The sequence below is a fragment of the Paramormyrops kingsleyae genome, chromosome 20 (genome assembly GCF_048594095.1).
Source record: "Paramormyrops kingsleyae isolate MSU_618 chromosome 20, PKINGS_0.4, whole genome shotgun sequence".
Classification (NCBI taxonomy): Eukaryota; Metazoa; Chordata; class Actinopteri; order Osteoglossiformes; family Mormyridae; genus Paramormyrops; species Paramormyrops kingsleyae.
The window spans coordinates 5,115,430-5,238,542 of record NC_132816.1 but is presented as its reverse complement, the minus strand read 5'-3'; the positions used below and the strand labels follow the sequence as shown (position 1 = coordinate 5,238,542).

General features: G+C 45.5%; 1 protein-coding gene across 5 annotated transcripts; it reads left to right on the top strand.

Moving 5' to 3' along the window:
* The first annotated feature begins 18,942 nt into the window (after positions 1–18,942).
* LOC111856375 (signal-induced proliferation-associated 1-like protein 2) lies at positions 18,943–116,790 on the top strand. Of its 5 annotated transcripts, none has more exons than XM_023836295.2 (22): positions 18,943–19,092; positions 53,195–54,859; positions 59,190–59,323; positions 60,970–61,158; positions 66,312–66,486; positions 66,859–66,962; positions 68,663–68,820; positions 69,464–70,040; positions 84,607–84,881; positions 90,793–91,047; positions 94,577–94,729; positions 95,677–95,786; positions 96,228–96,325; positions 98,420–98,829; positions 99,517–99,741; positions 102,238–102,379; positions 104,491–104,710; positions 106,437–106,568; positions 108,282–108,308; positions 113,405–113,522; positions 113,669–113,741; positions 115,319–116,790. In XM_023836295.2, the coding sequence occupies exons 2-22, from the start codon at positions 53,512–53,514 to the stop codon at positions 115,463–115,465; spliced, it is 5,070 nt and encodes a 1,689-aa protein (XP_023692063.2). In that variant the 5' UTR covers positions 18,943–19,092; positions 53,195–53,511; the 3' UTR covers positions 115,466–116,790. The 5 variants fall into 5 exon arrangements, with proteins under 5 accessions (XP_023692063.2, XP_023692066.2, XP_023692065.2 ...); XM_023836296.2 differs by lacking the exon at positions 18,943–19,092 and adding an exon at positions 21,300–21,413; XM_023836298.2 differs by lacking the exon at positions 94,577–94,729.
* The last annotated feature ends 6,323 nt before the right edge of the window (positions 116,791–123,113 follow it).

The following is a 123,113-nucleotide window of genomic DNA, read 5'->3' as shown; positions in this document are numbered from 1 at the left end:
AGAACTCCAGGCCATCCCATCACCCTGATCAGGATAAGCGGCTGGATGGAGGGACGGTCGGATGGATGGATTCATTCATTCATTCATTCATTCATTCATTATTACAGTCAACTCTCGTGCATTTGCGCTTCATGATTCGCAAATTCACATATCCGTGAAAATTTCATTCTACTGTTTTTTTATTAAATATTTTTAATGTGTGTAGGTATTTTTGTTCTCTCACTTTTTCGTGGTTAGCACACACATAGTATTTTTACAACTTATTATTTCTGTACGTCTTTACGTAATTTTTAATTGATTGAATACCTGTACCCTGTACATACAGTACATGTTTCCTTTACGTATTTTATTTAATCGTACCTTGGTTACGTATATGACTCCTGTCAATAAGTTTACAGTCCCATTTGTTTACTCATTTTACCTTACTGTGAATGCGAAAGAAAATGGCAGCCAATGCCGTGTTCTATGAATTAGTAGGGGTAACAGTATACTTTACTGTAAATGTGCTAGTGTGACAAATATCCGTTACTGTACTCTATTTTTACATCAAACATTTTTTTGAAAGGTAATGTATTAAGCTAACTTTTAAATTAAATTAAAGTGTTTTGGAAGCATGACAGGGGTCAAATTTAGGGTTTAAACTATAGAAATAAGCACATATTACCATTTTTAGTGACTCGACCAAGCATCCGTGAATCCTCCTTACAGTACGTGTTCTGGAACCTAACCTCACAAATGTCTCATAGTTACAGCTACTGATTTTGCGGGACAGGGATATCCAAACCTGAATGATCTGTTTGATGGTGAACTGTATGTTCAATAGAGAGCTTTCAAGATTCAGGTAACTCATGATGTCTTGGACAGAATTTCCTGCTATACAGTATATGCTGTGTTTTGTTTGTTTAAATGATTTATGCCAGTTATCTTAGCATTAGACTTTACAGTTTTTGCTGATTTAAATATGACTCGGTTGTTTACCAAAGCAGTTCCCACTGGCTTCCTTTGCTTATTCATATCACACTCAGGTGCCTTTTGACTCAAACCTCCACTTCCTCTGATACCTGCTTTTCACACAGTGGCTAATATTTTTGACATTCATAAGAGCTGAATTAAAATTATTCAGGTGGGTGAATTTAATACATCTGGTATCAAGCTGTATGTGAATATGTCCACATGGCAATTGAAGAGCAAAATTTCCAAACCCACTCAGTCCATTTTTAGTTGTTTTTGAGATGAGACCGTTAATGACCTAAAGTCAGGCTTCCTCATACGTTACAGTACTGGGAACCAAAACTCACTCAGTCCTCATGACCTCCTATGAAGAACTTTTGTTACATTTCCAAAATGTATCCTGTGGACTTAGCAAGATTCGGAACATCAGTTGTCATGCTTTCATTTTTGACACGAGAGAAACCAAAATCATTTGATTTAAAGTAAATTCCTCTTCATGTGCTTCCAGTAAATGAGTATGACCCAGTGAAGGGTCAGTCAGAGACTTCAGATCCCTCTGTTAACCACGACGCTGCACTTCGAGTGATGATGTTCGGTGTCTTTGGGAATGTAGCTTCTACTGTTCACATCCAGGATTTGTGAGCGATTTGGGAATTTTGTTCACTGTATTATTTATCGACTGACGTCTTTGTGCGTGGCTGTTCCGTCCCCGGCGTGAGCTGAGCGCTCTTCCCCTGCAGGCTGTGTGTGAGAGCCGTCAGGAGGCAGAGAGAGGAGAGGTGTTTATCACGAGCAGCCGGCTGTCTGCTGGCCCTCAGCACGCCCGGCCAGAAGCTCCCCTAAGCCATGACTTGGCAGAACGTTGCAAAAAATAAATGAAAAAAAAAACACCAAACGTGCCTGTCTGCAAAACTGCCATGGTGTCACTATGCTGCTTGTGATATAGTGCCAAAATGATTCCTGTCAATAATTTACATTGCTGTTTTTCCTTTGATATTATATACCTCATAAAATAAACATTGTAACCTATTGATGACTTTTGTTCAATTTCAAAACATGTTCTATGGCTAGGGTGACCACTTAATCCATGTCGGGGGGACACTATGAGCTAGGACAGGATCTGTAAACTACCATTTTAATTAAAAGGACCTGGACTTCACTTGAGCGCTGAGTTCTTGCTATCTGCTGATTGGTCAGTCTCCTATAATCATGCATGTGTCACTAATGTTAATGTGAATCAGCTGGATGAGTCTTTCAATCAAGGAAACAGACCAGTAAAAGCACAAGAAAAACTGAACTAATTAGCCAAGCAGAGGAGCCTTTCAGTTTTAGAGTAGTTTGTAAATTCTGAAGTAGCTCATCATGTCTCCTCCTGACAAGGATTAGGTTGTCACCTCATACGCGGCCCTTTCGCACGTACATAAAAGTAAATTACCGTAAGTACATTATTGTCTAAGTAAAGAGATTAAAATTAAGAAAGCTACAATCTGGATAAGAAAAACAGTGTTTCCATTTATGAACTTATGTAATGTCTATATATAGATTGTGACGTGACTCGATCAGCGTATTGGGGTCACAGTGGGTCCTTTCACATGCCACCATATCACAGGAAGGTCACTCATTTGGTTTCTTCGTCTGGCTGATAGTCTGCCTTCTGGCAGCGCCTCTGACTGACCATCCCCAGCCACAAGCTCTATGGAAGAGCCAGTTTGAGCCAGTTAGACCCTCTGGTATAGTACATGGTGGCTGCCCAAAACCAGCAGTTGCTCTGTTGTCTAACCTCATGCGTCTGTAGCTTGTGGCACTTGATCCCACATCTAGGTGCGGACAGGGACCCACACTGACACTGTGAGCTCACCACTTACCAGGGACCCGCACTGACACTGTGAGCTGACCAGTTACCAGGGACCATGCACTTACACTGTGAGCTCACCACTTACCAGGGACCCGCACTGACACTGTGAGCTCACCACTTACCACTTACCAGGGACCCGCACTGACACTGTGAGCTCACCACTTACCAGGGAACCGACGCCTATCAAAATGCAGCAGGTACCAGGAAAAAGGATGGAATGACTTTTAAGGTTTTAAGCAACCGCAGCTGTGCTTTCGGCTTAATGTCAGCCATCTTTTTTTTGCTTAGCTCCTTTGAACAGTCATCAGAAGACAGAAACTCACCTCCTCAAAAAGACATGGATTTAATCTTGCGTACCAATAATACTGCACATGTACTGTCAAACGGATTGTAAGTTAATAGCATTGTGTTGTTTTGTGTGAACCTTTTAAGCTCTTCTAAGGGCTTTCGTAAGGTGCCAAAGCAGAGGTGCTCTTATTCCTTTCCATTTGAAATGCCACCTGTTATGCTGGGTCCCATTCTCCTGGACACAATCACCCACCCAAAAACAATCAGACTTTGTTCCACACAACCACAGTGAAGACTTTTCTGACTTCTGCTCGCTGTCACAAAATAAACAGAGGAGGGAGCTTTACTTACACAAAATGTTCAGAGGGCAGAATGAAAAATCATTCAGAGAGATAACCAATCAGATTGTGGAGGATGTGGGTCTAAGCAACTAGAGGAGGTGGGACCAACCAATCAAATGTCTTGGATCCACCTCCTCTACAATTCCATCGTTAATCTCTCTGAACCAAACATTTTTTTGTTCTGCCCTCAGAACATCTTTATGTAAGTAAAATTCCCATGGGCAAAAATCCCATTTATACAGCCAGCGGTCATGTTAGCCAAGGAGGACCCGCCCCTCCTCTGATATGTATGTCTGCAGATCCACGCTCAAGAGGCCTAAGTTAGATAATCGTGAATGAAACTTGGCCTGAAAAAATGTAGAGTAGCTTTATCTCATTTTCCTCATACATAGGCGTGTGACATGGGGCGCAGGCTTTAAAACCGGCCACAATGGAGGTGACCTGGACCTAATGGGAGTCGTTAGGTCTATGTCCCACTTAAGCAACCAGCTAATTTGTTAATTGTGTTTCCCATGACTAAACAGGATGACAACTAAGCTCCTTAGTGCCACGCATGAGGGCCCCCCCCGACAGCCTGACAATGTGCTGCGAACTGAACAAGGAAGTTTAATGGCTTATGTATAAATCTGCTCTCATTTTAATAGGGTCACTTCACCTTTGTGTGTACGTTTGTGCATGTTGGTTTGCATTTACCAATTTCTGGGGACCACAAGTAAAACCTGTTACTTTTTAGCCTGTGGTGGCATTTTACAGGTCCCCACAATGTAAACCTTAATTTTATAAAAAGCTGTGAATGCAACAAAAAAAGTAAAATAGCCAGAAGTCTTATGGCTTAGTTACTAATCGTTAAGGTTAGGGCGGGGTAGGAGTTAAGGTCGCTATTGTTAGGATTAGGGTTATGCCCATAGAAATGAATGGAGAGAGTCCTCACAAAGATAGGAATATATGAACTGTATGTGTGCGTGCGTGCATGCGTGTGTGTGTGTGTGTGTGTGTGTGTGTGTGTGACTGGCTCAGCCTTACCGTGCTCTGAAGGACCCTGGTCCTTGGAATTCCAAATGACCCCAGAAGGGCTCGGAAAGGCAACATTGGCATTGTGATTCTGTCCCTTAACATATTCTGCAGCATATATTATAATACATTAGCCTCACATGTCATCAGTGTGGCAACAGTGCGTGTAAAGCTCAGAGCTCTTTTTGAACGTAAAAGTTTTCCTCAGGAAAATCATTAAGTGTGCTCATTGTGAGCGCAGCCAGCTCGGCTAGATGGGCAATAGGGATGTGGAGGTTGACTCAGCATCCGTCCCTTCGCGCCCACACTTCCTCACAAATGCATGCTTGTGCAGCAAAATCCACCCTGCCTTTAACATCACAGATGCACTGTATCTTTGTTTTGGCTTTGCAAGCTTTCAAACTGACCGCAACATACAGGTTATGCGAACTAAATGTTTACTATCACAGACAAACTGCATCTTGTGCTACAGCAAAGCAGTAGGGCGTTCTGTCTAGAGACCAGTACATGGCCTCTCTGTGAGGGTCTGCTTTCACAAGCTGTGTCAGAAACAGTTTGCAGGTGAGCTGGGCCAAGACATTTAGCTCTGTGCGAAGCGTCCGTTTAATTACACAGAGTCACCGCACCATGGCCTTCTGTGTGTGATGGAGTGACTCGTCAGACTGGGGTTAGAGCCACCTCTTTACACCAAAAAGTGCCTGCAATTCCAGTGTTTAGAAATCACTGCAGATCTGCAGTGAAATCATACATCTTAATTTAGACATTTTCTATAAAAATAGCAATATAATAACTCGTTTTATAATCAGAATTTGGGCAGTTAATAATCCTGCAGCATTTGTTGTATAAAGCGATGCCTTTATGACCTGAGCGCGAAAATGAATCCTCAGATTAGTGGAGATTGATCCGTGCGTGCATCTCAAATATTCCTGATTATAAAATTGTGCCTAGAAGATCATGACTTCATGTCTAGCTTCTGACCTTGAGGCCTGTTTCTGTCAGAGCGACTGAGCAACACAGACGACATCTGCTATCTCTGTGGAACTCCCCACGAGTCAAGGCCGGGCGATCCAACGCGCAGAGCCGGAAACAGCCCAGTTTAACAATTGCACTTGGCTGAGCACTGGGCCCCCACAGACAGAAAGCAGAATCCTGAGGGAGGGGGTGATTCACACTCCATTCAGGCTGCCTTCCGCCCACTCGCGGTGACTGACGTCATCAGCATGAGGGGCAGCCAGGTAATTTGGTATTTCACAGGTGTTGCTCTGGGATGATTTGCTGAGGGATGGCTGAGCTCCTACCAGGCAGAAAAAGATGGGGGAGGTCGTGGTGTGGAGAGGGAGAGAGGGAGAGAGAGAGAGAGAGAGATAGAGAAGGAGAGAGAGAGAGAGAGAGAGAGAGAGGGAGATGGGAAAGGAGGGAGAGAGAGATGGAATAGTGATGATGGGAGAGAGAGGGAGAGAGAGAGAGAGAGAGGGAGATGGGAAAGGAGGGAGAGAGATGGAATAGTGATGATGGGAGAAAGAGAGAGAGAGAGACGGAGAGGGAGATGGGAAAGGAGGGAGAGAGAGATGGAGTAGTGATGGCGGGAGAGAGAGAGGGAGGAAGAGAGACAGGGAAAATGCAATCAAGTCCTTTAAGTTGGAGCAGTTCCCCACAGAAAAGGGGGGTTGTTTTAATAATCTGTTCATGGTAAGCCTTGCATCCTTCATCCAAAAAAACTACAGCCTCATCCCCCCCCCCCCCCAGCGGCTTGCTGACATCATCAGGCTACAGCTGCAGATCTGCAGTTCTTCAGATCTCCATATTGCATCCGTGTTTCGTTTTGAGCGTGTGTGAACAGAACGATGACGGAGAGGGTCGGAACATCCGCTCCATCGCTTTCCTGTCTTCATGTTTCCATACAGCTAGCCACGGGCCATCTGCTGCATTTGCATGCATGATCGTAATATGAAAATTAAAGCATAAACACTTAATGAGCTCATCCAGTTGAGCAGAAAAGACTCAGAGCAGTATGTTGACTTTGGTCCAACATTTTGGCCCACCTTGATCATAAGCTCTTCTCTGATCATAACAAGGTCTAATTATGAATGCAGCTCTCACAGATCTAAGAATAAAACCAATGTGAGACATTGTGATACCTACTTTGAATTGGCTTATTTAATCTATAAACAGCCTCATTAACACCTACATGTACAGGTGAAAAACACATGCTTGTTTGCTACCTGTGAATTTAAATATCCTGCCTTTTAATCTCTGACAGATTCCATATGCATCAGGTAACAAAAACAAATGTTACCCAACAACGCACTGCATTCTCTGCAGTAGATTTGATAAGCTAATAATCAGTGGTCTGGACTGTTATCTACTGGACCCAGTAAAGCCTTTGCTTAGGTTTTCAGTCTAACCACAGAATGCATGTTATGCTAATTGAATGTTTAATGCCTCAGGATTGATGTAAGTTTAAACCTTATAGTGGCCATTAATGCTAAAAGACTAATCATTGTAAATATTTAGAATGGTGCGCCCCATCTTGGATTGTTCCCTGCATTGTGCCGTAGCCTCTGGACCCCCACAACCCTGAATAGGACAAGTAGGCATGGATGGATGGATGTAAATATTTAATTTATGTTATGTTTGCTATTTTCATTGCTTATTTTTGCCATGTTGGACTTAAGAACGACGCCACACTATCAGTGCATGCCGCCATACCGCCAGACAGATCACATGTGGTGACCAGGCCCCTGCCTTACAAAAATGTAACACCACATGCCGTTGGACACGTCCGAAGATGTGATCTGAAAGACCTGCGACGGAGCGGCTGCTTATCGCTCATTTACTTCCTACGAACAGGCCCGCTGGAAGGAGCGTGGCGAGAGGATGTTAGTGCCCGCGTTCACATTTGCCAGCAGACATGCCAAACTGCCAGATGGCCCTTACCCACTGCGGCGAGGAAACACTAAGACTGACAGGCTGGGAGGAGCGAGATCGCTGGGAACCGCGTGATCTCTGCAGCACACAGACATTCTCTCAAAAGGCTCTGGAATGACACAGCCATGCGCTGGCCTTTAATGTCCAAACTGTCTTAACTGCCAATCATACACAACTAAGCATGCATACATATTATTGGATTATAGATGAACTGTTCTGCTTTCATGGTAATCACTGTAAATTATAAAATGTTAGAAGGATTTCCCCCAAACAATAAGGAAAATACTGGAGTTTAAGTAAATGGGAGTTTTACATCATCCCTGCTGGTTTCACTATACTGTATGGTTAAGGTTGATCTTGTAGGATAGAAACAAGACATTCAGCCTTGTGGTATTTTCTACCTCTGTGATACTCAGCTAATGAGTCAGACGTCTAAAACATACATCCCTTCACCTCTCCTACTGTAAAATGGCGGGTCATTGTCTCGAATCTGATTACAAATTATGTCATTTCTTTTCTCCTGAGCTCAGCCATCAAATGACCTTTGAGCAAAGACATAACATGCGAGCAGCACCTCGTGAATCTGTCACTCAGGCTCTGGTCCTGGGCCCGATAATCTACTGTGGGTGAGGTCTGGAGAACCGTGGCGTGCTAGGTGGGACCTTCTTCTTCTGTTGCATAATCCTCTCTTGCAGCCTGCGGGTCAGGAGGGGAGGGTGAGGTGGGGGCAGGATCTGGCAGTAACTGGCGCTGACTCATATCTGACTGGTTTCTGCGCCACCCTGCCTGGCTTGCCATCCCCCTCTGACCCCATTTCCCTGTTCTGACCTTTCTTTGACCCCATTTCCTTACCCTGACCTTTCTTTGACCAGATTTCCCTATTCTGACCTTTCTTTGACCCCATAACCCTGTGGTGCTTCCTGCTCCAACTCCATAACGAATCACCTGCTTGCAGCCACTCCAAAGAGGCTTTGAGGTTCACATTTAAGTTTGTGGAGGGATTTTTGAGCATTTTAATCTGAAAAAGCACTCCACCCAGGAACAGCTACCCCCCCCCCCCACCCATTATTGTCTCATACTGTTCCCAGCTACCTTTATGTTATAATCTCTGTGCATTATTCATAGGCCTGTCAAATAAAATGTCACTGCTAAAGTCCTTGCTGCAGTAACACAATGCGAGCGTTCGGCAGAGCTCAGCACCCAGCTGACTGGGCATTATCTACAGGCCAGACCGAATCCTTCTTTGAGAACAGAACGTTTCCATTATTGCCCGCTGACTCAGTGCGTCAAGGGTTGGCAGAGCCACGGAGGATCTGTGGGGCTCTGGCCGAGGCCGTGCCCGGCAGCGTGTCCCACCTTCAGCCGTAGGGCGCTGCGCAAACACTCTTTAATATTCCAACACGTGTCCGTCACTGTAACGTGAACTTACCGATATATCGCTCTGGTTCTCTCTTGTAGGCCTAGCTACTTATTCAGAGCATGCCAGCCATATTCAGAAATATGAATAATTAATTTCAACGAATGAAACAGATTATCTGAGAAAAATTCAATGACTCCAGTAACATTTAACACATTCACTGCACCGTAATTTAAGTTAGTTATATGAAATGTCATGTGGCACGTAGCATTTCCTTTGAGGAGTCAACACATGGCTAAAGGGCCAATGCACATGTGCAGGAAGTGGAGTTCAAGTAAACAAAAATACTACGAGGACCAAGGGCTTTGGTGTCATATAACTACTTTAAATCGCCCCTAGTATGTTATTATTTGTATTCTTTTTTTAAAGGTGAGGGGCTATGATTGGATAATCATATACATGTAAGTAAAAAAACGATGCATTTTGGAATATCGTGCCGGTTTTCTGTCTGTGAGAGGCACTGTAATAAAGCGGGTGGCGTCAGGTGGCCACGGACATGCAGTTTGCGGTCTCTCCAGTGAATGCGAGTTCGCTGCACTAGCGGTTGCATTAACGGCGCATGTTAAAATTCACACTGATACCAGCGTGTGGTTTGTGACTAATTACACGGTGCTCCAAGAGGGATTCACAACAATAATGTGCTTAACTGCTAGTTCGTGAGGATCAGAGAGATAACCAGGAGCAAGGCGTTTAATCCCTGAATAAATCTGCGCACTGCACTGCATGTGTGTTCTGGGGGAAATGCCGGCTAAGCCCAGCAGGGTGCGCCGCTGAAGCCTGCCGTGGCTGCCGGCCAAACCAGCCACGGATAGATCACGCCATGCGTGTCTTCGAGGTTGGCCAGTAGGGGGCGATTAAAGATGCCCCTCCAGACACCAGGCAGGCAGAAAATCAGCACAAGCCAATCGAGGCAAAAAAGGCGGCCCAGCCGTATTAATGTTCGGAGGCCCCCGGCTACGTCGCTGCTCGTTGCCAAGCAGGACAGAGAGGATACGTGAGCCGGTGTCCTCCTGTGACACGGCCGTGGGTGGCATCCGAAAATCCCACAGGCCTGCGTGGGGCCGCGTTATTCACAATGCCGCAACAGAAGGGAAACACCTACTGAGTCACAGAAAAAGGCAAAATGGGACTGGGAACAGTAAACAAGCACAGAGGGCTTTTGTAAGCAGACCGGAGAGAAATACCTTAGAAGCCCGGAACTCCCACTGGATGGAAACATAGACGTCTCAGCTTAGAGCCATTAAAACAGTCAGCAGTTACCAGCATTGACATCTAAAGATCTGTATTTTGCAGCTGTATTAAAAAAGAAGCAGCCTATAACAAAAAGTGAATATAGAAAATTAAAAGAGGCGCAGTGGTAAAATGTATTTTAAATACAATTTTAAAGTACAAAAGAAAAAGATGTGGCCTTCGGTAAATCTGATGCATAGCTATATAACAGCTGTACACTAATGCGATAATTTGCAGGGAATTAGGCGCATGTGGTGGCTTGTATCAGTCACGCTTATCAACGTTTGCCAGAATGTTGAGGTTTGTGGTCAGCCAGCAGAACATCAGAACTAACAACACTGGATAACTGCTGTGAGGGTTTGTAAACCTGAGGCTTCAAGTTCCAAGCCAGCAGAACTGTCCATAATCTCCCAGAGACGTTTGTGTTGTTTATAGCCACTGTGGAGTGAAATGAACCCAGTTTCAAGTATGATGGTGGATTGTGCAAACCCGATTAATCTCAGAACAATAGCGCCAGCAGGAGCTGGCTTTGGATGGAACGGCATCTTCAGAAACCTGCTGGTTAATCAGCATGCACCAGGCTACCTCAAGGGGGATCCTACAGAGGAATTTTTTAACTCCAGCTGTTTAAACAGGAAATATGCAAACTCAATTTCCATTACAGGTGAAACTTCACGTATTATTAAACAGTTGCGTTTAGCAGCACTGAATGGGTCCTGTCCAGCACAATGCATCCGTAATGTCTGGATGCAAATCAGGACAATGTAAGCTGCATCAGAAGCGTCACGGTGTAAGGATTAACTTCGGCTGCTTGATGGAATGATTGAGGATGTTGACGTGTTAATCAACGGCCCTCACGCTTTCTCTTCTATGCCTGTGACTGACTCGCTCTGCATTTTAACCCGTTCATGCATGAATTATGATCCACTGAGTCATTTTCTTTTAGGAGGAAAAAAAATGTTTTAAAGTTTTTCTTAACTCTGTAGTAATATAATATATGTATCTGAGGAACATATCAGCATTATGTACAATGTATTTTCTGAGTACTTCATAGACATTGGTCACGGTCGTGTCCACCATTGTACTATATTTTTGCCTGGTTATCAGTGTTTATGGAACATGAGATGTTCATCAGATCATCAGGACAGATTTTTTTAACAGCCATTATAAGAGATACTTTGTTTATTTGTGTATTTCTTGAGTTCAATGATTTGATTAAATCAGATTTTCTCAAACCGGTCCTTGGGTATCCACAGACAGTCCACGTTTTTTTTGCTCCTTTCCAGCTCCCTGACAAACAATCCACATTTTTGTCCTACCGCGAGCTGGGAGGGAGCAAAAACATGAATTGTCTGCAGGTACCCGAGGACTGGATTGGGAAATGCTGGATTAAATCACTCCTGAGCCCAATTGCTGCGTTTTAAATGGCAGAAGGTATGTTTCATTTCATCATCACGACTCTCAGTCTTGCTTCGGTCTCATTCGTTTCCTGGGCTGACTCGAGGGCCCTAAGCAAAGCTTTACTTGGGAGGAAGAGAAAACTGTTTATCATTTTGCTTCCTATGTAACAACAAGTAATTTAGGGACCTTAGGCAACTGCCATTTATGCTATAGCTACTGTAGAGCCTGCCTTGTTTCTGTCTGTTGTTTTCATAAATTTGTATGAGATTTTGATTGGTACATCTTCTAATTCATTTTGTCTCTAAGATAAATAATTCCTAGTTGCTAGCCCTTGTTTAATCAGGAGTGACTCTGCAGTCTACACTTTGCATTTGTAATATACACTACCCTTTAATCTCCTCGTTGAGAAGCTTAGCATAGCAGTTGACTATTCCATTGTTGTTATCTCATAATACTTAATCTCTTGTCCTTGTTTGCTGTTATCTGTAAGCCTTTCAGTGGCCTGTTGACCTTAATTTGTTTTCTGTTACTTGTGCTAACATTTCTCCAGACCGCAGTGATGTCAGTACTGAGGCTCCCCCCCCCCCCCAAACCTTCCTGTTCGATAAATGGATGCCCTTTCCACAAGTCTCACCCTGAAAATGACCTTGATTTAGCCTGTTGAAAAGACAGGTAGATCCTTTTCCTTCACAAAGGTGAAGGCACACTAAAGGTCGGGACTGTCATCAACGACTGATAGGAATCCATGAACTGAAAAGACAGGAGAAAAATGCTGTTTTCTGCTGAACTGGGTTTAATTTCAGATTGGGTTCTTTTTCCCTTCTTCCTTGCCCTGTTTCATCATTTCTCTTGCTCGTTGTTCACATACTGCAATGAGCAACTAAACAATCTACCTTAATCAGCTGCCTGTGTAGCCCTGCTGCACTTTCACCTCTTTTTATTCTAAACCAGGGTTTCCCGACCCGGTCCACAGGGACCCCAAGATGGTCACATTTATGCTCCCTCCAAGTTCCCGGCCAAACGTGGACTGTCTGGGGTTCCCAGGGACCAGTTAGGGAAACACTGTTCTAAATGATTTGACTTTTCCTTTGGAACTCAGCTGATCTGAAAAATAAGCAATATTTTCTGATTTGTCTTGCTGTTTGCATTTTCCTTATGATTTCTGACAATCATATTCCTTGTGCATTCTTGATTCTGTTGATTCTTCCAGGTCTCTTCCATATGATTACTCATTCTCTCTTTTCCGTTTCTGATGAATGCCAATTCTTCGATTTCTTCTCCTTATGATTGCCGATTCTTCCTCTCCTGTCTCTCATGATTGCCGATTCACCCTTAAGCTTTCCGATTCCCTCTTTGCTGTTTGCCTGTGTTATGCTATAATATATGTATATCAGATAATTGATAAGCATTGACAGGTAGAATTAAGGGGGGGGAAAAAATCACTTCTTTGGAGTTGTCTGACTTTTACATACTTCTGAGGTTTCTTCTTATTCCTATTTGTTTTCAAATAAGATAGAAACTCGATTAACGTTTCTTTTATTTCAGGGCTTCTTCTCAGCCTCTGTTATAAATAAACTATTCTAATACATAATGACAAAATCTACAGCATTCTCACCCAAGCTCTGAGCAAAGTGTTTCAGGAATTGCCTTGCGAAATGTTGAGGACGGGAAAAAGCCATCTGAAGCAAAATAAACAGGCATACCTAGACGATTAACATTGCTCTGGCTAAGTATGGTAAAAGTGATTATCCAAGGGGGTGAGGTAATTACATCGACTGGCGAGTAATATGCAGCAATAGGTGGGATTTCAGGTCAGGTACGGCAAAACACACAGCTTACCAGCAGGCGGCACGGCACAGCAGGGGTACCTTAATTAATTAAATACACATTAATGCACAAACACACATGCGCAACTCCTGTTTTAAAGTAGCTTGCATAACGAAAGGCTTGCAGCCTGAATTCAGCAATGCAGGATGCATCAAAGTGTTTTTACATTCAAAACGTGTTTATTAGTTTGCAACATGAAATTCATTTATGCAATATCTGTAGATAATCAAAGTTTATGTATCTTACTTAATATGCAGCTGTTTCCATGGTGCCACCTGAAGAGACTCTGTTCTTCATTAGGAAGGTACAAGGTCAAGATATATGTAACATTCTTGTATCTTTCATAAAATCTCAAGCTGTAATGTAACTGAACTGTGATTCATAGACAAAAATAGGCATAAATGTGTAATAGGTCAGCAATTCTATACCAAATGTTTTGGAGGCAAATTAGCCAATAAAGTAACTGCTTTGTTTTCCAAATGCCGAAGAAATTGCCTAAACAATAGCAATTACAGTGGTGCTTTCAACTCGGGGAGCCTCCCAGTAGGTCCTAAAAATAAAAAGCGGGAGAAACCCAGCTTTAATATGCTGTATACAATATCTGTGCCTTAAATCCCAAGATAAATATGACAACTTCCAAGCGAGCCTTTGCAGTCAGAGTACTTCACAATTGAAATTGAAACTGTATAAAACTGCAAGTAAGAAATCCTGGATTTGGTGATTGATGCTACAGTGATTTTTTTCAAGCGACAAAAGAGAAAAAATGGACCACCATAAACAACTTTAAATATTCTCCATTTGACTCTTCTCTGCAGTGTCACCCAAAGCTCCGAGTGATACGTCCTGGATAGCTACAAGCCAATGAAACAACAATTTCAGCACATTTCTGCTGTCACTGCTATAGTTCAGAAATGTTGTCAGGATAAATCAATCAAGAAAACTGCTCATTTTCCATAATGTAATTATGTTTGAAGAGACAGCCAGGTGAATTGGTAATTAGACATTATTTCTTATTTATTAATCATTTCAGATAATAGCCACTGAAATGTAATGAAGGAGAGATTATGGGTAACTGACAGAGCGTGACAGCTGTTCTTGCTGTGGTGATATCTGAGATTAGCATGTTCTCTCAAATAGACCAGGACTGATAATTTATTTTCATAATTCGCTTTTGGCTGCTGGTGCCGGTGCTTCTTTAGAAAGAGCTGTATGAAACACTGGTGGTTTGATCACATGTATGACATGCATGAAATCACATGTATCATTTTTACAGCGACAAGATTTCACTTTTTAGGTGAACTGCGTAACAAGCATTTGATTATAGCTGAAATACTGTAATCCTGTCTACAGTTTAAACTAAATTTTTATAATGGCCAGGAGTGTATTGCTGGTGAGAATACAAAGGTTTTAAAGTAAACCTTATTTATTTGTCTATTTTCCTTATCTTATTATACTCAGATTATCTATTTATCTTTTAAAAAAACAAAAAAAAAACAAAGAAAAAAACCCTGGTTATACTAAACATGCGATGCTTAGTATACGTTAAAACTCCCGCTGTGGAAATGAGTCATGTGACACAGAAAGCAATGTGCACATACATACTTGACAAGTTTTTTTGTGCTTTTTTGTGCAATTTTCCAGTACCAATTTTCTCTGAAAACGGATTACTTTTCAAATCATGTAACTAGCTTTTATGTTCTCATATGTTTTATAGTTGCTTAAGAAATCCCTAAAGATTTTAATCATTATATTAGATATATCTGTTTGTGTTTTAAGCAGAGCAGAGTCCTGCACCGGGTCGGGTACCATAATTGCAGATAGTTGCATTTAGGGCAGATAGTTGCTGAAACGGGCGGAATTGAATGTTCTGGAATTTTACGGGCGGGTAATTCATTACACACGGGCGGGTAGCAGGTCAATCAAAACAGTATTGTAGCCTGCAAAAATAACATATAAGCGAAACTATCTATGTATTAGACTATCATGTACAAATTGTCATAATCACAGTGTCTTCAGGATGTCAGGGGTACCTTATAGTGCTTTCGATTATTTCTCTCCAAGTCGGAACTCGGATGAAAACTTCACGAAAAACATCACTTCCCGTCGGAAACAAGCCTCATCTATGACGTTGATGACTGATGTCGGACATGATTTTGCACCTGTGATGTAATTTCAACATGGCGGCTTACACACTCAGTAATTCTATTTTATAAATCTTTAAAAATGTTTATTTTGTTAAATGTATTAATAGTTATAAATGTAACTGCACGTGTTCGATTTAGAGAATACCATATCATGACCGTAAACAGTATCCTATCATGTAATATCAGATTTTTACCAGACTTGTTAGTGTCTTTGGTTTGTTTGTAGTTTGTTTGCCTCTCGAAAAAAGAATATTGCTTTGAATGTGCTAAAATATTTTATAGAGCTTTTAATGTGGTTTGACTAGTTCATGTTTCTTGTTTATTTGCCTCTCGGAAAAAATAATCTCACTCCAAATCTGCTAAAATACTGTATAAAGCAACAACACACAGCAGCGTGTTCATGGAGGCAGCCATGTTTGTTCCGAGATGTAGTAGCTCGAACGGGAGATTGTCGGACGTGATGTCACTCAACTCGGAATTTCCGAGTTCCGAGAGAAAAACTCTTCTGGAAGACCAAACTGCAGTTACAGTAGGTGAACTAACATAGGCCATGCAAGTCTGTGTGTGGACAGATATCCCATCCAGAGTGTAGCCCCTGTTTGTGTCCTATGCTGGAATAGGCTCCAGGTCCACATGGCACTGTCCTGGATAAGTGGTTAGAAGATGGATGGATGGAATTTACTGGCCTGCAGCAGGAAAATGGAGAACCTGAAGGAATCCTGCACAGCACAGTGTAATACCAGAACACTTGGGGAAGGTCCAAAACCCTTAATTGGGGAAAGCCAAATCATAGTCCAGACAACAAGCAGGGTCTAAGCCAAAGATCTGTCCAAGCCATGCGTCAGAGCCAAGGTATGATCCGAAAGGGGAATCATCAAGCCGGGTGCAGGTAAGTCGATGAGCCGGGAGTCAGTCCAAAGACACAGACGGGAAACACAGGGAGAAGCCAAGGGGGAAGATCAAGACTGGAGCAGGATGGTTCAGGAAGCGCGGGAAGAGGTGGTAGGGAAAGTCAGGCAGAACAGCGCTGAAACAAAGACAAAGGAGTAAAGTGCTCGGAAATTGCATTTCAACAATACCTCGCACAGAGCAATCGCCGTGCGAGGTTTAAGTAGGGGAGTGGGCATGTCTCTGATTGCTCGCAGCTGTGTTGCCTGCAGGTTTGACACACAGGAAGAACTTGCAAACTTGATTCAGACCAACAGCCCTGTAGAAGCAACAATGCATTTCACTAGCACCCTAATTGTACAACTAACTTAAATGTAATGTGTAATAAAAGACATACTCATTACTTGTGTATATTATAAACTGTGGGGCATCGGAAGGACTTTTCCCATTGCTTCAGTTTCTTCTAAAAGTGTCTCTTAAATGGCTGTGGAAGACCTACATGATCCGATCATACATGGTATGTTCTCATTAGTTCCAAAATATGCCATATATAATCTGTTATTTTTGTGCCTTTCATTGTAATGACTTACAGCTTCGAATGCGGGGGTGTTCCAGCTCAAACATATACAATGTGTTTGTAACAGTATTCTTGACAGAAACTTTCTACTTGCTGCTAAGTACAGCACACAGAAATAATAGCTGAGATATTGCAGCATTCTCACAAGCATTACATTGCAATCACTAACACAATTATCAATCAATTAAATTAATCAATTAAAACAATTATATCATGCATTGTGTACAATGAACCATATGGGAAAGAAGTATATTCTGCTGTATGTTGATACCGTCGCTGCACTTTTAAAACAGCCAGGGTTCTTCTAGCACTACAACCCTAGACCTATAAAGGCCAGTGGTATATCTAAAAATATTTTGTTTAAATAAATAGTCGCTGAAAGAGTTGTTCCGGGCGGGATGGCAAGCAGCACCATGTGACACAGGATTGGAGGATAGGATAGGGACATTATTTGGGTAATGGAGTGGAGATGGGCTTAACAAAACAGTGAAGAGGAACAAATGCAAAAGAAAGCTTTTCAGCTATAAGCTGGGTATGGGATCTTGCATCAGCAATTGGGCTTGTGTAATAAGCCACAGATGACGTGAATAAGGCAAGGGTGTTGGTTTGGTTTTAGCACTGGTAGGGACCGAATCATCTCCAAAGCCCCCACCCCCCTAAACACACACGGTACGTCTCTACTGTCCATACCCAAATTTACACCCTTGGAACAAAACCCTGCCCCCCAGAAATGTATGTAGGCGCTTGGTTCTCCTCCCTCATCATCCAATCAAGTGCATTTGTACATGTTTTCTTGCAGTGACACTGATTCTTCTTGTAGATGAATTACCTGAAACCATGTATATTAAACCAGCATCCCGTCTGACATGTTCTCCGCTTTGTGCCACATATCCTTCATGAGAAAGGTTCCAGGTCTCCCTGTAACACTGATAAGAATAGATGCCTAGAACATGGATGGATGGACGTGCATTTTATTATACTAAACCTAATCACAAAAGAGATATACTGCTTAGATATACTGTAACAAATACAAATTACAGAAAAAGGTGCAATTTTGATTTGTACACTACCCCTGCTCACTAGAACTGCTGATTGAAAAATGGAGTGCACGCTATACAAGGAGAGGATTGTTATGATTGATTACCACCTGGATGTGTTTTTTGCTGTGATAAGGCACTGTCCCTAGAGGAACAGCATGAAGCTGAAAGGAAATTCCCAACCACAAGGTCACTTTCAGTTATACTTGTCTTTTGACCACTTCTTCTTTCAAGAGAAGGATCTTCTTTGTTCCCACATTTCATTCTTAGGTACCCTATATGCATGCCATGCTGTTGGTATAGTCAGCATATTTTGCATAATATCATCACTAAGACGCATTTACAAAGTTCTAATTTGTCACTAAAATCAACTGTTTCCATCCATCTATCCATCCATTGCCCATCTATCTTCCATCCCCTTATCCTGGACAGGTCACTAACATTTTACGTAGATAGGAATTCGATTAAAGTAGAAAATTGGAGAGCGGTCTTCTCCGGACACGTGTGCCTGATCCAAGTTTTATTGTATTCGGTGTAACACAATTCATCACTTCATGTATAACAATACAATCAGACATTTATTCACGACCTTACCAAATACAATTAATTTGCAATTCATTTTTATGTGTTCGGTACTTAGGCAAACAGTAACTGGCTTCCCACATATGACGCACAATACACAGTACATACTATACAGAGAGCATACAAAACGTAATGATGTGTGGAAATGTTTGGAAACAGATACACACGCGCGCACACGCACACGTACAGTACTGAAGCAAAGAACAAAATACAATACAATACTTGTACGCTACTTTTAAATCGGTGGGTATAAACGGCACTGATAAATATTTTAGTTACCGAGTTTTAAACTTTAAATTTTATGATGCACCATTGTCAACCTGCACAATGACTGATGTAGAGACAAGTTGACACGAACGTCTCAGGAGTTCTGTCCGCCCTCCGACCAATCAGCGCATGGTGTGGGCGGGGCCTCCGGCAGCGCCGTCTGCCCAGCAGAAAACGCCGCTCAGTTGGACTGTAGGTCTGCTCAGAGGTTTCTTGGTTTAGTAGGAGCTGTGCACCATTGATCAGGGTCTCCAAACGGTGACAGGGACTCCTCTCATCGACAGGGATGATATCGGAGGGAGCTCTTATTTCCGGATGATATGGGATTTATCGTTGCTGGAGCAGTAGGTAAGGATAAGTGCCCGTCGGTTTATGAGTGTTGTCTTTTCTCTTTGCTGCACAATGGGACTGATACTGTTGGCTGGACATTTAGCTGGAACACAAGCGATTAATGATTTGAAAACGAGCCGCACGGAGATGACACTACTGGGGTAATGCATTGCCCGGTCCATTAAGTATTTTAAGTTTTGAACGAGATGCGAAGAATACGAAATATAGGCAAGGGAAGTTTCTAGTGGAAAGTAAGACCTGCACAGGCAGCAGCCAAATTCAACCTGGCCTCAACTGTACCATAACAATGAGTGGGCACTTCAGCACCATGCCCGCTGTAACGCTGGGAATTCTACATCAGCTTCTGCAAAGGTATCACCGCCAGAGACTGCAGCAATTCGCGTAATGTTGGGCAAACGCTTCCATCATTATGGCAGGGTGGGGGGACCTGCCCCCCGGGTTTGGTCTAATTATCACAAGGATGGGATCCATAAAGTTGTCCTAAGTATATAAATGAGCTGGCAATGTAATGTTTATTTTTTGTTTAATTATTACCTGCAGCTTGTAAACGGTGTAATGCGCGTTAATATTCTTTAATATTGCAAAGTTTTAAATGTAAGTTAAATGTAAAATGATTTATATGTAAGTTGTGGGTTTTCATTATTTCTTATATGGCTGAGTTAGTTTCCTTGCTGCATGAGTGTGTCTGTGCTGAAATAAAGCGGCACAGACCTGGTCCTGAGCTATATATCAATGGGAACGCTAGGGGGCTTTCTTTTATCATTATAACGACTCGCATTTCCCTTGTTAACCTCTCCCTCAGAAGTTTGCAAAATACACTGGCTGTTTTTTTTTTCATCCAGTCGGCATGCATTTGTACATCTGACGCACAATGGGCAAAAGCTGTAACGTATGACGGACCTACTTAGGAAATGTATTGTAAGGTGCATTTAGAGTGCATTGATTTTATTTGTTTATTTATTGTGGTCATAGATATGTGATTTATTTACAGCACAACAAGTTGTCTTTTAACTCAATAACTGTGTTGAAAAGCGTTTAAATGTCAGATATACGTCTCAGTCAGTGCGACATTTAGGTAGCCTAGTTGTATTTTATGTTTTTAATATGGAGGAACGTTTTCTGCACAGCTGTTATGTTCATCAGTCTCCCCAGCAGTGTGGCTTGTGGTACTATTGCCACTGATGTGGGTGTTTGAGAATATTTATTTTAGCCTGTTTCTCTTCACCTCTGTATCCCACTAACTACAGACTTTCACTTTTCAGTGAATACCGCTAGGATTTTTTTCGGTTTTTGAATTCCTATCTTTTTTCTGCTAATAAATATTAAGTAATACGCATCCTGTACCCCGCCCCCCCCACTCTCTCTCTCTCTCTGTCTCTCACACACACACGCGCGCGCGCACACACACACATACTTTACTCTCTCTCTCTCTCTCTCTCTCTCTCTCTATATATATATATATATATATATATATATAGTAGTGCAGATTGATAAAAGTAACATTAACCACAGTTTTGTTTGCCGTGTACCTACAACTGCCTGCCCATTATTATTATATACAACTGGTTCAATAGGTCTCCCTGTAGTTAAACACAATGATAACGTCTTGGCTGAGGATATGAACGTAACATTCTGTGGAAAGAAGTATACTTTATGAGGCCGTGAAAATATCATGTCGTTGTGGTTCCACAAAATCCAAAATGCTCATCTCAGAACAAGGATTTATATTGGAGTCACATTAATAACCGAATGATAACACAAAGTCGTATGTGGTGTATGACAGATCTTCTTAAGTATTTTGATGGTCCGAGCAAACCATCGTGTAGTTCCGAGAAAGCTACAAATTGTGCTGGAGAGCTTTGCATATGGTTTTGGGAGGTCTCAAACTTTTCAATGACTAAGGCAGGAGAACACCCTGAGCTATCAAAGCAGTTTGAACAGCTTTTACACCAGTATGTGCTCTACTACAGAATTCTTTTTTGTTTTTTATTTATGAACGACATGTGGCAGACTGAATTAAGAGCTGACACTCCGCCGACTGCTTGGAGTCGCGTGCTCTTGAATCCGCGAGCCTGCATGCGCGAGACTCGGGCGCACAGCGGCGGCTGCGGTTGTCCGATGTACGCGGCTCGCTTACTGCTGAGTTCGCTTTAAATTCTGCTTTTTTTTCTAACTCTTTCCCCTTTCCACCGAAATGGAGGTATCTGAGAAGCAATAACTATGTTAGCCATAGTGAGAAATGCAGTAAAGCCGATACCATTTATGGAGTTTATTTTTGAGAGCAGTGGTGGGCCTGAAGGAAATAGGTCCGACATAAGGTATTTTAAAGCCGAGAGCTGCGGCGTTAAATGGATTTCAGCGACAGCCGTAATTTCATTTGCTGACATCGGGATTTAAGGCGACCCAGACGTGCCAGCTCTCTTTGACATGTTGTTCCACACAAAAGATTAACATTTTGACCGGTCACACCGAAAGCCGGGAATATCTCGTATGCCGCTCCTCTTGTAAATGTCAGACACAGCTGGTAAATCCATTAGAATCCAAGATATCGCGTTTACAAAATACATGGTAAAGAACATCATTTAAAAGCTTGGTCTGTTTACATATGGCTTTGATGGTATGAAGTGGCTTAGCGGCGTAAATTCATCCACTGCCAGGATAAGACGATGTGTTGGGACAATTTTCTCTCAATGCTGTCCAAGGTGAAGACCCGCTGGAAGTAAGTGCCCAAATAGGTGACAGCAGGCAACCAATGAAGCCACCAGCCTCTTCAGATGGAGAAAATCAATACCCTTTGTTATTTTATCCCTGGAGGGCTGACACTTGGGGGAGTTTTGCTTTTAATCTGAATGGGGAAAGCACCTGTCAGCATAGTGACACATTATGCAGAATCCCTGTGGTGCCCCCAGATTGTCCTAGGGGCAGATAATTAAAACCCGGGGCTTTGCTTGCATTGATTTTAATCCCATTTCTAGGAGGCGTTGGTAACTGACACCGTGGAGCTCTGAAGGGCAGGGCTAAGACTGACTGCTGTATCAGTGTGAGCCATCTCTGAATGACTCCCATGAAAATTCCTCCATTTAGCTCTGGCTAAGGACAACCCCCCATCTCCCTTTCGTCCTTCCTGTTTGTCCTAGGAGATCTTGAACTGGCATGCATCTCTGTAGATATGGTAGCCATGTTGTTTGTGTCCATTCTTACAGCTGAGTTTTTCTACTTTTGCTGTTGATCTGTATAGCTTTGCATTTTTTAGTTCTATGGGTTCTATGGGATTTCTAAAGAAACAGAACTGGAATTGTCTCCGAAGACTGTAACCCTCCAGCGTTTAAAAGACAGTTTGTTTCCTTTGTTTACACAGATTGCACCATTTCAGTCCTAGCAGTCCTCTTGTGTTGGATTACTATCTTAAACATTTATGTCTGAATTTAAAACACTAAGAAGTTTGGGGACCTCTTGAGCACTCTGTGAAGCTGGGTGTGAAGAATTGGATTAGCTCCTTTTGTTTTCTGAGGATAATAGTCTCACTGAAACAAGTACACCATCCAAATGTCCCTTTCAGTTTTGATCACAGGTTCCTTATTGTAGTCAGATTTGCAGGCAGTCAGAAGATAGTCTTCATTTGCAGACATATATATATATACACACACACTTGACAACATCAAAAATCTTAAGTCAGTCAAAGATTCAAATTGCCTGTCATATGGAGTTTATGCAGTTCCTGCTTCCAGGGCTAATATTTTCAGGGAGGCATATTTGCACTCAGTCAATATAGCCATTTTGATTAATTCATTTGATACAAGTGTCATAGAACCACTATTGAGTCACAAGCAATTTTTGTCTGTCATAAAATGTAATTAGCTTTGAACATGAGTTTACTGGGATACGTGGTATAACAAGTTTTAGACTTGTCCTAGAATTATTTTTAAGTGAAGGTCAATTTGAGACATTAGGCTTGTAATTCCAAAAATCAGCATGTGTGCCATGCCTTCTTGTGAAGGGGGGAAATAGCTTTCTTTCTGGACTTTTTGATAGTGGGAAGAAAATTATAATTTCAGAAAAAAGGAGCATGTAACAAAGGATGCAAAATGATTTTTGGCATTAGTGCTATAAAGAATGAAATATGAAACATGGCTAAATAGGTAGCCATCCTTGGTATCTGTTTGGTCATAGTAAGGTGTTCTTGAAATCCAGGAAAGTCTGATAAGTCCAGGGGGAATATCTTGTGTGTTAGTCTGAAACTATTTTGATGTCTGCACTTCCTGTTTTCAGGGACCTATCTACGTTTGTCTACTCATTAGTTTATATAATCTGCCAGTTCATCTTTGGAGTCTTTGGCCATATGTAACTGGTGTAAACGTCATGGCTTTTCAGAAAACATGTGGCATGTATTGTACTTTTTGTCCTTTTGAGCTTAATACATTCTAAATAAACAAGGGCTGGCTATTAAGATGCATTTTATTAAGTTATAAATTATTGAGGATAATATTTTTGAAAGTGAACCTGTGTAATATCCACCTGTCTTCAAGTACAACTGACTATCTTTCAATCGGTATCATATTTGCAAGTCTTTTGAGTTATATTTGGAATCTTTCAGTTATCTAATGCTGCTAGTTCATCATTGACATAGTTTGAGTTTAATGGAAGACAAGGATTTTTAAGCTTGGGATTATTGGGTTGTGGCAAGTGTTGGCTGTCTCACTTCATCTTTACCCCAACATCCTATTCTAAAGTTGGATTTGTTCTTGGGTGACTGTCTTGTACAGCTACGTCTCATTGTTGCAGTTATACCTACTGCCACCCTTGACTTTTTCTTTGCTTTTCACTGAACCTTAACTCTAACTTCTTTCAGAAAGTTGTATTTTACTAGACATGTTATGTAAAATATATTGTTTGCTGGGACTAATTGGTCTATCTTAAATGAACTTGGCCCTTTAGGTGTTATTCACTGGCCATTAGTCTGCATCATTGGATCTATATTGTGTGGGTGGTAACACAGATGGTTAGCAATGATTTGATATAGGGGGTTGAAAACTACAGGGCTTTTGCTTCTCAGAATGCACTTTAGACATGAATCAGACATCCCAGTCTGGAATCAGTCTGAAATTACATATGCAAACATTATGACCTATAATGTTTCACTTCCTAATACTAAATGGGTAATAAATCTGGGTAAAGAGCTGGTGGTCTGGCAAAAAAGAGTGACTCTTAATGGCCAAGACAGATGCATTCCTGACCAGACTCGGTTGATTGGTTTAACAGTATGGTTTAAACAACTCTGTGATGACCAGCCAACGGCTTAGAAAAAGCAGAACGGGAAAGGGATAGCCTAAAGTTGGTGTGGCTAGCAGCGGCATTCTCTCGCTTTTTCTGTGGTGTCTGTTGCCCAGTATCTCTTGACCCTGCATCATTTGCCTTCAGGATACAGGGTATATCCATCTGGAGCTACCAGGGGAGAGGTTTTCTTGGCCTTCAGCCACCTCCAGCACTGCCTTGATGCTTCCTTGGTCTTGCTTTGGATAAGCAGTTATGGAAGAGGGAATTTTCAGATGAAGTTTCATATTTAAAATATTATCTATGTGATTGTGTCGTTACAGTTGCTGTTTTCCATTAGAAGCCCTTAACACTTGGGATAGATGCATAAGAACATTAAATAATCTGATTTATATTATATCATTTGTTAGGGATGCTTATATTGACCGTTTAACCGTTAACTGAAAGAATGAATTTTGACCGATTATTACTATCAGTTAAACGGTTTAAAATGTTTATATATATATATATTTTTAAATTATTATTATTATTATTATTATTAGTAGTAGTAGTAGTAGTAGTATAAAGTTAGTTTTGCGGCGTAAATATGCTACACATACGCTATTTGTTAACTCATGGGGCATTATCACGTGCAACCACACGTGCCTTCAGACGTATTTTGGCGGCCAAGCAAAATGAAGCGAGTGAAAAGAAGTACTTATACTTTTTATTTATATTAATTTGTTTTTCTCTGTTGTCGAAAACGCTGCAGGTGCGTGAAAATTTGACGATGTGTGAATCCAGATTCTGTTCTTGATATGTTCTGTGTGCTGTTGTTCGCACATGTTAAAATAAAACTGAAAAAAAAATGTTCGCATATTTAATCAGACACTCCTCAGTTCTATTTTCATTCAATTCTAATTTAATATTCTAATCTGATCAGTTAACGATTAATGTTCGGATAACGAACGGCGGTTGTCGGTTGGGAAAATTAATCGAAATGAGCATCCCTATCATTTGTATAATGTTTATTTTTTATGATGTTGAGAGACTGTCTGATTAGAGCATCCTGTTCTTTAATTCTGCATGGGGACATTAATGTAACCCAAAGCCTTGGTCGACCACTGGGCTTGCTTTCACTGTATTGTGGGTCCTCTGAAGTGCTGTGCCCAGAGGCAGAGAAGTCAATGGTGGTCCTACCACAAGTCGCCTACAGGCTCTGTTAGTAAGCCATCTGCCATGGTACCTGACACCCTGGTCCGGGCTCTATCCCAAAACGGCTTCTGCCGAGTCCTGCTTGTCTGCATTCTGGGTAGCTGCAAGCAGTTCCCCACAGAGCCTGAAATGCTGTCTGCTTTCTGAGTTGAGATCTTATTCTGTTTCATGTCTCTCCTCCATGGGAGGCCTGTGCAAAGCTTAAATCTTAGGCAGCATTGTTTGTTTGCTTTAATTATTGAGCAGTTTCCTTGTAGAAACTTAAGCCGTTATTCACTAGCAGCCATAATAGTTTCACTGCTCTCTTACCTTTGAAAGCAGTGGGGAAATTGCCATCCATCAGTGTGCCCCCGTCAGGGTTGAATTTAGTACGGTTACATTACAGGAGCGGCTTGCATAACCTCCTTTTTTTTGTTAACACCATTTAGAAACTCGAATGCCAAATTAGGCTCGATTGTCTCAGACCCAAGTAAGGCTGGTGCGGTTCAGTTAATTTGTCTTTCTGTCTGGCCAAGGTGAGGTGTGGCAGAAGTCTGCACTGTTAGTTTCCGAGATGAATCTACGGATGGGGGGCGGGGTGGGGGGGTGCAGCTTCAGTTTATGAGTTTGTGTTTCTGATTTATTCACAGCGGTGTCCTGCAAACATTTAACGTAGGATCTGATTGCTCTCTGTAGGGGGGAAGCACGAGTCCACGTTGGTTTGCAGGCAAAAAAATTTATTGCTTTTCTTATTTGAGTGCCATAAGGTTTTGAGAGAATGCAGAATATTTTGGATGCTGCTCATAGACTTCAGTTAGCATTCCTGTTCTGATCAATTATTTGCATTAACAATGTCATTCAGCATTCTTTATTGCACCATTCCTAATTTGTATGTGGTGCCTGATTGAAGTAGAAGGTTTAAAACAGCCATCGTAATTGAATAGGTGATGCACATCAGTTACTCAGTTAACCTGTTACATGCAGGTACATGCATGTGATGTTTAATTTTTCACATGGCTTGACTGATTGATTATCGCTGATTTCTTTCTTTTTCATGATAATCTGGCGAGTTTGTCTGTCTAATTTCTATGCGGTAGTTCTGACTGAATATTTTCCAGACTGTCAGCATCAACTTCATGTAGATTTATAGCCAGCCAAATAAAGAGCTGAGGCTAAAACCAAGAGTTCACATTCATAGTTCTCTTACATGCACAGTCACTGCAACATGGCACACCTAATAAGAAGCACCTGTCAGCCAGTGCTCCCAGTACATGCTCCCCAGACTGGAAGGACTGCACAAAATGAGCCATTATTCTGAAATGTTAAAACATACATGCCCAGAATTGCGCAGAAATGACATCAAGTGACATTCTGAATTTCTGCCTCTTATTCATCTCCAATCCAGATGGTTTCAGAGTACAGTAAAAATAACTATCCAGTGTCCCAGTACTTATGGAGGACAGGGAACAAATCCCCTGCTGCCACTAGAGGATTTTTAGCTATATTTCATACTGTGTGTAAATGTGATACTATTATTGGATCTACAAATGAAATGTGCAGGGTCCCAGCTTTTAATTTAAAAAATTATTTGGATGTATATTAAATAAGTCTTTGATATGTTTTTTTAATTATTAGTGATTGGAGAAATGGGGCATTGAATTCCATATGGAGTGAGATTATTGTGCATCTTCAGTCAGGTATATCCCATTGCTCATAAGATACTCTGTTGGTTTCTATTGGACTGAGCAATGCAGTGACTGACAGTCCACAGTAGTCCCACCCACCAATGGTTCTGAAACTTCCTGTCTATCACTATTTCCTTGTTACAGCTCTGTACAAAAAAGCCCGTTGTCTTTCATGCATGGGTAAAACAATGGGTGAAGGAATTTGCCCTTAATCTGATAATTTCAGGGTTAAAAAAGTTTGAAATTCCTTCCTGGTATATCAGAGTTTATATTACCAAAGGGAATTGGAGGCATTCTGTCAAAATGACTTCATCTTTTTTTTTTCTTTGAACTCATTCTTCAGTCTGTCTTTGTAATTACATGTGTAAAAACCGCTTACACAAACCCCAAAAACAAGCAGTCACTGACAAAGTAACGCTGGAGTGAATATTATTTGCAGGATGGATGTGGAGATGAGGAGGGGAAAAGCCCTTGCAGTAAGAGCCATCCCGTCTAACGAGTCTTACGAATGCCGAGCGGATCGGTTTACCGCCAAGCTTGCAGCGGAGCAGCGACTTGTTTTCTGTTTTGTTTTGAGTGTTGTCATGGAAGCTACCTGGTGTCACTGGAGTGCTCTGCCGTTCCCTTTCACTCTCCTCTTTCGATTGTGCCATATTGGAGCTGGCAGTCACCTGCTTGGTCGGGCCGCTGCACTCCTATCAACGGCTGACATGGGAGGTCCGGCTGGGCTGCCTATGGATTCTGGCCGTTAGTTTTCATGTGCAGCATGACTCCCAATGAGTGATGCATTTTATTTGGTCTGAGTGTTTTCTGACCGGCACATTATCTGTGGCTGTTCAGTACTGCGTGCTGGGAGATGTCACGCCCCTTTAATCGCGAGCTTTACATCTTTACAGTTAAGCTTATTACTGCAGGTGTAGTGGGGACGCTTCATTACTGTCTGCTGCATGCTTCCACCAAGAAAGGCAACCCTTTCAGAAGAAAGTCTTATGCTTGACTACAACACCGGGATTAGGGAGGACATAAAACATGGTGAATAGAGGAATCATACCAGCATTGGGGGCACTTTGCCCCTCCAGGGAGTTTTGGGTTTCTGGTGAGGGTCATGTTTGTCCATTCTGAAAGCTAATACAGGGAAGTGGTACAAATGGGGTGACATGTTTTAATAGCTTTTTAAGTATAAGTGATATGTTTATATAATGCAGTTTATGCTGAATCGATCAGAATTGTAGGTTTATAAAATGGACATTTAAGAATACTTGATTTTGAATAGGTTTTTCTCCATTTAAAATCCATCCATCCATCTTCTGTAACTGTTTATCTTATTCTTGGTTGTGGATCCAGAGCCTATCCTGGAGGGTATGGGTGCAAGGCAGGGAATAACCCAGGATGGGGCTCCAACCCATCGCAGGGCGCATTCACACACCATTCACTCACACATGCACACCTACAGGCAATTTGTTAACTCCAATAAATCTTAGCATGTTTTTAGACTGTGGGGGGCGGTATGGGGTTAACGAGAGTACCTGGAGGAAACTCCACGCCAACATAGGGAGAGCATGCAAACTCCACACATTGACCCAGGTCCCAGAGGTGCGTGGCAACAGTGCTATAGCCACTGTGTCGGACCCTCTTTAAACTTTCACTGTGAATTTACACATTATTAAATGGCTGTAATGTTATACCCCTGTTCATAAGTGGAGAGAAATATAGTTTTTTAAAAAATCCATCCATCCATCCATCTTGTATACCTGCTTGTCCTGTGCATAGTCTTTGGAGTCCTGTGTCCTCTGTGTCTTTTAATTATGAGCATGGGCTTCCTTTCAGCACAAGGACACAGGGAATTTGACAGTACACCTTTTTGTAAACATTACTAAAGTCCATATATATATACTGTATATATGTGTGTGTGTGTGTGTGTGTTTAAAAAAAGATAATATGCAATAAGACAGAGGTTTGGCATTTCATAAAAAAATTCAGCTGTGTACATCTGCAAAGGGGAATGAATGATGAAGGCCAGGAAGACTGAACAGAAAAGAACAGAATAGAATCGCTTAGCCGAACCCATTCGTATTTCTGTTTTGGGCTGGAGCTTCACTGGAACTGCCCTTGAGTAGGGTGCAACTCATCTCATTCTTGTACTGGACTCTGCTATCGATGCAGCTTCTGCAGCCAGTTCTTAGCGATCCATCAGAGGTCTCGTTCTGCATGGTGTTCCCCTCTAAATCTGGTGGATTTCACATTACCAGAGGTTGGGCTCACATTTCGGAATTGGACTGAAACCTAGAGACTGTGTCTCTAAGTTCGCCATCGAATGGGGCCATGTAGCTGTGCTTCACTAGTATTTGTTGCCACTTGAGGATAGTTGTTCCATCTCTGTCGAGCTGTATCTGGGAACGGAGCACTGAAACACGAGTGCCATTCTGAGGGGTCTGGAGGTCCCCTTGGTACTTGGTGATGAAAGGCTTTTTTTCTCTTTCCATTTTTTTCTATAATGCTAAAGAGCTCTTAATTTGTGATGGGGTGGAATGGAATTAATAAAATGACGTTCCTCTAAGCGCTGTGATTGCACTCTGATTGCTGATCAATGGATTCATTCACGATCATTGTACTAGGCCTATTTTATCTTTTATTACTTTGTCTTCCAGGGACAATGGTTATGATACAGTTTGTATCATCTCACTAATGTTTATCATTCATTGGGAAATGGATTAATGTGCACGAACAATGTTCTTTTTACAGCTGGTATTTTGATGCATGTCTCTGCATTGCCTAGTTCAGGGTTATTCAAATCACAGTCCTCAAGGTCCAAGCACTGCTGATATTCCAGCCTCCTTTACCTGTGAGCCAGGTGTGAAGCCTCTGTGGCCAATCAGAAAAGTACCTAAACTACCTGGGAGAACTGAAAACAAGGCCTGGCTTTGGCATTGAGGTCCAGGTTCGAAGAGCCCTGGCCTAGTTCCTGGTGGTCCACTGTAATTTTTTGTGATTGCTTGTAGTTTCTTTAATTTTAATCATTATTCTGTCTGGTATTTGCTCCAGTATTGCAGTATCAGTTTCTAAAGTTGAAATGTTAATTTGAATCCCCTTTCATTTGTGCAAATGATTAGCCTCTCCTACTTAACCCTCACTTTTTGTAGCATGTGTCCTTAGTCAGCAAGGTTAGGTGCCCCTGGCCATACTTGTCCCATTAATGGAGGTTTTAGGGGTGGCAGATGGCACCACGTTGATGTTGGGTCATGCGACTCTCTGCTCCTGCCCCTCACTGACTCGCACCTGCCGTGACTGAGGCCTGTGGTGCTGGAGCCCACCACCCAAACATCTGCTGGGTGTCTGGAAACAAGTGTTAGATTTTACAGAAGGGCCCATGACGTCACTTCTGATGAAGACTCTGCCTTTCTTAATTTCTCCCTTTTTTAACCACAAAAAGACTTGAATTTAATCGGCGAAACTTAAACAGCAGCCAGATGGCAATATGGTAGTAAACGTTTTTTGTGTTTTCCCAGCCCTCCCACACCATCAGTGTAACAGGGTCTGAGCAGAATGACAGACATCGCGAGATACAGCTGGAGAAACACGCTAAGTGGCGCATCCGTGTTGTTCTCGCAGGCGCCTGGCAACCCGCTTTCAGTGCCAGGCGCCCTAACAGCTGGGGAGGGGCGGGAATTTTCCTCATTAACACCTTCATGGCTCCACTCTAGCCCACATCTGCCCGGCTCACAGGCTGTATCGTTTTTGGATTTTATGTCCTTTTTGGTCACAGTAGCATTGATGGTCATTTTGTTTTTTTCGGGGTGGGGAGAGAATGAAGACTGACATCTTTGAGTTGTGTATCTCTGCCTGAAATCTGAAGCTAATATCCACCTATGCAGACATGACATGTAGCCATTTGTGGGGAGAGATGGCTGTGAAGTCTCACGGGTCTGTTCATAGCATACAAAATGCCCCAGTACTTATAATGTATAAACCTTTTTTTAATACTGCCTTGAGTTCTACACTATCTCACATTTTCACCCTGTATAGAATCCCTAATTATTCTGGAAAATAGGCCACTGCCCCTTTAAAAGAGACAAACCCGGTGACAAAAGTAGATCTGTCCATTTCCCACTTGTGGGGAGAAGCAGCCTTTCCAGCGTGGAGGGCCTGTCCATTCCCCCCCCCCCCCCCCGGGAAACTTTTATTCCCATTCTGCCTTGTGAAAAGAAGGAGAGGCCTCTCGCCATTGCTAAGTGGGGCAGGTTCGAGGGGGCAGGGCTTGTCTGTCTGTCGGGCGGCACCTCTGATCTGGCCCTATGTTTCACGAATGTGTGTTTGCTGACTCTCATACTGGTTTTATGAAGCCCTTTGCAGCATGTCTGTAATCATGCTCTTACCATAATCCCATTATCATTATCTTGTTATTAAGCTTAGCCTGGTTACTTCTAATAGGTCTGTTGTTTCTTCTTTCTAGGGAAGTTTACATTACCTGCGCCTGGTTTTGCATTTGATGGCTTTCCGGCATATCCTGCTTGTGGAATGCTGGATGTCTGACCCTTTGTTTTGAACATAACTAAGAGAATATCAGCAGCTCACATATTAACCAGTGAAAGTGGTTTCTGATAACTCAGGGTTACCACAGCAGATAGTGGCCAACAAAGACTGTAGTGTGTCCGCACATAAAGCAAGGACCTTGTAGGTGCAAGCCTCCTATTGGAGATAAGAGCTGACCCTCCCCACCACCATCGCCCAACATTCCTGCTTTCCATTGTAGCAAAAAGCGGCTTTTGCATGGGGTGAAAGGCGAGTGTAAGACCAACAGGATTCTTCCATGTGACATTCTTGTGACACTTTTCTTCATCACTTTTCTGTCCAGTGATGGGTGTTTGGCTATGATGAGCCATGTTAAAAGCATGGTATTTCATATTTACGGAAGAGTTTCTTAAAGTAAGCAACAGTTGCATTGCTTATGCCCTGACATGAATGTGACGCCTTCCTTGTTTTTTAAACCTTATTCTTTAAGATTATTTGAATTTGTAATTTTATTCAAAGGCATGAGTTTATTCTAACCGTACCTTGTACAGTATACCCATTCGTTTTCTGATTTATTCTGCGGTCCCTTGCCAGTCACTCGCTATATTAGCGGTTCCTGAAATGTACAGGAAGCTTGGAGCAGTGTGAAGCGTGGACCACACAGGCTTACCAGAGAGAGCCAATTGAAGGTTTCACAGCGAAAGAGAGGAAGGAGGGACAGAGGCTTGAGGCCAGCAGGATACTAAAAGAGAGGCTTGTAAAGCACAGAGGGGAAGGCCTCTAGGATCCACGTACCAGTTGATGAATAATTTTATAAGGACTTCCTGATTTCACCATACAGCTTGAGGGGAAATACGGATGTTTACAGGATGCGTAATTCAGGATCTATGAAAACATTTTCCACCATATTTTGCAGGTGTTCTTTCAGATGGTAAAGTTTCTTGGCTTAGTAGTAGTAAATTATATAAATGATGTGCATGATACATGTAAATGATATGCATTTTTTTCTGTTTTACTGTTATTTTTACACAATTATTAGCCCACAGAACTTCGAGATTGGCCGTAAAATATTATGTTTTTCTATAATGCCACTCGTTAAGGTCATGTTGAATTGTTTACAGCCTGGCTGAGCTCGATACACAGTTTTCCGCTATTGAGATCGTGGTCAGTAGGCGGTGACCTGCTCTGTTCTTGGATAATTGGAATTATTATCATGAATCAGGCTCAGAGGCCGCAGCAATGTCATTGTATTTTCAAGAGGCTTAATTAGGACCTAAATTATAGGAAGGCTTGTAGTCAGAGAGCCTAAAATGACCGAATTATATGGCTGAGTTTGTCATTATGGTGTTTTTTGCACGCAGGAGCAAATCCAGTGGGACACAGTCATATTTTAAGGCTTAGAAACATGTTGGAGTTCTGGGCGAAGAGGAAATGAACAGCCACTGTGAGCAAAGTTGGCCAATAAGGCAGACAAGGCTCATTACCTAGCCTGCACCCTTTCCAATCCCCCCCCCAGCCCGCGCGCCAGGGTTGCGCAAGAATGGGAGCTCCGTCACCTTTCTGCTGGTGGGTTTAATGGGGAGCAGGACAACCAAAGGGGCTGCCAGGGTTGAGGTTTGGAATGGTGTGTGGAAACGGATCTCCACTAGCAGTAGCTTTTAGCAGTGCTACCACTGTGCCATACTGGTTGCTGTTTTCCCCATGATCTTTCAAAACCCCATACTGTAGCTTGTTTATGCCTATCAATGTTTAATACCAGCATGTTAACACATCCACTCTAAGGGAGGATTAACTATTTTCTCTTTCCACTCTTGTTTGTGTTCCTCTGTCCAGCACGATCAATGAGATAGACACTCTAGATGCATCCAGTGCTGCAGGGATGATTGCTCTTCAGAGACCAGCAATAAATTTAGTGATTGACGGCAGTCTATTACAATTGCCTTTGGTGCCTGTCTCCTGGAATCCTCCATTGGAGGGCGATGTTTCTGCCACCCCGGTTACCTGTATTTGGGTGCTTACTGGAGCCACATAAGGGCAACTGAAGGCTATGACCCTTCACATATATGACCCTGTGACCTGGGAAACACAAATATAGCTAATTAACTAGTAAGCTTCTCTTATAGCCTGGATTAGACTAAATTACCATTTGCTAAAATAAACAAGTGTGGCTAAACAAATGGCAGCATCATCAAGCATGTTCTCCCGGCTGCAGAAGAAGAAAGGGTGCTGTTTTTATTTTATTGGACGAGCCAGGAGTGCCCCAGACCCACCGGAGTGTATGAATTGCTGAGTATGTTAGCCTTGCTACAAGCAATGTAATGGAATGGAAAGATGCCAGTTACACAAAAGACCAAACGTCCATTCAGATGCTGGCTGAGAGGTTCTCTGGGCTGGCTGTGTGTGCCTAATAGAGGATCAACAACCCATGACACTGTTACTTGCTGTTTTTGAGTATTTTAAATTGCCTTCCTGTTGTATGGTTTATGAAGGTTTTAGATAATTATTGAGAGGCAGTTATCTGATTCTAATACCTCTAATATGTCCGCGATTCTAAACATCCTCCTTAACCGCACTCTTCTCCTTCCTCAGAACTTTTACCTAAATATCGTGAGTGTGATTGCCTGGTCTGGGGTCAGTCACCATCTGCTTAGAACTGCGATACAATCAGTTCTCCACATTACATCTTTTGTAAGCAGCCTTGCAAGCGATGCAGAAGTAGGTTACTGGATGGAGATGACGTGGATGCAGACTCTGGGTTAAATTTGCCATTCTGACCTGCAGTTATTAGTGATGGACTTGCGTTGGTCAGAACATTAATTACTGTAGCAGCCATGTTTACTGTACACAGCACTCTGTGTTTACCGCAGCATTTGTACAAGCAGTGTGGATATTTTTGCACAGAACTTGCAGTAGAACTGGGTTAGTGACCTAAAGGTTGAAAGATCAAGTCCCAGAGGAGCACCAACCAATGTCCCCTACAGCAGATTATCTGGCTTACATAAACTGGGTAACAGGTGAAAGTAGTGTTCATAATCAAGCATTCAGCTGTTTATTCAGGGCACCCGTAGCTTCATGCACTGAAGAAGAAACCCCTTGCTGTATCAGAAGAGTGGTGGTGTCAATGTTTGGTGTAGTTTCATCTAATGGGAGGAAGCTCGCACATAAATAGGACAACAAAGTACCTGTAACACCTATTAGGTCCCCATTCCCTACCCGGGGGTATGAAAGTACCGATTACTTAGAAACACCCAATGAGTTGTTCTTGTCTAGGCTCCAGGGAAGCCCCTCTCAGCTGTAATCACAATGCCATATGTAGCAATCATGATGCAATGTTGGTTGGGTTAGCCCATATTGTCCACCAGTAGGATCCAGGTTGATGCAGTGACTATTTCACCCTAGTTTAATCAAACCACAGAGGTGTAGAGATAAGTCTGATGGAACTGAGACAATGAGATGAACTTATGTCTGCAAAGTTTCTGGCATTAGGAAGTGAAGTATGATCCTATAATACAAATAGGAAAAACTGAAAGAAACTGGTATTAGTAAATGAGTTGTTTGGTTTGTTTTGAAGTCCAGTAAAACTTTTTTTGAGAAATTGATGGAATTTCTCAAATGAGATAAGCCGGCTGGCGTCTAGTGTTTGTTGGTCTGTTACACAACTTTTGATGGCGTCCAGGCAGAGCAGCATTTGGCAGTCTTTTCAGTTGGCTCGCAGATCTGTTCTGAGAGGTGGTGACAGTTGACATTTAGAAAAAATAAGTAAAAAAAAAACAAAAAAAAAACAAAAGGAGAGCTCTGGAAAACGATTTCCTGTCAACCAGAAAAGGACAGGCTGTCCTTGAGGTGTCTGTGTTTTTCTTTTGTTTTCCCAGTGGATTATTAAAAGACCTTTTTATTGAAAATTTGAAACAAAGGTTTCTTTTTAATACAGTATGACAGCCATCAAGCATAATGGAAGGTAGTGGATGTTCAATGAATGATTATAAGGAGGCCTATCCCCATTATTGCCCTGGGACTGGCCCGGTGTATCATGGGTAGAGGACAAATCCTCTAGGATGACTGCAGGAGCTAGGGGTGTGTTTGAGGGGATATTTCTGGGCCGTTTTGGGTTAATGGGTCACTTAGTTGCCTCCACTAGGCTCTGTCCTCCACACTGTAAAAGGAAAATATCAGGCATTAAACTAAAATAGCCAGAAAGGTTCAGACAGTTGACCTCTATGCAGTCCATTCTGCTTCGCCCCAAGAAGGGATTCTCCTGTTGTACCCTTACTCTTAAGGGCTTTAGTAGGATGCCCTGCTATATAAATAATTGTGCAAGTTATGTAGATGACTTTGGTAATGACATTTACTGAGCCACTGAATTGAATAAAATGAATCTGGTGTTAACCTGCTGTTCTTAAGGTGGGTTGTTTTTCTAGACTTCACTTCCTGTTTGGCAGTATTTCAAACACGGATGTGTGTCTGATATACAAACCGACGGGCTGGGGATGATGTAATGACTGATATTTGCATGTTTGAACACTACTCTCTCAAGGTGATGGTGAATGCAGATGAGGGGTTGTTTCTTTTCCTTTAGTCTATGAAGTTATGTGTATTTAATGGTTGTTTGGGGCCCTTCAGCTGCTTTAGATGTTTTTCAGGATGTTGTCTACCACCATTGCCTCATGCTACATGGGTTAGAGGTCCAAAGACATGCAATTAGGGGGGCTGGCGTCTCTAAACTGTCCATAGTGTGTATTTCCTGTGATGGGCTGCTTTCCTGTGGTGTCTCGGGGGAATCCAGACTCCCACATCACCTCAGTGTAAGATGGATGTCTTTCAGGTACTGCCCTTCTGTTTACCTGCTAAATTGTAAATAATTTGAAAAAAGAACAATTAAAAGAGAACAATATTATTTTGATACTGATGACAAATTTATGAACGTGACAAACAAGTTTGTTCAAATCCATCTCCCTATCCTTTTGCCCTGGTTTAGCTCTGAGGAAAAGTAGAGTGCAGCTGCATGTTTGACCAAAGAGGTGCTGACATGCCATAACCCTTTTGTGTAATGGTTGACTGTTACTGAAGGAAACAGTATGGACTGTAACCTGCAAAGGCCGATCCCTGCTGGCTTTACTCACTGGGGAGTTGCCCTTAAATCAGTCTGGCATGTGTCGGGAACTTCTGAACAAACCTCGCTGCTGAATGTGGGCAATAAAAAATGGGACACCATTTCACAGAAGCTTAATAGGTTCTCAGGCTGAACATATCGCTCACAAACAGAGTGGCAGGGTACAAGAGGGCAAGGAAAAGCATTCACTAACCTGGGACGTCTTTAAAACTAATTATACGCGTCTCTGCTTCCGGGGTGTGACAGATCTGGATGACGTGGCAACCGTAACCTGTTCTTCTTTTTATTCCATGTGAAGCTCCAAGGACAAACGTGTGTGCGGGCGAGCTGGTAAGCAGGCAGCATTGTTTATCGGAGCACAGGGGGCAGCGCCTCCGCACTGTAATTGATGAGGCCGACATGAAGCCGGTAATTAAGTCTCGGGCCTCATGCCTCTCTTCGGAAGAAGGCTTCAGCAGCTGTTCTGTCTTACCGCGCAGAAACGGTAATTAGATCTGGATGCGGCTTAAATGGCTGAAATTAGTACTGCAAGCAATTACAGCAGTTTCATACATGCAGGCATACATGTGTTCATGTTTACTATCCCCCCCCCCCCCCCACCCGTTAACGTGGTGGTGCTGAAACATTAACCTCGCGTGTCGGTGAACGCCCCTGTTGACCTTCCACGCCAGGGCCGTTCTGCCATCCCCGGAGATCTCGCGGAGCGCTGCAGGGATGGGGAATCTTGGAACAGACGTGCTTTCTTAGCCTCCCTTCTGTTTGGTCAAGTGGGTTCGGCAGCTGTTGGAGACTGTTGATTTTACAGAGGAAGTGAGCTGCAGTGGGCCCTGGTTGTGATGTTCGTTTGCATGAGAAAGTGCCCCTTGTCTTTGCCTAAAGGGGACGCATACTGACTGCAAGGTGGGCTCTGCTCCCTGCGCTTTATCCCGGACAGGGGAACGCCCCGGTGTCCAGTATATGGGGCGTATCCAGAAGCCTGTCTCACCCCCCCCCCCCCCCCGACCTCAAAACAGGTCTCACCGAGGGGACCTTTGGTCAGTGTGACCAGCTGACTGGGGGGGGTTCATTGTGCTTCAGTTCTTCCCTACCCATCTTTCTCTCTGTCCTTTTTTTATTCTCTTTCTCTTCCTGTCTCTTTGTTCACAGTGTTCTCTCTATAGCTCTCATTTTTTATTTTTTATCCATTTCTCTCTGCCTTTCTGTCACTCTTTCTCTTCCTCTGTGTTTCTTTCCCTCCCACTGTCTTTTTGTCCTTCTCCCTCTCTATTTCTCTCTCTCCATCAGTATTTCTCTCTTTCTCCCTTTCGCTTACCCTTTCCCTTTCTCCTTCTCTTTATTTCTCTGACACTCCTTCTGTATTTCTCTCCCCCTCTCTTCCTCTCTTTATTTATCTCTCTTGAAGCCCTGCCCACCCCCTCCAAAGCATGGGCCCCCCACTCTCTATGGAGACCCCTCGGGCTCGTTGACAGCGACAAGTGGTTCAGGCCGTCACGGTCCAGTGTCCTCCTGTCTGTTTTTGGTACATCTGCCGTCTGGCCCCGAACGGGCCGGCTCCTGTTCCCATGTGTGCACCCTGGGGACAAGATGTTGCCGGGCCACTTGCAGAGAGGCTGTCAGGTCTCACTTTGAGATGCCGAGGCCAGGCTTCACGTGGCCCGACAGGATATCCAGCAGTCAGTAAAGTCCTCATAGCACCAATGGATTTATGATGATATGAGCCAGTTGTTACTGTTACGAGTGGCTTGAGGTTTATTTGGTGTGGAAGATGGGATTACACCTTATTTTAAGAGGCTGTAAGAAACACCTGTGAGCATAGATCTGATACAAATCAAATTTTTCATTTTTGCAAATTCAGTCAAGAATGGTGAAAACTACCTGTTTAAAGCAAAACAAAATAGGGAAGCAAATGGGTTAGAGTTCATTGGCATTACTGCCGCCACTATTATCACTGTAATTATATTAATCACACTGATGCTGCTTTCTGAGACGGAGGGGTCAGAAAATGATTCCACATAGTAATTAAATGGCCCCAGTTTCTGCCTCCCCCCATGCTTCCTTACCGCCTGACCCTTATCATAACCTGAAGTCGGCACTGTTTAATTACAGTCCTGGGGGGCCTACGTAGTTCTCTTTACACGGTTAAGAGCTCAGAAATGGAGATAAATAGGTTCAATCAAGCCAGTTTTTGTTCAATCAGGTGGTTCAGTGTCCAGCAGGAAGAAAAATCTCTCTGGTGTGGTCCTGTGGGAGGGTAACTGAGTGGTTGTACCCTGTGGTTTGGGGATTGACTTTCAGCAGAATGTGCTGCTGGCAACTCACTCCAAGTCACCTTCCAGATGATGCTGCACCTTTTATTAAACGCGCGTAGTTCACCTCTAAGTCACCGAATTGCACGCCCGCTGTAAAAAAGCCATTAACTGTAGGCTTCTCTGAATGACATTGTTGCTTCTGTGACACGTTACATTTGAAGATATGTAATGACAGCACACATAGGGAAGCCCACACTCTATTTCCCTCCCTTTGTTCTCATCTGACATCCCCCTCACCGTTTCAGCCGCGAGCCATTTTCTCCCGAGGACCCTCCTGCCGTCGCAACAGGTTTCACACAAAATGGACACTAACAAGCCTCCGTCCGGCTGGTGAGCCGAGGGCTGCGTTAGAGGGTCTCTGAAGTGAGAGGAGGGGGGGGAAGGAGCCACTCTCTTTGTGTGCTCTTGTCGGCTTTGTGGATGGGTTGTTTCACAATTCACCTGTTGCCCTTTGTGCCCATGAATTAGGCCAGTAAATCTGCATCTTTAAGTTTTTTTTATTTGTTTTATTCTTTTCCGGTCTGAACTTTAAGAACAATTATTGTCGATATTATTCGTTTATTATTCGTTTTTAACCAATCGGCAGCGAGCCGCCGCCATCTGAGGCTGCGAGATGGAGAGTCCAGGTTGCCTAGCGACAGGGCAAAGCCGCATGGCGCAAAGCCCTGACTGGTTGAGCCTGTCCCGGGCAGCCTGAGAGAGAGCCGGCCGCTACCTGTCCCCGCTGACTGCCGAATGATGGGAAGCAGCGGCTAATTAAAGCTCCGCCTGCCAGCTGCCTTTTCCTCATCCCCCTGTCAGGCGGGTGCTGCCGTCTTCCTCTAGTGCTAATGTATTGCTGCTACCCCGGGATGCTCACCTGTTATCAGGGAGTGATTCGCTCTGCGGGCCTGGAGAAGGACAGCAAGGGTGTCCCGCACCCCCCATTGTGCATGGGGGGGGGGGGGGTCCGTAGGCAGGGCTGGAGCGGATTGAGCACTGATTCTGCAGGCCCCTATTCTGGCACTGCCGTGCACTGCAGCCCAGCGGACATACTGACTGTAGGACTCAGTTTCTCAGGTTTCTCTGGTGTATATTTCCCATAGAATTTGGTGAATCCAGTGAGTAACAGATGGCCTTTCCTGGGCCCCGGACTCTTATCACCCCCTTGGCTCACAGCAAAGGGTCAATTAACTTCACTTCACCCCGTATTTAAGAGCTGTTTTTTTTTCTTCTTTTTTTTAACGCCTCCAAAATGACAGGCACTAATTTTGAAAGCCACCCCCGCCCCAGATACTCATGCCTTCCGCTGTCAGCCCCCGCTGAGCTCACTCAGCCTGGAATTTCACCGAAGGGCCATCTTTTCTCTGTGGGGGTGGGTCCACATCTCTGCAGGACCAGATCCTGTTTAACCCTCTTAATCAAGGTGGGGATTGCTTTCTGATGAGACCCAGTGCCTCCCTTGTGCCTTGCGCACGCCTGTCCGTTTCCACGTGGTGGCCTCCTGTCCTTCTGTTTGCTGGCTTGCTTGGTAATGAGAAGTGTGCTAGGCCTTTTCCTTGTGATCTCTGGCCTGGGACTGTGCCTAAAAAAACAGGCAGGGTTATCAAATATAAAAAGTCAGTGAAATTTCACTAAGCCTTCCTTTGTGGCACCCACTGACCTGCACTGGCTCTCTCATGGAGCCCTTCGACCATAAACTGCCTGGTTACACCCCCGATGCAAGTTACACGCAGCTTTGGGAAAGCTGGCGATGGGCTGCGTGGAGCACGTGCCTTGACCCGCACAGCAGCCCCCGCACAGCACTTACGCGGGGGCCGGGGACTCCCTCTGAGTCAGAGTCTGTCGCTGACCTTCTTAACGCTCGGTACCCCTCGCCATTGCTGCCGGCCATCTCCCACGGGGAAGGAAAATGCAGAAGGCGCCGCCTACACGTTGCCGGCGAGGATGTGTCTGTCGCCGGAGTGGCAGCGAATCGCAGAGACCGCGACAGCTGCCTGCTGTCAGCCGCGTGTCGGAGCTCGGCGTGTTTGCAGGAGAATTACCGGCGTGACATAGCGCTCCCGGGGATTACACAGTGTGGAGAAAAAAGAATGCCAAGAATGTAGCAGCACATTAATATTACTACTACTACTGCTGTTATTGTTTATTACTACTATTATTATTGTCATTATTATTACTACTACTCTTACTATAATTATTGGTTATTTCACACTATTAATAGCACCTCTCTATGGCGTCACTAGTGCAGCAAAACAAACAGATGAGACCACATATACAAGGTGTATACAAAGAATCATAATTCCTAAGAATGAACTGTGGGAGACTTTGTTTGAAAAGGAGAGGCTTCCATTCTCTTGTTAGTGTTGTCCTCCAATAACTTTATTAATGACAGTGGGTAATACTGTAATATCAAAGCACCTGATCAGGGGTAAGAATACCAGGTATTATTCTTGGTGCTCCCAAAAGATGTCAGTTTGGCTGAGAATGCTTCTGTCAAGACTTACTAGACTAGCATTGGTCTGCTGCTGTATTTCAAATGCTTCGTCCCCTGGCGTAAAAGGCAAGAAACGAATATACCAGTTATAGGAGATTCAAATATCAATGTTTTCATTAACTGACAGCAAAGAAAGGTGAAGTCAGTAAGCCCAGACATATGAGTCAACTCCATCTATCCATCCATCCATCCATCCATCTATCAACCTACCCATTGATCCATCCATCCATCTTCGGTGCACTTTTCCTGCTAAGGGTGGCCCCATACTGAGCAGGTCAGACTGTATCCTGAGGTGGAGTTCTCCTCTTTTAGCTGCATCCTCCACTTCACCAGATGTTTGTTAAGTAATTTAGATTAAACAGCTGTAGGAAAATAAAGTAGAGCAACATCACAGTTGTGTTGCTGTACAGAAATGGTGTCATGTGAAAGAAAAGGTTCTTGGTGAACCTTGGTGAACCGGTCTCTAAAACAAAGGTTGAACTTAAGAATTTTTGGGTAGTTCAGTAAAGAATATAGTCTGACATGCAGTTTTTTTAGTAGCCAGTGGGCTAGTGTTCTATTTTCTGTACTTGTACTCAGTGACTCGCCTGAGGCGAATGGGAGAGCTTCATTTCCAGCCCTGGTTGTACTGCTTGTGGCTTTCTGTTCACCTCAGCTGTCTGGTGGCCTTTTCCACCATCTCCTGGAGGAGGCAGTCACTACTGCTGATTTTTGGTCCTCTCTGCTCCACCCCAGGTCATGCTGGCCACCTTGCTCTCCCTAGCGCCACCTACTGGATGTAAGCCAGTGAAGGTTACGAAATGTGTCTTTAGCAATTTGCCGGATGGAGAGCCTTCTCCCTTCCCGCAAGCCGCTGGGTGGCAGTCCAGGCAGCCTTGTGGATGGCCGAGTGCCCCTCCCTTTGTCTGTGTCCCACTTCTGAGAAGGAGAGCACTTAATGGGAGGAAGCCTCAAACAGGTCTGGTAATGAGCGTCCAGTGCACTCTGGACCTGGCAGACACGTGCTGTCTCCTTTCAGGTGGTTACACAGGTGTTTTACAAAGCTTGACACCATTTATAGGGCTGCCTAGCGGTGCAGTAGTGCAGCACCTGCAGGTGCTCAGGTCATCGCCGGCTGAACCCGCCACCAGTGCGCATTTACAGTGGCTGATGGGCCAGCAGGGAACCAAGCAGTTGTGAGAAGTGGCTCTGGCGGAGACACGGTTTGTGGAGCGGCCGGGTACATGTGCAGCCCCCTTTAAAGACGGGCTGCTGGGCCAAGTGTGGGGTGCTGAGGCCCTGCCACACAGCCGGCTGGCCCCTTTTCTGGGGCATAAATCACCTTTGGGCACTGCTTGGGTGTTTCCTGGGGGGCTGAGGGGGTCCCATCAGGCCTGAACGGAATGTTCTAGAGCTGTATTCCTGGGGCTGTGTGCTGTCTGTTGCTGGTCACCAGATCATTATTATTATTATTATTAGTCTAATAATGTGCTTTATTCATTTATGTAATTGCCTTCTATCACCTGAGAGGAATCATGAGTCACGTGTCTGCGGGGCCACTCTTCCTTGTTCTTTTTGCTCTGCTGTCTGGCATTTTCTCTCCTCTCCTATTCCTATTTATCGCTCCACTTGTTCCCCTGAAAGGTTGTCAGCGGATGACGGATAAATGAATGCGGCGCTATGGTAATGCAACGGCAGGTGGGGGTTGGGAGGTGGGGGTCAAAGGGATCTCCAAAGGCATACCCACCCACCCCCTGGGGTGCCGCGACTGGCCGGGCTGCCGGGGGCCAGATGGCCAGTGCGAGTGGGGGGGGGAACGGGTTCACACCCGAGGTGTCTCCGGCGCCGGCCTCCTGCCCGGTGGGGGGCAGTCAACCGGGACAGTGACGCCTTTGGGGGATACCTGCTGGGGTGGGGGCTGTGCTAACATGCATGTTCTCATATTGAAGAAACACTTTCAAAACGCTGTTTCACTTCTTAAGTCGTCTTTTTTCTCTCTTTCACGGAATGCGATTACAAAATTATTTAATGAACCTGTAACACCAGTGACAACATCTAAAGTATTTATTTATTATATATTTCCTCATTAGTCCTCAGTGAAGATGCCCCCGCATTCTGCTCCATGACAGAACCGTCATAGCACTGTTGCTCACATAGTATCTTCTACTTTTGTCCTTTACATTTTACTCTGTGTCTCAAGCTCTTGGTCCCTCACATCTTCTGGACTTGCTGTCTTGTAGTTTGCTCGGTTAGCAGCGTGCCCCCCTCCCCCAGATCTCAGATGGGGACATCGAGAGCAGTGGCCCAAACTGCAGTCTGTGTGCTGAATGTGATCTCCTCTCGGTGCTCTGCAAACAAGCACCTTTAATCCCTAATATCAAGGCAAACAGTATGTCGCACACAGTTTTGGTTTTAAGGGCTACCATTAGACCTCCTGCAAACAGCAGTCTCTCTTTCTTTATCTTTTATTGGCTTTTTTCTTCCAGAATGCTCTCCGTTTCAGTGTCAGTGTTTTTAAAGGTAATATTCACCATTGGCTGCTCCAGGCAGGTGTACCTGAGGCTGCCTCTCCGAAGACCGTGAGCACGACAGCCAGCGGTGGCACCTGCCTGGCGAAGCCATCGGACCGTTGTTCTTTGTCTCCCACCGATGGGGGCCCTCGTTTGCTTAACAAAGGAGGAGGCTGCATGAAAAGGCGTGTAAACAGGCCGCTGAATACGGCGCCTTTCTCCGAGCACCGCGTTGCCCTGCGCCTGCTCTGCAAAAAGAGGTGCATTTCTCCTTCTTTTCAGCATGTTTGAGGCAAAGGAGCTGGTGCGGGCGGGGGGGGGGGTAGGGAGAGAAAGAGCAGAGGCTTTCTTTTATTCTCGCTCGGTTGTTCCTTGCTGAAGAGGAGCCCCGGTGCTTAGGAGGGGTGAAGGACAATGGCAGAGTTGGCAGCAGTCGGGCAGGGGGCCAGCTGGCACACTGGGGGTTGAACTCCACCCCCCATGCACTCCCCGGACAAGTGCGGCTAACCTATTGCCACTCCTGCCCCGTGGCCCTGGCTCGTCAGGCCGGCACAGACCCGCATGCTAAAACACCAGGCTTCACAGGAAGTACGTGCAGGCAGACACAGGTAAAGGGAAGAGGCACTGGCGGTGAAATGGAAGTCTGCACAGCCCTCGGTGCTCAAGCACTGACCTTCACATTTATGTTTTATTTCATTTCCCTTGTTTGACACCCATACAGAGAGTAACAGGTACAGAAGCCGGAATGGGAAAGGCAGAGCCTTGGGCAGTGGGTGCCCGTGATAGTGCACTGCTAGGGGTATCCATAATGTATGTGTGACATGGGCACTCAGTGATGATGCTGTGACGCTTCCAGCAGTCAGGTTCTGGCAGACGCTTGTAATCTGAGTCAGTCCTGTGGAAAAAGCGGCCCTTTAGGTCTTCTCGCCCTTGTTTACATGTTGGCTTGCCGTACTCCACTCAAACGGAATGGTTTGGTTCTTTGTCAAGGAGTGTGTAGTGCACATAATTCTGGTTAGAAACCTGGAGAAATGGCTGGAGAGTCCCTTCTGTGGAATAACACACGCTTAATTATGGAGACCACCTACAATCCTGTTTTACAAAATGGTGGGGGGTTCCCCAGATGGATGTGTCACTCTAAAATTAAACTGGAGTAAATCTTTAGGTTTTACATTAAAATAGAAATGGAAGATAATGGCTCTTGTAAAAATAAATCTATACTGACTGGCACTAAAAAAATTGAATTGTTTTGAAGTGCTCTTCAAACGCAGCCTTCGCAGTACCTTCCAGGCATGAAACTGTGACATTAGCAATAAAAATAAATAATTCCGCTGAAACGCATTCAGCGTCATGTTCATGGCCCTGTGATTACACTCCTGTTTCCTTTCACAGTCCAAAAACATGCAGTTATGTGTGTCCACAGTGTCCCCCTGCCTTGTGCCCTGTGCTACTTGCCATCGGCTCCAAGCCCCCCTGACCCTGGACTGGATAAGTGGTTATGGATGATGGATGGATGTTCAGGGCTTTTGCCCTTGTCGGACAGATGAATAACCCTTCCTACCAGCTTATGCTTGGAGAAGGGAAAAATAGACTGAATGAGTACGAGCAGCGTTGTTATAAGAGGCATTTTGGTATCACCCGTCTTTTTCTTTTTCACATGAAATGCCCATTCTCTGCTAAAAAGATCTTCTGTCATGGTGAGAAAACAGGCTTTATTGTCATGAGATATAGATGCAAAACACCACAAATTGAGCCATCGCACTCATAGAATCCTGGGTCCATTGGACAGGACGCCACAGGAAGCAAGTAACTGCCAGGACGTGGCGCTGTGGACTAGACAGGAGATTCCAGAACAAGGCGAGTAGTAAGAGGATGGTGGAGCTGGAGCCGATCAGGCCAGTCACTGCCCAGTATATAATAGAGCTTGGGACCTCCTGTATTGATGAACACTAACATAACAATGCCTTGCATGAGCAGCTTCACGTTCCTCTCCAGTGCAGTAGCATCTTGAGGTTCCTCATTATAAATCTTTTGTGTTTTAATTATATGCAACTGATTTGACAGTCTGCTCTAGAGATATACTTGTAGCCGGAGTAAGGGGGGAAAGTGTGATGTAGCCAAAGCATCAACAACATGCACCAGCATCAAAATTGTAATAATAATGCTGAATAAAGATTATCTGTGGTTAAGTTGATGCCCCCTAGTGTTGGCTTTGTAAACAGTCAAGCTAATCAGTAAAGAAGCAAGTCTGCATTTACTTAATCACAAACAGGTCGGACTGTAACAGGTTCACTGTAAAGATCCAAGCATGCAGCAAAGCAAGACCAGGGAAACGATAGAGAATATTTCTGGTTTGTTGGGGTTTTTGGTGACAAGATGTGTGCCACTGCTGGCAGTGAGCGGTATGAAGCACCGGCCTCTCAGCCATAAGAGGTGTGGGTGAAGAAGAAACGTGTCCATACCATGTCACTTGAGGTGTCCTCTGATGCAGATATTTTTTGCATTGCAAAAGCTCTATAACTTGTCTCAATTTCTGGTTTGTTTACATAAGAGCGTGGTAATGCCAAGATGACACCATCATGTTCTGCAATCGGATAAGTGCAGCTGGCATTGTGGGATACGCATGGTCAGTGTGATCAGGTGACGTTGGCTTATCGCAACTTAGAATCCACCTGCATTAAACTGCACAGGGCACAGCTGGTGTAACTTGGCAGGAACATTTTTTGGAAGGCTTGCAGTAGAAGATGGGTGACTTGCAGGAGGAACCAAAAGAAAAAAAATCAGGAACAAAGCCCGCATTGTCTGGGGCAGCATGAGATGGCACGGATCTCCAGCATGGTTTGCTTGATGTTATTCAGAAGCAACCTTGTTCCCCCCGACCGCTGTCCTACGCAGATTGTGCTAGGTCTGTTAGTAGAACCAGCCAGAGAGGGAAAGAGCAGGGAGGCATTGTTTCAGCAGGCTTCGACCCCGGGGTCTCCGGTTTAGAGAGCTTGGAGACACCATCAACCATGGGTGGAGACAAAAAGGGGAGAGGGGATGGCAGAGTCACAGACGCCGAGGCGTTGAAACGCCGGCATGAGCATGAAGGCGGCTTGACTCACTGAAGGAAGAGGAGGACAACCACAACAGTCCAGTGATGAAGCACAGGGCCAACAGCAGGACCTCATAATCAGGCCTAGTGTTTGTTTATGTGCCATGTGCCTTCCAATGGCCTGTCTGTGTGAAATATCTGTTCAGTGGAACAAAGAATATTCTGTTAGGATAACTTTTGTGAGCTGTTCTGTTTCTGAGGACAAAAGGGTTCCGTGTCATACTAAAAATGAAACCACCTCGTTAGTGAGTCCGTCAAGTAATTTTCTGCAGACAGTTGAAGGAAATGCACAGACATTTTGTTCCGCTGCTTGGTCCTGGCTACCCCCTTGCTGTTCTGTCACGGATCTCATTGCATGACTGGCCTTTTTCTTCTTTGCTGTCTGTAGTGTACCGAATTAAGCATCTTCTTTGCTGTTACTCAAGAAAAAAGGAGACCTGGGAGGAGAGGGGTGCCATTGATTCAGTCATTCAATCCCTGTGATTGTCAGTATGGTTCCTTGGTAGTTAGTAATGTTGAGGTCACAGAGACAACAATATATTTTCTGATGATACAGATGCTCTAGGTCCCAGCCATGAGTCTGACCAATCACCTTTACCGGCAATACGAATCTGGCTGGGATGAAGGGGGCTCCGAGATATTTCTGTAGAGGTAACCTCCCTTCTTTTTGTTTGTGCTGATGTGAGATGAAAGAGCAGTTACACCAGTGCCTCTCCCTCATCCTCCACTGTCGAAATAGCAGCTGGTCTAGAAAGTTGCCTACATCAGGGCTTCTGAAGGGCTTTGGGTTGTCAAGACAGGGTGTGGCCTTTCTCAGGCTGTCATAACAAACCGAAAAAGACACGAACCTTCACCATAATAACGGGGCCCTCACATTTTAATTACATGTGTTTCCTTCTCAGGCAAAATTTGATCTTCCCAGGCACCACTTTTTATCACCTTCTTCACGGTTCCCTCATGGTTGAGTCCCTGGGAGCAGAAGAGGACTCTTCCTGGATGGTCTCTGTCCACTTCTGGATTTTCCTTCTTCCAGCCTGTGCAAACACAAGTGTGAGCGACCCAGTGATAGTGCGCATCCTAAATATACCTCTGGGGCCAGGATGAAATCTCTCCTCCTTTGAAGTAGGATGAAAGCTAGAAACTTCCCTTTGTATGTGATTGGACAGTGCCACCAGCTGCAGCATGGCCGTGGCTCTTTAATGGCCCTTTGTCACCCTCCGCTTGTCCGAGGTGCGAACATAGTGGCGTGCGGCCGGCGAGCTGAAAGCATCCGCCAAAGACCTCGCATGCAAAGGCTTCATGAAAGGCGAGGCTTTCCAGATCGTGGAGCCTATTTTCGTCTGCAAGCGGCCCTTTAATTTGCAAGATGAGAGGGCCCCACTGTTCAGGGGATTTGATTTTATTATTTTTCTTGTGCTTTTCTCCATCATGTTTCCTCGGGGTCTGGTGCCGCAAATCAAAACTGGGAAAAAAATTATAGGAAGGTTGTTGTGGCATTGTGGTTACACTTACAGCTGATGGTGGGCGTGGTTATTATCCATGAGGAGGACCCCCCCCACCCCCAGAACGTGGCCCCTGGGTCTTCTGTAAGTGCCTCAGTGAGCGAATCGAAGGTACTTGCCAAAGCCGTGTTAATTAAACGGACACTCCATGGCTCTGAAGTGTACTGTGAAGCTACTGAGACCTGTGTCGTCTTGTCACTTGTGTCGCAGTGTGTAAAATTGGGGGGGGGGGGGGGTGTGTAACCACGTCGAGGTTCCCGTCCTGTGTCCTCATTAACAGTTTGCTCCCAGTTTGACACCAAGGTCATGCGATTAATTGGCTTTTCCTTTTGTCTCTTTTGTTAGCCTCTCGTTTGGGTGCTTAAATAATGGACGGCCGCACGTGCTCCTGTTTGACAAGGATGATGATGATCGCACTGTTTTGCAGCTGGGCTGCGCCATTTCCCTGTCGCTGGGGGACACGAGCGGGCGAAGCTGCAGCATCTAGGCAGGAGGGCTATCAGGAAACCGCTCCTAATGGCTGCAGCAATTCACCCTGCCTTTGCTGAGTGTAGGCTGTTTCCCCTAATTATTTTATAGATTCCTACCTGGTTTCTGTATCTAACAAAGAATTGGCAGTGACAGCCTCATTGATGGACATCAGCGCTGCTGTGTTATGAACTCATGGACATCTGCTTGTGGGGAAAAAGGAAATAATTTATAGTATGTTTAAAGTGTATCCTCTAGGGATCAAAGGTCAGTTTACTGCCTCCCTTCTCCTGGAGGTGGGTGGGGTGCTGCTGTTGACCTACTGAAGCCAGAAATGCATATGCCAAGTACTTCTGGTAAAGTGCTGTTATATACACACACACACACACACACCTGACCAGCCACCCCAGCCTTGAACCTCCTCAATGATGGATTATCAATTTCTACTTGGGTTGCCCTTGGTGACTGTCTTCATTGACCTTGTCTTCTTCAAGTTTCTCTACTCTAGCAGCTTGGGTCCCTTAGCTCCCAGAAAGCCTAGGAAAGGTGCCTGCATCCCAATATGCGTCTCACAATCAAGAGTCCCATCTGGTGCCTTCAGATGTTTTACTTAGGAGTAGCTGAACAGCTGAACTGGCAGCTATCATACAAATTTGTCTATGAACATGGCCCTACCAGTGAATATTAGCTGTTGATGCTGTGAAAAGATTTTAATGATGTAAAATAATCCATGTTACTCTAGGTTAATGCATCCATGGTTTCATGGCTTCTGATAAAGGTAGTGGGGGACCTCTAATTCGACGACAGCAGTCTGGGCTGCTCTTTTAAAATAGTTTTTAATATTCCTCCTGTCTTTAATTAGCCGATGCCTAAAGATTATTTTAAGCCCTGAAGAGCCTTGCAGCCCTCCAGAAATGAGATGAAAGTGAGCCGGCCTTTGAATCGAGAGAGATGAGTTCATTGCTGTAATTAGTCTTTTCTATCTGCAGTGCTCTTGAGAACTGCATTTAACTAATGATATTGCCATCATCTATCTGCTCTGAAGACTAAAAAGTGCACCATACAGCAAGGACCCTGCACCCTTTGCTCGCCACCTCATCCCTGCTCGCAAAGCTAATGGCCTCATGATACATTCCAGAAGATCACTTTACTTGTAGCGGACTCCTGTGCGTGATTGAAGGCTCATGCATGACAAGTGCAGCTCTGACCGCAATGCTCTCAGCATTATTCTGGCCTAACTAGAGTTGAGCAGCATGATCATTATACCAAAACATCGTTAAATTTTAAGCTCCCTTACATTTGGTCTTTGTGCTCTTTGTGAGTAATTTTGTGGATTTTGGTAAAACTGGGTAGATCTCAGCTTTTTGCACCTCAGGATTAGAATCGTCAAGTTGTGCCTGCTATGTGGTTATTGTTTCAGATGTTTCCAGCTTTGATATTCTTATGGGTTTTTTTTACCTTACAGCAGAACAGAACCATGAAGGAATGCCAGTTTCGTGAGATCCCAAAGAATGTTAAATTCTGCTAGAGTGACCAGCGTTCAGTCAGTATTGGGAAAGATAAAACTAGCTTTATACCATCAAGTACACTGTTGCCAGGTGAATATTTCCAAAACTGCTTACGTGTTTTTTTGTGAAGTTATAGGTTAACTTGATCAGACTGGGCAAGTATTGACTTGCAGTGTTAGTGTAGGTGTACAGTGGTGATCTCTCACTGTAATCTCTCACAGGTTTTCTTGTCACACAGCAAAATTTGCAAATTTGGATGTGTAACTGCCTTTACCTGTGCTTTTCATCGAAGGAGAGTATAACATTTCTCAGTTTCACTTAATTTCAACACTGGCCTGTTTCTCCAGGGTCTATTCTAGAGACTGAAGACTTTTAGGCTTAGGAAGATTAAAGTTCTGTAAGGGGGATTTTGTTTCCTAGAGTGGGAGCGGACGGGGGTTTGACAAATGCAAATAAGGCGGTTTAAGCCCTCGGGAATCTACTTCATTGTGCCTGACAGCAGGAGGGATACACAGGTGCAGCAATTGGACTGGGTAGGATTGTTATCACTGATGAAAACATCTATCATGACAGCAGCGCTTGAGTCATGAGTCTCTGGGAAACTACCGGATTCATCTTAATAGCCTTCAAGATTTCTTGTTTATTTGTAGGCACTTTTACTTAATTTCCCAGAGGATTTGTTTGTCTGAATATAAAATGCTTTTCAGTGGAATTAGGTTGTTGAAAAAGTTTACCTGTCTTGACTGCAAATCTAGTCTAAAATGCCTTCAACTTCTTGGTTATGTGCCTTGTTAAAGTGGCAGTGGTTCAGTCCAGAGGCACAGATTAAGGATGGGATGGAAGAGGTTGTCACCTTTGCCCTGGAAAGAGTATTGAGGTGTACTGGGGGCCCCCTTCCCCAAACTGTAACGTTCAAATGAACCTTAATCTTCGGTTTCTTGCTACATGTAACCTGATCCCGAAGGCTCTATCTTTCAGATTGGAGCCGGATCTAACTTAAAGTGCACAGTGAAACTTTGGAAAATGGCCTAAATCTGGTCTAATGTTCAGGTTTAACATGCCACTAACAGGTGCCCGTGGAGAACGAGAAACAGCCATTTGAATCGACAAGTGTACTCTCCTGTATGGGGCTGTCTGGTTCCATACAAACCACAGCGAAAGGTCTGCCCCAGGGGTAACTGTGTCCATTACAGCCCTTCTGGTGGAATAGAAAGAAATCTTTATGACCTGGACTCAGCAAAGCCGACGAGGAAGAGAGAAGGAAGAATGCAGAGAAACCCATTCACAGTCGCTCTCTTTCAGGTTTACAGCCAAGAAAAAAAGGAACACAAAACGGCCTGTTTAACTGCACTTTGCATTTGCCTTCTTATGTGCTGTGTACTTCCTCAAAGTGTAAAGAGACAACTGAGATAATGTACTTAAATACTTTATGGCTCTCTTACAGGAATGGCCTAAATAGGTAAGATGTAAGTGCTTTTAATAACTCCACAGGAGTCTTTTCAAATGTAAAAGCAACCTGATTATAAATTCTTCAGCACCCTGTTGGAGATTGTAAGCCATTAAAGTAAACCATCTCACACTTTGGGCATTCGTTCATACCACTGCTGGAAGAAGACAAATGAATCCATGTCTCCTGCCACTGTATGTCTGGAAGCACTGAACACCACAGCTTTTTCCGTTTGAACCGTAGGACGTAGGTTGTGGTCATGTGACCCTGCATTTCTTCTTCTTAGCTTCTCTGGTTTGTACTTCAGCTACTATGGAGATGGTGCTGAACTTCTGTATCTTTACAAATGATTACAGCCCTTCCCCAGTTTGTTGAAGTAATGGAGCATTTTTCAGTGGCACTGCTTTTAAGTTTCCCTTTTCTCTGATGGAGCATTGGTAATAGTTCTGGCTGTAGCTGGTGAAGGAACTACTTAAAGTTTGGGTATCTTTGTTTGTCTGTTTATTGTTTGTTTTTGTGCACATGGTATATGCTGGATGTGCTTTTCATGCAGTGAGAAAAGGTACACATTTAAGCATTTAGGGGAATATCTGTCTGGGGAACATCCAGCTCAGGCTGGGACCTTCTGAAGGAGGCCCCCCACCACCTATCTGAACCGAGCAGGATTTCAGCAAGGCGCACACAGCTTTGACTCCATGAGGGGAAGTGGAAAGCCAGCTGTTCTAATCAATGGAGTTACAGACTATGTTAGAGGTAGCATGTGGAAATTTAGGACTTTATTTTAACACAGAGGTTCTCAACCCAATTTACTACCTACATAAGTAATTATAGAGCCCTCTCATACCTGACTCAGGCATGCTGGTGGTGGACTCTTTTGGGGGGGGGGCGGTTGAGAACCTGTGCCGTAATGAACTTTCTCTACTCTTCCATAGTAATCCACAGTAGCATGCTTCTGAATAATGTAAGTCCCATAGCCTCATGTCCTCCAAGGATGTAGAACTCCATCTTTCCCAGTATTTACATATTTGTGTTTTGTGTTGTGTCTTCTTCTTCTGTAGGCCCTTTGGAGATTCTGTCTTCAGCGGCTGCTGTCTGGATCTAGCCCTGGTTAGGACGCTGTTGGCTGTCCCGCATCACCACATCAGCCTCCTCTGGCACATGATGGACTCGTGGTAACAGTGACACCTTGTCGCAAGCATATTTGCTGGCGGTTGCCTTGCAGCCAAGTGCCCTCTGCCCACCAAGACGCTAGCTATCGGTAAATGGTGTCTGATGATGTAACTATGAGGGGCCTTAGGAACGTGTGAGCAACCTGAGATTAAGGGCTGACGACTGGGCTGATCTGGGGGCGGAGCCCAAGGGGGAACCAATCAGTATGCAGTCAGATGACCTGTTCAATAAGAAGCTCAGAGCCCTGAATGGGAACATGGGACCTCCGACCCCCAATGCCCAGGGGGCACCAGCGATGCCTAAAATGGGTGTCCGGGCAAGAGTGTCAGAGTGGCCCCCGAGGAAGGAGGGCTGGGAGGGCCGTCCTGCGGCCAACTACGAGAGCTTGGTGATAGACTTTCAGAATGGGCAGTCAAGTCCTGTTTTGGACATGGACGAGCAAGGTAGGGCCATCCTCTTGGACCCTGCCTTTGCTGAATCCAAGTATACCCTCGGGGATATTCTGAGCCACTCTCAACACAAAGGGCTTCATCCCATCCGGCAGAGAAGCAACAGCGATGTGACCATCAGTGATATCGATGCAGAGGACGTGGTGGCTCAGAGTGCCGTCAATCCCAACACTGGGGCCTCTCTGCACCGTGAGTACGGTAGCACCTCTTCCCTTGACCGTTCGGGCTTGTCTGGGGATAGCTTCCTAGGTGTAATGAAGGGCTACCGGCCAGAGACGCTAGATCCTCGGGTAGCGCCACCTATGGGTTTTCCCGAGCTGCTGCACTACGATACCACCGCGACCTCCCTCTCTCCGAGCCTGCAGACGGCGGCACAGATCGCCCGTGGTGAGATCGTGCATCTCCCAGGTTTCGACTGCATGGACGGTGCCCTCCTCTATAGCCGCGACCGGGACCGGACCTTCATGCAACGGCTTCGGGCAGACAGCTCAGAAACGTCGCTATTCCGGAAGCTGCGGCCCATCCGCAGTGAGCACGATGTGCTCCGGCTCTCCACAGAGCAGGATGACGGCGGTCGCTACAGCCGACCCCTCAGCTTCCAGAAGTGCTTTGCCCACTATGATGTACAGAGCATCCTGTTCAACATCAGCGAGGCGGCTGCCAACCGCGCCAACTTGGCGAAGAGAAAGAACACCACAACAGGGGCATCCGCCGCTTCACAGTACCAGGTGTCTGGGGGCATGCAGCTTTGCGAGTCCCCACTAGGCAGCCGGGAGGACCTCAACTCCAAGGAGAGCCCGGATACCGACGAGGGCGACGGGAAGAGCAATGGCCTGGTCCTCAGTTGTCCGTACTTTCGCAACGAAATCGGTGGCGAGGGTGAGCGGAGGATTTCCCTCTCCAGAGCTAACTCTTCCCCCTATGGTGTTGGGGAGAGCTGTTCCTTTGAGTCATCCCTCAGCTCCCATTGCACGAATGCGGGGGTGTCCGTGCTTGAGGTGCCCAAGGAGAGCCAGCCCATCCACCGTGAGAAGGTCAAGCGCTACATCATTGAGCACATCGACCTCGGCGCCTACTATTACCATAAGTTCTTCTACGCCAAAGGTAGGAGCCATAGTCAGTAGCGAGCCCATGTGTTCGCAGGCAGGTGTTTTTAGTTGACCACCACTGATTACCCATAACCATAAATTTTAATGGCCATTTTGTGCAGTTGGATTAGTTCTGGGTTGGTTCTGTTGTCAGTTTGGAGTTTTGAGTCCCCTGTTATAAGTTGTGCTTGTTGTTTTTCTTTTAAAATGCTGTGTATTATCATGTGAGATTTAGAGGAAATGAGCTTAACAGTCTCTCTAGGGACATGACGGTCTACCTGATATTGACATCTCATCTGAACCCCTGTCTTTTCCCAGGGGGTTCTGTTAAAACAGCTTTTGAGCTTCTAATACATACCTTTGTGAGTCTCTTCAGCAGCCTCTTTTTTGCCTTTAAAAAATGTATTTCCCTCCCACAGTGCCTCAACCAGCTTCCTTCATAAGCATATAAATCAACTGGTGATTATTAGCTCTGTACTTTTTATTCCTTCCACAAGGGACAGAATATACAAATTAAATTGAATGACTGAACTACATTTCACCTCACCTCAATAGAGGTTTTTGTACAATTCGTGTAGGCCGTCTGTTAAATATGCATGATGCAAAAGGAAAAATATGCAGTTTTCTAAAAAAAAAAAACTAAATTAGCTACAAGGCAAAACTGTTATGCTGCAAATAGTGTATAAATTGGCGAAAAAAAGGCTCACCAGTTCTGTCAGTTGCACTGCCTGTTGGATGGGTAATGATTTAATGAAATGAAATTAATGATGTTTCAAAAGACCAGCTAATGCAATGCAGGCATTTAAGTAATGAGGTGTATCAAAACCTCTGCAATAACTTAATAAGTAATTGGTTTTACGTCCTCTACAATAATGTAAAATACAATTCATATTCGTATATTTTATGTTCACTACCACAAAATAATTGTGTGGGAGGCACAAACGATGAAATATAGGGCGTGAAGCACAAGGATGGTGCCTGCATGTGAATATCACTGTCTTACAATTCTCAGATTGTGTCTGATGTTCTTCTGCCTTGGGGCTGCAGAAGAGAGATCTGAGGCCTAAATGATAAACACAGAAAACTGCAATCTTCTGGTATAGTCGACATTGTTATGATGCTCCGAGATCTGCTGTGTGAAGTGGTCACTAAGCGAGGGCTACCTCCAATGTACCATGCCCTTAGAAACATCCAGTTTCCGATGGTTTGGCACTGACTACTGAGGGTGAATGAAAAAAACAGCATCATATGATGCGGTGAGAGTCGATGACAGCAGCCACTGAACTGAGCTGATGCCTGGTTTCAGCAGTGCAGGCATCTTGCGGTTTCAATGTTAACATGGAAGAATTCGTTGGCAGGGAGTTTGCCGTTCCATGTGGAGGAAGTGTTCGTGCAGCGAGCTGTAGGGCTGTCGAGATTGTTTTGTGATTTAATTATTTTTTTTCAGTGATTTCCTGAGCAGTTTTGTCCAGTTGGCAGAATATGGGAAAGTCTGTGTGAAATCCTTCCTTACCTACACGCCATCTCATGTGAGGCCTCAGCACCTATGCATCCACAATCTGATACAGTTACCGTTCTTTCTCCCTATCCGACTTGCCTTTGGACAGAGGCTGAGCACTATTACCATGTCACATGCCTTGGCTGCCGGTTTGAAGTCTGTTCCAAGCCAGACGGTACCTTTGGTGTGTTCTTGTTGTGAGGGCAGCACTATGGGAGTCACTTTTATTGCCCCCGATTGCCCCCAAGCAGTGGGGTTAACTCCATAAGGCTGGGCTTTGTGTTGTGCTGTTGTCACCTCTGCCGCAGGTGCCTCGTCACCCTCCCACTTCCCTTCTCTCTATTTATTTATTTTGGTCCCCTGCCCCGGGCACAGTACTGATACCATCGACCTCTCAACTCCATCGCCATTTGGGCGCCAACAAAGGCCAGCATAGCCCGCAGCCGAGGTGTCGACGGTTGAGACTCTCACTCCGTTGCACAGGGAGGGTGTGGGATGCATGCTGGGTACTCTGGGGCAGGAGGGGGTGTTGAGCAGGATCCTTCTCTACAAGAGGGAGGCCCTGCTATATGAACCGCGGGGGGGGGAATCAGTTTGACCCTGGTTGTCAAAGTTCCCATCTGTTAGTGGTAGGGCACCCTGAGGTGGAACTAGTTGGCATCCAGCCACAGAGTCATCAGTACACTCTGCTGTTTGCTGTTGCCCATTAAACACTCTCCTTCCTCAAATGCATGTCACTGCAACTGACATTCCAGTTTTGTTTTCCTAAAGTGTTACTGTCCATTTCTTCTGCTTTAAAATGTTCTGTAGTAACAGTAACGTAATATCCCTTATTTGTATCTTCTGGGAAAAAAAAAGATAGGTTGTCTCGGTCACGACACGTCTTTGAGCCGTTGAAAAGGGCTAGACATTTGCACTGTTTATGTTGGCGCTCAGCATGTGTCTCTGAGCCAGAGCCTTTGTTGCATGGCGAGGGACATACAGAAAAGCAACAAAAGCGGGTAGCAGGACTTCACTGGGCATCCATGAGCTGGAAGTTCTCATGGGCAAGTGAGATATCAGCACTCCATTACCAGTGTTGATATTCAGTGAATACTTCCCGTTCAAGTCGCCAGAGAAGGCAAAGGACAAGGCTGAGGCCCATGTTCATATTTGGGAGTCATCCCAGAGATTAGCGTTATTGACTCTTGGAACTCTTATACCCTGTTTCCACTAATGCAGGAGCTGGTGTTGGGCTTTTTCCCAATCCAGAACTGGTTCTGCACAAAAAACTATTGTGTCCAAGTGTTGCACATATATAATTTAATCAATAACCAATATAGTTTTTTTTTTTATATTGCCGGTGCTGGCAGTGAAACAACTTGCCAGCACTTATTAGTGGAATAACGCTACATTGTTTTTCTTTTATTCTCTGGAAAATGAAAGATTAATCTGTTGACCAGATTTAATAATAAATTATAAACATGTCGCAGGTTGAATAAATAAAATATTGTGGCGCTTCAGTGGCAAAGATCAGGAGCCAGACAGCAATGTTCGATTTTCTTTTATTGCTTTATCATTAAAAGGACAGCGGTAAAACAGTGAGCAAGAATAAACTCACGTACACACAGAGACTGGGGAGAAATACAGCCTTTAAGAAGATAAATGTCGATACAGGGAATAGAGACATACACTGAAAACCATGGGACTTGTGTCTCCTTATTACGGAAGAGGATTAGGGCCACTATGAAAATATTATTTGAATTCTGACTTTAATGTCAGAATTCTGACTTTTTTAGCCTGTCAGAATTCTGAATTTAGAAAAAAATAAGATTAAAGTCAGAATTCTGAGAAAAAAGTCAGAATTCTGACATTAAAGTCAGAATTCAAATAATATTTTCATGGTGGCCCTAATCCTCTTCCGTACCATAATGGCTCATTTTTTTCAGCTCAGCAGCTTAAAAAAATCTTAAAATTTTAAACAGATAAAAAAAAAAACGGAATTCATATGGACCTTTACTTTACTCTCATTCCCACCTGTGTAACGTTTCTGTTCCATTCTTTTTTGAAACCGGTGGAAATGAGGGTAGGTTCTCAAAAGGCACCAAGTAAGAATCAGCTCAATATCGGCGCCAGCTCCATGTTGGTGGAAACGAGGTACAGTATGTGATACTGTTGGGACTCTTGGACAAACTGACCCAGGAAAATGGTTGTATGGGGGTTACTGTGTGTTTTGAAGGCATTTGCTAGCCAGGCAGTGGCTAACACTGGCAGTTTGCAGTTTGGATGTTGCATATTTCTGCATAGCAAACCCTGCAGGTGAAGTGAGAGTGTGCTAAGTGCCACCCAGCCATTTTCAGGCACTGTGGTATAGTGGTACAACATCTCATTCTGGAATGAAATCTGTTCCAAAGTATTAAGGTGCTTAATGCCGTCTCCATGGCTTCAAAGGATTGAACAGTTAGGGGTATAAACTTAAAAGGACACGGTACTGCATGTTCAGTGTCATCCTCATCACCCAAGGCTGACAGGTTGATCTTCTGGGTGGCCTGGACCACCCACCCCAGTAAGCACTGCTGAAACTAGGCATCAGGTCTTTGTGGCCCCGCTGCTCCACAGTGGGTAGGGGGGATTATCCCTCATTGGTCTCAACAAGAGACGAAAAGATAAGCGGATGTAGCTCAGGAGTCTGGAGGAACCTCACTACCCACCACCATCTAGGAATAATTTCTCCATGCCTCCATGACTCGCTCACAGACCCAGCTGCATGTCCTGGGGCATCCAGGCTGGGTTAATGCAGGCTGTTCTGTGGGACAGCTTCAGAGGGATGATGGCCGCCCTTTGAGGTGTTGATTTCTTCAACCCCCAGAGCACCAGAACTACTTTGGCGTGGATGAGAACCTGGGCCCTGTGGCAGTCAGCATCCGCAGGGAGAAGCTGGAGGACGGGAAGGAAAAAGAGGGGTCTCAGTATGCCTACCGCATCACCTTCAGGACCAGCGAGGTAACGTCCCACCAGTCTGCTCAGTGTCTGGGGCTCTGTGTCTCTTCAACATTGATTGCACAGTGCATTGACATTCACAGATCTTGACAGCCTGACTCTTACATCGGCTGGGCACCTTGAGAAACACCTTATCCCTGGATTATATGCAGTGGTCACAGTTAATCTAGTCACAGTTACATAGACCATCCTGTAATAGGATGAGATAAGCCTGCTTTTTGTTGTCAGATTTTGATGGGGGCAAATTTGTTTATTTCTGGCAAACCAGTTGATGTCATAGGGATCGATGCTGGATGTAAGCCAGATTGTTATTACTTTTTTTGCTTTAAATGTGAGAGTATGTTTTTGGCCTTGTGAGTGGTCCAGTCAGATAATGCTCAATTATGCAATGCAGATGGTTTGCCGACCCCCTTAGCAGTGCTAAAAAGTTTTAGGCCTTATACTTTTACCATTATTTTCTGAAAATGCCCATTACCATTAATGGAGATACTTTTGAATATGATACCATACCGTATATGAGTTTTTGAGGTCACCTTAAAGGCTCAGTCACTTGGGAGAGCTGTGCAGATCTGGTATTCAAACCTGAAATCAAGCCTGGGGATGCAGGTCTGAGTGTAGGTGCAGGCCTGTGTGCTTCCCCATAGTTTTTTATTGTGCAGTGATGTGTTTTGGCGCTTGTGAGCTTGCTGGCCAGAATAGTAACACGTGAGACACAGAGGCATTTAAGGGCAGAGTTGCGTCCAGCCTAGCAGACACGCAGCATATTTCACAGCCATTTGTTTTGCCATGGTCGTCCGGCTGCACACGCATGTCTGCGCACACACATATTTGAAGGTTGTTGTTTTTTTGTGTCCTACTATGTCAAGTTCATTCTCTGAATTATGCAGAAAAGACAGATGGATCTGGGGCAGGGAAATGTCACAAAATAAAAGGCAGATTCCAGGCCGAAATGGCACAAAAAATGACACCAACACACAGTCATCAGGGACTTGTGGTTGTAAATGAAAGGAGCAGTTCAATCAATTTCTCGTCCAAACTCCCAAGTGTCTGCTGTGTGGCTGGTGATGAATTCAGAACCGCATTTTATTTGCTAATTTCTGTATGAGCTGATTGAAAGCTTGAGTCAGTTCTCACTTTATCAGTGGATAATATAATCATGTTTTTCATGGCTCTTTGTTAGAGTTTGTGAGTTTTGCCTGCGTCTGGGGCAAAACAAGTCAACAAAATAGAAAAATAAGTGGTGGAAATCCAAGTGGGAAAATTTAATGGGAGTTACATCCAGTGGATGACATGCTCAGCCCCTGATTCTCAGCATTTTACTTGGACCTAATAGACGTGCTGGAGAGGAAGGCGGAATTCACTTCACCTCATTAGCATGTATAACTGCTAACATGACCCTTTGGTCTCATTTCAGACACAGAGTACGAGCATTTGCTGGCATTTCTTAAATTAAGTTGCTTAACTGCACACCTGACCTGGCATCCCAGGTGTTCTTGAGTTCCTATAGTCAAGTTAATGAACTTAACCTAACTTAAAATACTTCCTTTTTGGCACTAGTATGTGGTGTTACCTCACTGTCCTCTGCTCCAGATAAAATGAGGGCTCTTTCTTGATCTTCTCTTGACCTTGACTCGGCTTTAACCCCGAAGCTGACCGCTCTGAGGGGTGCCATCCTGGAGGATGCCGTGCCATCCACGGCGAAGCACGGCACGGCCCGGGGGCTGCCGCTCAAGGAGGTGCTGGAGTATGTGGTGCCTGAGCTCAACATCCAGTGCCTGCGGCTGGCCCTCAATTCACCCAAGGTGCCTGAGCAGCTGCTGAAGCTGGACGAGCAGGGGGTGAGTGAACTGATCTCACATCAGTTACATGCTTCTTTTGACTGTGGGGGTGAGTGAACTGATCTCACATCAGTTACATGCTACTGATGACTGTAGGGGTGAGTGAACTGATCTCACATCAGTTACATGCTGCTGATGATTGTAGGGGTGAGTGAACTGATCTCACATCAGTTACATGCTGCTGATGATTGTAGGGGTGAGTGAACTGATCTCACATCAGTTACATGCTGCTGATGATTGTAGGGATGAGTGAACTGATCTCACACCAGTTTCATGTTGTTGGTGATTGGGGTTTGCAAGAAAGTCACCGAGCTCACTTGTTGTTGGTTATCTGGGAGTGAGTGAAAACTACTGATTGCACATCAATTTGATATCATTGACAATGGGAGGTGCACCTCACCTTGTTATTGAAAGAGAGAGGCCAGGTAAGTGTCCAGTGGCCTCCGGTCTCCAGGTCTCAGGTAAAGACATGCAGAAGAGTGTTAGTGATACAGTTCTGAACTGTAATAAGAATGTAAGCAGAGTATATAAGTCGAGTCTTAGCGATGCAGCTCCCCTTTTTAATGAGTATTTAAGCGGAGCATATAAGCCGAGTCTTAGCGATGCAGCTCCCCTTTTTAATGAGTATTTATGCGGAGTATATAAGCCGAGTCTTAGCGATGTGGCTCCCCTCTGAAATAGTATTTTTTTCCGTCATTCTCCCAACCCTGCGGTGCTCCATCTGGTCAGCTGTCAAACCATGCTGTCCAGGAGGAAGAGGAGGTAAAGCCCGGGGGTGGGGGTAGGGGGTCTCGTAACAAACGCCTTTCTCAGCCTAATTGAAATCTGTGCAGGTCCAAGGTCACGTTCGTAGTTTCCTGCTGTTCTCCATTTTGGCGAGTCGATAAAGTTGAGTCATCCATCACTTTACCTCTTTTTAAAGGTCATAATGTGTAGATGGCTCGTTTAAGATGAGTGGTTACCGAGAATGGAGCGATTCCATTTTCAGTGCATTTGCATTTGGTTAGGAAGTGCTGTTTTGCGTAATTTTTCGGAGACTGAATATGCAGCGGTTTTGTGGGCCGTTACTGTACCCTGGCGAGGCTGCTCCTTGCCTCCTTCCCTCCGTAGATACTGGCTTTCCATGTTTTATCAGCCATCCTCCATGCAGACTGAGGGCACAGAGAGAAGGTGCAACTCACCCAGGCCTTGGCTGTCACATCCCCGCTGAGAGAGCCCGGGCTTTGAGGGGAGAGATCTCGCTCTCGGCTGCCCCCGCTCTCGGAGTTAAGGCTGTGCTGATTGCTGGTAAAATCAGCATGCTGCTGTGACACAGGTGGGTGGCACCTCCCCTGCCAGCAGTGCAGAAGGGAGCGTGTCCATGCCAAAGCGGGCCACATCGGAAGACTCCGCGATTCTGCCCCTTTAGCCTGTCAGCTTGTCAGAGCGACACTTCCGCATTGGAGATGCCCCACGCCACCTCAGGCTGTCAGTCTGCCTCCCCCACTCCTGTGCTGGTGACACTTAGGTCAAGCGCAGGCCGTCTCGCAGCAGAATCAGGTCTGCTTGTGTCGGGGGCTGATGATCAGTGAGCATGCTCCTCCATCTGTGACGCTCGGTCAAGAGCCGATGTCTAAAGCACCTCATTTTCCGGATTCTCTTTTCCAGTTTTTTCATACCACAGTACGGGTGGGTCCTGGATTTAGGGACATTCTTCTGTCTAGATGTCAGAACAGATGTAGCCCACCCCCCGCCGCGTGGACAGCACTATAAATACCACGGTCTCCTTGGTGGGGTGGAGTACGAGGGGGGCTCTTACCCTGTGACCAAATGAAGAGAAAGCACCAGGCCAGGTGGATGTGTCAGCCACAAGGGGCCATGCTGAAAGTTAAGTGTATGTATTGATCAGAGCCCATTTAATTAGACGGCCCTGGAACATACTCTTCACCCCATTACCACATTTTTAATTAACCATTTTTTTAACTTAAACAGTTGGGATGTAATGAGCGTTTCCTCCTTCATGACAAATATTCCCCCCCACCCACCATTTTAAAAACATCTTTTAATGATCTTTGAAAAAAGAGAGCAGCCCTGTGTCTCTGATCATTAAAATCTCCCCTCTCTGGTGGCAATTTGCATCTCAGTGGGTCACTGGGAGTGTTTTGACCTTATTATGGAGATGGAGTGCTGATGAAAGAAAATGAGGAAGTGAGGACTTAGTCGGGAAAATATAAAGGTGTAGCACAGCCATGATGATGAGTAGGCGGGTGCTCTCCCATGCAGGGACTCGGGCTGCCGGGGCGTGACCTTCGCTCCCCTGGGCATAACGCCGTGAGAACGGTCCTCATTTGGATTACCTGCCTCTCTCAAAGAGACACACGCTGAGAGGTGGCGGACAAAAGGAAAGACCCTTTTAGTGGAGACATTAAGAAGAGGAAGTGAACCTCTACCCTGACCACCTCCCCCCACCACCTTTTTCCAGGATCTCTTAAGAAAGCAGTTCAGCCTCAGACAGCCCGCCTTGCCAAGATCTGCTGGGTGCACGATCACAGATCTGAAAGCAGGGAGAGGGGCGAAAGCAGGCTGGTGTGCAGTCTGGGGTTTAACTCCTCCATTAGGATCATGGTGCTGTTTACCTCTAAGCTGAAGCAGTAATGCTGCTGTTCGACAGAGAGTTTCCTAAGCACTTTATTCAAATTAGTAGAAGCATGTGGCGAAACTCGGAGCGTTGACTTGTCATTAATGAGAGACTTCAGGAGAGTGCATGTTCTGAACAGAAAAGGCTCATAAAGTCAGGATGCTGCAAGAACCTGAAGGGTCCTGTTAAGTGTGGATGCTGCACTGGTGTGCTGTTAGTGCAGGGCCTGCCGAACTATTTCTCCTAATGCTGTGTTTGACCCTCAAGGTGAGGTGTTAGGATGGGAATCACTCTTCTGCCCCCAGAAATAAAGCACCGCTTAGACATGGAGGGTCACATGCAGCTAGAAGGCAGCGCAGGGAGAAATATTCAATCAGGCCCTGCACTTGGGTTTTCTCTGCAACGCAGCTGTGAATTGAATGTTTAGGGCATTGTCTTATCCACATATGAGAGGTTATTTTATCTGAACTTGGGACTTACTTTTTTCCGGAAACAGAGGCCACAGATTCACAGACAGCCCTGCTTTGCTGATGAAGACCGACAGGCTTGGTGACGTGAGACGAATGCCTCCTGCCTCCTGAGCCGCGATGGGGGGATTGGGGGGGGGCGGGATGTTGGGGGGCTGTGTAAGGCACGCGTGTCGCAGTATTTGCCCGGGAGGATGGACCTTCCCGATGTAGCCGAAAGAGCTCGGCGCTGATGTCACAGAGCAGATGGGTGACATTATGTAAAGCGCTTGGCAGCGGCAGAGCTCGGTGCCGCTCTGACAGGAAGCGAGCGGGCAGGCAGAGAGGGCGACTTCCTCCTCCCGAAGCAGCGATCAGGGGCCACGGGGCAGCGGGAGCTTCCGGCAGGGAGGGCCGGCCAGCGTTTCCCAGCCTGCTGTCGGGGTCTTCTTCACCGGGAACTTTTCCGTTTTTTTATTCCTAGTATCATGTGAGTCTCCGGGCCCCTTTTTTGCATGTGACGTGATGTGAAATGAAATAAGGGTAGCAGACTGCGCTCTCTTCCTTTCTGTTTACAAGCTTCACCATTGTGAAACGCCTGCTCCCCCTACATCCCTGAAATCTAAGAACAACAGTTAGGGGTACACAAATAATGACACCCCACCCCCACCCTGTCAGTTTCTTCCTTTAACCGGACATGCGTTCGGGCTGGCTGGGCCGCTCCTGAACCCACAAACACCCCCTGCTGCTGAGTGTGGTCACCATGACGACAATGTTAAGATCCATGCTGGTGCCACATCACTTTGACACATAGGGAGCGCTGTTGCTGGTCACATGACACTGAGAATAGTGGTGAATACTTTAATATCACATTCCCCCCTGGGGGCCCTTTCTTGCCGCAGTGTCCCCTCTCTCAGATGTAAAAGGTGGGTGAGCTGCTCATTGAGGGGCTTCTGTTGTCGAGGTCTTATCAATTATTCAGGGATAGCCATTCCGTGGACCTGAAGTGGACATGTAATTTAAGCACTGTCCTATTCTCTGTTATGGGCTCGTGCCATCGATGTTAGCATTTAAACTGCTTTTAAATGTATATTTAATGGTTTTGGAAGGAATGCTCTTCATAAGCACTGTGCTTTCTGCTGTCAGTTGGTATGGTTCAGTCAATGGCGCGGACTGTGTTCGGTCAGCGTTTGTGGCTTTTTGTCATGTGCTGGGTATCACAGCTGACATTCCGGGCTTACAGGACAGTGTGGCTTCTGATGGGCCTCCCTGCACAGCAGCTGCCTGTGATACGGCGAAGATTAATCAGATCTCCCCTCCTAGCCGTCGTCCACAGGTCGGGTTGTTTTGATGCACGCTTGCCCTAATAACTGGCCTGTCTCTCCCCCATCAGCCGTGGACATGCGTGCCTGTGTTGAGCTAACGGCGGGAAACCGCACAGTGAAAGTGTCTGTCACTGATGATTGAAGCAGGAATGCAGTTTTATGTTGTTTCCCGGTCCATGGCGATCCGACCTGTCAGCTTTATTTTTTTTTTTACTGCCAAGGTTTTCCTTCTCCCATAGCTGAAGTTGTCTCTGCCCTGAATGATTTATGTGCTCTTGAACAATCTTGAGGTTTTTTGCAGGCTCTGAAAAGCCACCGCTCCCACCCCAGTGGCATTTCACCCTGCACTCAGTGCCTCCATCGGGTGTTAGTCATGTGTGCTGAGAACGCAGGTCGGCTTGTCTTCATCTCCATCCCATCGCCCTGCATTAATGTCTCCTGTCGCCTAGGCAACCGTGTGGCTGTGGGTGGGGCCGAGCGCATGGTGTCTTCCCCCGATCCCCCGAGCGTGTCGTGTCGCTCCACAGGACGCGTGGCATGAAATGAAGCGCGTGGCTGGCAGAGTGCACATCGTGGGAGGCGTGTGCTAGCGTTTTTGGGGGGGGGGGGGGGGGGGCATGATGGGATTAACCAGCCGGATCAAAGTGAGAGAAAACGGGGAAGAAAAACAGAGGAGATTATGTCTGTGAGAATTTTCATAGCGTGGCTTAAATGGAGCCGTGAATCGACAGGCAGCTGAATTTTCCAAATTCTTGATCATTCCAGCTGAGCTTCCAGCACAAAGTGGGCATCCTGTACTGCAAGGCGGGACAGAGCACCGAGGAGGAGATGTACAACAACGACGGCGCCGGGCCCAGCTTTGACGAGTTCCTGGACCTTCTTGGCCAGAGGGTGCGGCTGAAAGGCTTCACCAAGTACAGAGCGCAGCTGGACAATAAGAGTGAGAATCGCACACACCGAACACACACGCACACACACACACACACACACGAAGGGCATCACCATGGACACCTTAAAGGCACACAAACCCATACACAAGCCCTTGATCACTAAACTTTGTGGTACATGTGCGTTTGTTTTGTTTTGCTTAGGCAAGGTCCAGTTTAGTAGACACATCAATCATCTCTGTCCTCCTTGCTGGATCCATCAGGATGGGCTTCTGTCTTTCACCTTATTCCATCATCTGCATGACCTTACACACAGACAGTTCTTCAGTGGAGTTACTCATACCTCAGTAGTCCTCAGTAGCTGTCCTGTCAGGACAGCATCTCTCTGAAACTCCGTGTGACTGACACGTGTCTCTGCCTTGCAGCGGACTCCACCGGGACACACTCCCTGTACACCACCTACAAAGATTACGAGCTGATGTTTCACGTGTCCACGATGCTCCCCTACACCCCAAACAACAGGCAGCAGGTGCGTGCTAGTGATGGTGGGGGTTGTTTGGGGGGGGTCACGGCTAGTTACCAACGATACAGATGGAGCAGTCTGAAGCTGATCACTCCTTTTTGTTCTACCTGTCGGGGACAATTAAGGCAGTAACTGATGGTGCCTGACAGATGCTTTCATCCAAAGCTACTTACATGGTTTGCAGTTTTATATGTATACACAATTATGTACAATTATGCAGCTAGCTATTTGCCCTAGAGCGGTTACGTGTAAATGTAGCCCTCTGTTATTTTACTTAATGTTTTTAATAACAGCTGTGCAGCTATAAATAGTCACATGAGAAGAATACTCCTTTAGTCACGGAGCCATGACCTTCCCAGTCCATCCAGTGCAGTGCCCGTGTATCATGCTGCCCAGTTACATTGCTATGGCAACAATGCGTGGCACAGCCTTCGGTGAAAGATGACCCTGGGAGCCAGTGAAGGAAGGTGACCTGTGTGGCACAACAAGAGGATTTTGGGCCATTGCGTTGCATTCTGAGTGATGCTGTAATCAGGGAGTGGGGTCCCTCTCCTGAAAAAGCCTACCCCCCTTCTCAAGCTCAGAGAGGCCAATGTTCTTGACGTATGAGTCTGTTGAGAGCTGAGGAGAACAGCGAGCGGCCAGGTAGAGCCATCGCTTTCCATTGGGTTGAACTCTGGTGTATGAGCATGGTAATCCTGGCTGCGGGGAAACATCAATGATGCAGTAACGGTGTCAGCAGAGCGGATTGTGAGACGGGCCTCTCCATCACGGAGCTCAATTGGCAGGATTACTGGCTTCTCCCTTCAATTCCGGCCCCCTGCTCACCTTTGATTGCCCTGGATTAGTGGAAATCTCACAGAGGAGCTAGAGAACAGAGGTTCACCCTCTCATATCTTCATTCTGTCCGTTCATCCCTGGCTCCCGTTTGTTTACTAGCTTTGTTGCCTGATTAAGCATGTTTTGGCAAGTTCCACCATCAGCACAGAGACTTCAGGGCATGTTTTTGATCCGATATCTGTTTTTTACCACATGGCTTTTATTAATTCTCCCAGCATTTTTTGAGGCATTTATGCATCTGGTAAATTTGTTTTAAAAGGTGTTTGCCACCTCGGTGTGGATCATGAGGAAGTCCCCATGCCTGTAGACAGATTTGACAGGTCTTCCCTGGTTAAACCATTTTGGGTCTCCCAAAATGCTCTTGGTCAGCGTGGCTAAGCCTCTGAGTGTTGTGTTCTTGTTGGTCCCCAGCATTATAGTCTTTATAATTAGGTGTTTACTAAGGAGGGGATCTTTCACTAGGTCCATGATGATCACTTTAAATGTTTTACAGGCCTTCGAATGCACTGTTCATGCACTAAAGTTAAGCCCTCTAAACCTTATTGGGCTCTTTATTGAACCTAAATGTCTCAGGGGACCTGCAGATTCCCGTGGTCAAGGCTTCCTTACGTAGCTGAGAAAACACTAGGATAATATTAGTCACAGGTTCTGGAAAAATGATCATGTGACTGACCATGTGACCGACTATGTAATCGACTGAGAGAATGACCCGGATGGCAGGTGGAGTCTGCTTAAAGGCACATGCTCCAATCCCATGAGGCCATGCTCTCATCCACAGCTTAAGCAGGACCATAGCGAGAATTTTGGGCAGTGGCGTGGCTCCATTTCACCCACCTCTCTTCCTCCTCCTCTATCTCTCCCTGCAGCTCTTGCGGAAACGGCACATAGGCAACGACATTGTCACCATCGTTTTCCAAGAGCCCGGCGCCCTGCCCTTCACCCCAAAAAACATCCGCTCCCATTTCCAGCACGTGTTCGTCATCGTCAAGGTGCACAACCCTTGCACCGAGAACGTGTGCTACAGGTAGGTGGAGAGTGGCTCCAGCTTCAGGCTACGCAATGCTAAGATGTGTCATCAAGGGAGGAGGGGGAGTGTGTCTGAGGTGTGAAGACTCGCACCCAGCAGGTGGGATCCATTCAACCCACCCAGTTACTCAAGGGCTTAATTCAGCCCAGAGAGTCTTTCCGTTCTTTAGCGTTACAGCGTTAATCCCGCTTATGATTTAAGGGAGAACCTTTGATTTTTCACAGCTGTGCCCCTATGCATGTTTCCCTTCCTGGGGGTTTCAAAGGAGGCTTGTGACTTTCATGACTGCTCAGGTTTCATCTAATTCTCACTATCCAATTCCCCAAGTTAAAATTAACGAGTCGTTCATTACAGGCTGCTTCTTTCGTGGTTTAGTGTGACCTCTATGCGGAAGTTAAGTACCAGAAAGCCGTAGGGAATCAATTCTTCTTAATTACTGTATGCTGTGGCATTTAAACTCCCACATTTCCAAATCATGCACAGGAGATAAAGGATCTCGCTTTGTTATAGCTGAATGAGGATGGCAGACTGAGGGTGGTTCCCTATTCATATTTATTTCATACAACATGTCCGCCGGCCCACTCATTTTATTAGAGCTGCGGCCGATTTCCTCGGATGACTCTCTGTCCCCCCCCCGCAGTGTGGCCGTTTCCCGATCAAAAGATGTGCCCCCCTTCGGCCCTCCCATCCCTAAGGGCGTGACTTTCCCCAAGTCCGCTGTGTTCAGAGACTTCCTTCTGGCCAAGGTGATCAACGGCGAGAATGCCGCCCACAAGTCGGAGAAATTCCGTGCCATGGCGACACGCACACGTCAGGAGTACCTCAAGGACCTGGCAGAAAACTTCGCCAGCACCACCGCTGTGGACTCAGCCGTCAAGTTCAGCTTCATCACGCTGGGCGCCAAGCGGAAGGAGCGGGTGAAGCCACGCAAGGACGCCCACCTACAAAGTGCCGGCGCTGTAACGTGGAGCGTCGTGGCACGCGACTTTGGCCAGGCGACCGACATCGAGTGCCTGCTTGGCGTGTCCAACGAGTTCATCGTGCTCGTCGAGGAGGAGACCAAGGATGTGATCTTCAACTGCTCGTGCCGGGACGTCATCGGCTGGACTTCAGGAGTCATGAGTATCAAGATGTTCTATGAGCGTGGGGAGTGCATCCTGTTCTCCACCCAGGACGGCTGCGAGGAGGATGTCCGGGAGATGGTCCAGAGGCTGGAGGTAGGCCCTAGGGTACACGCAGCGGCCGTTTCGGTCCGCACCAGTGTTCATTACCTGCTGTTTTTTGGATAGTCTCACGCAAACCAAGATTAAATCCAAAGACTTCTGGCTTGTAGAATATCATTGTATTCTTTGGCAGTTTTGTTAACATCTCTGTTAAAGTTGTCGTTATTTATAACATGCTTTTACAAAAGGAGCCAGCCTCCTTCTGGGGAAAATGGTTTGGAACACGGCAGTGTCCACTTCTTGGAAGGGGATACGGTTACTCTCTTTCTAAGACAGATTTTTGGCTTAGCTTGAAAAATGCACTTTGTGTCTGATAAAGGGGGGGGTTTTATGGAATGAACCCAAGGTGGGGGTGTGAGCTACGCTTGTGCTCTCCAGCATATCACAGTTCAACAGCTGGTCCATGATGGTATTTATCTGGTGTAAGGTTTCACCTGTTATGCCTGTGATTCCCTTGATTCCCCTAGGGTTAGCTAACTTTTCACTGAGCTTGCTGGGCCATGGTCATAACTGCCCTCATATACCACCCTTAAATAATTAAAGGGTTACTAAGTTACCGCTGGACATGTGCTCTCTCCAACTTTGCCTGGTACTGACTCCTTCCACAGAAGCTATTCCACTTAAAGCGGGAAACCTGCCATGTTTTTTTCTTAATGGGGTCAGATTTTGCTGTTTTTTTTACAGCATTTCTTTATAAGGCAAATAATATAACACGATACCTAAGTCTTTGTGATGATCTGTGTTGTCACATGAGATATTCCAGTTAAAGCACCTGTAACCTGCTTGAGGTGTCATCAGAGAGAAATGCAACATAAATTCATCATTTTGAACATGATGAGTGTTGCATCTCATACAACATCCACATTAAAGGCCATCCTTTAATTTAATCCAACTCACTCGGCCTGTGCTGCTCATGGACACTGAGGACCTTCTGGAAATTCATGACTGGATATTTACAGTATCTCCATCATTTTCAAGGCCCCTATTTCTACCGGATTTTTCTTTCTTCAAAGATGGATGAAACTATAGAGCATCAGCGGGGTCTTGTTTTCCAAACTCCCAATTATTTCCGTCGTACCGGAGGCTGTGTTGGTGATTGTTTATTTTGGATCACTCTATTATTGATTGATGAAGATTCTTTTACTCTCATTTGCTTGTTTTTATTTTGCTGTGAAACGGCAAAGTTATCATTATATTAAGCTTTTGCCAGATTAGTCACCCTTAAACTTTAATGTAAACTTTAATGACCTGAGTGATGGTGCCATCACAGCATTTGGTCTTTCCTAAGACCAGGTCTTTCTTTTCTGCTCCTGCAACTTGCCCTCCCTCCAGTTTCCTTTCATTTCTCCTCCATCCCCTTTAACTTTGCACCAAATTTTTGTCAGTGCATCTGTCCCCGGAAAAACGGCACAGAGCATGCATGGCGCTCTTGGGTTACTGTGAGGCATGCTTTAAGCCATTTTATGAACAGAGAGCACCATCTAGTGGGGTCAGAAAATACAGCAAATGGTTCATGAAGCCTCATTAGGGCATCACTAATAATCGAAGCTTAGTAATCTGGATGCCTCTCCAGTTTCCTGTGAGATCTAGTCGAAGGCGACGCCCCTTCAAAGAAGGTACGCCTGATTGGAGGTGTCCGCCTAAGGTGGGTAGCTGTGAGGACGCAGGAGGGACTGGCGCCCTTTAGCCACACAGGGTAGCACAGAAGCCAGTGCATGCCGGCCCGATCCAAACTGGGCGAGTAAGTGGCCATGTGGTGACATGAAATTCCCAGGCTGTCCGCAGCCTGCAGCGAACGAGCGTGAGGACTGGTAGGCCAGCTGGTCGTGATGGAGGAGGAAGCTCAGACGGACGGGACTGGCTGTCTTCTGTCATCTGCCCCCCTCTCAGGGCCCCATCCACGCTGCTTCCCAGGGACAGGGCCCCTTCTTAGCAAGCCAGAGCCGATACTCCCCGAGGGGGGCCCGTGGTGACAGACAGGGGTTCTCTCAGGACAAACAGCTCGCCTGCCAGCTGAGGATCATGTGTCCCAGCCACCCCCCCCCCCCCAATGAGCCTACACCTTTACATAATTTCATGGGTCTGCAGTACGTCGTCAGTATTCATCAGCCTTTCACCCCTCCGAGCAAGAAAAATGAAGGTCACAGCCAAAAAGCGCTAGTTTTCCTGACAGCCCTTAAACTTTTGGCTTAGAAAACAAAGTGCTATATTCCCCCAAGTCTTCTGTATGTTTACTTAAGTGAATAAACCCCCTGTGCTCCTGTAGTGCACCCATCTGTAGTGTGACATGTCTGATGTCTGCTGCATGCCCAGAGGCTGTGTTAGTATGTTTTTAAGTCCTACCAGCTAGCGTTAGAGCTTCTATGGGTCTTTGAGTCTATCCAGTGATGGAAGCCTCATTGTTTTCAGGCAAGCACGGTGAAAGATGGAGAGCATTTACATTACTTTTACATTTTTTTATTACCCGGCGCTTTTGTCCAAAGCGAGATGTGTATAAATATAAATGAGGTAGATTATAAGCATCATGCATTATAGGCATACAGCTGTCAAGGGGCCAGCTAGGCATAAGTGCAGCTTGGCTGAGCTCCCAACAAATGACCAAGATAGCATCAGAGCTACAGTGCTTTATAATGAGAAAAGCTATTCTAATTGAAACACCATGTAGACTGAGGAGTGACAAGGAGGCACTCTGCCACAGCCGGCCCCTTCAGTGTTGCCGCTTGGGGTCAGGCCCAGCCCCTTCCTCCTCCCTGGGCTGGCTTCCTGTCCCCATTTGTGTCAGTCTGCACTCGCCGCCAGATCCATCATTGGATTTCTAATCGGCATGGGTTCTCCTCCAGCCCTGATTATCCGAGCAGCTCTCAGATTCGTTCACTTGTTTGATTACATCATGCCCCTGATTTAAGGTATTAGCTTGAGGCTGGAGCTCACATTCTGTTGAGGAAGACAAATATATGGGGAACTTGTCCTTGTTTACCCTTGAATCTATAAATTTTAGCTGCCTGAGTCACATATTGTTGTGCAGGCTGGACTGTTTCGACACACTTGTCCCCTGTGGGGGGAGAATCTGTTCGTAAACGCGGGAGAGGGCGGCAAGGACGTAAGCGCTGCTCCAGTCCCGCTTGAGACCAGACCCTTGTGTCAGCAGCAGGCCGGACACAGGCAGCCGGCTGGTCCCGTCACTCGCAGCGTGCTTCCATCAATGAGGGCAGTCACGGTGCGCTCGGCTCTGCCTGTCCCCACAGGTTAGCCTGCGCTAGCGTGGAGCGCTAGGCTAGGAAGCTAATTTGCCTGTTTAATGATAGCATATGCCTAGTCACACCTATGTCATCAACAAGTGTCTCCAATAGCTTCACTAGCTTGTTCCAAAATAGCCACAACTTAATTCTGGACACTATGTATACAATACTGGATGTACAGGGTCCGGTCCACTGGTGAAATGTAGAATGAACATAGGCAGAAGCCTGCATCTTTGGCGCCTGCCCATATACCAGCTCTGTGCTTTGTTGGCACTGCCTACCAAACCTAATTTCGCTGCCAAAGACACGCAAAATTAGACACTAGAGCACATGTTAGGAACCGTAAACACAATATCGCATGCAAAAAAAAAAACAGCCAATGTCTGTTCCTCTGCCTCCCCCGCTTTTAGCTAGCTTGTATTTTTTCCCCCCAGGATAGCCTTACAGTGTTTTCCATCTTTACTGTCATATATTTTGCAGTAATAGTTTAGGCTGAATGCCTTACAGAGCTCCTAGCAGGATTACATGTGGAGTGTTCCTCGTGCTCTGGCCTGTCTCAGGGGTCCAGCATACTTGGCATGTACCGGATCCCATCCAGGATTTGTCTCTGCCTGGGCCGCCACTTGTCGCCCTGCCATCTGGGTCAGCTCCTAGCAGCCAGCTACTGTAACCCTGGCCACCTTCCTCCAATAGACGATCGCTCCTCCTCAGATTCAGTGGTGCAGGAGTTCCACCATGCTACAGTGGAAGACTGACTTTGAGTTAATCACAAGCAACTATGGCTTCATCTTACCGAACCGTCATTCTCACTTTGACGGAGGCTGCGTTCAGGCTCGTGCTCTGTCAGACATGAAGGCGATAATGCAGCGCCATTTTAATGGTGTATTAGAACTCGAGTATTTAAAGAATCCTTGTCAGAAAAGCATGTTTCTAAAAATAGTGAATAATTATTAGCGCAAGACAGTTGACAGTATAAACATCTGGTACCCTGCATGGGGTACAAAAGGGTTCATGGGAAAAAGGCCCAGAATGCCACATGCACGTATGGGTCGGCTTCACTCGCTTCCTTCTGAGAGCGCACCGTCCCTTCCTCCCATTCTTCCAGCCAGACCTGCATTTCCTGCTTGTATCCGTCCCCTTACATCCTTGATGCCGGCATTAGCTAACCAGCAATCTAGGCACTCGTGACGGAGCCCACAAGAAGTATGGTGTTAAGTTCAGCGTTATGCGAGCTGGGTAGCCTGCTTGATGGTTGCTTAAAGCAGGTTCCATCAAAGGTCAACAGTTTGAACCCAAAAGAAAACAAACTAGACCAACCTCCACATTAATCCAAAAATGTAAGGTACCTATAATTCTGTGCACTAAGTGGCATGTAGAAAGTAGTTAGTAAACTGTTACTTGTGTCTGGTTGGTGATCTCAGATAGGGACTGTTTTAGTATGTCATTGCTCTGCTGCTGCTTGTGCACAGAATGTGGTGTCAGCGTGGCTGGGCTCATGCTGACACCGGTTTATAAGTCCCCCAAACTGCATCTGATGCATCTTGCCAGCCCCCATCTGGGATGACGCCAATGAAAACACACAGACCCCCCATATATAAAACTGGCAACTGGGCAGTAATTCGGTATCGATTTCTGTTGTCAGTTTCAGTACATCAAGACAAAGGCAGAGTGTGAAAGGCCTCTGACATGACATGCACTGAAATGCTTTTGGTGGCCATGTGTAGGACACCGACTGAGTTCTTACATAAGACCGCTATGTATAACCAGCATGGTGCCCCGCAATTTAACACTGTAACTTCACACCTGTGGGGTCGTGGCTTTAAATCTCAGCCTTGTTGTTTCTGGGGAATTTGCCTGTTGTTCTTGTGTTTGATTAGGCAAATTAGTGTATCTGAGCTGCTCAGTGGATGGGTCTGTGTGTGTGTGTGTCTGTGTGTGTGTGTGTGTGTGTGTGTGCGTGCGCTGGAATCCCATCCAAGGTGGCCTTTTGGGATGGACTCTGCATTCACCATGGCCCTGTGCAGGATCAGGGGTCGTGCAAAATAGATGGATGTATATATAAGCCAGTCAGTAACTTCATTTTATTATTAGATTATTATCCAGAGGTGAATTCAGTCCGCCTGGCCACCTTGCTGTCAGTCCAGCCAGAGCCCGGGTGAGATCTGACTCATCGCGGTGCAGTGCCCGCTTCTCTGGGTCATGCCGAGTAACGGCTCAGCATCTGGGTGTGTTTTGTGGACGGGGAATTTAGAGTTCTGATGTGAAGCTGATCTCTGCTGTGTCGTGGAAAACAGTGGCCTGTGGTTCCGTTTTCTTACACTGTCCCTCAGTTTGCAGCTTTTAAAACCAGTTATTTTAGGAAGGTGTACATATATATATTCCAATAAAAAATATATGTTATATGTTTCAGTTTATATGTAGTTTGTGATTGTGTGTATGTGTGTGTGTGGTCATGTATATATTATTACATTGTGGGGGGGGACCAAATGTCCTCACAATGTGATAAAAACCAGTTATTCTGATGTTGTTTGACCATAATTTCAGTCCCAAGAAGGGGACACTCAATTTCATAATAATCCAAGATTTTGCTCAGGGTGGCACCGTGGTCTCATACCTCCAGTGTTGGGGGTTTGGTGACCTTATCACCCTCTTTATGTGCGTGTGTGTGTGTTGATGTCCCCCACAATGTGATAAAAAACCTGTTACTTTGACGTTGTGGAGAGAACATTTCTCAGGTCCCCACAAAGATCTGTGAATGCCATTAAAAAAGTAAAAATGACAAAAGTCTTGTATTTTGTTTGGTTACTTATGGTTAAGGTTAGGGCTGGGTAGTGGTTGTTATTGTTGGAATTAGAGTTTCCTGGTCCCCATATAGGAAATTATAAAATATATAAGGTCATGTATTCTTTTATTTTTCTGTGTCATTGTGACCTTTATCTATTTCTCCTTCATCCAGCCAGGCCACTTTGAGCCTGCAGCCTATAGCAGGCAGCTGGGGCGCAAGACAGGGGAACACGAGGGCTTCCTTCCATGATTCAGAAACATTCACGTCTGTGAATTGGTGACTCAGAATCTCCCATAGTGTGTGATTCTGTGTGTGACTAACTCCCGTCCAGGGTGTACCCCAGCCCTCTGCTGCTTTGGATAGGCTCCAACCCCCCCACTACCCTGACCAAGATAAGAGGTTGGAAAATAGATAGATGGATTTTCCAAAAATAAAATAAAAAATCTGTAAGTCAATCACATGAACATGTATAATGATTGTATAATAATCCTATAGCACATATATATGTGCAGATATCATAGTTATTAAAATACTAACCAGGAAGTGGCAAGATTCATATTTCAGTTCACAGCTGCGTGTTTATTTTGAGTCCTGGACCACAGCATACAGTCCTGTGGGTGGTTGGCTTTTGGGTCAGAAAGCTGCGGCACTTTCCATTGGTCCATTGGCCGGCCGCTGTTTGAAGGAGCGGGGGTCCTGTATCTCTGTGTGGGCCAGCCTTCCTGGGGTCACCCCATAACCCGGCAGCAGGACAGAGCCGCTGTCTTTCACCGCTCCCCTCCATCTGGGTAAAGGGATTATGGGGGATGAGATAATTACCCCACCGTTTGATTTAATGCAGCACATTGCCCCCATGCACCCCAGTCTGCAGCCCACAGTCCAAATGTGCTGCCCGGTCACTGATCATCACGTATGATCTGACCAGGCGTCCTTTCCTTGGTCTGGACACGCTTGTGCCAAAATTGATGATGGAGGACTTTGCGGTGTTACAGCATAGTTAGTTGCCAAAGTTACAACAGCAAAGACCTCTCTCTGGCCAGGTCTGGGTGATCTGGTGCCCTAGGAAAGATTTATACGAGCCCAACCCCCACCCCCCCAACAAATTTTGTCAATTAATTTGTATCAAAAACATTTCAGTAGCACGGAGTATCTGGCTCCCTGTGACCCTAAATATGATAAGTGGTTACAGAAAATGGATGGATGGATGGATGGATAGATGGATGGATGGATGGATGGGGAGTATCTGGCTGCTGACGAGCTTGCTGGCATCTGTTTAACAATAAAAGTGGTGAGATAAATTTCAGTGTAAATGACTGTAATATCATGGAATGCAGCCAGAGGTATGTGTTCTGGTTTTTTTCCCCTCGCTCTTTTGGGCCCCCTGATCAGTTGGTGCCCCCGGTGACTGCCTGTGTCGCCCGTAAGGCGAGCTGGCCCTGCTTGATGTGTCCTTCACCACCAGTCCCACAGTTGAATATTCTGATGAATATACTACAAGTAAGCAGAACAACCTGCCAGACGCTTATATCCGTTGGCTCCTTGACAGAGTGCTGAAATGAAAAATGAAATGATGCTTTATTTGCCATTTGCACAAGTACATTGGAATGCTTTTTCTCGCATATCCCATCATGCTTTGCTCTGAGACATGCACACATGTACATGCAGTTGAGAGCAAAGCTTGGGGTCTGAGCCCTGCTTGGGGGTTAAGAGCCCTGCTCAAGGGCCCAGTGGACATGTCACTTAGAGACAAACCGGCACCCACCTCACCATAGGCACAGAGGCCTTAACCTACTGAGCCACATACCACACCTCCCATAGGCTTGTGATATATTATCTGCTTCTCTGTACGTCAATTTGGTCCTAAGCTTCTGCTAAATAAATAAATGTAAATATAAAATGCAAACCCATTCAACATTCCTGCATCATAATCATCCATCATGCAGAATTTATTTCTGCCATTCGGACTAGTGTGGTGCTGAGGTATCACCCGCTGCATGGCTGCCCTCAGGTTCTCACCCCCGTCGTGTGGTAGGTGCGGCAATGCACTGTAATCAGTGAACACTCCTTACCACCACCCCCCCTCTCTCTGCATGAGCAGCCTGCTGAAAAGCCTTCGCCGACGTGCTAAATAATAACCGTGAGGTAAATTGCGGGTCTCTTTAAAGCCTCACTTGGCCTTTGGCTACCTTAGAAAAATGCCAGGAAAGGCTTAGAAACTGAGCTTTTTTTATGCGATATCGCAGCCCTGCAACCTGGCAGGAGACTAGCAGTGTTTCCGAATCCAGACAGGCCAGCCAAGGGGAAGTGTTTTCCTGCGAGGAGCCTGCGCCGTTGCTTATTCTCACTTCCTCTCCTATCCTAAAATGGCCCTTTGACACTGATTTTTTTTTGTTCTGTTTACTTGCATGTAAAAGCGTCTTTGGATGATAATGTCCTTCTTGATGTTATGGACAAGGAGCTCCCCACCTTTGTTACATGCGAACAGAACACGCAACACATTGGGGGTCCTTAAAAAAAAACTATGCAACTGTGCAAAAGTCTTAGGCAACAAAAGAAAATGATGTTTAAATCACCTTCATGTTGGTATAAAACTATGTCAAAATGTGTCAGCTTAGTCATTTCCAAACTTCTGCTAAAATAACCTCAGTATTTCCAGCAACCCTTGAAATACACCAATGCATTTTTGACTCGACAGCTAGCACACCTTGTAAATGAGCTGGTGGTGAAATTTAATAAATAAATGGAATGGTTGAGGTGCTCCTGAAGAGAGGATTGAGAACACCGCGTTCATCTAGTCATCAATGGCAGTAACTTTTTGAAGAACAGAAGAAATTATTATTAGTTTTTATTGTTACTCTTAAATTGCATATGTTCTTATTCTAAATTGTCTTTTGTTCTGGGCAAAAGTGCACTTACTGTCCATATAAATAGCTTTAAACATATCCTTTGACTGCCTAAGACTTTTGCGCAGTACTGAAGTTTACTTCAGGAAATTAACCAACCCCAGAGGAATAGTGGAGCTTAGGAACCCCTAGTATCGGCCATGTGGTGAAAAAGAATGAAGTCCATTACAGCCTTACAGTTTAACAACGTTCACCTGTTACCATTAGGGGTGCACCGATCGATCGGCGCACCGATCGATCGGCCTCGATCACGTTAATTTGAGGGGATCAGAAATCGACCATATTCCCATGAGATCCACCGATCTTAGTTATATGCTTTTAACTCTTTGGGGTCGAGTATGTCGTCGACGACATCGCGTACTTTTCGCGTACTTTTCGCGTCTATTTCAGTTTATAAATATCTCGCTGAAATCTTAATGTATAATCATGAAAAAAACGCTGGCTAAATCCGTAATCTGTCTTCTTTTCAAAACGTCCATTGTCGGAAGTATTAAAGTTTTTTTAATTAGGTTAAATCGGCAAAAAAGTAAACCATGTCATCTTACTTTGTTTTACCTGCATCGGGGGCGTGTAGTACCGCTCTCACCCGAAGATCGCTATTCACATTCTAAATAGCCGCATTAGCGCGTATTCAAATCGCATTCGCATGGTAATTTGATTAACAGCGCAACGGTGAAACGCGATCCAGATACATCCCCTTCAGCGCCATAAAAGGGGGTTGGGGACGTGGCCAGGTGACAATGGCTCATTCATACACATGAAAGTTGCTACATATTCAATGAAATGAGCCAGAAATAGTTACATGAGTTAGGTTTTTCTTATTTATTTATCCAAATTAATGTTGCATCTACACCATTTAGTCATCTTCATGTAGCCAAGACTTTGGTGATCAGATATCTGGGATCAAAACAAACTGCCAGCATTGCTTACTATGTACTTTTATAATGTTTCTGCAAGTGTTCCAAACTGCATTTTGCAATGTCTATACTTTGATGTCAAATTTCAAACTTAACAAAAATCTGACATATTTACAATATATATTAAAATAAAGATGAGTGTAATGGCAAAACAAATATATAAGAAATAATTTATTTGCCATGAATTAAGTGTGATGAAATGTGTGATCATGCCCCAGTCAGTGAAAGTGTGTTTCCTACCCCTAGGCCCCAGAGGGTTAAATCAGCCTTTTCTCCCATTCCCGAGAGAGGTGCAGTGCAGGCTGCCTCCCTCCCTATTTTTTGGACAAGTGTGTCATAACAGCTATATATATATATTTTTTTTTACAAAATTAGAGAAATTAAAGTCTGGAAGAAAAAATATGATTTTGTAGTTCAAACAGCAATGCTCATTTATATGTTCATTTATATTTGAGGACACTACCTCATGTTTTGTGAGTATTCATATCAATTTACTCAATAAAAATGGAAACATTGAAGTAACTGTCTTTTAGTTATGAAAGAAACAAGATCGGCAAAAAAAAATCGAGATCGGCAGGTAAGGTTGCCTAAGGATCGGTGATCGTTGATCGGCCAGAAAACTGCAATCGGTGCACCCCTAGTTACCATCCCTTAAGGTAGATAAAACCAAAGACATTTGACAGATAATGAAATTAATTCCACATTATTATTTTAAGTCAGCAAATATACGCTCTGTTTAGCTCCTGCTACAAACTTTTTGTGGATTTTAGGTCTGGACAATAACCTGGCTTCTTTTTCAGCCAGTTGTTGTGGGGATTCCCATGTGTGTGTTGGATCATTCCTCATTCTGATTTCGCCCTCAGAGGACCTTCTGCTTTCCCACTACAGTACTCCTGAAGTGTGTATTTATGACAGACTAAGTTATAGCATAGTAATGTGCACCAGGAACCATCATCTTGATGGCTGGTGTGAGGTTCTTCTGCATAAAATTTGAAACATAGTAAATTATGACTTGATTCATGATTGACTAATCTGTCTAGAGCTGCTTATTTCAGAAGTCAGAGTCAAAGTTTACTGAAGCACATGTGTTTCTCGGAATGGGGACTCCGACCTTGTATTTGTTACAGTAAGAGTGGCCTGTGGGGCTTGGAGACTTTGGGGTCTGTTGACATTCCTGGCAGCATCATTTGAGAGCATCTTAAGGAGAATCTGATATAGCTGCCAGTGCTGGGTAGTTTGGCACAGTCACTGAATTCTCTCCGCTAGCAGACTGACGTCTCTTACTGTGAAAAAAGGGGCTTTGTATTGTTGAGAAACTGTTTTGTGTGCTTTACTATGCTGATGAGCAGTTTCAGAATGAAAACTATCAAAGACTTCAGCTAATACGTGTATGATGTGTTAGCAGGGCTCTCAGATTTCATCAATAGTTTGGAGTGAGATTATATCTGTTAGAGGCGCAGCATATGTCTCACGGTCAATGCGTGATACTTGAGAGCCCTGCCTACCGCATTCATCGGATCTTGGTCTGCCACTTCCACTTTGTCTGCACTCTGTATGGGCGCGCATTCATACAGTATAACGTGCTTGCAGCGGAATCACATGCAACAAATACTATTTTCTGGTTGCCCGTCTAACTTGACCAGGACAACTATGAACTCTACACTCCGTATACCCACGGCTCATCCATTAATTCTATATAACGGGACACCTTGGTGGGCGTTATCCCTTACTCCCCAGCGTGAGAAACACGAGGTGTGGCGTGTGAACTGGTTGAAATGTGTGTGTCTCACGGTGTGTGTGTTACCCCTGTATTCAGTGTGATGTTTATGTCTACTAATCTGGGTGTGATGTATTAGCTTCTGCTAAACTCGGCATGATGTGTTAACTTCTGCTAATCTGGGTGTGATGTATTAGCTTCTGCTAAACTCGGCATGATGTGTTAACTTCTGCTAATCTGGGTGTGATGTGTTATCTTCTGCTAAACTCGGCATGATGTGTTAACTTCTGCTAACCTGGGTGAGATGTGTTAGCTTCTGCTAAACTGGGCATGATGTGTTAACTTCTGCTAATCTGGGTGTGATATGTTAGCTTCTGCTAAACTGGGCATGATGTGTTAACTTCTGATAACCTGGGTGTGATGTGTTAGCTTCTGCTAAACTGGGCATGATGTGTTAACTAATGCTAATCTGGGCATAAGGTATCATCTTCTGATAATATGGGCATGATTTGTCAATTTCTGATAAACTTGGCACAATGTATTAGCTTCTGTCAATCTACAAGTGATGTGTAAACTTTTGCTAAACTGGGCATGATGTGTTAGTTTCTGCTAAACTGGGTGTGATGCGTTAGCTTCTGCTAATTTGAGCGTGATGTGTTAGCTTTTGCTAATCTGGGCGTGATGTGTTAGCTTTTGCTAATCTGGGCGTGATGTGTTAGTTTCTATCAATCTAGATGTGATGTGTAAACTTCTGATAAACTTCACATGACGTGTTAGCTTCTAATAATCTGGGCATGATGTGTCAGCTTCTGCTAATCTGGGATGCGTTTCCTGTACAACAATGGAACTTAGCATTAACGATGCCTCATGCTATGTTCGTTCAAACTGACCAACATCCAATGTACGACTATTTCCCAAGACTGTCGTACTTTGTTAGTACCACAGTAGTTTGAACCACATTCATTTAAACCACCAAAGTTCGAACTACAGTGGTTGCAGAGGTGATTGCTCACATGCAAAGACCCACAAACCTCATAATATTATTTTAAAATACAACAGTTCTGCCAATATTACATCATTTTATTGTATCAGTCATATAACAGCAATAATAGTATTAAATACTCAAAAATAGCAATACTGTCATAATAATATGATGCTTGTATGATGCTTCTTGTATAGGAAAATAAGAAATAGGGTATTAGCTATTAGGCTACAATGCATTTAACAGCATCTGCTCTATCTATAATTATGTTTATTTTATTTTTATTTTGTTATTTTAATCACACTATAAACACTGATAAATTCCTGATCCATCACTATTTATACAGCCTTTGTACGGCTCAGTGGGATTGATGGCTGTGTAAAACACCCGCCATGATTGTGCAAATTTCTTGCCTACACAACCATGGGTTTGTATCTAAGCACCACTGTTTATTTTTTTAAATCTTTTTTCATATTACGACGAACAAAAACTCTCAGTGATTAAGAAGTGATTCATTATTTTTAGCCATTAATTTGTTTTTTGTTTTATTTGCTTTCCCCGTGTTTTTTTCCTATTTAATGCTGTGTACACATAAGCACTGAATGATAAATCATTTCAGCATCATCATCACGATGTACGCCTGCGTAGTAATCATATTGCATTTATCAGCACTGCTTTGTGTCTGTCGACACAGCTCACGAAAACACCACCAACTTACTAGACATGCTCTATTGATAAGTTCTATTTGGCAATAGTTTATTTCAGGTAATTTCATCTCCTTTTTGGTTTTATAAATATCGCAGTATTACTTAATGTGATATTGCCATGTCATAATTGTGCAGCCCTAAATATATATTTATCAATGTAATGAATTCTACTATATAGCACAAATAAGGTGGGTAAACAACATCCTCTCCCATCATACCATACTCATGAGAGAAGTACATAAAAAGTACTCTAGCAGCTACATTTTCAAAGCACTTGACATTATAGGTGTTTGTACAGCAGGATATTTCATGTTTTCACCTTATTTACACAGAGTCCTTCGACTGCATTCTCCACCATCAATGACATAGTCACACAGAACTAAGCTTCTACCTACAGCCCGAGAGCACACCTGAGTTTCTAATTTTATATATATATATAGTTTCTTCCTGACAATTAGCTAATCATTTGCATACATTCTGTACACCTGATTCTAATTAGCCTTTTAATTTAGACAACAGAATTAACGGTTGACTGACTGTTAGGGTCTTTAACATTACGTTGCTGTATAAAATATGATTTTTTTTTTCTCTCTTGCGCTATCGACTCAGACCTCACAAGCTGTGGGTTTGGCTCCAGGTCCCCATAAGGGAAAACTCTATTTTATAAAAATCGGTGACTGCTATGAGAAAATTAAAAATGCAAAAACTGTTGTATTTTGTTTGGTTACTTATGGTTATGGTTAGGGCAGGGTGGGGGTTAAGGTTGTCATAGTTAGCATTAGCATTTTTCCCATTGAAATGAATGAGCGGTCCCCATAAGGATATGTTTACCCTACATGTGCGTGTGTGTGTGTGTGTGTGTGTGTGTGTGTGCGTGTGCGTGTGCGTGTGAGTGTGTGCCCTCCCTGTGATGGATGGGCATGCCTGCCACATGCCCTGAGCATCTTGGGGTTTGTTCCAGACTGGCAGTGACTTTGCATTGAATAATCTGTTGAGGAAAATGAATGGGATGGAATAGATTTCTAGAATGAGACTGATGTATCTTCCATGTAGCACAAAGTTGACATGAAATTTGTCAAATTTTATGGTTTAACAAATGGGCTGCTGAATGCGCCGCTGTGTGAGGTGTACTGTTTTGACCACATTGCAGATGCTGAGATTCATGTCTGTCAGTGTAGGAGATCATTCACCTGGGAATGGAGGTGTCTGGAGTAATATAGCCTCCCTTGCCTTGAGTTTCTTCCTCATTGTAAGTTGTTATGGGGACTCTCTAAGCTGACAGTCACAGCCCTGCCCCCCTTCTTTGCTAGGTGGTCACCAGGGGCTGCGAGACCTCGGAGATGACCCTGAGACGGAACAGCCTGGGCCAGCTGGGCTTCCACGTGAACTTCGAGGGTGTTGTGGCCGACGTAGAGCCTTTCGGCTTCGCCTGGCAGGCGGGACTACGGCAGGGCAGTCGGCTGGTGGAGATCTGCGGCGTGGCGGTGGCCACATTGACGCATGAAGAAATGATCGACCTGCTGCGCACATCGGTGACGGTGAAGGTGGTGATCATCCCGCCACATGAAGATGGCACGCCCAGGAGGTAAGACTTCACCACAGCCTGACTACACGTTTGCTCGATGTGATGGGTAGGCGACCCATGATCTGACTAGTACCTACAGCAAGTGGCCGGTTTGGTAGTTCTTACTACCTCTTAAAGTCAAGAAAACAGAAGAATGAATCTTCTCAAAAATGTCTGCTGTCTAGTAGCTCAGCTTGGGCTTCTGCTAAAATCTCCATTCACCAAGATGGTCTTGCTTATGAGGAGATCCTGCTGTGAGTTGAGGTTGCTACTTGTCAAGCTTTCATCCAAAAACAGATGTAGTAGAAGAACTTCTTAAGAACATCTTACAGCAAATGAGGTTTCTCATTTCCATTGTTTACCCAGATGGATGTGTGTGTTTATATGAATCTACATACCCTTTTGGATCAAATGCTGTTTACAATCTAACACATGCTGTGAAATCTTACCAATTTCATATAACTAGGTGTAGTGATAGATTTACTACGATTTTATAGAAGTTTGAAGTTTATACCCCCTAACCTAACAGCATTCCAGGGAAGTCTGAAAGCCATTTTGAATTTTTCTTCTTCTTTTTCTTCTTGCCTCCTTCCTTTTTTCAGTAATTGATCTTCTTTTTTTTATTGATTCTCCAGTCTGAAAGTTGGTTTATCTACCTACTTCAGAGAAGTTCTTATAAAGTTTGCATAACAGATGGGTATAGGGACCTTGTCGTGACCCCTTTTGGAGAGTAAGCATGGTAGTTATTGGTTTTTGTTGGTGGTGTTTGACTAGAGAGCTATAATAAATATCACCATGTAAGTCACCGTAATGGTTTTTGCCACTTTCTCCTCGCTTGTCGAAGGCAAGTTGCTGAGAATCGCTGTACAGTCTGTTGTCTCTCTCTGCCTTTCGCTTTTGTTTGCTTTTCAGTCTTTTCTCCCGACTACCAGCTGCCTGTTCCTGCATCTGTACATTTTTTCACCACTAATAATACAAAAGCTATCGATTCTTTTGATGCACCAGCCGCTGTGAGGCTCGGGTTAATTTGTTTGCAGCCCCCATCTCAGGATCTCACCGGTGCCTCTTTCTTTATTTTTAAATTTATAAACTGATGGTTTTTCCAGATATTTGGCAGGAAGAAAAGATGGATGTGTGGATCTTTTTTTCCCTGGGCTGTTCTTCATGTGCAGGCGAGGTCACTTGATTTGAGAGGCAAAGATCCGGTTAATGCGTACGCCGCATTTGTGGAGGGCGGAGCAGGGTTGGAGTTACAGATAACACTGGCGTATCAATGCGGTTGTAGCGTCGCTGAGGATGCCAGCCAGAAACCGTAACTGCGAAGGTGTCAATCCTCTGCTTAGAGCGAGATGCACTTTATGACAGCTTGCCTGTGTACAAAGTAGCAGATCACTGTGAATTTTTAGGTCTTCATTAACGAAGATTTAGGTCTGAAAAAGGGTGGTACAGTGCTCTCACTGAAGCATTGGGGGTTTGGTGACCTCGTCCCTTCTGTGTGTGTGTGTGTGTGTGGATTAGGTTTATATTGTAATATAAAAAACATTTTTTTTTTTGTCATTGTGGGAACCATTTTTCAGGTCCCCACAAAGATTTTTGAATGCTATCAAATAAGTAAAAATGCAAAAAGTTCTTGTATTTGGTTTGGTTAAAGGTAGGGCTGGGTAGGGGTTAAGGTTGTTGAGTTTTCCCCATAGAAATGAATGGAGAGTCTCCACAAAGATATTATTACAAACCTGTGTGCCTGTGTGTGTGTGAACATGCACACACCATGGGATAGACCTCAGACAGTACTGAATAAGTGACTATTGAAAATGGATGGGTGGTTTCAAACATTTATTTTCTAAAAAAGACATGCAGTTCAGTCAGACACACTTGAGGAAAAATTATATTGGAAAATATCTAAATTTGTGTGGAGAACTCATGTTAATGTGAACCCAGATCTGTTTTTAAGATGGAGGCTTCTAGACTCCCAGAATGGAGTGGAGTCATGTGACCAATACGTTAATTTGCTTCACCTGTGGCTTAATATCCCTCATAATTTAAGACTGGCTTCAGTTTTCCCTCAGGAGAAAAATGCAGAATGATTCTAAACTTGTTTTCCTGTGATTTTCTTGTCCTGATGCCAAAACGGCTCTTTTGTTTCCATTCCTTCTCACTGTTCCAGAATACAGTTCCTGCTTCCTCCCCCCCATCTCTCGCTTCTGTCCTCTTTGCCACCCAGAGTGAGCGGCGTGCCGGCGTTTGTGCTCAGAAATTCAGCAGATTCGTTTTTTTGTTATTTTCCATTGGGTTGGAGGGAGTGACTGAGAAGGACCACACACAACGGACAGGGATATTTCTTATTTTGCAGTTTTCTCTGACACACATTTGATTCAAATAATGTCCAGGCAGATGTGTTTTCGTAGAACTTGGACAACTTCATATGAAGCATACATTTTCATGCCAAAATTTCATTTTTCTAGCTGTATCTGACCTTTTACCTTAAATGTCACTTGACTTATGGCGACGAATCAGAAATAGGGGAGGCCTTTGAGAGATTTTAGCTTTTTTTGACCACATCTGCATCAAATATTCCCCTTTCCTCTGCTCTCGTGTCTGTACTAAATATCCCTTCATTCACTGCTCTCCTTGATCTTTATGTCTCCCTCTTGTTACTTGTCCCTAATCCATATACTTGAGTGACACTTGGACACGGTCGATGGATGACATCATCGGCCTGCTGAGGGGCACAGCCTGACTCTGCATCACAGTTCCGCTTTCCCCCCTCTGGGGTTTATATGAGAAGCAGACGTCGAGGCACTGAGGGAACATCGGCGTTGGATCCCAGGAGCCCTGCTCATGCTTAGTGTTTAGTCACCACGGTGCTGCGATAAAACACAAAGCCTCAAATGAAACATAATTCGGTCTTTCCATTTGGCCAGGAATATAGTGTTCAAAAATGACACTGCATCATGTAATTGCAGGAGTAATTGTGGACCATGTACCATATCGGTGGCTCAAACCGACAGCTCTGCATGCCCCACTTTGTCTGTGTGTCCTTTCATATATTTATTCTGGAGTCTCCTCCTTTTTAAGCTTTGCAATGTGCTGTGCGAGCTCAAACCTGATACCCTGAATAAGTATTTATGCCAATGCCAGTATAGCCCTTACAGTCATCAGTTAAATGTGTTCCTGGCTGGTCAAATCTCTGTTTAGGTCAAAGGTTATTTCCATATGCAGTGTTTTCTTTTTAGTGCCTGGTTCCATGACAATACAGCGTGTGGTCTGAGTTTGTCCGACCCAGTGTTAGATATTTGAGTACATTCTGAGTTTCCCTTTATAAACCCAGTGTGTTTCTGTGGGTTTCTTCCTGGTTTATTAGCACAGGCAGCTAAGAGGTTCCTTATGGATCGGTATCAGTTTGCAGACCGCAGGCAAACCTCCATGGGTGCTAATGAATTGATTATATCGATTGTGGGCAGAAATCCAGTATTTCAGCCTCTGTATTTGTATCTGGCTGTGGGGTAGGTAACCCATTTTAAATGTGTTATAGATGAAACCTGGAGTGCCTGCAAGGTGACCTAAGAACCCCACCCCCCCCCCCCCCCACACACACACACACACACACATTTGCCTGCAGGGCCCTGTGTTTCAGCCAAAAGGTGGGGGATTAAGGGATCTTGACGCTGGTCTATGAACCCGTCGTCAATGACGCCTTGCCCTAACGAAGACACAGTGCCAGGGACACGAGCCTCTTTCAGGCAGCCATGTTTTTATTGACAACTATCAATGAGGCAATTACAGAGCGTTCTGCCCCAGAGCCCGGTCGGTGCTGAGATTGCCGGGAGGGAGCCATGGGGGGCCTTGCTTCATAAGAACTGACCCCAGTCGTGCCCCAGTTCTTGGCAAGGAGCCGTGGAAAAGGCTAGTCCTGTAACACGTACAACAGATCCCCGGCCAGAGACTATGCCGGCGAAGACATCTGCCCAGTTCCTTGGAGCACCAACTGTAGATCTGTAGATCTCATTGGTTAGTGTAAGACAAGTCTGGCTCCTGGAATCTGAAGCGTACCTTTAATCCCCAACTTTTGGATATTCCTCTCTCTCTGGGCAGAAAACTCAAAATTATGAGGTGAATAAATTAATTTGAGCTAGAGAAGCAGGACCATCTGTCACCCCAGTATCAACTCACACAGCATCAAACATTACAGAGCTATGGGAGAGGGTCATACAAAGTATCAGGGCTTTTTCAGCTATTCTTATACTGTACTCTGCTGTAGCCTAATGTGAGAGGGACATTTAGGATGGACTTCATGTCCAGCTTAGCTTTATGAAACAGGGGAAAAGCTCTTGCAGGTATCCTGTGGTCTAATTTAAATGGCAGGAAGGCGTTGGGCAATTTATCATGGTTTTGTTATAATGTTTTCCTGCATGTTTGTTATCAGGAGTCCTCCTTAAGCAGAAGGTACAGTTTATTTATATGTCATGCTGATGTAGGACCCGCGGAACACTCAATAGTCATGCTAATAGTAAAATTAGCATCTATACCCAAGGCATGGGAAACCTGAGAAGCGTGACTTTATAAGACCCAGGAGAAATTGATCTAATACTGCACTAAAAGCACACCAAATGTGCTGCAGGATGACAATCCAGAGGCATGGTATGCCCAGCCGAGTTTCACTTCATTTCCTTCATTTAACCCCAGTTGACCTCGAGGTCTCCTTGCACCTCTTCGCTTAAGGGCTTTCCGGGAGACCATAGCACCCCATGTGACCAAGAGCCCATTCACAGCGTCATGACCTCGTTTTCCCATGGTTTGGTTCTCAGGATGGTGGTCAGTGGTTATGCCGTCCTGCCCGGGAGCTGCAGCCTGATGTGGTGTGAAATAACACGAGGGCCCTCTGTGGTGGCCTCAGCGCGCGGGTCCGTGCTGATGCAGCAAGGTGTGTGAAATTGCAGAACCACAGAATGGGGGCCCATACAATGTGCTGGGGGAGGGGGGCTGCTGAGCTTAAGTGGTGCTTCGTGCTGCGATGAGACTCAAGGATTTGTCAAGGTTCAGTCCCAATGCTGAGAAGTCCTCCTGTGTGCTGGGCTGTGTGCTGAGCTGCAAAAAGCAGCCCTTCCTTGTTTGCACAGAAATGGAGAAATGATACCAGCTGGCCAGACAGGGCTGCTTCCTGTGTTACTCCACCAGACAAGTGGAAGAATGAGGCAAAGTGTAGTCAGGAGGCTGTAGTACAGTATGGGAAATTCATCCTTTACATTGTTTGGCCTCCTCTGGGTCTGGCTGTTTCACCTCCCCAAGCTGATGCTTATAAATAAAGTTTATTAATTAAATACAACAGACATGTTCCAACTGGTCCACATTCACCAGCCTGTAACCAAGATGCCTCAACTGCCTTGATTTTTTTTTTCCTTTTTCACATCATAATTGGATGAGTGCTTCCCACTCGAACATGCTGATCCATTGTGGGTAATCAAACCAAAGAGGGAAGGTCAGAGGTCACATTCAAACAGGACCCACCATCTGTTTAAACATTCCCACCAATGCTGGCATTAGTCTGAGTAATAATGTAAACCACACTGCTCTCACCGGTTATGTATAACGCACATTGATTTTGCGACATATTGATTTTGCAACAATCAGCATTTTATTGGTGTTTAATCAATGCTTGGTTTTAAGTAGCACACTTTCTCTGCTGTGAAAAGACCTTGTGCATCTCCTTTTAGCTTAGTGACCTGACAGTAAAAATTGCCATTACTCTGAGTGTACGAGTACCGTGTCCTCATTCGTTGAAGTATCTCACCGCAGATGGCTGTCCACTGTAGAATTTTGAACCCAGAACCTGAAATGGTGTTTATAACCGTTGTTGCCCAGAGCTGAGCTCATTTATCAAATGGCCGGGGCCCCTCCCTGGGACAGGCCTGACACCGGCTCCGTGTGCTGACAGGGGCTGCTCGGAGCTATACAGGATCCCCATGGTGGAGTACAAGCTGGACAGTGAAGGCACCCCCTGCGAGTACAAGACCCCGTTCCGCAGGAACACCACCTGGCACCGCGTGCCTGTGGCCACCGGGCAGCCGCTGTCGCGTGGCTCCCCCACCCAGGGCCCCGAGAGGCCGCCCTGCCAGCCGCTCCTCCAGCAGGCCCAGGTCGGCCTGCCCCGCAGCACCTCCTTTGACAGGAAGCTGCAGGACAGCTCCAGGTACTGTACCTCTGCTCTTCTCCAGAGTGGCATCTAGCCCTATCCCCTCCCCCATGTCTGCTTTATTCCTTGACTGTTTTCCACTCATTTTCACCTTGCTGGCCTCAGTTATCTACATGCTACAGGTCATATGTGCCCGTGTTCACAAAGGAAAAATTTGAGAGTCTGCACTTCCCTACCTGAAGGGGGCGATGTGATGGTATAAAGAGGCAACGCCTGGCAGGCAGCTGACATACCCCTGCTGCCTGACTGAGCCCAAAACCCTCTGCATTCCCCATAGCACCATTCAGGAATGCCTTACCTTAAAAACGGATGCCCAGCTGTTTCCCTGACGATTCCTAACAGCATTCCTCTTGCTCAAATTGGAACTGAAACTCAAAATCTTACCCGTGTCCTACTTGAAGGTGATGCTAGTCATGTGATGCATTAATAACAGGTAGAGAACAATGCAACAGCCCGCTTGCTAATGGTTTTGGAAATTCATCTTCATGTTAAATTGCACTGTGCAAAGCTGAATTAAATCCCAGTGTGTGCTATTACAGCATGATCTAGAAACAGGCTGTCTGAGGGAGTGGTTCTTATGGGGAATGTGGAAGACTGGCTTCATCTTTTGCCTCGTGTTCTGTTTGGCTGTCAGGGCTTATCCAATCTCACCCTCAGCCACGCCTGTGTGTGTCGCTGTCATTAATGCAGCGTGCCCAGCAGGGGTCACTAGGGGTGTGAGGAGAGTGGTGCCCTAATTGTCCAGAATGAATATCCAAGCCTCCCAGTGATGGCATTCTGCTGTGCCCTGTGTCCCTCAATTCGGCCCCCACATCCCATCACGACCCCCCAGCCACGCTGCTGTTCAGATCTACGAAGACTAAAACACACAAAGGGCCTCTGGGGTAGGGGGTGAGGTAACCCCCATAGTGCAGGTGGCCGGGTCTGAGTGGGGCCTTCCATCCAGATGGGGGGACACTTCTCATTGTCAGCAGCCTCCCCCCATTTCCCCCCCATCGATTTCTGTCTGAAACAAATCAATTTCCAAATCTATTTTCATTCTTGATCTCAGGAAGGAGCCCTTGGTACAGTAGGGCTACTTGGAAGATTAGTCTCTCTGAATGTCAAAAGGGTGTTTTTGCAGACAGGAATTGATCGTACACAAGCTGCACCCTGCTTTCATAATAATCTGGGATTACCCTCCTGTGCTGCTACCGCATCTTGATGTGTATTTCCTTACTTTTGATTGATGATTGAAGCCATTCGTCTTATTTGAATTCCTTAGGGTCCAGTTTCTACCTTGTGTGTATGTATGTATCAAGTATTAAAACCATCCCAAGCCAAGTCTTTTAAACGATGTGGTCCATCTTCACCTCGTAGCAATCCAGCAAATGAGTTTACACACATGACACAGGCGCCATTTGAATCCCATGACACCGGAGGTGTGTTTACTGTGCTGAAAATGAGGGAGAAATTAATTTATTCAGCGCACGCTCCTGTAAGCAGGAGGTAAAGCAGAGCTCATCACAGCTCCGCGGCATCATTCACAGCCCAGGGTGTTAATTGGGAGAGTTCCTAGTCCCCGCTTTGGATGCCAGTGTTTGTGCTGATAACCTACTAGGTACCATGGAGGTTTTACCACCTTTCTACAGTATGTAGATATCATTGCCTCTCTGTCTCCCCTACCCCTGACCCACTGATCATGTGACCTGCATGCTTGACTTGATTGGTCGTTTCCAAAACAGCTTTACATACTTCCCCTCTAGTCAAAGATAAGTGGCGTTGGGTTTCATTGTGCAAGACAGAGCATCTCCACACATTGATTTTTGGAGGTAGGGTCCATTTCAGCTAGAAGTAGGAGGCTTTTTTACTTTGAATGAGAAAAACATTTTATCCCTTAGTTAGGGGTGAAATAGCAGTAAAAAGGGAAATATCTTTTTTCTATTGCCTGTCATCTCCACCTTCATCTGACTCTCAAAAGCCTCAATTTGCCAATGATAAAATATATCGCACCGAATAAAAACTCTGCTGCCATCTTTTTTTTTTCCATGACATCCAGGGGTCACCAAGCACAGACCAGAGGGCAAAAGGCAGTTTCCAGATGTGAATTAACAGTGACAGTGGCAGGCCATTAACACCTCACGTTATGTGTAATTGCCGTGATGTTGTGAGATTCAATGAATAGGAATCAGCAACATTATTCCTAGCCCAAGAATTCACTTAGAGAGTTCTGGGACGGGTTTACTCAGAGGAACTGTAACCTCCAGTCTTTTCGTGCGTTCCATTTGCCCTGAGAACTCGGATTCCGAGTTGAATTCCGAGTTTCGAAGCCGGAAGTGACGACATGCGCGCTCCCGTTTCTCGGAGATCCGAGAATGATCTCGGATAACGCAGAGGATCCCGAGTTCAGAATCAAAGATGGCTGCGCCCTTTATCAACAGAAGGGAAAGTTGTAGTTTTATCCTGTTTAAGCACTACTTCTCATTTCTGGCTCATTAAATCGGTCGCACACACTATACCGTCCAACTTATCTGTGGACGTGTTGCTACGGAGTTTTATACGTGAAGCACCGCGCGTAATGTGTTATCAAGTGATATTGCTAACAATGGCTACCAATTAACCGGTCTAGAATTGGATTTCATGATTAGTCGGATTATTTGTCAGATTTAAGGTAGTTCGGGCTAATTGTAAGTGAACGAAAATAAAGGCCATTTAAACTGAGGTACCTTAAATCCGACAAGTTGTCCAGCTAAGCAAAAAATCTTGCTTTTTCATATGGGTCGATGGTATTGCTACTTCTTTGGCAAATGGAACGTATCCGACTCGGTTTTTCCAAATTTTTACCGGATGTGACGTAATCTCGGATTCCGAAAATCGGAATCCGAGGCAAATGGAATGCACGATTTTACAAAGAGCCTGCGATTGGTGCCACCAGCAGCCTGTTCTGCTTCTGTCTTCTCTGGAAAGTGCCAGCAGTACCATTTATTTACATCATTGCTCATCAGTTGCTTTCATTGATTATAACCACTCACGTTATATACAGATAGCTGCTACATTGTCATCTGAAGATTTCAAGGTTCTTTGACTCCACTCCTCCTCCAGAACTGCGCAGCACCAGCGTTGGCCTTGCGAAGGGAATGTCCGGTGCCAGAACTCTCACCCCACTTCACTTAAACAAGGGTGACGTTTAATTAGTCTGCAAGCCGGGGAGTTTGTTCAGTGGCAGATTTAGAGAGGAGATTAGGGCTTTGGCTATGAGGTCAGACATTCAGGAGTTAGCTTGGCAAGAGCTTTCGAAAGACAGAACATCCTTCAGTGTTAGAAATGTAACTCAGAGAAAACAGTGCCCCTGCTACCAGGTTATCGTGACTTCATTTAAGCTATTAAGCTACAAGATAATATCGCTTGTTTCCCTACAGTCAGTATCTTAAAGGACCTCGCGGTAAGTGCGAGGAGTCGAAGTTCTGGCCAGGGTGACACTTCTCTTGTAGTACCTCCAGAGCCGGTGGCGGTGTGCTGAACCCCATCCATCCCTTGGGTTTTTCAGGGCAATACAGGACCTGGAGAGCCCCCAGATCTCCCTGTGCGGTAAGGGGGATCCCAGCCAGCACTACCGGAGCTCCCCCAGCAACCAGTCGTCATCGAGCGACCCCGGCCCATGCGGCAGCGGCACCTGGGCCCAACAGGCTGGATACGAGGGGTACGGTCGCGAAGCCCACCCCCTGTATCGTCTGTGCAGGGTGGCTGCCCGATTGCGAGATAGCCCCCCATTTCCGGATATTTAATACCCCCACCCCTCTCGGTTCCTGCGAGGTGTCCCTGATTAACTTTCGGTATCCATGGTAGCGAGACAGACAGGCTTAGCGTTGCCCCTTGGTTTTCGTCTCAAGTTGCTGCCGTATGTCAGACCTCCTGAAACGTTGCCGTATCAATGGAGAAACCAGCTGGCTGAATGCAGCTAGTAGGTCTCAGCCCACAGCTGGCGCCCCCTACAGGAGATGGTACTTGGTAGTTTCCTGTTTGTGCAGAGTGTTGTTCAGATACTCTTGCTGGAGATCTGTAGCTCTGTACAATAGCAGTGATGATAATGACAGGGCCGATAGTTCAGTTCTGTCACTGCGGATCTTTTCCCCAGGGGTCTTCCTATCTGCATGGGTTCCTGGCCCTGCATGAATGAATCATACACCAATCTATTGCACATGTTGATTGTGTTTGATTAAGAACCTGGGAAATCGTCATGATGATCACAGCGTAGCCGATCATGGCACATTTTCGCATCATCCTGAGCTGAAAACTTGCAGCCTCATGTAATTGGCTTCTGTCCCATGCTTGAAATGAAAATAAATGCGAAATGCAGCTGTGCAATATTTATATTGCATCATTTATTTCCCCATCTTGAGCAGCTTGCATGGTTTATTTTTGTGTTTGTTTTTTTAGCTCATTTGTACTAGTTGCTCAAAGCTCACACAGTCAAACAGCAACGCCCAACAGAAGGAAAACCCTTAACCAATAAATCCCAACTAGTGGAACTGATTTAAAGGGTTAAACGGGTTAGTTTTCCCTGTTGAGGCAAGTCTGAAATAAGGATGCTGTTGGATGATGGCCCAACAGCCCATACTAGCTCTAAGATCTATTCCATGTCTCTAGCTGCCAGTCGCCTGTTCTTCACGATGGCTCAGGTGATGGTCTGGGGGGGCACCTAGATACAGACGGGCTGCGGGACAGGGAACCCCCCCTTGAAAGGACCAGATCAGCCGGTAAGTCCCTCACCAAACGAACTATTCAAACCATCGATTTTTGGACCTACAGGAGCCCCGACTAATTAATTACCAACAACAAAAGTTCTGAATTAGCAGAAGTCAGAACAGATCATTAGTATCACAGTGATCATTTTGAGGAGCATCTATTATAGCGGTTAGCATAGTGAGCGTGTTCTTTAGATTGGAATAGTGTGTCTTCATCAGTCAGACAGAATGATCTGTATTTAAACTTCCTCAATTAATTTTACTGCATGAATCACAAGTCGCTTTATTACGGCCAGACCGCGTCTCTTGTCAGTCGGCTGCCTGCCGTTTCTAAATCTGACGCGTAGCCAAAAAAGATTTGATCTTCTCATCCATTCTATTACTGGCGGAGGCTATATCTGCTTCAGGCTGCCTTTCTCACACACTTATCTGCTTTCCGTCCATCCCGGACAGAGGCAAAGTGGCACATCCCCTCCACCAAGATCCTGAATGCCTTGAAGGACAGAGGCCTACAGAAGGAGGGAAAGGACTCTCCAAACAGGCTGCCTCGCGTGAGTCTCCAGCAGCCGGCAGCCTCAGCTGCCCATGCAGACAGAGAACTGCAAGCACGAACACCAGAGCAGTTCTGCTAGATTAACGCCAAAAAGCGATTCATTTTACACAATATTTGTTTTGTATGTGTGTTTAATGTTGATGCTATTATATGTCTCTTTACATCTGTGGTATTCAGTTGCATTATCAGCATTAACTTACAAGCCATTTACTTAGCAGATCTTTTTCAAAGTGACGTACGTGCCGTAATTTTCAATGATTTAGGTTCTCTTCCCAGTCCCTAGTTTCTGTAATATGTACAGTCATGCATTGCTTAATAACAGGGATACATTCTGAAAAATGCATCATTAGGCAATTTTGTCATTTTGTTACCATCATAGTGTGCACTTACACAAACCTAGATGGTACAGCCCGCTACACATCTAGGCTACAGTAAACATTTTTATAATTAGAAAGAGTACACTCTAAAACAATGATAAAAAGTACAGTATTGTAAATACATGAGCCAGTAATAGTTCTTATCATTATCAAATATATATGCTGTAGATGGTTGTATGTGCTATACTTTTATGCACCTGGTAGCCCAGTAGGTTCATTCACACCAGCATCACCCCAAACATGTGAGTAATGTGTTGTGCTACAACATCACGTTGACTATGACATCACTAGGCGGAAGGAACTTTTCAGTGTGACCCCTGACCCAAGGATCAGGAGCCCTGTTTGTTCTTGGCTTTGTTTGCTGCTCAGAAGGCTCTAGCTCAGGCTCAGCTACCAGGGGGAGCCCTGCTGTTGTCTTCTTGTATAAGGTGCAGGGTTGACTGATTTATTCACTGAAGATATCCAACTGTGCAGAAGGGAAAGTGTTAAATCAGTTTCTTGGGTCATTTTTGTGTCTGGCTATTACTCATAAATCGAATGTGAAAAGGCATTAATTGTCTAGCTTCATTTTCGCAAGGTTAGAATCACCCTAATTTTTGCCCAAGGGACCAATTTGCCGTATGAATATCCAAACTTTTCCTCCCCCCCTCCATAAGAATTTCTCATCTGTCGAACACTATGGCTATTAAGCATAATGGGGGGAGGAATACAGCATTGATGTATTAATGTTCCGTCCATGCATCAATCGTCTTGCTCAGGGAGCATTAAAGTTTTAAAATGGCACCTCATTAACTTTTCACGAAGTCATTTTGGAATCGCCTGCTTGTGGAGTATGGTCAGTATTCTCATTGCAAGTGTTATTAATTGCACATTCCGAAATAGCCGGATGGTATGGGAAAAGCATGTCGGCTCCAAATATATCCCACACTTAATTAGAGCCCAAAATGGAGGATGGTAGTGAGCACGCTCCGCATGGCCTTCACAGAACCCAGCGTGGGCGGCTCTCTGCGTCTTTCGCTTTCTTCAGAATCGCGTTAAATAAAAGGGCACGACCCCATTTGCATGAGTGGAGCACCTTTGATTAGATTAAATCATCTGCTTATTCTTAGCAAACCGAACCCTATCGTTTTCTGCACCTGGAAAGAACATCCTGCTCCTGTTTGTTCTCAGCGTGGGTCACCAAATCCCTGATAATCTATGCAGTTACCAGGAAGCAGTGCTGTCAAACCTGCCGCACCTGATTACCTGTCTCCTTGGCATTTTGAGACAGCTGTGAGCTAATGCAACATCAAAATGCGACCTGTGGAACTGAATTTGTCGCGTTGACATTCTGTTCCACTAAAACCACTCATGCATCATATGTTAAAGGGGATGATCCTTTGAGTCACAGGTGACACAGGCCTCACTGTAAGCTGGTGGCAGGACTCTCTAAGCCCCTCACATTAAAATATAAAAAAGATACCAATTCTAGTGGAAAGCCTTCCCAGAAGAGTGACTGCAAAGGGGGGACCAATTCCATATTGATGCCTATGGATTTAGAATGGGATGTCATAAAAGTTCCTGTAGGTGTAAAGGTATAGTGTACGTAGTGCCAAAATAATGACTAGATTTGGACCCAGGTAACAATACGAGAGCAAGACTTTAGAGAGGACAGATTGAGCAGTGCTGTAAACAGGAAGGAGACAACCGCTGTGCCGCCTCTGCTTGTACCCCAGGCTGGTGATAAGAGCTGCCCCAGCCACTGCTCCAGCCACTCCAGCAGCAACACGCTGTCCAGCAACGCCTCCAGCAACAGCGATGACAAGCACTTTGGCTCTGGCGACCTAATGGACCCCGAGATGCTGGGCCTCACCTACATCAAGGGTGCATCCACCGACAGCGGCATCGACACGGCGCCCTGCATGCCATCCTCGGCCCTGTCTGCCATGACGGCCAGCCGGCTGCTGCTGCCGGGGCGTGGGGATGCAGCACTGCAGTGGGCTGCCGAGCCCCCGGAGGACGGGGGCCGAGATGACGACGAGCCGACCAAGCTGTACCTGGCGCAGGGCTATGTGCCGGCGGTGGCCAGTAGCCGCGTGGCCGGGGGCAGCATCGGCGACCTGAGCGAGATCTCCTCCCACTCCAGGTATGTGAGCAAGGCGCCGTCATGGCCGCCCTGTTGGCAAAGCACCGCGCCATGCCCGCATTTCAGTACAGCTCTTTATTAGGGACCCGGGGACTGGTGGGTCCTCAAGAACCCCTGTAAGCAGTTAAGGTTAGATCTCCATGATTCTCCTCCATGCACCATGGGGGCGACGAGGGGGGGTACTCAGGGGTCCCTGCCTGCATTTGGAGGGGGGCACAGATCAGAGGTCCTGTCTGTCCCAAGGTCTAAAAAAAAAATTACAAAAATGAAAGTTCACTTCCTAGATCCTTTTATGTCCTGGCCCTCATGGGTCTGGTGTTCTGCCACAGAGCGCCCTGTGGCATCAGCTTGCAAACCCTCATGGCCCACTCGCAGTCAGGAAACTGGCAGCTGACCCAGTCCATCTCGGTGCTGATAATTGATGGGACAGGAGCGATCTGCCCCAGTCTTTAATGCCAGGCTGCTGATGATTCGGTCCCTGCACGCGACCATGTTTAATTGATCCAAATTCTCTTTGTCACTTGGAGATTTTGAAGGATAAAAGGTCGGCTGAGATGATGGTACTGAGAGGCTCATTCATTCAGAGCTTTCTAAAAACTTTTCCCAGTCATAAGTTCCTCCTGGTTGCTTGGGTCTTAGCCAGTGACCTTTGTCCCATGCCGGATTCTCCCTTCTCCCTGTGGCCAGCGGATCCCACCACTCAGGCAGCCCGTCCACCCGCAGCTCCAAGCTGGGCATCTCTCTGGACTCCTCGAAAGTGTACATCGTCTCCCCGGGTGGCCTGCTGCCCAGCTCCACCATGGAAGCACGTGCTTATGCCCGCCAGGCTCCGCCCAGCAAGTACCTGATTGGCTGGAAGAAGGCAGAGGACAGCCCTCCACCCGAGGAGGCCGACAGGTTGGCAGAGTGTGGGTGAGTGTAACCCTGGAGAAAAGGGGATCTCATCTGATGAGCTACCAAACACTTTATTTTTCTTGTGCGTATGAAATTCAGGCAGGGAATTCAGGGGGTGAGCGGTATCTCCTGTGTTTGCAAGGCAGGATGGCCATAATTGCTGTTGATTAGGTTGTTTCATTTGAAAATTTGTTTTTAGTGGTAAACATGCACAATGAGGTCAGCCAAAACTCTAAAGACCTCTTTTGAGAATATTTTATGTTGTATTTTAGGTTTTGTGTTCGCTTTAGCAAGTATCCATCCATTTTGTAAATCCAGTACAGGGTCATGATGAGCTTGGAGCCTATCCCAGTAAGAAACAGGGCATGAGGCAAAGACACCCTACTACAGGGCACACACAGACACACACACACAGACACACACACACACAGACCTGTAGTCATATCTTTGTGGGGTCCGTCCATTCATTTCTATGGGGAAAACTCTAATCCCAACATGACAACCTTAATCCCTACCCAGCCCTAACCTTAACCATGAGTAACCAAACAAAATACGAGACTTTTGGCATTTTTACTTTTTTGATTGCATTCACAGATCTTTGTGGGGACCTGAAAAATGGTTGTTATCACATTGTGGGGGACATTGGTCCCCATAATGTAAGATAAACATAATCCAAGCACATGCACACACACACAGGCATGCAGACCCTTTGGGTATTTTAGCAACCCCAGTTCACCAAATAACATGTTTTTGGACTTCAGGAGGAAGCCGAAGTATTCAGAGGAAACTGTCTGAAACACAGGAGCATAAACACAGAGTGCAGAGTAGGAATTTGAGCTCACAAGGTGTGAAAGCGCTAACTGCTGACCCACCGTGCCGCCCACTCCATCGGCCCTGATTTTGGAAGTGATTTCTGGGGGATCACGCAGCATCACACAAAATGAGATAATCATCAGCCGTGGTCCCAATTCGTATTGGAAGGTGGTTTGGCTTCCTGCACGACTGGGCAGGTGGGCGGCTGGCCAAAGCGGACGAGCTCGCTAACGACCGTGACACGGCACAGCCAGCGTGTCTCCGTGCTCCTTAATGATCGGCACCTGAATCTGATCCGCTATGAAACCGGTCTCCCTGCGAGCCTTTGAAGGCTGGATTCTGAGTTGCAGCGAGTTTAAGGAGCAGTGCACACTCATGGAGGTTGGGGGGGGTGCTCCTCTTTCACTGCTCCCATTTTTCTGCGGCACGATCATTAGAAACTGGTGTCTGGGTCATGGAAAGCAGCCGCACAGCAAATCGGATTCCTCCCCGCCCCGCTGCCATGTTTATTATCATCTCAGAGTGGGGAAAAAAATCCCCCATTGTGAGTTCCATAATCGCATTTGTGGGACAGGGACCGAACCCTCGACTCGGCAGTGATAGATAGCGAAGGGAAAGGTAATTTGTTCATGCATTTTCTAATCTGCCCTGTAAAGGACTTGCAGAGACCCTTACCCCCAGCTTATTGATTGCCTCAGAATCCATACCCTGTTAAAGTTGCTTATTACATGGTGAACCTTACTTCCTGAGGAGCAGAATGGGGTGCCTTGATTCAGGAAGCGGTGGCTGGCCGTGTCGTTTTTTTAGGGTGCTGTACAGTCATTCTATCTAAGGCTCTGGAGGACAGCTCTGGGTGAGAGGGCCAGCCGCACCTCCAGTGCTCAGCTGCGTCTACCCCAGAGTCGCACCCTTTTGGGCGGCACCGAGCTGGCCTGTCCGTGCTCCCTGTCTACCGGAGTGCAGTGTAGTGCGCTCTATAAGCTATGTCCCATCTATAAGCTACACATATTTTCTATTCGTACCTGCTAGCCTTCTGCGGCCCCCCCAAGAGAGGGCACAGCATGTCCTCATCTGCCCTAAGACCCGTGTCTAATGCTCTAGGTGATCGGGCCTTTATGGGATGTTTAAAGGTATTGGACTTAGTCCCAAAGCCAGTCAGCAGGTCCCCCCATGTGAGTCCAGCATCAGCGCTTGTCTCAGAGTCTTCCTGGGTATCGCCCCAGAGTCCCCGTCCTGCCAGTTACCTTCTGCATCAGTTCGTCTAACTGATAGGTGGGGGTAAGAGTATCAGCGGCCAATCAGCCTATCTGTAGGCACCACTTGAACCGGCCCCAGCTCATAAGTTTCACTCTCCTTTCCCGGATCCATCTCTTCTGTATTGCACAGTTCATCATTTCTAGGCAATGGAAAGGATGTGTAGTATTTGTCAACCCCCCCCCCTCACCCCACCTACCTCTTATTAATTTCACGGTTATACCCCCTCCCCCAAAACAGCCATAGATAGCAACAAATGCATAACACCGATTATAAAGTCTTGCATGATATAGTACAGCACTTAAGTCCTAATGCTAAAAATTGTTCACTTGTAATATAATTTACTTAGCTGAGTAAGTACTTTGAGTCCAGGCCTTAAAGAATAACGCTGAACCATGTCAGCAAACTCCACTGCATCTCCCCTGTTCTCCCCCTGCCACCCCACAGGCAACTGTACACAGACATCCCCCTCCCCCGGCAGATGCAAGCAGCCGTACGGGACGGCAAGCTGCCCAAGAGCATGTCCAAGGAGGAGTTCCTCAAGATGATTCTGCCCGATAGCGTCTCCGAAGAGGATGGCCGGCGGAAGGTAGGCAGGCCAACCCACGGGAGGGGGGCCCTAAATGCTGCTGTGTTTTCCCGCCATGTCCCTGCACCCCCCGACACTGCATGGGAATGTTCAGAGAGAGTGCGGGCTGACCAGGCAGCTGATGGTATGTCGGGTCTCCTCCCTGTTTCCATGGAGAGCTTATCATGTTGCACATGAGAGCAGGAGGATCCGAATGCCACTTGTGATTTGATTTACAGCCGCTAATTTTGCAGCAGTTGGGTGTCCTGGAATGTGGCCAAGGAGTTAGAGAGCGTGTTGCATTAACACTGTGTTCTTCCTGATGGCTAAATTGAATATTCGGGTTCCCATTATCAGTGCCAGTTGTCTAACTGGGAGATAGGGGACTGCCATTCCCGGGGCCCTGTTTTGGCACTATTAAAAATGGTAGTATGGCAGATAAACTTTCTAACGTTTACCAGTACGGCTAACTGCAGCTTGCTACTTACAAAATCCCATGCAGTTTAGTTGCTTCACCCATGCTACACTGATCCATGTCCATCACATATTCAACACAACATGTAATGACGTCTACTGTATCTGAATCTTATAGTTAGGAGCAAAAATGTAGACTTTCTGGCAGGGAGCAAAAATGTGGTCTCAGATACCTGTGTTGGGAAATGCTGCTCTATGGCACCACACAGCTGTTTCTGGGCCTTTAAAAGGGAGCCCCATTAAAGACCTAATGCTTACCCTTACCGTGGGCATTCAGACCTTGAAGTAAACCTGGTCACGAAAAAGGGAAATCAGTTCACTTGGTTCTCTGTGGCGTTACCTTTCCTGCTTTAGCGTCAGAAAGGACACATGTTGTTTCTAGGCCATTTTCAGCTTTAGTTTATGAGTATGTCTGAGTCAGGCTGTGGGTGAAAAAAAAGTATATCATTCCTTCCACAGTCAGTTGGGGTTCCATAGGTGTAATTAGTCACTCTTCTGTCCGATCAGCACGTCAAATGATTTGCTCAGGGACAGCACATTCAAACTCACACTGTCCAGGAAACGGCAACCTCAAGGTGCAGGATTCCCCTCCACGGAGGATTCAGAACCTCTTTCACGTATCGGCCCAGAAACCGGACATACTTCCTGATGCTTTGGAGCAGTAATGAGTCCTGGGCTTGGGGTGTGGATGTTACCGGAAAGCTAGGAGTTCTCTTACCGGCCCTTTGGTTCAGCTAGAAGACCTTTGTGAGACGTACTACCACCTTATTGAGGCCAAAGCTGTACATTAAGCTTGTGTACTTGTACCATGTGGTTTAAAATCCATGCCACACTCCTTTAAAGTATAGGAGGGTGTTGTAGTGCTGAGCCCTTGAGCAAAGCCCTTAACTCCGACTGCTCCAGGGACAGTGGCTGACGTCACTATGGACAAAAGTGTCTACTAAATAAATAGATATTGATAAAAGTAATTTAGAAATAGGTCACTCGCAACTAAAGCCATTACAAGCTATTTTTTCCTTCAGCCGTAATTTTCTTTAACTTTTTTCTTGTCGTTCTTCAGGGACATTGGACCGGAATATCTTACAGATTTTCCATAGCTAAAATGGATGGGGGTTTGTCATGATTCTACACTAAATGTGCCTTTATTTATAAAAAAAAAAATAAGATACAAAACACCACACATTCCCTCTCACTCGTGTCAGCATAGGGCTTCCTGTGTCTCGTCAGCACTGTTTTGATGGATGTCAAATATGGATGAAGTTACGGAAGTGCATCCAAAATGCTCAGGGATGCAGAATCCCGATTTTCGCTCCTTAACCACTCCAGCTAACTGTGTCTCCCTGTCGCGCTGTATATCTAATAGCCATGCGCACAGTAGCCCTGGCTGAGAGCTAACCCAGGGGTCATGCTTTGTGTCTGTCGCTTCCGGGATACAAGTTGGGAGGTGATGGCTTGCTCTAGTGACAGCGAGTCATGGTGCACGCAGCTTTGCTTCGCTGTGGCCTGTGTCACTGCGGTGACCCCTGGACTGCAGCACCGTGGTCATGTCTACGCCTGTACATGCAGCAATAGGTTGACCTCCCTTTCCCACAGAAACAGTACTTCATGTCCTCCCAGTGTTCCTTTAACCCCGATTCCCTTTCTCCGCGCCCCTTCAGCTGTCCTCCGCCGGCACCCTGTCTCCGCGGCGCTCCCTCTACCGCACGCTGTCGGACGAGAGCGTGTGCAGTCACCGGAGGGCCTCGTCCTGCGCCAGCTCGCGTGGCTTTGCCCTAGACCAGGCCGCGCCCAATGACATCCTCTTCAGCAGCACACCGCCCTATCGCAGCACGCTGCCCCCGCCACGCCTCACCCTTGGCCACGCCTCCAACCTGCGGAGTGAGTGCATTGCTGTTTGCTGTTAATAACATGATGAATTGTTTATTTATATGAAAATGTATGCCTGTGTATATTTAATATACATTATAAATATAATGTATATTTCATAGAAATGTCTGTATATTTATAGCATTATTATATATGCAGGTTTATATGCGGTGTATGAATAATAATGGACTTGCATGGGTGTGGCACGACCCCCAGGGACTGTTCAAACTGCAAAGAGAGGAGCAGGATGGAACCTCCTGGGAACACTGTACCTCCTTCTCCTACTAACCCCATTGGCTCCCTCTGGAATGCTTGCAGAGGCTAACGGGGCAGTTTTGAAACCAGTTGACATCCATGTGATCCATCTTCTGATCGGCGCCCCTTCCTGTCCCTAAGGGGGAAAGAGCTGTGTGTTGTTTTTTTTTTTTTAAAGGACGGCCTTAATTAAAATGCAGTTCGTTCCTTCTCGCTGGGGCTTTCAGAGCGAGCCACGTGCGGCTGCACATGAGCAGGGCGCTAGCTGGCACACGGCGATGCCGCCCGCGGTGCCCGCGAGTTAATAGGCTGCAAGGTGTAGTTTGTCACCTGTTCTCTTTGGCAGCTTTTCATTAGCGAGGAGTCGCGTCTCACGGCTGCGTGATGTATCTACTGACCCCCCCCATTTGCACTATGTCGTCTGCGGGTTTTGCAGGGAAACAGGATTGTTTGAAGCGTCTGGTTTTCTGTGTGAGTCTTGACCTTATGACCTTGAGATGAGTTTTGGGTGTCCAAACCCACAAGACACATGCATGGAGTGGCCCCCTCCCTGGTTGAGATGGCTGCTCTTCGGCGCCTCCTGCTGTCACGCAGGCTGAGAGGAGGTCCTTTTGATTGAAACACGAGGACATTACCCCAGACACTTGATTTACTGCTGGCTGGATGGATCCCGTGGGGGAGACCGGCGATTCGCCAGCCTCACCGCGGCATCCATCCCGGTGAATTTAACCTTCGAGCACGTCCAGTGTCACTCCTGCTGCAGCCAGATACCTCTCTGAAACCGCGCGTCCCTACAGGGTTGCTCTGCATGCAGGATTTCCCCCCCGCCTGGGTGAGAGACGGGCCAGCATTCATGAGGCCTGGCGTGTGATTCATTCATTATTCATGCCCTTCACCTTTCGCGGACGGGAGCTGGAAGCTGCCAAATGAGCCGGAGTCCAGCAGCGCCATCGGAGTGACTATGGGATCGGTGCCCAACGCGGACAGCCCGGCTCGCGAGTTAATCACCGGCCGTCCATCGCGGACCCCGCGGCACCGGGCTTTAATTTGCATCTGCACGTGGGGTGTGGCCGTGTCGAACCGCGGTTAAAAGCCAGGGGGTCTCTCACAACATCTGGAAAAAAAGGTCTTTTTGGACGACCTTGAAATTCACAGCATATTTATAGGACATTTTTAAATGACAAACTTGTTTGAGTGTGTATTCTGAAAATATCAGTGCGTTGAGTTACATCTACTTATATAAGCTATATAAGTGTAACTTTGTTTAATAAATTTGTTGTGCTATTATGACAAATTTCTATTAGTCTTATCATTAGAGGAAGGTTGTTAATCTGTCGTTCTGATAAGCATCGGCCTGCATGTTTCCTGCACTGTTTGCTGAGTCTTAGTCAGAGCTGCAGAAGCAGGGGATTGTGGGAGTTCGCTTTAGGAAGGTGGGATTTCCCGGCCCCGCCAGCCTGACGGTAGCTCCCTCCACCCCCAGACGAATGCTGGTCCTCTGACGGCTCCCTGGCAGACAAGTCCAAGTTCACGGATCCCGGGCTCATGCCACTGCCGGACCCCATCTCCGGCCTGGACTGGTCCCACCTGGTGGACGCTGCCCGGGCCTTCGAAGGTACCGTGTCCAGTGGAGCGGGCCGCCCGTTCACAGGCTGTGCGTCTCCTCAAAGCACTCCTTACTCAATCCTACTTGCGGACTCAGTTCAGCACCGCCCATTCCTGGCTGCTGTTGTTTGTATTTGTAATGCTCATTCCCAGCCACGTCCCTCCTTGTAGTGTTAATTGGAAATGGAGATCGCATTTCCAGGAGGGAGCCATTTTCACGCTGCTGCCCTGCAAGGAGCCACTCAGGAAAATGGCGGCCTCCTCCGCTTTCCACAGTCAGGCACTCGGTTGTAAGTCGCGGGCAATTAAAGCTTTTCTTTTCTGTCCAAATATTTCCATTCGGGTGCGTCGATCTTAGTGACCCGCTGCTGGCGGTAGAGTTTGATAAAAGCTTTTATTGTACTCATGGTGCCTTCTGTATAATTTATCAAAGTGTAGTGTCGTTTAATTTTTTTAAAAAAGCCTCATTTAGATTTTCAAAATGGCCATATTTCACGGGTAAAGCTCCCTCTCTCTCACGCAAACCTGTTTATAAACACATTGTAATAATTCAGAGTGAATCTGGAAGCCTAAATGTGATATAGGTGAGCACATGCTGTAGATTGATACCTGTGAGATTACAGCCTACCATGGCTTTCTGCAGATGTGGACAGATGTGAAGCTCTGTACTGCATTACTGTGGATTGTGGTGGGAGAAGTAATATCACACAGGGTGTCTCCTGCCTAAAGTCCTGTTCTTCCTGCCATACGCTCCGGGTCCCTGCGACGCTGTGCTGCCGGTTAAGCCGAATGATTGATGGATGGATGAATGGATGGATTATACAGGAGAAATATCAGCCAGTCTTAATGGACACGCTGGCCAGCGCTTCACCAGAGCCGTATCTTTAGCCGGCCAACCTGAGCAGATTTCGGTCGCCCTGCTTCGCTGTTCGCTGACGGGACGCCGCTGCTCGTTAACATATTTCCCACCGAGGAGAACCAGAGTCACGACCCAACCAAGCTGTGATAAGAACAATCCAGCCAGAATCCAACAGCAGCTAGAGATGCTTTTAATACATCCAGATGTCTGATGTTAGCACTGCTTACTGTTCATGCCTTAGGAGCAAATTGCAATGTGACACTAACATCCTGTCCAGGGTTCAATTCAGTTATATTTGTATAGCATATTTTCACAACATTACATTGTTTCAAAGCACTTTATGTGTTCCCAGAGAGTAAGCCAGAGGTGACATTTGGTAGTAACTGGTAGTAAGGGTGTAGTAGGTAGCAGGGTAGGTAGGATATCTTGATTTTTCGGTCTTCAGGTGGGGCAGCCCAGGAGGGATGGGAGGGGGTGCATTAGCCAAAGTAGAGGAGACTAGTGGCGTTGTCCCCAGCCTTGTGTCCAGTGCCTCCTTGGACAGGCTCCAGGCCCCCTGTGAATATGACCTGTTTGGAATGTAGATGGATGGATGGATAGATGGATGGAATCATGTAATCTGGCAATTATATTTGTATAGCATAGTTTTTTTTAGAAACTACAGTCAAGAGTTTCACAGCCTCGCATCAGCCCAGGTTCAGCCAGTGGAAAACGAAATCACACAGGTTAAAGCTCTAACAAGCTTGAAGTGTCAGTCCTGTGTCATTTAGCTACCTCGTTAAGATTAGGCCCTGGTGATCCTTGTGCCATGATTTCTCTTCAGTTCCCCTTCTGACCTTGCTTTCTTTTCCCCTCTTATTGCAGAGCTGTCCTTTGCTCTCTTTCTGGAAGGTAATATGTGTGATGTGCCACAATCCCATAATGCACCTGTGCTGCATCCCTCCCTAGCGAGCTGTGACGTCCTCACCTGCATGTGTCACCCTTGCGAGGGGGCAGTCCCATAAATGCCAAGGCTGTACCCAAACATTTAGGGCTCCTGCAGAGGCCCAGCGTCACCAGTGGCCACAACACTGTCACTATGATTATAATGGTCAGGCACCCAAGAGGGCAGCCTAGGGGTCCTTCACTGGGGGCTGCTGAGCTGTCCGCAGACAGGGAGAGCCCTTAACCCCTTGCAATTGATCATCAAATTTAAAGCTTGGCCCCTCTATTGGAGAAAATGCTACCACATGAACAAAAAAATTTACAAATACTACTACAGATGAAATACCCGGCAACAGCCTGATGTCATTTCCTGTCACGCATAGGAAATAAGCTCCATGCTTATTTTTTCTGCAGCATTAACGCTCTGTCTCCTGGTGCCAGTGTTAATCAGCATCCCCATGATTCCCCGCTTGTGTGCTTACGCTGAGCTGTTATCGCTTCAGCATGTGAACATGTTGGCTGTTTGTCAGGTTTCCCCGTCAGGGACTAACGCCGCATCTTTAGGGTCATGGAGGCAGCGGCTCGCCAGGCGTCCCGTCGCTGGGACGTGCCGTGGGGCACCGCCCCCCACGCCAGCGTGGCGAATGCAAGTCACATGACCATAGCTAATCCCTACGGACAGCCACACCGGCGAGATTCAGTGAGCCCGGGTTTGGCTCGCCTCTCCGTCAGCTGGGGGGCAGGAGGGGGTGACGGGTGACATCACATGGGCAGCCGCAGACGTACCGAGGGACAGATGGCGAGAATGCCAGCCTGCCCTCAGGAGCGATCGGGGCTTCAGTCGTCACTGCGAGCTGACGCACATGGCCATCAGGTCTGCCAACGGCAACTGGCAGCAGGCAGCTGGATGAGTGGCACCGTGCTTAGACTCGGAGATATTACAGTGTGTTCATACAGGGTGTTTACATCGGTGATGCCATCAGGTGAGCATCAGAGGTTATGAGATGGATAAAACGAGGAGTGAATCCCCTTGTTATTGACTATCAGGCAGCAGTTACTTTGTTTAGTGTCACTGTACAGTCAGATGATCCCCATTGCTCCTCCAGTATGACTCAAACGCAGCATATAACAGTTGAGTAATATCCAAGCGGGAAGTGTGTTTATTATACATATCCGGTCATAGGGTGGCGCAGTGGCTCAGTGGGTTCTGCTGCAGTCTCATTCCATGATGGTTTTCAGTTTGGAGTTTGCTTACTTCACTGTGTTTATGTGATTTTCCACATGCTGTTCAAAAACATGCCTTTTTTGAGCATTGGCACCTCTGCTTACGTGTGAGTGGGTGTCTGCCTAGCCTCGTGCCCCGTGCCTCCTGGGATGGGCTCCAGGCTCATGGTGACCTTGTACTGGATGAGCGGTTCTGGGAAAAGGGAAGGATATCAGTTCATTTCTGTAGCCGGTCATGTGCTCCCATGTGGGTATTCCAGTGGATGGCAGCTGTGACACGACACTGTGAGCTCACTGAGAATCATGCTTTCCCTCCCTGTCAGAGTGGACGGTGGTCTTGCAGGCAGAGGCTCCCGTCCGCTCAAAGTCAGGGTGAGAGTGGTGGCGCTGAGGACACGATTGGTTGGGAGAACATCGAGTCTGACTGTGGGCATTCTCTTTAGAGTAATGTCCCATGTGAAATTGGTGCTGTCTCAACAAATTAAATTGTTTTCCTGGGTTGTTCGCATATTATTCTGAAACGTTCTTGAAGCTGTGTGTTTATTTATCCTTCTTGTTTGTTTATTTGTTATGGTGAAATAGCATCTTGTAGGAAGTTCCCTTTTTACTGAAGTTGAAGCTACGGGACTGATCCCCCTGTTCCTGCCCTTGCTAACCGCCCACACCGAAAGCGGCACCATGCTGGGTAGGGGTGCGAGCCATCTCACTCGTTTTTCAATCAGTTTTTTCTGTACATGTAGGCCAACCCCCACCGATCTTGGAAAATATCCGTAAAAGCGGCTTTAGGGGGCCGGATTTGTTTGGATTTTTTTTTTCCACGGGATCGAATAAAAGGATTCTGTTCATTTTGGTCTCTTATTATGCAGATCCCTCATATTGGAGAGAAATGATATATAAGCATCAAATACTTACCCACTCAGTGTTCTATATGGGACTATTTAGGATTTAAGGAGAAGACCCAGAAAAATGGGTCATTCCGCATCGCAAGTTGCAATTCTGTGAATGCATCCGCGCAGCATAGATTTCACTCGGAGCGCGGCGTCTGTTGTGAGCATGCAGACGTGTTCTGAGCCTTCCAGGCTTCACATCGTGTCCGTCTGCACCCTCCGTCCGGTACGGTGTTCTTGGGAGGCAATGGGGGAGGGGCCTTTGCAGAGCAAGGCTGTGCTGACCTTTTACACACTTTTCTTAAATAATTGACATGTGGTGGAACCAATGAGATTTCATAGTACACAAACGCTGACTTTTGTAGTAAATGCAATAGCCTGTTTGATATTTTTCCTGGGTTTTATACTTTTAGTCAGAAGTCTTCTGTAGTTTTACTCTTTTAGTTTTTCTTTCAGTTGCACAATTTCTTTTGTTTTGAATGAGTGAAGTTACATTTGTGGCCAAAATTGTGTAAAACACCTAGCACTATGCTTTAAAAACTACTGCACAAATATTGGCGGTAATGTTTATAAACCATCAAAGAATGTTACAGATATCATACATTGGATGATTAAATAAGTAACTTAAGTAACAGTTGAATAGTTTTGCAATCTCTAAAAACTGGAAGTGTTTCCACCGTTTTGGCCACTAGTGAATGGTAACCGATGAACTAGCATTGTACCCTGTTTTGCAGTAGCATCACAGTCTTTGTGGCAGCCTCTGGTTTTGCACACTGCATCACAGTTGTTTTTGCTGGCTAGCTGCCTGTTACAGTAAATTATTGTACACAGTAAGTGCTGTATTGTAAAGCCGTGCTCAGACACGCAGAGATCCTCACTCTCGCTGCCACCTTAGATTTATGAACCCCTTCTGCTTTCTCAGCGTCCTCTGCATGGCCATCACTGCCTTCCCTAGTAAGGAGCTTACACTGTAGGGCAGCATGGTGCCTTTGGTGGGCAGCAAGTCTGTCTCAATCCTTGAGTGTTGGGGGTTCGATTCCCACACCCAGCATGTGTAGAGTTTGAACATTTCCCCATGTTGTATGGGTGTACTTCCTGCCGTCAAATGACGTGACAAGTTTTAACTGTGGCTATGAATTACACATAGTCTGTTTGTGTCCTGTGATGGGCTGGCGTCCCGTCCAGGGGGCAGCCCTGCCTCGTGTTTGGTGGCGGGTTGGCGTCCCGTCCAGGGGGCAGCCCTGCCTCGTGTCCTGTAATGGGTTGGCATCCCGTCCAGGGGGCAGCCCTGCCTCGTGTCCTGTGATGGGTTGGCGTCCCGTCCAGGGGGCAGCCCTGCCTCGTGTCCTGTGATGGGTTGGCGTCCCATCCAGGGGGCAGCCCTGCCTCGTGTTTGGTGGCGGGTTGGCGTCCCGTCCAGGGGGCAGCCCTGCCTCATGTCCTGTGATGGGTTGGCGTCCCGTCCAGGGGGCAGCCCTGCCTCGTGTCCTGTGATGGGCTGGCGTCCCGTCCAGGGGGCAGCCCTGCCTCGTGTTTGGTGGCGGGTTGGCGTCCCGTCCAGGGGGCAGCCCTGCCTCATGTCCTGTGCTATCTGGGATAGGCTCCAGGTCCACCTCCTCTCTGTCCAGGACCAGATGGATGACACTGTGCTGTATACTTGCTTTCCCTTGTTATGCTGATGAAACCAGCAGCTTCACTTCTGCCTCTTAATTACCATTCATCAGCTCAAAGAAAACTGTTGGCCTGTTCCCTCAATGAAACTCGCTACGGGTGAATGAGCCCTGTGTTTAGCCAGCCTGACTAACAAGGCAGCAGAATCTCTTCTTTGTGTGAGTGTTTCCGCTAAAGAGTGAGAATGAACAGTATTCCTTTTTGCACCTCTCTTATAATCACAGGTACCAAAATAAAGGCATAGTAATAGGTTATGTCTTTCTAAACACGCCCTGTTTGTTTTTTCCCACCAGCCAGGGTTAAGACAGCGACTTAATCGCCTCGTCTCTTCTCCTGTCTTCCTCTCTCCTCATCCCCATGGTGGAGCAGCTAAAGTAGAGCGAGTCACTTAGTCTCTTTATTTATATCTGCTACAGTGGTCGCCTTAATGTGCGGTAACCGAACAAACATTTAGATGCGAATCCAAATGGGCCTAGATAATAGAGAATGGGAAACAAAAAGGACAGTGTGCTTTCACTTCTTAAATCAGCGTGTTTTTAGTGCCTTCAAGTATTTAAGGTGTGAATTGTGATATAACAGATGCACATTAAACGCATGAACAGCTGCTTCGACTGGTTTTATTCTGTGCTGCTGCCCTTTCATGACAGTCCCTGGTTTGAGAGTAAAAGCTGGTGTATTGATGGCCCCATCCCTGCATTTCCTGGGGGGTCGGGATGATACGTGGGTTTGCTGTGATACTTCAGCAAGACCGGGAGCCCGGTGCTCTGTGCATCACGCTGATGTTATACTGTAGGTGACCGCACTCTTTCGCATGGTTACAGTGTCTCGCATGGAGATGGTGGATCTCTGCATACCGTCTCCCAAAGCTGAACTCTGACGGCCAGAAGGGAGACCTGGGATGGGACCAAGGGGCTAACAGGGCAGCCGGCTTGCTCAGGGCTGCCCGCTACCTGTCAGATTTAACCTAGTAGGCAAAGTATATGTGAGGGGCTGTTGCCTGCTGTGCACCTGCTGGGTATGTCCAGTAGAGGGTGCTGTGCAGAGCGTGGCTTTACACTTGGCTTAGCCTCCTCCACTCCCCAAAGCATCATTCCCCCTGCAAATGGCACATAGCTTGGGAAGCATTTGCTAGCTGTCTTGTTTATCCACTGTGTCTGTATCTGCTGGCCTCCGCCGCCCGGCCCCCACTGCCAGGCCCCCGCCTCCAGGCCCCCACTGCCAAGCACCCGCCTCCAGGCCCCCGCCCAGCTGTACTAACGGCAGGTTCCTCTCTCCTCACAGACCAGCGCGTGGCCTCCTTCTGCACCATGACGGACATGGAGCGGCCCCTCGGCCTGGATGTCTCCCACGAGCTGAGCAGACAGCTGGTCACTTCGCAGGGCTCTACCCTCGAGCCGGGGTAGGCTGAGCGCTCATAGTGACAGGGCCCACCTGTGCATCGCCCTTTTAAGAAGCCCTTTTATACTAAGCTGACTGTAGATACAATGACACCCAGGTATACATTTCTTGAGATTAACAAGGTTTCTGACCTGGTCTTTCCACCAGTGAGGGGACCTTGACCGGTAAGGTGAACCAGCTGGAGCTGATCCTAAGGCAGCTGCAGAATGACCTGCGGAAGGTGAGTGCCCCCCACCCCCCGCCCAACTAATTATAGCAGTAGTAGGGGAGCATTTCCACCGCACCAGGCACCGTTCTTTTGGTACTTCAAGAAAGTGTTGGTTTTCCACTGCCATAAAAACTGGTACGGGCACTGAATGAATGTCCGATATTAACACCGGCATTGCATGTTATGCACATGCAGTTCTTACTTCACTAGCTAGATTAAGATCAGGCTCTTTTTTATGTTCAACTATGTATAAGGAGATTATAGCGCAGGGGGCTAAAGTTTACTAAATTATTTTTACTGTTATTCTGTTATAGAAAAAAAAACTTAGCAAGCTCTGAAATTTTAATTATTATTTCTTTTATAGATTATAGATTTATAGACAATCAATTATCCATTATATGTTTAAAAATCAGTTTAAAGTTTACCTTGTGCTGCTTTTGCTCTCTAAGATCGTAATCATTTTCATCCTTGCTGTTTAAATCACTCGAAGACGGGTTTGTGAGAAATTTATGAGCGTCTTTTTTACCCCAATATTTATTAAAACAAAATCACATCACTATATTTACAACAAAATCACTTCGCATAGTGCCCTGCCCTAGTATATTAAACAAAACAGTGTGCTGTCCTAGTAAATTAAACAAAATATTTTTTTATTTTTTTGTCATGCCATCCTGATCCTCAGCATTTGTATTGTGTTTCAGCAGCAGGCTATTTGCATAACCAATCGACAAAGAAAGCGTATCAAGTCCCACCCCCAAATATTGAAGTACCAATGAAGTACCCTAGCTGGTTTGGCAGTTTTGGTACTGGTACTCAACCGGAAATCAATGGAAAAGCAAAAGTACCAATAGTACTCTACCAAAAGTACAGTACTTGGTGTGGAGGAAATTTCCCAGGCAGCGTAAAACACAAGCATGACCTCAAGATGGGAGGTTTGGTGTCCTTAGCATCAGCACAGGACTGAGTAGAAGCAGTCTGCTGTTTACTAGTAGGCATCAGAACACCAACTGCTCACATGGAACCCCCCCCCCCCCACTCTCGCATTTGAAGCAGATCAAACGGTTGCCGCAGAGATCCGTGCGCTCAGCTGTTCGTCGTTCACTCCCCCTTCTCCAGGAAGTTTGTTTTTCCAGTCATTTTCGCTTGGCGCTCCTTTCAGCCATTGTTTCATCCTGAGAGCGACAATGCAGATGCTAATTATAGCGTCCGTGAATAATTTATGGCTGCTCATTGTTTTTATTTGCGAGATTGTTGGAGGACGCAGAATGGGAACAGGAGATCTTCGTGAAAATAGAAAAAATTGGCACATGTTCCCGTTAGAGCTGTCAAAAGACGTTTTTATGAAACGGCCTACTTTTTTAGTTCGGCACATCTTGGCCTGATTCGGTGACAGGGGGCACCTGTACAAGCCTTTTTATAAAATTATGAACTGCAGGCTCCTTAGGGGAAAAAAGCAACGTGTGTTTGGCCAGAGCCTTCCTGGGAGTAATTACCGAAGGCAGCTAGTGTAAGAAGCATTACCTGGTCCCTTGTGAATGTGCGTACCTGCCTGATAACACAAGTGTACGTGTGTGTCTCTGTACCTTCAGGAGAAGGAGGACAAGGCTATGCTGCAGGTACAGGTGCAGCACCTACGGCAGGACAACCTCCGTCTGCACGAGGAGAGCCAGACGGCGGCCGCCCAGCTGAGGAAGTTTACAGAGTGGTTCTTACACTCCATGGACAAGAAGCCGTGAGGAACACTGGACAGCCAATGGGAGGGCTCAGGAAGCCCAGGGCCTCTTCCCATTGGTGGAATGTAAACTGTGGACTACTCCTACTCACCGCTACACAGTGGTTGTCGTTGCTTTTGCGATATCAAGACAGAGAAGATAGGAAGGAGAGAGATGAGTGCTGATGGGGGTGGGCGGGGGGGAGTATTTTTGGACTGTGCTACCTGTGGGACAGGATGTGACGAATGCACTGGGCTTTGGGCAGTTGGCTGTAGGTCACGCTTCCTAGCGAGAGGAACCAGAAACCATCTTAAAAAGTGGGAGATAAAAAAAAAAATGAATGTAACACGTAAAAACCCGATTTCAGCCGGAGACAGCACACATCATGCCCAGCGTTTCAAAGGCCCGGAAGATCTCTGAACCTACAAGCAACGCTGTCTGTTGATTTGTGAATCCCTTGTTTGTGTTTGCCTTTTTTCACAATTCGGATATAGGACATATAGGTGCTCTCTCACTGTGTATATGCGTGCGTGTGCACGGGCGCGTGTGTGTACCGGTGTGTGCGTGCGTGTCAGCTGGTTCGGGTGTTTGTTTGTGCCCGTTTGTATAAGCACCATTTTTAAGTAGTTTGCAAAATACCCCACTGTTACATTGTACTAGCAATAAAGAACTGTGTTTAAAGGTTAGAACTAATGTAATATCATTAAGACAAGGTCACATAGACATTTATTTTGCAGGAGCAGATTGTGCCTGATATGGATAGTTTCTAACTTTCTTTCCTTCACCCCATTTTTTAAAATTCCAGCTCTCCTGTCAGACATGCCTTGTCCCGGTTCTCTCCTCATGGTTCTCCAGATTGTCATGTGTGTATAGCGGCAAAAACTCAGTTTTTATGCAGTCGTCCTAGAACTACAGGATGTGAGTCAGCAAACTACTTTAACAATGCCAAAATTAGTTTTAATTTGTACAGAGCCTCAGAGGAAGCGTCTTGTATTTAACACTCTTATTTAAGTTTATTTAACCAGAAATCGTTTTATTTTATCCAGAGTATTTTTTTTCCTTTTTTGTTTTCCTGCACTAAAAAGTGGAATAGCTCTATCTCCGCTGTTGTGTCTGTTGCTTTCCAGAGAGATTATATATACATATATGTGTATAAATGATGATAAATGATTATTTCTGGAAAGTCCAACATTTGGATGCTGCTAGACTACAGTTCCTTGGTTTGTATGCTTTTACAAATGTTCTTATCAGTCTCATTTAAGATGGGAAGTACGTCAGCTTTTCTGAAATAAACGTAGGTTGCGTACATGTGTTCACGTGTGTAATGAAATGAACAAATGTGTTCTGTTCACTGGTGTTTTTTTTTCTTCTCTGAAATGGTCTTGGAAGACTGTAGACATTAATAATGTGTCCCGGGAGGATCAGAAGTCAGATATACCTGAGCTGCGTGAAGTGCTCCTTCTTGAGTGGCGTGTGCCCCAGCCGTAACGCATAGGGCACTTCCAGTGGGCTCTTCTGGCTTTTGTTCCGCATTAAAATACAGTGAGCTACATATAGCTAACTGGTTATCCAAGATTAGCGATGGCTGGATTGCTTCGGGTATCTCTCTCTGCGGTTGTTTAGGACCACAGTCCAGTAACTACTGATTGTTAGTGAATTTAAAGCTTTTAAGTTCACTTTTGTAACATTAGAATCCCTTCATGACTGGAGTTATCTGGAGTTACTCATGAGATAGTCCTGGATTCCTCTGACACCATTGCCCGCGCCCTCAGATCCTCATGGTTGACATAATGTCGGCTGGAACTTATGAATTATTTCCATTCGTATATGGAAATAATTCGTATGGTCGGCATAGCAGTGAAACTTCTTCCATTTGTTTACATTTGGCCAGCTTCATTAGTCCTCACAGATTCCAGAGTAACCAGGCAGCCACATTTTCCAGATAAAATGAATGGCATTCATGCTAATTAGATGGCAATTTGCCGTGTGGCTTCAGACTGATTTCACTTCCCTGTGATAGCTTTTCCCTCGATTGGGGAGAACAATGTGTCCATGATTCACTAATTTTGAAAGAAAAGAACTCATAAACCCATAATCATATAATAAAACTGACAGTATAGCATGGATTAGTAATGCTTTTATTTCAATTTATAATGCAATTATATGTTTATGTCAAAACTGCAGGAGAATGAGAGAATTCAGAAAAAAATAGGCTAAAGGCCTGGTACACGGACGTCTGTACCAGGCGTTTTTCTGACGTTCCTGGCGCCAGGTGAGTGCCAACTGAACGTCGACCATTTTTCTGCACATTGGAGCAAATCAAAGCGTCCACACGGGCGTTCGGCCGGCTACGTGTTCAGGTGGCGTCAAATAAACGCAGCATGCAATGTTTTCTTGGCATCAAAATCCCGACGACGCGAGGAAAACGACGCTATTGCGTTTACATGGCGTTAGGTTGCCGTTCTGGAGGACCAAATATGTCCCATGATTCTGTACGGCAACTGCGAGAAACCACATTTTACAGAAAATGTCGGACATTGATCCAGTCCAGCTCGTGCAAGATGTTTGTTCCTCTCCTGCCTACGGCGCCGTATCAGGAAGATTGTTAAAACAAGAATGTCGAACGTAAGTTTTAATAAAGAATAGGGATCCATGTTTTCAATGCAGAACTATAAACCAAGATGATACCCTGACGTCTGCGCCTTTGTCTCCATTCCGTCCCCGCTCGGCACAACAATATTATTATAATTAAACGTATTAATGGTTTATTGTTAATATTACAATAATGACTAAGAAATCTTTATTTTTAAATGTATTTTATTATATAATAATAATTACAGCGGTACCTCAGAACTCGAATTTAATCCGTTCAGAACTCCGGATCGAATCCTAAAAAGTTCGAGTTGTGATAGAATTTTCTCCATAAGAAATAATAGAAAACCAATTATTTGGTTCCCGGGCCCAAGAAAATTACACCTAAATATGTTTTTTTTTTAGCATTTAAACACAAAATGAACTGGATAAAACAAGAAGAGCATGTACTGTATTAAACACATCTAAGCACATTTATCAAAACAGTAATTTGTAAAGTAAGAAAAACAATGTGCCCCGATCGTCCGCTCCTTCCGTGTACCACGCCCCCTTGTTAACTCCGTGTGGAATCCCCGTGTGATCAGCTGTTTCTGGTTGTTGTCATTAGTCCTCTGTATTTCGTCCGCGTTTCCCACATGTAAACACTCTGGACAGACTAATTACTGCCCCCACAGGTAAATACACGAAACTACAGATTGGGTGTCAGGCTGGTGTTAAACAGCGTCAAGCGAACACCAGTGAAACGCCAATCGAACGCAGCTACAAAACGCAGGAAAAACACGTATGGCGTTCAGAGGGCGTTCATTTTGAACGTCCGTGTGGACGAGGCCCACTGTAAGTCAAAAGCAATCTGGATGTTTTAGGCAGTGAGACAGAAAATGAATTAACTTGTCCACTCTTTACATATTGAAGGGACCTGTGGCGACCAAAACTGGTTTGGTGTACAAACACAGGGTACCAGATTACAGCAAAATAACCAGTTTATAGTATATATATATGGGATACAATATTACAGCCATAGAACCGGTTTGGGGTCACTATACAGAATACTACATTGCAGCTGTAGAACTGGTTTCGTGTCACTATAAGGGTACCACATTATAGTCGTAGAACCAGTTTGAGGTACATATACAGGGTTAAAATACAACCTTCGGGACCGATTTGTTGTCAGTGTACAGGAAACAACATCACAGTCATGGAACCGGTTTGGTGTCAGTCTGCAGGGAACAACATCACAGCTATGGAACTGGTTTGGTGTGAGTGTACAGGGAACAACATCACAGCCATGGAACCGGTTTGGTGTCAGTGTACAGGGAACAACATCACAGTCATGGAACCAATTTGGTGTCAGTGTACAGGGAACAACATCACAGTCATGGAACCAGTTTGGTGTACAATTACAGGGCACAACATCACAGCTATGGAACTGGTTTGGTGTCAGTGTACAGGGAACAACATCACAGTCATGGAACCAATTTGGTGTCAGTGTACAGGGAACAACATCACAGTCATGGAACCAGTTTGGTGTACAATTACAGGGCACAACATCACAGTCATGGAACCAGTTTGGTGTCAGTGTACAGGGAACAACATCACAGCCATGGAACCAGTTTGGTGTCAGTCTGCAGGGAACAACATCACAGTCATGGAACCGGTTTGGTGTCAGTGTACAGGGAACAACATCACAGTCATGGAACCAGTTTGGTGTACAATTACAGGGCACAACATCACAGCTATGGAACTGGTTTGGTGTCAGTGTACAGGGAACAACATCACAGCCATGGAACCGGTTTGGTGTCAGTGTACAGGGAACAACATCACAGCCATGGAACCGGTTTGGTGTCAGTGTACAGGGAACAACATCACAGCCATGGAACCGGTTTGGTGTCAGTGTACAGGGAACAACATCACAGCCATGGAACCGGTTTGGTGTCAGTGTACAGGGAACAACATCACAGTCATGGAACCAATTTGGTGTGAGTGTACAGGGAACAACACTGCAGATGAACAATATGGATGACATTATTTAGCTCAAGGTATATATTTCAAGTCCATCCACATTCCTGCCCTTCAGTGCCTCACTGTAATGACCCAGAAAATGAGGACGTCTAATTAAACGCCTGTGTTTCATGTGGGTAGCAGTTTATATTGTGTGTGCCCTGTCACGCCCCACAAAGGTGGAGCATGGGAGTGTGAGCCTAATAACTGTTCAATGAGGGGGGTGGCTCCTCACTGTGGCTCTAGAGGTGTGATGACCCCCCTCCCCAACCCCCCAAAGCCTGCCTTTGTATATAAAATGCTGTAAATATCCAGTGGCTTTAACACAGGCGTGTTCCTCATAAAGGCAGTGAATGGTCTGGCAACCACATGACTGGGTTTGGTTGACGTCAGATCTGTTTAAAGGCTCAAAGCAGAACTCGCGTTGCCAGCTTGTTGACCTCTGTTGTTGTTTTCAGCACGTCTGTGTCCTTGTGTGCCCCATCAGAGATCCCACACATGTGAAGTCAAATGTATAGCGGTAATAACAATCAAATTTTGTTTAGCAGAGCACATTTTAAATAAATATCGTCATAAAGTACTGGAAGTGCTTTTCAAGAGAAATTGTGTATGCAAGTGTATGCAATTGAAAGTTATTACCTGAGCCTTCATAGATAAGATCTGGGTGTGTCTCCTGTGTATTCAACAATGTACAGGTGTACACTCAAATAAATATGATAAATATATAATAATTGTTAATGGGATGACTTGCAGATAGAGAAGCTAATATCCATTGAGGGCTGTCTGCTGACTTCATATCTTCTTTGAATTTTCCTCTAGACTCTTCCCCCATCCCCAAAACAGGTTATAGAGGCAAGCTGGGGATTGGAGACTGTGTTAGTGAATTAGTGTCCCCTGTGGTGGACTGGCATTCTGTCCAGCTGACAGATCACCACCCTCCTCATTGGATAAGCAGTTTCTGACAATGAATGGACGACTGTCCGGAACAGATAAGGATTTTGGGGGATTGGCTGGAATGGAAAATGACGCCCCCTTGGTTTCTATTCCCTGCAGTAGTCGACGCAATCAGCTTAGTGATAATTTAGACTCGGCGGTAGTCCTGGAAACCTCAGGAGATGTTTTTTATACTACGCTCATAAGATAAAGTGTGAGAGAAGCAGCCAAGCAGCTTTTACCCCCTAAGACTAGGATAAAAGGATACTGCTAGCCAAGTTGGATCACACAGATTCAAAGAAAATAAAATAGTAATAAAATAAAAAATTTGACAGTGGCGTGTTAAAAAGATATGCAATGTCCAGTTCTGACATCTCATTTCATCGGATTTCAAGGTCCAGAATGCAGCAGCCAGAGTCCTCACCAAAACTAAAAAATATGATCATATTACCCCAATTTTATCTTCACTCCACTAGCTGCCGGCTAAAAATCGTGTTGACAACAAAATACTACTCATAACTTACAAAGTTCTAAATGGACTGGCACCGCAGTATGTGAGTGACCTCATTTGCAACTGCATTCCGACTCGTACACTTCGATTGCAAAATGCAGGTCTTCTATAAATACCCAGAATAAAGAACATTACTTTGGGGGGAAGAGCATTTGCTCATAAAGCACCACAGTTATGGAATAAACTTCCTATTAGCGTTCGAAACTCAGAAACAATCTCTGCTTTTAAGTCAAGCCTTAAGCCTTACCTCTTTAGTCAGTCTTTTGGATACTAAAATCCCTTTTTCTTAAGGTGAATGTGTGAATGTGTGATCTGGGGGCTCATGGTCATTTGAGATTAAAGGTGGAAGGGGGGACTGGTGCTGTCGTCCTGTTACTCTCGCCGATCACTTAAGTTTTTGACAGTAGTTCGGCTTGATGCCAAAACCACTGGAAACCCTCATCTCTGTTCTTCCTTCCAGCTCTCCCTTTTAGCCATAGTTACTTAGTGCTGCTGGAGGTTAGGTGTAGGGCACTAACTGTCTTCTCTTTCTTCTCTTTTCCGAGCTGAACACCAAGCTGACACTTCATTGCTTGAACCCTCACCTGGGCTCCTTGGAACCACTCCTTAAATCATATGGACTTGCACTTTTGAACTAATGTAAATATGAATACACTTTCATGCACCCCGGTCGCCCAGAGGAGGATGGGGTCCCCTTCCAAGTCTAGGTTCCTCTCAAGGTTTTTTCCTGCTAGAGGGAGTTTTTCCTTGCCACTGTCGCCTCAGGCTTGCTTGGTGGGGGTTCAGGCTGGTTATATGTAAAGTGCTTTATCACAATGACTGTTCTTAAAAGCGCTATATAAATAAAATTTAATTGAATTGAAAAGGTCAACACCATCTATGAATACAGGCAGCCCTCAGGTTAAGAATGTCCGACTTACGGGCAACTCGTACTTACAAACTTGTATTAAAAATTTGAGTTAAGTAAATACAATAGTTTGTAATAACAAATGCACACACTACTTTGTTGCACTTGTGAAAATATTGCATGGCTTCAGCAGTTTGTCAGCTTGAGGTACTTATTTATTGCTGCATTATTATTATTACTATTATATATTGTATTATTATTGTTTTAACTTAGCTACAATTTAGACATAAAGACACACTTAAGAAAAAGAACTTGTTCCTAACACATGGGCTGCCTGAATTTGAATTTTTGGCTATATTACAGCTCTGGAAAAAATTAAGAGACACAAGCAAAATTTTTAGTTTCCCTCTCCCTCTCAATTTATGGGTGTGTGTCTGTGAATTACCTTGGATTGCGAGTAACTTGGTCTGCAAGTGTTTTGGAAGATGAGCAAAAAAATTTTCATAAATTTTAACTTGATAAACGAGCGAGGTCTTGCAATACGAGTATTACGTATACGTTTTGTCTGCCTAGCGTCACATAATCACAACTGAGCCTATGGTTCTTCTCTCTCTCTCTCTTGCTGCAGGATTGTGGGTAATCGTGTCCCATGCTTTGACTCACTCATATAGTCAAAATTTAGTAGAAAAGCATCACCCGAATAAGGGCATAGCAGTGCAAGCGATGCAATGTCAGGGTCAGTCCCTGCTGTGGTCCTACCGTGTCCCTTCCCTGTTTGACCAGCAGGCATT

What these genes read in the sequence shown, in the direction of transcription:
- LOC111856375 (XM_023836295.2), top strand. Translation starts at nt 53,512, where the DNA reads ATGCAGTCAGATGACCTGTTCAATAAGAAGCTCAGAGCCCTGAATGGG. An exon ending in TCACCTTCAGGACCAGCGAG is followed by an intron (nt 59,324 to 60,969) that starts GTAACGTCCCAC and finishes TTAACCCCGAAG; the next exon opens with CTGACCGCTCTGAGGGGTGC. An exon ending in CCCCAAACAACAGGCAGCAG is followed by an intron (nt 66,963 to 68,662) that starts GTGCGTGCTAGT and finishes CTCTCCCTGCAG; the next exon opens with CTCTTGCGGAAACGGCACAT.